This window comes from Pelodiscus sinensis, chromosome 19 (genome assembly GCF_052426305.1).
Source record: "Pelodiscus sinensis isolate ZL-2025 chromosome 19, ASM5242630v1, whole genome shotgun sequence".
NCBI classification, from domain to species: Eukaryota; Metazoa; Chordata; order Testudines; family Trionychidae; genus Pelodiscus; species Pelodiscus sinensis.
The window spans coordinates 5,172,835-5,293,652 of record NC_143070.1 but is presented as its reverse complement, the minus strand read 5'-3'; the positions used below and the strand labels follow the sequence as shown (position 1 = coordinate 5,293,652).

Below are 120,818 nucleotides of genomic sequence, written 5' to 3'. Positions count from 1 at the left end.
CATACGCCCGGGGGGGGAAGCCCGGAGCCTTGGTACATGTGCCCCAAGTTGTAAGAGTGAGGTGAGTGTCTTCCTTGTCTCACCCGCTTCTCTCTTGTGGTTCCCCATGCCCTGGCTTCGAGCACAACAGCAGGGATCTGCATTGGTGCCGCTGCAAATGTGTAGTGTAGGCTAGGGATGGAAAAGTCTAATCAACTGTCTGATAAGCATTTGCTTATTGAATAGTCTTTTGACTAGTCGACTAGTCGATATCCGTCCCCTACCCCCCCTTTGCTGCCTCTATGAGAGAGAGCAGTGTTTCCCAAATAGTGCTGCGTGGAACCCCAGCGAGAACTCGGAACTCCCCCTGTTAAAGAGACAGTTTTTTTTTTTTTTGCTTGGCTGGGGTTCCTTGAAATTCTAAAGGGGTTCCTTGGCCAAAAAGAGTTGGAAAACACTGAGATAGAGGCAGCAAAAGGGGGGCGGAAGGGACACTTCAAAGTGGCATTTCAAAGGTGCAGCTGCTGCACACGCATGCCCCGAGCCATGTCGTTGAACCGATGCAAGTCCCCCAGCCTGTCATTGGTACAAATAGGTGCCAAGCTTTGTAGGTGGTCCGGAGTGGAGCACACCCAGCAAAAAATAAGGGGGTGCTTAGCACCCAACTGGCAGTCAAGCTCCCTTCCCCCAGCACGTCCCGCCCGCTGTGAGTGGGCTGGTCCGTGGCGTGGGGGAAGTGGAGGGAAAGAAAGCAGGGATAGGACCAGCACAGGGGAGGAAAGAGGTGTGGGGTTGGGGCTAGGGGAAGAGCCAGGGCAGAAAGAGGCAGATTTGGGGACTTGGAGACAAGAGGGAGAGGGGCTGAGGGCGAAGCAAGGGCAGGAAGAGGTGGGATGGAGCCTTGAGACAAGGGGTGGGGTGGAGGTGGGGCAAGGACAGGAAGAGGCTGGGCTTGGGGGAAGGGGTGGGGCTGGGGCGGAGAAAGGACCGGAAGAGGCTGGGCTTCGATGAAAGGGTGGGGTTGGGACGGAGCAAGGACAGGAAGAGGCTGGGCTTGGATGAAAGGGTGTGGTTGGGGCGGAGCAAGGACAGGAAGAGGCTGGGCTTAGGGGAAGGGGTAGGGCTGAGGGCGGAGCAAGGACAGGAAGAGGCTGGGCTTGGGGCAAGGGGTGGAGTCTGGCTGGAGGGCGGAGCAATAGCTGGAAAAGGCAGAGTGGGAGCTTTGGAGAGGGGATGGGGGCAAAGCATGGGGTGGGGGTGGAGCACCCGTTGACTAGAAGAGCTCTGGACCTTTGTATCTTTCAGTTTTCCCAAGGCCAGGCCCACCCCACCACCTGACAGTGGTAAATAGAACACCCCCCTGTCTACACTGGCCACTTATTCTGGAAAAGCAGTCGCTTTTCTGGAATAACTTGCCAGCTGTCTACACTGGCCGCTTCTTTTTCCGGAAAAGCAATGACGATCTAATGTAAAATCATCATTGTTTTTCCGGAAAAACTATGCTGCTCCCGTTCGGGCAAAAGTCCTTTTCCGGAAAAACTGTTCCGGAAAAGGGCCAGTGTAGACAGCCCAGTAGTCTTTTCCGCAAAAAAGCCCCGATCGCGAAAATGACGATCGGGGCTTTTTTGCGGAAAAGCGCGTCTACATTGGCCACGGACGCTTTTCCAGAAAAAGTGCTTTTCCGGAAAAGCATCCTGCCAATGTAGACGCTCTTTTCCGAAAATTCTTATAACGGAAAAACTGTTCCGTTTTAAGCATTTCCAGAAAAGGGTGCCAGTGTAAGACGTAGCCAGCCTGTGTGTCTGAAAACTGTAGGTACTGGGGGTACATTTTTTTTAAAGGGGGACTTTATTAAAAAAAAGATAAGGTTGAGAAACACTGCTCTAGGCCATGTACATCTACTGAGCTGGGCATCCCACCTCTCAGCTGCTGTGTGGACATAGCCATGGAGTGGTGGGTGAAGGTATGGCTGGAGGAGGCAAGCTCCCAGCCCCACACCTTCTGCCCAGGCCCAGCCCCCCACCACCACAGAGAGGTGGGGCTGTGTGTAGCACGGTTCTCCCTGACCCCAGAACACGGGGAAGACGGGGGTGCTGGGGGCAGCAACATTCTGCTCCCGTTCAGCCTACAGCAGGCATTCTGGGGGGCGGAGTCTGGGCGGAGCTAGGCTAGGGGTTCAGGAAGGCAATGCCTTCCCCTGCCTCTTATACCCGCCGCCCCTGGACATAGCCCAAGTGACCTGGGAAGAACCTGAGTAGGGGCCAACCGACCACAATACAGACCTCTCCCCCTCACCTTCCAATAACTAAGGGGCCAGGACTCCTTTACCCAACGAGGTTACCCTCTGGTAGTTCTCCTGCATGACGTCCCTGTAGAGGGCTCTCTGAGCGGGGCCCAGCAGCGCCCCCTGCCCCTGGGTGAAATACACAGCCACCTCCTCGAAGGTCACCCGCATCTGCAACAACAAGAGTCCCTCACCCAGTGCTTACGGCCCCAGCCACAATCCTGCTAGTCATGGGGGTGGGAGGGTCAGTGATTGATCTTCCGGAGTTTGATTGAGCGAGTCTAGCTAAGACTCACTCAATCAAACTCAGAGGGCTCCCCCACGGGCATCCAATACTCCTGCTCCTGCAAGGAGTAAGGGAAGCCCATGGGAATGTTTGCTCCCATCGGCCTCCTGTTGTGGGGATGCCACCAAACTTGGCTTAAGGTACTTCGACTTCAGCTAGCGGCATACCTTCAGCTGAGCTGCTGGGTAGACCTATCCTGATCTCTGGCAGTGCTATCCCAGCTAGGGGCCCAATTTTCAAAAGACAGTAAACGTTCATGCGAAGTTACAATCACTGATAACACCAAATATCCGTAGGAAAAGGTACCCAGGGGGGACAGATTTGGTTGGCCCAAACAAAAAGAGCTCAACAGTCATTGGAGGAACAGGGCTCAAATATTGATCTCCTAAAACCTAGCAGAGCACCCTGCGTGGGAGCTGGAGGCAATCTCATTTTCTCTCACTCAGTGCAGTTGTAATTATTTATACATGGTGCAACAGTTTCAACAGGAGAAACTGAGGAGACATACGCTGGAAAACCCCATAGCCTCAAAAACCAGGAGAGGGTTCCCAGCTGGGAATTACCAACCATTATCTTATAGCCATTCGTTCTTATGCCTTTCTCTGCTAGATTTGGGAAGCCGCCATTTTGCCTTTGTAAGTCAATCAATGACTCCAGGCACAATTTCTCCTCCAAAACTAAGGCAATCCAGTCTAAATCAAAACTTAAGACTGCAGCTATTGGTGACTTTTGGGGGGACTTGATATTATCTGACAATGGAGAGAACAAATTATGAAAGTAGACCAGGATTTTTTTGTTTCAGCTGATTAGAAAGGGTGATGACAAAATATTTTTTCCTTTATAGTAGGTATTTAAAGAAACAAGTAAGCAACATATAATATACTAATCTGTAAATAGAAAAACAGAACAAATGTTGAAGTGATTTTACATCGAAATCTGGCAAATCAGAAAAAAACTACATCTGAGGAGTTATAGAGCAATATCTTAGTAATAAAGAGAAAAAAGGGTATACTACAGGTTGAACCTCTCTAGTCCAGCACTCTCTGGTCCGGCAACATCTGTGGTCCAGCATGATTTTAGTGAGCCCGGTGTCCACTTACGATCGGTGTGGCCACATTTCCCGCGGTCCCATAGGCTATGTCTAGACTGGCATGATTTTCCGCAAATGCTTTTAACGGAAAAGTTTTTCCGTTAAAAGCATTTGCAGAAAAGAGCATCTACATTGGCACGGACACTTTTCCGCAAAAGCACTTTTTGCCAATCTAGACACGGTTTTGCACAAGAAAGCCCCGATCGCCATTTTCACAATCGGGGCTTTTTTGCACAAAACAATACCTCGTTGTCTACACTGGCCCTCTTGCGCAAAAGCATTTGCGCAAGAGGGCTTTTGCCCGAACGGGAGCAGCATAGTATTTCTGCAGGAACACTGACAATCTTACATGAGATCGTCAGTGCTTTTGCGGAAATTCAAGCGGCCAGTGTAGACAGCTGGCAAGTTTTTCCGCAAAAGCAGCTGCTTTTGTGGAAAAACTTGCCAGTCTAGACGCAGCCATAAAGTTTGTTTACAGCCCTCAGTCCTGGTTTTTGAGTGTGATCTAGCTCTAACATAACCCTAAATGTCTTCTAAGAGGCCAATAAACAGCAGCAGTGTTGGTCATGCTGTTAGACAATACTGTCCTCCCAAAATCTGGTAAATTCTGTGCTTCGGCTGCGGTCAAGTCCCAAAGGTGAGGGACGAGAGAGGTTCAACCTGTAGTGGAGATTGTATTGTTACATTTATACGCCAGCTGGGCCAGATTTGATTTTTTTTTAAATCGCGTCAGTGATGAGCTCAATGTTCATTTTTTAAGAATTTAGTTTCAATTTGTTTTGGTTTAAATGTTCCCAGTTGTGGGACACCATGGGGCGGGTCAGACAATAATTAGTCAATGAAAGGTCAAAGCTTTCTAAAGGTTACGCACGGTCCCCACATGCCACAATATACCGAGTAAGAATCCTCACATCACACGCTGGGACTTTCTCAAGCCCGATTTCCCTACTCGGCCTCAATTGGATTATTTTCAATGGAAATAAGTATGTGTCCCCTTTGTCTCGGTGCGGTAGAAATGACTTTTACCCCACATTAAGGGATTAAAAGTCTCATCCGGACCAGTCTAGTGATACAGAAGAGAAAGGAAAATTCAGCAGATGGGGCTCAGCCTGAGACACCCAAAGTCTGGTCTTCAGCCTGCCAGGCCCAGGGCACCAGGACCCGGAGCTGGGAGGGTCCCACGCTGGCTGCTCGTTAGACCAGGCTCCTGGCCCGGCTCAGAACAGCCTGTCTCGGGGGGAGCAAACAGGGCTCAGCAGCAGCTCGGGGGAAGGGGGGATTGGCCTGGCTCAGGGATCGGTGTCGGGGTCACAGTTTTGGATGAACAACCCCCCTCTCCCAAGCCTCCTTTCCTGCATCTCAGGATCATTTCCCCTGCCAACCCAGCCACAGAGACACACCAGCGACCGCCCCCTGGCCCGCCCGGAGCTCTGCTCCCTCCCGCCCGGCGCCTGCCCAGCCAGGGAGCCGCTGCCCGGGGCCACATCCCTCCCCGGCCTTTGGCCTCGGGGCTCCCTGGCACCTGCAAGCTCCAGCTTGGGCGGGCAGAGCCCGGGGCTGCCTAGGGGTGCACTCCAGCCGCCGCAGAACTGGCCCCCGGCCCCCCAACCCCGCTGGGCAGCAGCGGCTCCGCCCAGGCTCCCGGCGCGCAAGGGAGGAGCTGACCCAGGAACCAAACAGCGGCGCAGCCTCCTGCCGCCTGGCCCGGCTAAGGGCACCCGCCTCCTCTGCCCTAGGAGCAGGCTGGGAGAGAGGGGGGCTGGATTCACCCAGCCGTTCTTGGAGGAGGCCCCCATCACTTCCCTGTAGTAGCTCTGGGTTGTACCATCTGTAAGGCCTGGGGTTGGGAAAATAATGCCTCACAGATGATTCCGTGAAAGGGTATTTTTATCTGTGATTCAAGACAAAGGACTCTGGGAGTCTGAGAAACTAAATTCTACTTTATTCTTTCAAAGCAAGAATTAAAAGCAGAAATCTCCCCACTTTGTACCGAGCCCAGCTCCACACAAAGAATTTCAGCCCCAGGCTACCCCGGTGCTACGGCTCCCACAGGCGTCAGCAGTACAGCCGTGTGCCAAAAAATGCAGGGGATCTATTGGAGATGCTGGGATTTAGCCACAGAGAAGCGAACACTGAGAGCCGGAATGCCAGGGAGCTCGGGTTCACAGGAGCCAGGGAACATCTCTGCTCCTGGCTGAAGGTTTTATCCCCTGGGGGTGCCCTTGACAAGCATGGGGGGAGGGTGGCAGAGAAATTCTCTGTCACCCCAACAAAGGACACTATGGAGACGTGACCACCTTGGTTCACATACTTTTTATTGCCCACCTGTGCCGGAAATGGACTTCTGCCAGCTTCATGGCCGGGGTCTGTTGAGTTCCTTAGTTTCCTTCTTGGCTTTGCGGCGCCTCATTCATCTGGGAATCACGGGTGTGCCTGCGAGCCTACAGAAGAGAAGAGTGAGGGGGGATTTGACAGCAGCCTGCAACTTCCAAAGAGGATGGAGAGAGGCTGTTCTCAGTGGTGGCAGAGGGCAGAACAGAGGAGCAATGGTCTCAAGTTACAGTGGAGGAGGTCTAGGTTGGACATTAGGAAAAACTATTATCCTAGGAAAGTGGGGAAGCGCTGGGATGGGTTCCCTAGGGAGGAGGTGGAATCTCCATCCCTAGAAGTTTTTACATCCCGGCTTGACCAAGCCCTGGCTGGGATGATTGAGTTGGGGTTGATCCTGCTTTGGGCAGGGGGCTGGACTTGATGACTCCTGGGGTCTCTTCCAGCCCTAGGATTCTAAGCAGTGTCATTTGTAGCCAAGGCTCCAGGGACGGCTTCCCTTAGGGTGTGTCTAGACTACATGCCTCCTTCGACGGAGGCATGTAGATTAGCCAGATCGGAAGAGGGAAATGAAGCCGCGATTAAAATAATCGCGGCTTCATTTAAATTTAAATGGCTGCCCCGATCTGCCGATCAGCTGTTTGTCGGCAGATCGGGAGAGTCTGGACGCGATGCCCCGACAAAGAAGCCTTTCTTCATCGACACAGGTAAGCCTCGTGAAACCAGGTTTACCTGTGTCGATGAAGAAAGGCTTCTTTGTCGGGGCATCGCGTCCAGACTCTCCCGATCTGCCGACAAACAGCTGATCGGCAGATCGGGGCAGCCATTTAAATTTAAATGAAGCCGCGATTATTTTAATCGCGGCTTCATTTCCCTCTTCCGATCTGGCTAATCTACATGCCTCCGTCGAAGGAGGCATGTAGTCTAGACACACCCCCAGTGATCACAGGGTAGCTCCAGGGTAGCAAGTGTACAGTTCTCAGCCTCAGTGGCCTGGCTTGGCAGAGACGACCCTGCCGCTTCCCAGCCGTTTATCTCCCGCGCTCTCCTTCTCCCGACTCCTGTATCTCACGTCACTGCAGGGGCCAGGCAGGACTTTCTGTCCCCGTTGCGATGTCTGCCTCTTGGCCTGCGATGCCCACGCTGGGGGTGTAAAAAGGTGTTTAAAAAAGGGAACGGTGTAACCGCTAAAGAAGTTGGTGGTTCCACGCGCTGCGGGCTCTGTAGTACAAAATGCTGCAGACCTGAGGGTCTGCTCAGGGTACAAGGTGCAGAGCCTGCCACGAAGCCTCCATAGAGCAAGGCCACCAGCCCCTGACAGCCCTGCTCCCAGGAAAGAGGCGTTGCTGCCGCTGGGCCCACTCCCAGGGTGGAGGCTTCGCTGTGGGCCACCAGCCCCTGCCAGCCCCACTGGGAGCAACAGCATGTAACATGCGGCAGGGGGGCTGGGCTGGGCTGGGCCCGCCTTAGGTGGGAAACCGCTCCAGCCTCTACCAGCTAACCAGAACAGGTACGCCTCACCCATTAAGGGTAAGGTACCAGTTAGCCTTTTACATCCCTATCTCACACGGGCCCCGTCGGTATTTGTTCTGCTGCTGTTGTATAATAATCAGGAAAGAATTCTAAAATATCATGGAAACGTGTCAGACCATGGTCCCCATAACACAGGAGAGCATGCTAGCCAGCGGCCATTCGTCTTGTGAAGTTCCCTATTAGGACAGCCCTGCAAATCCACGGGTATCCACTTTGTATCCACCCCCAGAGATGTGAATCCGGATATCCGTGGCTCGTTTTTGCAGATACCAAGTTTGTATCTAGAACCCTGCAAATGTGAGGCTATCCACGTTATAGCCGCGGCTCATTTTTGTAGATACCAATTTTGTATCTAGAACTCTGCAAATGTGAGAATATCCACGGCTCATTTTTGCTGATACCAAGTTTGTATCTAGAACCCTGCAAACGTGAGGATATCCACGGCTCGTTTTTGCTGATACCAAGTTTGTATCTAGAACCCTGCAAATGTGAGGATATCCACGGCTCATTTTTGTGGATACAAATTTTCTATCTAGAACCCTGCAAATCTGAGGATATCCACTTTGTAACCATGGCTTATTTTTGTGGATACAATTTTGTATCTAGAACCCTGCACATGCGAGGATATCCACGGGTCATTTTTGCTGATACCAATTTTGTATCTAGAACCCTGCAAATCTGAGGATATCCACTTTGTAACCATGGCTCATTTTTGTGGATACCAATTTTGTATCTAGAACCCTGCAAATGTGAGGATATCCACTTTATAGCCGTGGCTCATTTTTGTGGATACCAATTTTGTATCTAGAACCCTGCAAATGTGAGGATATCCACGGCTCGTTTTTGCTGATACCAAGTTTGTATCTAGAACCCTGCAAATGTGAGGATATCCACGGCTCATTTTTGTGGATACCAATTTTGTATCTAGAACCCTGCAAATGTGAGGATATCCACTTTATAGCCGTGGCTCATTTTTGTGGATACCAATTTTGTATCTAGAACCCTGCAAATGTGAGGATATCCACGGCTCGTTTTTGCTGATACCAAGTTTGTATCTAGAACCCTGCAAATGTGAGGATATCCACGGCTCATTTTTGTGGATACAAATTTTCTATCTAGAACCCTGCAAATCTGAGGATATCCACTTTGTAACCATGGCTCATTTTTGTGGATACAATTTTGTATCTAGAACCCTGCACATGTGAGGATATCCACGGGTCATTTTTGCTGATACCAATTTTGTATCTAGAACCCTGCAAATCTGAGGATATCCACTTTGTAACCATGGCTCATTTTTGTGGATACCAATTTTGTATCTAGAACCCTGCAAATGTGAGGATATCCACTTTATAGCCGCGGCTCATTTTTGTGGATACCAAATTTGTTTCTAGAACCCTGCAAATGTGAGGATATCCACGGCTCGTTTTTGCTGATACCAATTTTTATCTAGAACCCTGCAAACGTGAGGATATCCACGGCTCGTTTTTGCTGATACCAAGTTTGTATCTAGAACCCTGCAAATGTGAGGATATCCACGGCTCATTTTTGTGGATACAAATTTTCTATCTAGAACCCTGCAAATCTGAGGATATCCACTTTGTAACCATGGCTCATTTTTGTGGATACAATTTTGTATCTAGAACCCTGCACATGTGAGGATATCCACGGGTCATTTTTGCTGATACCAATTTTGTATCTAGAACCCTGCAAATCTGAGGATATCCACTTTGTAACCATGGCTCATTTTTGTGGATACCAATTTTGTATCTAGAACCCTGCAAATGTGAGGATATCCACGGCTCATTTTTGCTGATACAAATTTTGTATCTAGAACCCTGCAAACCATGAGGATATCCACTTTGTAACCACGGCTCATTTTTGTGGATACAAATGTTGTATCTAGAACCCTGCAAATGTGAGGATATCCACGGCTCATTTTTGTGGATACAAATTTTCTATCTAGAACCCTGCAAATCTGAGGATATCCACTTTGTAACCATGGCTCATTTTTGTGGATACAATTTTGTATCTAGAACCCTGCAAATGTGAGAATATTCACGGCTCATTTTTGCTGATACCAATTTTGTATCTAGAACCCTGCAAACCTGAGGATATCCACTTTGTAACCATGGCTCATTTTTGTGGATACCAATTTTGTATCTAGAACCCTGCAAATGTGAGGATATTCACTTTTTAGCCACGGCTCATTTTTGCAGATGCAGATACCAATTTGGTATCCATGCAGGGCTCTGCCAATACATTGGGCACTATGTCCTGAAAAACAAAACTAATACACTATTAAGTGACCAAATGGCCTTCAACAAATAGAGAACAACCCCTAATAAATGGTGATTTATTAGAGGCTTTCAGGACCATATAAAGTGACAATCTATAGCTTGGTCAAGATGATTCCATCTCAGGAGAACAGATTTACCCAGGCTCTCTACTGATCTCTCTACACCTGCCCTGTTCAGAGCCCTCTGACACAGTCACATCCATTACAAAAGATTTAACGTCACCTGCATGAAAGGTGAAAAGCCAAATTGCCGTCTGCAAATTGGCAGGAAAGAGGCCAGAACCTACTTCACCAATACTTGTCCATTGAGATTTAAGCTCAGAACGATCACACAATATTGGGAATAGGTTTGAATTCCTCCTCCAGGCCTGGGACATTTAAATCTACAGCCTTGATGAGTCTGGCTTAGCATGAATGAAATCAAAGATAGGTACAGGGGGAATGGATTCATTTTTAAAGAAATTACGTCCAGTCCTAGTGATGGAATTGACAGAACTTCTCTTGTGTGGAGTCTCGAATGACAATTCCACTTGAAACATTTTCCATGTTAAACATATTTAAGAGGTCTATTCCCTGTATGGACGTGCTGATGCCTGATACAAACAGAAGCAACTCCCGACATTCAAGGTTTCTCTCCTGTGTGCATTCTCTGATGTCGAACATGGGTTGATCTCCGGCTGAAACTTTTCCCACAGTGGAGACATTTATAAGGTTTCTCTCCTGTATGGATCTTGTGATGTTTAATACGGGCGGAGTTGTCAACAAACCTTTTCCCACAGTCCAGACACTTGTACGGTCTCTCTCCTGTGTGAGTTCTTTGATGTGAAATCAGATTGGAGCTCCAGCTGAATCTTTTCCCACACTCCAGGCATGTATAGGGTTTCTCTCCTGTGTGCGTTCTCTGATGGGAAATAAGGTAGGAGCTTTGGTTGAAGCTTTTCCCACAGTCCAGGCACTTATAGGGTTTATCTCCCATGTGGGTTTTCTTGTGCCTCGTTAGATGTGCGCTCCGATTGAATCGTCTTCCGCAGTCGAGGCATTTATAAGGTTTCTCCCCCGTGTGGAGTCTCTGATGTGAAATAAGGGCTGAACTGTCACTAAACCCTTTCCCACAATCCAAGCATTTGTAGGGTTTCTCTCCCGTGTGCTCCATCTGATGTCTGACAAGCTGCATGTTCCAATCAAAACCTTCCCCACAGAGCAGGCATTTATAGGGTTTTTCCCCCATGTGGCTACTCTGATGGGAAATAAGATCTGAGCTCAGAACAAAGCTTTTCCCACAGTCCAGGCATTTATAGGGTTTTTCACCTGTGTGGGTTCTCTCGTGCCTGATAAGATGTGAGCTCTGAATGAAACCTTTCCCACAGTTCATGCATTTATAGGGTTGCTCGCCCGTGTGGGTTCTCTCGTGCCTAACAAGGTGGGAGCCCTGATTAAAACCTTTGCCACAGTCCAGGCATTTATAGGGTTTCTCCCCCGTGTGGATCCTCTGATGGGAAATAAGGTTTGCAGTCTGATTGAAACCTTTCCCACAGACAAGACACTTGTAAGGTTTCTCTCCTGTGTGGATCCTCTGATGGGAAATCAGGTGTGATCTCCGAATGAAGGTTTTCCCACACTCAGTGCATGTGTTTTTTCTCTCTTCTGAGGCGATTCTCTGCTGATCTGTGATTTCCTTGAAGTCCTCACACTCTCCACCAGCATTTATGGGTTCACATGTTTTCTTCCCTAGGTTATAACCCAGCGGCCTCTCTAAGCTGGGTTGATTTCCGCAGGTTTTTCCTGGTTTATGATTCTCATCAAAATTCCCATCAGATCTTCCCAGGACCGTTCCTTGGAAGTCCTCACAACTTTCCAGATGGGGAGTCTCTTCCTCATCCTCATTCACCATCCCAGCACCCTCTGGAATACAGACAGAGAATCCAGGCAGGATTTGTGCCCCATGCCGGGAAGAAAGGAACAAAAGGGGACTGGTTAAGAGGGGATATACAACACAGCAGCTAGGGAGAATGGGAAAGAGAACATTTGCTAACCCTTCTGTGATTTTCCCTTCTCTGAAGTGGGTTCCTCATACACTAGGTTCCATTACACCTAGATCTTCCCCCTCATAGGACAAGAAGCAATGGGCTTAAACTGCAGCAGGGAAGGTTTAGGTTGGACATTAGGAAAAACTTCCTAACTGTCCAGGTGGTTAAACAGTGGAATAAGTTGCCTAGAGAGGTTGTGGAATCTCCATCTCTGGAGATATTTAAGAGCAGGTTAGACAGACACCTGTCAAGGGTGATCTAGACAGTGCTTGGTCCTGCCATGAAGGCAGGGGACTGGACTCAATGACCTCTCGAGGTCCCTTCCAGTTCTAGTGTTCTATGATTCTATGATCTTCCCAACATGCACTCCCCTCATTCTTTTAAACCCTCTCTCGAGTTGTAGCTTCACCATATACTGCACCAGGTACAATAAGGCTACGTCTACATTGGCCCCTTTTCCGGAAGGGGCATGGTAATTTTTGAAATCACAATAGGGAAATGCGCGGGGGATTTAAATATCCCCCGCGGCATTTAAATAAAAATGTCCGCCGCTTTTTTCCGGCTTTTAGAAAAGCCGGAAAAGAGCGTCTACACTGGCCCCGATCCTCCGGAAAAAAAGCCCTTTTCCGGAGGATCTTATTCCTACTTTGAATAAGAACACTAGAACTGGAAGGGACTTTGAAGTAGGAATAAGAAAAAGGGCTTTTTTTCCGGAGGATCGGGGCCAGTGTAGACGCTCTTTTCCGGCTTTTCTAAAAGCCGGAAAAAAGCGGCGGACATTTTTATTTAAATGCCGCGGGGGATATTTAAATCCCCCGCGTATTTCCCTATTGTGATTTCAAAAATTACCATGCCCCTTCCGGAAAAGGGGCCAATGTAGACGAGCCCTAACACTACAGGGTGAAGCTTAGAACAGAGGAGTTAAAAATATATATGAAAATATAATGGAACCTCCATGCTTGGAAGAAATAACCCGGGTGTAACAGACAATGTCAAGATTGAGGGACCCACAAAGGAGGAAGTGGAATCTAACACCACCCCCCCCTTCCAAAAATGCAGGGGGAAGTAAAACCAGGGAGAGCAACTCCTGCCAGATCCCAGTCAACATCACTGGGTGACATCTGCCCCATGAATGGAGCCAGTCCCCAGAAGGGAGGGGAAGAGCCATTAACGAATACAGACAAGATCATGCAATGCTTCTGTCCCCTCAAAGGGTGCAGGGATGGAGCTGAATTAGCATCTCCTTTGGCTGGGGGAGTGGAGGTCAAAGTCTGTCTTAAACGGGCTGCGGGGGTGAAATCCATGGGTCGGTCGGCATAGTCAGTGCTTTTTTTGTGATGGTACTGCCCATACACAGTACCGGCACCTCCAGATGCAATACCGGCGCCTCCAGTCAGAGCTCAACAACTTTTCCCCTGGGGTACCGGCACCCTTTTTTTTTTTACAAAAAAAGCACTGGGCACAGGAGTTGGGAGGTGCAGTTCCTGAGCAGTGATACAGGAGCTTGATGGAAGAACTGGTGGTAGATGAATGAACTAGTATCTAACAAGCGCAGTGTGGCTATGGCAGCAAGAACTGTGGCTCACATGAGCCACCTGTGTACATTCCTGCCCTATCCCTGAGTACGTACCCGGCGGCTAGCCCTAGCCATGCCCTTGTGCTGTTAAGAGTGAGCATCATTGGATCATAGAACACTAGAACGGAAAGGGACCTTGAGAAGTCACTGAGTCCAGTCCTCTCCCCCCACAGCAGGGCCATGCACCATCTAGATCATAGGTTCCCAAACTGCGGGGCGCGACCCTGGGGGAAGAAATTCCGGGAGGGGTGCAAGGCAACCCCGCCTCCCCCAATCCCTCCCCAAGACTTGCTCGGGTGGGGGGGAGTTGGAGCATCCTGGTTCAAAGGGCAATGTCTGCTCTGCTCTTAAAAGGGGCAACTTTTTTTTTGCTCAACCAGTTTTTTTGCAACATTTTTTTGGGGGGTGGGACATGAGAGTTTCTCAAAAATCAAAAAGGGGGCGTGATGCTGAAAAGTTTGGGAACCACTGATCTAGATCATCTCTGACAGGTGTCTGTCTTAGCTGCTCTTCCATATCTCCAGAGATGGAAACTCCACAACCTCCTTAGGCAATTTATTCCAGTGTTTCACTACCCTGACTGTTAGGAAGTTTTTCCTCATGTCCCACCTAAACCTCCCTTGCTGCAGTTCAAGCCCATTGCTTCTTGTCCTGTCCTCAGAGGCCAAGGAGAACAATTTCCCCCCTCCTTCTTGTAACACCCTTTCAGGTACTTGAAAATGTTCGCGGCTAGTGTAACCACCACCAAGTGGGTTTGCATCTGGGTCCTCTGAAGCTTCATATAGGAGCCTCCACCCGTTGAGCTTAAAGTCAGCTGGCTCTCAGTTCATGCTATAGAGGTCTCTTGGTCTTATCTGTTGCTGTGGTCTAGGTACCACTGCATGGTACAGCGAAGCACACTAGGGCTATGTCTACACTCGCAGCTTCTTGCGCGAGTAATATGCAAATGAGGCTAAGCGTGGAATATCGCCGAGCCTCATTTGCATACCGAATGAGCCACCATTTTTTTCAGAAGAGGCTCTTGCGCAAGAAGGAGCGTCCACACTGTCCCTTCTTGCGCAAGAAAAACCCTCTTGTGCAATGCCGTTACACCTATTACTTTTCAGGAATAACGGCATTGCGCAAGAGGGTTTTTCTTGCGCAAGAAGGGGCAGTGTAGACGCTCCTTCTTGCGCAAGAGCCTCTTCCGAAAAAAATGGTGGCTCATTCGGTATGCAAATGAGGCTCGGCGATATTCCACGCTTAGCCTCATTTGCATATTACTCGCGCAAGAAGCCGCCAGTGTAGACCTAGCCCAGGTGTGTGGGTTACACGAGCTTTAGCGGAACTAGGGCATGTACATCTACCTGAACTGAGAATCCCACCTCCCAGATGCTGTGTGGACACGCACGCGCACACACGTGTACAATAACCAAGGGACCAGGACGCCCTTACCCAGCGAGGTCACCGCCTCGTAGTTCTCCTGCATGACGTCCCTGTAGAGGGCTCTCTGAGCGGGGCCCAGCAGCGCCCCCTGCCCCTGGGTGAAATACACAGCCACCTCCTCGAAGGTCACCCGCATCTGCAACAAGACAGAGAGAAAAAACTGAAACTCCCCTCTTTGAACAGTGATAGAAATGTAGCCGTGTTAGTCTGGGGTAGCTGAAGCAAAAGACAGGACTATGTGGCACTTTAAAGACTAACAAGATGGTTGATTAGATGATGAGCTTTCGTGGGCCAGACCCACTTCCTCAGATCAAATACAGGCAGTCCCCGGGTTACATGGATCTGACTTGCATCGGATCCCTACTTACAAACGGGGTGAGGCAACCCCGCACTAGCTGCTTCCCCCCAGCAGACCAGGGAGACGCGGAGCTAGCGCCCCCCCAGCAGACCAGGGAGACGCGAAGCTAGCGCCCCCCCCCAGCAGACCAGGGAGACGCGAAGCTAGCGCCCCCCCAGCAGACCAGGGAGACGCGAAGCTAGCGCCCCCCCCCCCAGCAGACCAGGGAGACGCGGAGCTAGCGCCCCCCCAGCAGACCAGGGAGACGCGAAGCTAGCGCCCCCCCAGCAGACCAGGGAGACGCGAAGCTAGCGCCCCCCCAGCAGACCAGGGAGACACGAAGCTAGCGCCCCCCCCCCCAGCAGACCAGGGAGACGCGGAGCTAGCGCCCCCCCAGCAGACCAGGGAGACGCGAAGCTAGCGCCCCCCCCCCCCCCCCCCAGCAGACCAGGGAGATGCGGAGCGGCTTTTCTCAGCAGACACCTCAGCTTGAGAATAAAGGACTGAGGGAAGTGAGGTGTGGGAGAATAAAACTGAGCTCTGGAGAAATGTTTGGCTAGAGTTTCCCCTACAATATGTACCAGTTCCGACTTACATACAGATTCAACTTAAGAACAAACCTACAGTCCCTATCTTGTACGTAACCCGGGGACTGCCTGTAGTGGAAACCTTTGAACAGATCAAACCTTTGAACAGGTTTTCCATCTCCTAGCAGAGCATATTGTGGGTACGGGGTTCTGGAAGTGCTACCCCAGCTGAGGGCTCAACTTTTAAAGAGAGAGTGAGTGAAAGTGCACAGTCAACCTGCGGAACTCCTCGCCAGAGGATGTTGTGAAGACCAAGACTTTCACAGGGTTCAAAAAAGAACTAGATAAATTCACGGAGAAGAGGTCCACGAACGGCTATGAGCCAGGTTGGGCAACCTCTGTTTTTCAGACGCTGGGAATGGGCAACAGGGGAGAGATGATTTGATGATTCCCTGTTCTTTTCACTCCCTCTGGGGCACTTGGCACTGTCGGCAGACAGGACACTGGGCTAGATGGACCTTTGGGCTGACTCAGTCTCCCCGTTCTTATGTACGTACACACAAAGTTACAACCACCAATCACAACAAATGCCGTGAGGACAAGGTGCAGAGGGCTGGGCCCAAACAGAAAGCCTAAACAGTCAGTGGAGGAGCAGGCCTGAAATCTGGATCCTCTAAAACCCAGCTGGGCGCCCTGCCAGGTGGCTGCTGGCAGTCTCATTGTCTCTCACTCAGTGCAGATGTCATCATTCGGGCTAGGGATACCAGTGACCAGGTAAGCAGCACCCTTAACAGGTGATGCTCACAGGGCACAGGTTAACCTGGAGCAGCCCCCGATCAGTGGACCTCTGGGGATGGGGGGGAGGAACTGGCCCGGCTCAGGGTGGGGTCAGGGGTCGGTGCTGGGGTCACAGTTTCAGATGACCCCCCCCCCCACGCAATTTCTTCCCCTCCAGCTAAGGCTGATTTCTCCTCCCCCCCCCAACCCAGCCCCAGAAACACACCAGGGACCGACAACTCTCCACCCCCTGAGTTTCTCTAGTCCTCCCCGCAGCTCCGCTTCCCCCCGCCCGGCACCTGCCCAGCCAGGGAGCCGCGTCCCTCCCCGGGGTTCCCCGGCACCTGCAGGCTCCTGCCCGGGGCTGCCCAGGGGCGCGCTCCAGCGGCCGTAGAACTGGCCCGCGGGCCGGGCCCGGCCCCCCGACCCCGCTGGGCAGCAGCGGCTCCGCCCGGGCTCCCGGCGCGCAAGGGAGGAGCTGACCCAGGAACCAAACAGCGGCCGGGCGGAGGCTGCTCCGTGGCTCCGCCCGGCCCCAGCCTCCCGCCGCCCCCAGGGCTAGTGGGTGTGGGGTGGGGGGGAGCATCGCAGGGGAGGCTCAAGGCACGGGAGGGCCAAAGGGCTGGGGAGGAGCCGGATGGAGGCGGGAGGAGGAGCCGGGTGAGGAACCGGGGCGAGGGGTCCCCCAGATGGGCAGGGGCAGGAGGGAGGAAAGTCACCCCAGAGAGGGCGAGCCAGCTGCCGGGGTTGCACAGAGGATGCGTGGGGAGCCAGATGGGGCTTCCCCCACCTCCTTGCGGAAGGGGCATCTCCCCCACCCGCGTCCCAGGGCTGCGTGGGGCGAGGCCTCGGGGCATCCCATCGCCTGGTCCAGGGGATGTATTGAGCGTCTGGAGGGAGTGAAATGTTGTAGTCACCCCCTCCCAAAAATGACCATTCCACGGCACAATGTAAGAGAAAATAATCCCTTCGCCTTTGTCTAGCTCTGCTTCCAACTTCCTTCCCGTTCCCAAATTTCTCTTAGCGGCTGCTCCCATTCCCTGGAGTGGCGAGGTTTGTCCTGTAACGGGCAGCGGCTTTGCTCCTTTGCATTATTTACTCTTTAATAATAAATGGAGATTGCCTATCTCCTAGAACTGGAAGGGACCTTGAAAGGTCATTGAGTCCAGTCCCCTGCCTTCACAGCAGGACTAAGTACTATCTCTGATGAATTTTTGCCCCAAATGGCCTCTGCAAGGAATTGAACTCACAACCCTGGGTTTAACATCTGTCAGGGATGGTGTAGACGGAGCTTGGTCCGGCCTTGAGGGTGGGGGGCTGGACTCGATGACCTCTTGAGAATGCTCAAACCACTGAGCTATCCCTCCTCCCTCTTAATCAAACCACTGAGCTATCCCTCCCCCCCTCTTGAAAATGTTACCTTCTGCTTAGCCCCCTCATCCTTCACTTTCCTTAAGGCTGTGCAGCTAGATGTCCCTGTGCTTCTTCAGTGATATTTGTAATAGCCACTACCCCTGGAAAGTCTTCATAGTTGCTAGCAATGGTCCCTCTAATTTTTTTGCTGCTCGTGTGCCAAATAAATTTTGTTCTGTGCACCAAGGCCTGTGTGGATGTGCACCACCAGTAGAAACACAGGGGCTGTGTCTAGACTGGCCAGTTTTTCTGGAAAATCAGCCACTTTTCCGGAAAAGCTTGCCAGCTGTCTACACTGGCCGCTTGAATTTCCGCAAAAGCACTGACTTCCTACTGTAAGAAATCAGTGCTTCTTGTGGAAATACTATGCTGCTCCCGTTTGGGCAAAAGTCCCTTTTGCGCAAAAGGGCCAGTGTAGACAGCTGAGATTTGTTTTGCGCAAAAAAGCCCCGATCGCGAAAATGGCGATCAGGGCTATTTTGCGCAAAAGTGAGTCTAGATTGGCCATGGACGCTTTTCTGCAAAAAAGTGCTTTTTCAGAAAAGCGTCTGTGCCAATCTAGACGCGCTTTTCCAAAAATGCTTTTAACGGAAAACTTTTCCGTTAAAAGCATTTCCGGAAAATCATGCCAGTCTAGACGTAGCCAGGCTGTGGATGCTTTGCTAACTCAGCTGGGCAGCCTTTGAATCTCTCTTGGGTGGCTGCCCAAGTGCTGGGCTCTCAGGGAACACGTCACCCATCACATCTGTGTTTCTAGCATCGCGCTTCCTGTTTGGGCTGCAACTTTCCTTTTCATTCTAAATTGTAGGGGGTTTGGTCATTTTTTTTAACACAGGAAAATTTCAGGCTGACAGATTTACTGGATTTGCCAGGCAGTAACACAACCCGCATTGTTCTGGATTGCAGCCCGCCAGGGCCGGACGGAGACATGGGCGAGCCGGGCAGCTGCCTAGGGTGCCAACTGATGGGGGGGGGGTGCCTGATGGCAGCTGTATGGGGCGCACGGCATCCCTTCCAGCTGCCATCAGGCGCCGTGTGCCCGGGTCCCACAGCGCCAGCTCGCCCGCATCCCGATGGCGCCAGCCAGCAACACCCTTTCCTCCTCAGCCGCGGGGCCCTACACGGCCCAGCGCCCATGCCAGCAGCAACAGCCGGGCTGGACTGGGCCGGGCTTCCACCGTGCACCCCGGGGGCGGGCCCCGGGCTGCGCGCCAGCAGCCATAGCCAGACCGCACATGCGCCGTGCGCCCTGGAGGCGGACCTGCACACTCTAAGGGGGCGGGCCCACTCCCCACGGGTGGACCCGGGCATGCACCATGCGCCTGGGGGTAGCGCCGCACGCCTGTGCCCAGGGCGCCAGAATGCCTCAGGCCGGCCCTGCAGCCAGCAACCATTATGACATGCCAAGCTAGTGCTCTTTTTGCCGCAGGTTTCCATTGCAGATTCAGATTTAGCTTGTGATGGACTCCAAGCCTGTTTTTCCTGCTTCCTAGGAAGTCGTTTCATCATTTCCCATTTTGGTGACTGTGCAATTGATCATTGCCTTCCTAAGTGTAGTCCTTCCCGTTGAATTTCATCCTATTTATTTCAAGGCCACTCCTCAAGTTTATCGAGATCCGTTTGAATTCTAATCCAGGGAGCGAGCAAGCCCCGCTTCCCCCAGTTGGTGTTATCTGCACATGTTGTCGGCATCTTCTGCATTCTATTATCCATAGCAGTGTTTCCCAATTTCATTTGGCCACGGAACCCTTTTCATCTTAAAAAGAATTTCCAGGAACCTCTAGGATTGCCAGGGTAAAATTTGTCAAGCCAAAAAAAAAAAAAGCCCTGCCTGAATTGTTTGTGCAAAAACAACAAAAAAAGTGCCAGAATTGGTCGAGCAAAAAAAAGAAAAGACTCCCCCCTCCCCCAAAAAATAGACTGTCTCTTTGAAAGGTTGAGGGAAAGCCAGGTTCTCGCAGAACCCTTACTTTAGTTTCGCAGGACCCCAGGGGAGTTCTAGTCACTTATGAAACAGCTCTGCTAGCCAGCTGCCAGCCCCATGATCCTTCCCCCCCCACACACTTTGGTATTTGGGTTTGGGGGACCACATGACCCTTCTCTCTCACACACACAGACACACACACACACCCCTTGTCCCTGGACTCACCTGCATCATTCTGGAGTCTGCTTTAGGATCGAAGCGGGCTCGTGAGGTGGGAGTATTGGCTGAAACTTTTCCCACGCCGGAGACAAGCACAATAAGGTCTGAACGCCAGTTGGGGGTTCTGTGATGGGAAATGCTTTGTCCACAGGAAAATCCCCTGGGGCTGTGTAAGGACCAAGGCCTGAGTTGAGTCCAAAAACCGTTTTAGTAGTACGGAAACGACAACTCGGGAACCAGGTCTTTGTTCCTTACTGGGCCCGTCGGGCTTATTTTCTCCGCGGCCGGGGCTTGGCGGCCCAACACCTCGCGTGCGTCTCATGCCTCACCTCTCTCCTCTCAGTACGCCCCACGGTCTTGGTCCACGTAAGCAGGCTCGGGCTATCCCATCCGTGCCAAAGTCACTGCGCAGCCCCGCGCAAGCCGCGTGTCCACCTACCAAGTCTTGGGCTTGATGCACCATAGGATGTTCTATGACAGGCATGTCCAAAGTCCGGCCCGCGGGCCAATTGCGGCCCGTGTTCCGGTTTAATACGGCCCCCCAGGTAATTTGGCAATATCTATCTTTTATGGCCCCCAACGAATCCATATGTATTGAGATGAATACATTGTAAAATCTCAGTTAATGTCAGTTGGTCTAAATCAGTTATAAATATCTTTGGACACAACATGTATACTTGGTGTTATGTTCCTGTTCATATTTTTTGAACTTAAAAGTTGACAGACAACCTTTATTACCAATAATATGTAATGTACTTTACAATGTTCCTGACATATATTTCAGCTTCCTGGATTTTTTTTTTCATCAGGCCTTCAGATATGAAAGGCAGAGTGATTTAACACCTGTTTAGATTTGTCATCCATGTGACGAAATGAAAAGTATGCCGTTTGCAATAAACTTTGCATAAAATAGTTAATTTGCATTTAATTTTAATGGTTCAAAGAATGTCAGGCAAAATGGTCGGCCCTCATGCATGTTCACTTCATCAAATCTGGCCAAGGGGTAGAGGAGGTGGGGGGGCTCAGGCCTGCCTACTCTCCGAGCCCCGGGCCTGAGCCGTACAGACACAGATCCAATCCCCTGTCCGGTTGGTGGGGCATTTACCCGAAACTCACCGACCCACGGGCTTATGCAATTGCCCTGCCCTGGGCCACTCCCGACCTCCTGCTTTGCGTACGTTTCACCGGCCTCAGAATACTAGCTGGGGAAGGCTGGTTGCCGACAGGGATCTGAGCCATCTGGCCTGTCCGCCTCTCGCTGCCTCCTCCTACACCTCCCTTTTGGCCGGTACTGGCTACACTTTTAAGTGTCCCGCCGTGCCGGCAGGGATGCCATGAGGGGGCCCTCCTCTTCCAGCCCCCCCCTTTTCAACCCCATGTCCCACCCAGCTGGCGGAGATGCCGCTTGAGCTTCCCAACTCCTTGCTTCCGGTCCTGCCCTCACCCTTCCCACTCTCTGGCCTCGGAGGACAGCGGCGGCCCCGGAACAGGCACCACAAAGCCGCAGCTGCTCCTCCCCCCAGCATGCTGGAGACGGCGTGTCTATAGGGCAGCCCTTGGAGCACCTCCACCTCTCCTTTACGTGCCATCCCCTGTGCGTGTTCAGTGCAAGGCGCCTCCACGCCCCCAGCACAGGCTGCCATTTCCCATTCACCTGCCCTGATGATTTGGGGGACCATAGAACACTAGAACTGGAAGGGACCTCAAGAGGTCATTGAGTCCAGTCCTCTGTCCTCATGGCAGGACCCAGTACTGTCTAGATCATCCCTGATAGATGTCTATCTAACCTACTCTTAAATATCTCCAGTGATAGAGATTCCACAACCTCCCTAAGCAACTGATTCCAGTGTTTAACCACCCTGACAGGTAGGAAGTTTTTCCTAATGTCCAACCTAAACCTCCCTTGCTGCAATTTAAGCCCCTTGCTTCTTGTTCTATCCTCAGAGGCCCAGGAGAACAATTTTTCTCCCTCCTCCTTGTGACACCCTGTTAGATACCTGAAAACTGCTCTCATGTCCCCTCTCAGTCTTCTCCTTTCCAAACTAAACAAGCCCAGTTCTTTCAGTCTTCCCTCCTAGCTCATGTTCTCTAGACCTTTCATCATTCTTGTTGCTCTTCTCTGGACCTTCTCCAATTTCTCCACATTGTTCTTGAAATGTGGTGCCCAGAACTGGACGCAACACTCCAAGGCCTAATCCGCGCCGAGTAGAACAGAAGAATGACTTTTCTCGGGTCTTGCTCACAACACTCCTGTTCATGCAACAGAATTGATCCCCCAAATCATCCTGTTAATGGAGGGGTTTTTTTTGTATCATTTATGATTTCTAATTGCTGGGCGAGGTCAGTGTCTTCCCAGGGCTAGGGACAAGGGGCTTCTTAACAACTGATTCACAGAGGCTGGGAGACGCCTGCGTTGCAAAGGTAGAAACAATTTTTGTGTGTCTGAAAACGGTCGGTATTGGGGACACTTGTAATTGTTTTTAAAAAGGGGTATTTTATTTAAAAAAACGGTTGAAAAGACTTTTCCTGCTCTGATTGGTGGGAAGGGTTCTGTTTTTGGTTTAGAGCTCTGGAAAGTTAGCCAAAGTCAGGTGCTGGGAGGCAGAGCGCATACATCGGGGGACAAGAAAGGATGGGCCAGAGCCAGGAGGGTCGTAGGTCAGTGTAGGGGAGAGAAAGCAAGATGAGGAAGAAGATCTCCAGAGGGAGAAGCTACCTGGCTTGCATCAAGCCCGGAGGAATACAGATGGTCCGCAAGGAAAAAGAGAATTGAATGCAGGGCATTGCGAGCCAGGTGTCTGTGGTTTTCTGTCGCCTCTCTGCTCTCTGGTGCTGGAGCTGTTAAGCAAACGGACGGGGCTGGAGTCTGTGCAAAGGGTCTGTGGGTGCTTCACAACAGCCACGTCCCTCCAGAGAGAGTTGGACAGCAAAGCGGAAGGTTCATGCCTTGGGTGTGGAGCTCTGGATGAAGGCGTGTTGAAGCAATGGGGTGGGAGGGAGAAAACATCCACGCAGAGCCCAGGGTGTAGGCAGCTGGACAGGAGGTTCCAGCTCTCAGGCAAGGTTTGCCAGAGAGATGAGCTGCAACCCAAGTCTTTACTCCACACTGGGATGGAAAAAATTAGAGGGAACGCTGGTTATTGCTCTGAGTTCCATGTGGATAATTCACATCCCCGACTGCCACAGCTTCATTGGCCTAACTTTTAAGTGTACATCAGGCTAGGGATGTTGATGCCGTGAGCGACTGATCTCCCAACTAGAAAGAGATCACGTCTCAAATGACAAATTCAACAAATGTAGCTGTTTGCACAGTGTTTCGGGGGTGGAGGGGTATTTCGGTGCGGCTATTTTCACAGTCCCATCCCGTTCAGTTATACTCCCGACCAAATCTTTGTGTTTAAAAAGGCGGCACTCACCGGGTGTGTCTAGACTGCAGGCTTCTTTCGAAAGAGGCTCTTTCGAAAGCATCTTTCGAAAGAGCCTCTTTCGAAAGAGAGCGTCTAGACTGCACGGAGAAATTTCGAAAAAGCGGCTTGCTTTTTCGAAAGAAAGCATCCAGTGAGTCTGGATGCTCTCTTTTGAAGAAGCCCTATTTACATTGAAGAACGCCTTCTTTCGAAAGAGGAACTTTCGAAAGAAGGCGTTCTTCCTCGTGAAATGAGGTTTACCGCCATCGAAAGAAAAGCCGCATTCTTTCGAATTAATTTCGAAAGAACGCAGCTTGAGTCTGGACGCAGGGGAAGTTTTTTCGAAAAAAGGCTACTTTTTTCGAAAAAACCCCTGAGTCTGGACACAGCCACCGTGACTTACCGCCCAGCCAGAAAAGAAATAATGTTACAACTCACAAATTGCACAAGGAGAACTATTTACACAACCGGCACATTCGCATATCACTCCCCCAATCTGATGATACGTCATCTAAATCGCCCTGGAAAGTTCTTCTCCCAGGGCGATTTCTTTTCAGCCACCAGAAAGAGGCTGCTTCCAATGATTTTGGAGGAGTGTCTGTTGTTTGGGAGATTAAACCGTGCTACAACTCCTCCAGCCTCTACACTGTCCTTTTTCAGTTTCTAAAAGCGGCCAAAATGAGCTGCTACTCCCTGGATAACCTTTGCAGACAGTCAAGAAAACCTGAAAAGACATTTGGGTGTTTAAAAAGTTGGATAATACATAGTCCACAGCCTACGTGAGAAACCAGGTCAATTTCACCTTCCCACTGCAGGGAGAATATGGAATTGACAAGAACCTAGTAGAGGAAGCTGAGGAATTCCATTTTAGTTCTCCTGAAAGAGAACGGAAAGTGAATTTTTCTTTCTCTCCCCCCCCCCCCCCCCATCCCTCCAATTGAGGATAAAAATATTTTAAAACCACCTTTGCACAGGAAAAAAGATGTTCATGTTCCAGGAATATATCCCTGAGAGCCAAAGGCCACTAATGCATGCTGGAACTAAGAAACAGATCCTATAAAACAGGGGTGGGGAACCTAACGCCCAGGGGCCAGATGTAGCTCCTGGCTTGCCCAGATCCGATCGCTGAGGCTCAAGGCTGCACCCCCCCCCCACCCCCCCCCCCCCCAGCAACTGGAGAGCCCGTGCTGGTGCTCCATAGAGTTGTAAGAGACTAGTCAACTACCCGATAAGCATATGCTTATCAGGTAGTCAAGTAGTCACTCGACTCTTCACTTCCCCCACCCCTTGCTGTCTCTATCAGAGAGAGGCAGCAAGGGGGGGGGGGTGAGGAAGCAGGAGCCGGTGCTGGGGGGAGCCGCTTAAAAGCTTGTCCCCCCCGAAGGGCAGGGGTGGCAGAGACATAGCAAGGAAACTGGGTGCAAGCCAGGAATCAGCTGATTCCTGGCTCGCGCCCGGTTCCAGACACTGCGCCTCTGCTTTTTAAATGTATTAAGAGCCACCAGGTTCTTAATACATTTAAAAAGGAGAGGCGCAGCTGGGGGAACCAGGCACGAGCCAGGAATCAGCTATCCCGGCTCGCACCCAGTCCCAGACGCTGCGCCACTGCTTTTTAAAGGTATTAAGAGAATTTGTCTCCTTTATGGGGGTATGTCTACACTGCAGAGTTTTGTTTTGTTTTTTAAACAGCCATTTTTTCCGAAAAAACTTTATTTACGTCCACACTACAATTGCGTTCTTTGGGGAAAAAAATTGGAAGAACAGCGGGGTTTGTCCAACATTGGTAAACCACTTTCTACGAGGAAGAAGCCTTTTTCCGAAAGAGCTCTTTTGGAAAAAGGCGTGTGTGGACAGGGAAGAGGGAGTTCTTTCGGAAGAGGAAAAAGCACAGGTGCCCTGGTGGTCACGCCGTCCATGGTAATCACAGCTTAAATGCGATTCAGTGTGGACGCTGTCTTTCGAAAAAGCAGATCGCTTTTTCGATGCACTTTTGCCGTGCAGACGCTCTGTTTTGGAAGAAGTTTTTGCAGAAGATCTCTTCCGGAAAAGCTTCTTCCAAAAGAAGCCTGCAGTCTAGACGTAGCCTGGGATCTCTGCGATCTACTATGCTGTTCGCTTCACGGGAATCATTTCCACTCTGAGAACATTTAAGAGGTGTCTTCCCTGTATGGATTTGCTGATGCATAGTATGGTCAAAGCCTCAACTGAAAGATCCACCACAATCAAGGTTTCTTTCCTTTGTGCAGTTTTTGGTGTATGATAAGATTTGAGTTCTGACTGAAACTTTTCCCACAGTCCGGGCATGTATACGGTCTCTCTCCTGTGTGGGTTCTCTGATGTCTAATGAGATCTGAGCTGTGACTGAAACTTTTCCCACAGTCCAGGCATTTATAGGGGCGCTCTCCTGTGTGGGTACCCTGATGCGTGATAAGGTTTGCGTGGTCACTGAACTTCTTCCCGCACTCGAGACATTTACAGGGGTTCTCGCCTGTGTGGATTCTCTGATGTGCTTGGAGCCGGGAGACTAGAATGAAACTTTTCCCACAGTCAGAGCATTTAAAGGGTTTATCCCCCGTGTGGAGTCTCTGATGCACAATAAGGGCTGAACTGTCACTGAACTTTTTCCCGCACTCACAGACAAAGGGTTTCTCGCCTGTGTGGGTCCTCTGATGTCTAACGAGGGAGGACCTGCGACTGAAGCTTTTCCCACAGTCAAGGCACTTATGGGGTTTAACTCCTGTGTGGATTCTCCGATGGTTAATAAGAACTGAACCGTCGGCAAACATTTTCCCACACTCCGGGCACTTGTAGGGTCGCTCTCCCGTGTGGACTCTTTGGTGTGTAATAAGCTGGGAGCTCTGAATGAAGCTTTTCCCACAGTCCAGGCACTTATGGGGTTTAACACCCGTGTGGATTCTCTGATGGTTAATAAAGGCTGAGCCGTCCCGAAACATTTTCCTACACTCCGGGCACATATACGGCCGCTCTCCCGTGTGGACTCTTTGGTGTCGAATGAGATGCGAGCTCTGAATGAAACTTTTCCCACAGTCCAGGCATTTATAGGGCTTTTCTCCCGTGTGGAGCCTCTGATGCCTAACAAAGTGTTCTCGCTGATTAAAACTTCTCCCACACTCAGGGCATGTAAAAGGCCTGTCTCCAGTGTGGAGTCTCTGATGGGAAATAAGGTTTGACCTCCGATTGAAGCTTTTCCCACACTCAGTGCAGGTGTTTTCTCGCCTTCCTGGTGGGGCTCTCCGCTGGGCTCTGGTTTCTTTGGGGTCTCTACAAATTCCTGTAGGATTGGTGGATTTACCCACTGACAACCCTGGATGGGGTCCTAGCTGCCTCTCTGATCTGAGCTCACGTCCCCAGGCTTTTTGCTGCTCGTCACTCTGGGAAAAAGTCCCTTCAGATCTGTCCAATAATGTCCCACGTGGTTCTGCTTTCTCAGGATTTTCCTGATGGGGGTTGTCCTCAGTGCGTTCACTCCCCAACCCATCCCCTGCTGAGAGAGAGAGAGAGAATCCAGATAGGCGTTATTCCCAGCGCCAGAGAGAACAGACAGGAGAACAGCACAGAGGGCTAACAACACAGTCGTATGATCACAGAACATTAGAACCAGAAGGGACCTCGAGAGGTCATCAAGTCCAGTCCCCTGCCCTCACAGCAGGACCAACCACTGTCTAGATCCCGGGTGTCTGTCCAACCTGCTCTTAAATATCTCCATTGATGGAGTTTCCACAACCTCCCTAGGCAATTTATTCCGGTGTTTCACCACCGTGACAGTCAGGAAGTTTTTCCTAATGTCCAACCTAAACCTCCTTTGCTGCAGTTTAAGCCCATTGCTTCTTGTCCCATCCTCAGAGGCCAAGGAGAACAATTTTCCCCCGCTCCTCCCTGTGACACCCTTTTAGATATCCTTTCAATTACCGGAGGAGAAGCTGAGAAATTCCATGCTGCCGTCATATCCCAGCTCAAAACCAACAGGTGGGGGGGAAACTAAGTCAGGGAGGAAGTCCCTGCCAGCTGTCAGCCCGAGGTGGGAAGCTGTGAGTGACACCTGCCCAGGAGAGTGTGACCTCTGCTAGTGGCAGCCTGGACCTGGGGGGAGTGAGGCAGAACTGGGGGGCAGGGAGGGTTGAAAGTCCCCACTTTTCCCTTCCCTCCATGGCTAGTTTGTCAGTTTCACTGATCCCTCACCTGGTGGGCTGCCTCTCGGGATCCCCCTTTCTTCACAGACCTGGAGATCCGGCACCCAGGGCTCGTCCCCTCGCTCCAGCTGGGCGATCAGCTCAGGCTTGGGAACCGGAAACCCTGTAGATGGGACACAATCAGCTACGTCACTGTGCATCATGCAACGGGAATTGATTTTTAATTCTCAGTGGTCCCACGCTGCCCTGGCATCTATCTGTGTCTTTGAACCTTGATAGGATTGACTGATGTTGGGGGGAGGGTATGTGGGGCAACCCGCCCCACCCCTCCCAGGATCTATGCGCGCTGGGGGACTTGCTGACGCAGTCACAGCTGTGGCACTGAGCCACTGCCTATTTCTAAACCTGCTGAGCCCCGAGTCCTGTCCCAGGAAGGAAGGGAGGCCGGGAGATATAACTCAGGAAGGCAAATACAAGCTCCTGCCCCCTTGAAAGTTGTGGGGGCAGGGTCAACCGAGCACCCCCATTGGGTTCCTGCTTCCGCCAGCCCACAGGAGGGGTGTGGTGTTGGAAGTCTCCCTCCCACTGGATCTGCAGCCCGTGCGCCTAAAATCTAGGGTGGCTTGGAAAAAAAAAATCTGAGCGGAAACTGGGCGCCTCGCGGATCTGGTGGTTTTAATAGGACAGGACGCCCTTACCCAGCGAGGCCACCGCCTCATAGTTCTCCTGCATGACGTCCCTGTAGAGGGCTCTCTGAGCGGGGCCCAGCAGCGCCCCCTGCCCCGGGGTGAAATACACAGCCACCTCCTCGAAGGTCACCCGCATCTGCAACAACAAGAGTCCCTCACCCACTGCCTGCGGCCCCAGCCACCGTCCCAGGCGTCACGGGGGAGGATGGCTAATACAAAGGAAGCTCGGCGGTGGGAGGGGGCAGCATAGGATAATCCCACCCCCCACCCGGCTCGGAGTGGGGAGGCCTCGTCCCTCCCAGCCGAGGGAAGGAGGCAGGGGCCATCCCGTTCATCCCCATCCAACTAGCCAAAGGGTGAGTCGGGAGACAGTGGCCCCCGAAAGAGTCCAGGGAGAGAGAAACCCCGCCCCCCCCCGAAAGAGTCTGGGGAGAGAGAAACCCCCCCCCCGAAAGAGTCCGGGGAGAGAGAAACCCCCCCCCCCGAAAGAGTCCGGGGAGAGAGAACCCCCCCCCCCGAAAGAGTCCGGGGAGAGAGAAACCCCCCCCCGAAAGAGTCCGGGGAGAGAGAACCCCCCCCCCCCCCCCCCCGAAAGAGTCCAGGGAGAGAGAAACCCCGCCCCCTCCGAAAGAGTCCAGGGAGAGAGAAACCCCGCCCCCCCCCGAAAGAGTCCGGGGAGAGAGAGAGAGAGAGAACCCCCCCCCCCGAAAGAGTCCGGGGAGAGAGAAACCCCGCCCCCTCCGAAAGAGTCCAGGGAGAGAGAAACCCCGGCCCTCACCTTTCCTCAGACACGGGTATGTGGCAAGTGACTCAGCACCGATTCTCTGGGTTCCCAGGGGATGCTCCGCCCCTGCTCTGCTCCAGCCCCGCCCCCACTAGGGATGTGACTTCCCGCGTAAAAAGTTAGCTGGCTGAACGCTATGGTTAACCCCGGAGCAGCCCCCCCTCCCCCATGTCCCACTGCGGGGGGGCCCAGCTGGAGAAGCCCCCGCCCACGGCGTGATGTGGTGGGCCCAGCCGGGCCAGAACAGCCTGCCCACCGCAGGGGGTGGGTGGAGGCTGCTCCAGCCTGACCTGGGCTGCTGCCTCCGGACGGGCCAAGCCCGCCACGCCGCACCATGGGCTGCTCCAAGCTGCCGGTTAACCAGTTACCGGGGTAAGCATGCTGGGAAGGCTGATCATTACCGGGTAACTGGTTAACCCTTTACATGCTTAACCCCCGCCCCGCCACACTTCCTGCCCCTCCTCTTCCCAGGCCTGCTTTGCCCCATCCCCACCTCTTCTTGCCCCCACTCCTGTCCCTGCTCTGTCCCTCCCCCACCTCTTCTTGCCCCCACTTCCTGTCCCGCCTCTTCCTGACCCCGCTCTGCCCCTCTCCCACCTCTTCCTGCCCCTACTCCTCCTCCAAACCGCCACTCCGGCCCCAATCCCCCATCTCCATTGGCCTCAATCCCCTGCCCTCCACCTCTCAGCCCCATTGGCCCCAATCCCCCATCGGCCTCAATCCTCTGCCCTCCACCTCTCAGCTCTCCCCTGCCTCTTCTTGCCCCACCCCTTCTCCTCTCCCTCCCTGCATCTCCTGCATGCCACTGAACAGCTGACCACAGCAAGTGGGAGGCACTGGGGGGGGGGGGCACAGAGGGGAGGAGTTCCCCAGCATGGGGGGCTCCAGCCCCGGAGCATCCAAGGAGTTGGCATTTAGGACTGGGCCATCTCCCCTGGACCTCCCTGTGGGCTGAAGTTTCAGGCTCCGGCACTGGGAGCCTGGTCCATGTCCCCAGCCTTATTCTAGCAACAGGAGGGAACTTCCGCCCTCTCCCGATGGCAACTTTGCACCCCCAAAGCCGAGCAGCTCCAGCGGGTCAGTGAGAGACTCTCCCCTGCGCTCCCTCAGCACGTGAGTTTCCCTACCCTGCCCCTTCAGCCGGGGCCTCTCTTCCAACCCCTTTACCGGAACAGGTTCCTCTCCAGCCATTTCCTGTCCCTGGTCCGGATCTGGAGCAGCACGTGGTCTTTGCTTGGCAGCCTGGTGGGGCGAGAAGAGCGGCCGGGGAAGTCTCAGAAGGGGCTTTCGTCTCTTTCACACCCTCGTCCCGTGACCCGGGGCCCCTTCCCTTCTTAGAATCCTAGAGTCCTGGAATAGCAGGACTGGAAGGGACCTCGAGGGGCCGTCGAATCCAGTCCCCTTGCCCCCACGGCAGGACCCAGCACTGTCTAAACCATCCTTCCTTACAGACTCTGCAATGCTGGGAAGACGCTGGGTCGCTTTACCCCGGCGCAGGCCCGGCCCCTCTGACCAGGGCTAAACCCACCGAGACAGTTTTAAATCTGCTGCCGAGTGTCTGTAACAAACATCAGGAAAGAGCAGAGTCTATAGGTCCTTTTTTATAGGGATTCCACACACACACACCCTCTGGCAGTGTAGGCAGGATCAATCCCCCAGCCCCCTTGGACTCAATCCCCCCACCTCCCAGCCCCATTGGCCCCAATCCCCCATCTCCATTGGCCCCAATCCCCTACCCCCCACCTCCCAGCCCCATTGGCACCAATCGCCTGCCCCCCACCTCCCAGCCCCATTGGCCCCAATCCCCCATCTCCATTGGCCCCAATCCCCTACCCCCCACCTCCCAGCCCCATTGGCCCCAATCCCCCATCTCCATTGGCCCCAATCCCCTACCCCCTACCTCTCAGCCCCATTGGCCCCAATCCCCTACCCCCCACCTCTCAGCCCCATTGGCCCCAATCCCCTACCCCCCACCTCCCAGCCCCATTGGCCCCAATCCCCCATCTCCATTGGCCCCAATCCCCTACCCCCCACCTCTCAGCCCCATTGGCCCCAATCCCCCATCTCCATTGGCCCCAATCCCCTACCCCCCACCTCCCAGCCCCATTGGCCCCAATCCCCCATCTCCATTGGCCCCAATCCCCTACCCCCTACCTCTCAGCCCCATTGGCCCCAATCCCCTACCCCCCACCTCTCAGCCCCATTGGCCCCAATCCCCTACCCCCCACCTCCCAGCCCCATTGGCCCCAATCCCCCATCTCCATTGGCCCCAATCCCCTACCCCCCACCTCTCAGCCCCATTGGCCCCAATCCCCTACCCCCCACCTCTCAGCCCCATTGGCCCCAATCCCCCATCTCCATTGGCCCCAATCCCCTACCCCCCACCTCCCAGCCCCATTGGCCCCAATCCCCTACCCCCCACCTCCCAGCCCCATTGGCCCCAATCCCCCATCTCCATTGGCCCAAATCCCCTACCCCCCACCTCTCAGCCCCATTGGCCCCAATCCCCTACCCCCCACCTCCCAGCCCCATTGGCCCCAATCCCCCATCTCCATTGGCCCCAATCCCCTACCCCCCACCTCCCAGCCCCATTGGCCCCAATCCCCTACCCCCCACCTCTCAGCCCCATTGGCCCCAATCCCCTACCCCCTACCTCTCAGCCCCATTGGCCCCAATCCCCCATCTCCATTGGCCCAAATCCCCTACCCCCCACCTCCCAGCCCCATTGGCCCCAATCCCCCATCTCCATTGGCCCCAATCCCCTACCCCCCACCTCTCAGCCCCATTGGCCCCAATCCCCTACCCCCCACCTCTCAGCCCCATTGGCACCAATCGCCTGCCCCCCCACCTCTCAGCCCCATTGGCCCCAATCCCCCATCTCCATTGGCCCCAATCCCCTACCCCCCACCTCTCAGCCCCATTGGCCCCAATCCCCTACCCCCCACCTCTCAGCCCCATTGGCACCAATCGCCTGCCCCCCCACCTCTCAGCCCCATTGGCCCAAATCCCCTACCCCCCACCTCTCAGCCCCATTGGCCCAAATCCCCTACCCCCCACCTCTCAGCCCCATTGGCCCCAATCGCCTGCCCCCCCACCTCTCAGCCCCATTGGCCCCAATCCCCCATCTCCATTGGCCCCAATCCCCTACCCCCCACCTCTCAGCCCCATTGGCCCCAATCCCCTACCCCCCACCTCTCAGCCCCATTGGCCCCAATCCCCCATCTCCATTGGCCCCAATCCCCTACCCCCCACCTCTCAGCCCCATTGGCCCCAATCCCCTACCCCCCACCTCTCAGCCCCATTGGCCCCAATCGCCTGCCCCCCCACCTCTCAGCCCCATTGGCCCCAATCCCCCATCTCCATTGGCCCCAATCCCCTACCCCCCACCTCTCAGCCCCATTGGCCCCAATCGCCCCCCCCCCCACCTCTCAGCCCCATTGGCCCCAATCCCCCATCTCCATTGGCCCCAATCCCCTACCCCCCACCTCTCAGCCCCATTGGCCCCAATCCCCTACCCCTCACCTCTCAGCCCCATTGGCACCAATCACCTGCCTCCCCCCCACCTCTCAGCCCCATTGGCCTCAATTCTCCCCACCTCCCAGCCCCATCGGACCTTCTCCCCCAGCCTCCCACTCTGCTAATTCAAGCAAGTAGGACTTTTTCCCGTGTGGTTTATTCATCTGGCATGTGCAGCCTCGGAAGAAGACAGTACAGCCCAGCACTCTACAATCAGCTCGACCTGCTAGTACAAACTTTTCGAGCCAGCTCCCTAGCTGGTGTGACTCCACCTCAGCTCCGTTGATTTTGTCTACACCAGCTCCAGATCTTTTACGCACAGGGACTTTGCTACAGCCTGTCCTGCCAACCCGACGTCTTCGAAAATCATGAGCCAGGCTCCCCAACAGCACACGATGGGCTTTCAGATGGTGAGACTGTGTAAAAGGGACACACGTGCTGGTCTTTGTGGTTGCTTTCTGGTCTTCGAGCCGAGAGGGCCGTGATGGGCAACTGGCCTGCGGGCAGCCCATCAGGGTTCAATGGCTGGCCCACAAGAACTTTCGTTACTGTTGCCCACGTGCGGAGTGGCTGGATTCTGCTGGTTTCCGTTGGCGTCGGGTTTTTCTTGCCACTAAGTGACACACCCATAAAGCCAGGGCACGATGTGAGGCGTGTGCTCACTGCACACAGCATCGACCGCTAAAGCCGTGCGCTTTCCGTCAGCACCTCCCGCAAATTCTAGGTACACACGTGCAGTGAGCAAAACTGCCCTGTTCCAGGAGACCGTCTTGGTTACACCTCTCTTGTGCCCCCACTGCGAAGATGGGCAGGCCACTCATGCAGCCCCCTCGCTGGCGATGTTCCAATTTTTTTCCACTAGTGCGCAGAATAAATTTTGTTACATGCGCCAAAACGCATGTGGATGTGCACCACTCATCAAAACACATGCTGATGGCTGTGCGTGCTCTGCTAATCAGCCGAGCAGCACCTGGACAGCCACCTGAGCGCTTAGCTTACTGGGAATACTGATCATTAGCCTCAGTTGCCCATCACTGCTTGAGGGGGTCACATGTTAAAGCTTTTTCTACTAGGGCTAGTAGCAACTTACTCTTTCTTCTGGAACAAAGGCTGAAATGAGAAGCCAGGGCAGTGGTTTGAAGGAAATAATCACGCCATGGGCGGCAGATGGGAGCCCAGCTAGGGAAGGGAAAAGTTGTTTACTTATTCCCACAATATAAGAACTAGGGGTCACCAAATGAAATGAATAGGCAGCAGGTTTAAAACAAACAACAGGAAGTTTTTCTTCACTCAGCGCACAGTCAACCTGTGGAACTCCTTGCCAGAGGATGCGGTGAAGGCCAGAACTTTAACAGGGTTCAAAAAAGAGCTAGATAGATTCATGGAGGTTAGGTCCATCAATGGCTCTTAGCCAGGAATGGGTAGGAATGGTGTCCCTAGCCTCTGTTTCTCTGGAAGTGGGAGACAAGGGAGGGATCACATGAGGATTACCTGTTGTGATCCCTCCCTCTGGGGCATCTGGTATTGGCCACTGTCGGCAGATAGGACCCTGGGCTAGATGGACTTTTGGTTTGACCCAGTCTGGCCGCTCTTATGTTCTTATGCAAAACCCAGTCCTGCTCTTCCATCCATGGCTCCGCCCCTAGAGCCAAGCCCCGCCCCCCTCCAGCCTGATCCTTCCTGGCCGCGTGGAGAAATGGGGCTGCTGCACCCGGGCCCCATCCCTCCCAGCGGCCAGGCTGGGCCTTCCCTTGCCTACATTACCGACCGCCCATGAATCATGCTCATGAAGGCGCACCATGGCCCAATCCTGAGAGCTGACAATGCTGCCATGCACGCGGACTTTCCCGCTGCGAGCAAGGATGGGAACACTCCAGTGGGGCAAAAGCCAAAGATTGCTGGATTTATGCACAAGCTTAGTAAGGCCCAGCGTTGGGCCTCGGGTTATGAGGGGCCTCTAAATACAAAAAAAAATACTTTCCCCCCCCCCTACATCTTCACCTGTGTAGCAGTCTAGATGCAAATATAAAACTTTTTTATTTCTATTTTCATAGTCCTTTGTTAGAATACCCTTTTTTTTGGCTATTGCTATGGGGTCTCTGAAACTTCCCACACTTTAGGACAGGGGTGGGCAAGATGGGCCACATCCGACCTGCCACGCTGCTAGATCCTTTGGGCCAGGACCCCTCAGGCGCAAAGCAGCCCCATGCCAATTTAAGCAGCTGGCTGCTCCCTGTGGTTCTCTGCTCCTGGGCGAGGCAAGAGGCAGGAAAAGGGGGACGCTTCATTCGCGGCTCCTCCTCCCCAGCAAAAGCTCTCTGTTCCCATTGGCCAGTTTCCGGTCAATGGGAGCGGAGAGATTTTGCTGGGGGTGGGGCCAGCACCACATGGGAGCAGCCAGCTGTTTTGATCAGCCTGGGTCTATGACTAGCTCCCAGGCTGCTCCCGCACCCACCTCCTCACCCCCTCCTGCCCCAGGTTATCAATCAAACCCTCTGCCCCAAGTCACAACTCCCTCCCAGACCTTGCACCCCTCCCCCAGGCCAGAATCCTCTCCTACCCCCCAGCTCCCTTCCCCCAGGTTACCAACCAAACCCTCTACACCCCCTTCATCCAGGTCACATTCCCCTCCCAGACCCTGCACCCCCCCCCACACCCCTCCCCCAGGCCAGAATCCTCTCCTGCACCCCTCCTGGACGCGCACCCCAGTCCCCTGCCCCAGGTCGCAACCCCCTCCTGCCCCAACCTCCCCCTCAGACCCCGCACCCCCTCCTGCACCCCAGTGCCCTACACCAGCTCCCTTCTGCCCCCAGCATCCCTCCCAGACCCTACACCCCCTCCAATGAAAAGTCCAGCCCTAGATCACGTACCAAAATCTTAGAGGGGGCGCCCCCCCCATCCAAAATGATTGCCCAGCTCTGCTTTAGGGGCCCGGCAGGTTTTAATCCAGCGGGGACTGATAACCCCCCACTCAGCCAAGGCAGCTCAAGTCCCCGCAGGCTGGGAGCAGCCCGGGGCCAACCCCTCCCCCTGCAGCCCGGGGGCACCGGGGCGCCGCTCCCGGGGGGTCTCTCTTACCTGCCCCCCAAGCGCTGCCCGCCCTGGGGCAGGGGCTGGGCCGGGCCGGGCTGGGGGCGCTGCCCGGGGAGAGGCTCCTGGGGAGGGAGCAGCGGGACTGGCCCGGCCGGAGATTCCCCCTCCCGGCTGCAGCCCGGGCTCCGGGGCCCCGCAGCAGCCCCCGCCGGGGCTCGGGGATCCGGCCCGGAGCCTGGCCCCAGAGTCCCCGCGAGCAGCGGCGGCGAGTCGCTTCCTGCGGCCGGGCCGGAGCCAGCGATCGCTCCCCCCCGCGCCTGCTGGGTCCTAGCGGGAGCAGGGGCAGCGGCGAGGACTCCCCACCCCGCGTAAAAGCGGTTCCCAGCCACGGGGCAGGTTGGCAGAATTTCTGGTGGTGCCTAGAATGGGTCCAAGACCGCCCGCCCAGGCTCTGGGAGGGAGTTTGGGGGCAGGATCTGGGCTGGGGCAGGAATGGGAACTTGGGGGCAGGAGGAGGAGCAAGGGGAGGGGACTGGGGTGTGAGTTTGGGAGGAGGGGGAGGGAGTGCAGGCTCTGAGAGCTCGGGGGATTTTCAGCAAAGACAGTGTATTCATAAAAATGTATTTAACCCCCTCCATATAGTTAACTGGACCCCCCCCTTATAAAGTCTAATTAAGTTTATTTTGCATGATCACTCAGCCCACAGGTTGACACCAACGCTGGGATTTAGTTCCTAGGGATTTTTGTGTTTATGCCATACACAGCGGGGCTGTGTCTAGACTGGCAAGTTTTTCTGCAGTCTACACTGGCTGCTTGAATTTCCGTCAGAAGACTGACGATCTCATGTAAGAAATCAGTGCTTCTTGCAGAAATACTATGCTGCTCCCGTTCGGGCAAAAGTCCTTTTGCACAAAAGCTTTTGCGCCAAAGGGCCAGTTGTAAACAGCTCAGATTTGTTTTGCGCAAAAAAGCCCCGATGGCGAAAATGGCGATCGGGGTTTTTTGGCACAAAAGCACGTCTAGATTGGCACGGACGCTTTTCCGCAAAAAGTGCTTTTGCGGAAAAGCGTCGGTGCCGATCTAGATGCTCTTTTCTGCAAATGCTTTTAACGGAAAAACTTTTCCGTTAAAAGCATTTCCGGAAAATCATGCCAGTCTAGACGTAGCCCGGCTGTTTAAGTTCGTAAGGGAGAAAAGTAATAGTCATGCACATAATCCGTAAATCCATGGCAATACCTCAGAACCTAATGGGATATTGTATTAACATTCAGTCAGTGAGGAAAGAGGGGAAGAAATTTACAACAACAGCTGACTATCATAAAGAAAACCGCAGGGTTTTGATTATATGGGCGACAGAATTATAAAATTATAATTTGATTCCAGAGCGGTCTGTTAGATAATGACACACGGAAGACAGAAGTGACGGAAGATGAGGGGGGACTTTTATTGATCGGCACACTCAAAACTACTAATTTGCAGGCTACTTGTCAAAGGGACACGTTCAAGCCCTCACAGCTAGGCTGCGGCAGAATCAAGGTGCTCCGTGCCATATTAAATTACACTAACAAAGACCCCATACTGCACTGCACATGTGGCAAGATTCCCCCATCTTGGGGGAATTTGGTGGGAGCTGCAAGCATGTCAATGTGGCAGTAATAGGGTTACACCTTTAAATGAATTAAGACTATACCCCTGCGCACACCACCACTCCTGTCACTACACACATACACACGTCACCCCCTGTTGCTTGTTTTCTTTACAAGTCAGGTGGCGCTGTGAGGCCTCTTGGGGTTTTTTCTTCCTCGACTCACCACTCACAAAAGTTTCACACTGCGGTGGATCGATGCTGGGATTCCCCACTGAAGAAGGGAAGAGAGGCAGATCCACCACCCTGACAGTCTAGACGCAGCCCTAATGGACAAAGTCAATCTACTCACCTTCTCTGTCAAAGCAGAGTGGTCTATCAGGCAGAGTCCCTATCACTACCCTCTCAATCAGGGCTGTGCAGCCTAGTGGCTGGAGTTAGCAGAGGTGGTGAAGCAGGTGGCAGCAGCCAGGATAGGGGGACCTGGGTCCTCCTTCACCACCAGGTTTCAGCGCAGGGCCTTGTTGGTGCTGGAATTGCCCACCACCAAATGGGCATGGATCCGGCTGAAATGAGCCAAACGAGACTCTAGTTTTGACTCCCATTTCTCTGCAGCTTGTCGTCTGGTGGTGCCGATGGTCTCACCTCCCTCTGCAACACCCAGAGCCTGGGGGGCGTGGGTCGCTGCCGTTTGTTTGGCCTCCACGTTGTAGCGTGCTGGCAGCAAACCTCTTTCCTCTCCAGTGGCCAGCCCTGAATGAGATGGGCTGCTCCCTTTTATACCTGGTCTCCGTCCCGAGCATGCCCAGAAGGGTTGAGGGGGTGCCGCCTCCTCAGCCCAAGAGAGAGGAATTAACCCCTTCAGTGCCAGTGCAGAGCATGCACACCCCGTTGTTATGCTTTAAACAATCCTGTTTGCTTCTTATATGGGAAAAGGCAATAAGCCATGTTTATCAAAAATATAATAGTAAAGCAGTTAGCATATGCTTATAGTATGTGTATGTGTGCATATGTATATATACGTGCATACACACACACACACAGTTTTATTATTTAATGCTATACTTATTAGGGCTTGGATTTTTTCAGCGGCAAACCAGATTGACTACAGATAGGAAGGAGTGGAGCTTTATTGTTTGGACCGATGCTTTAGAACTTTGGCAAGATGTCCCTAAAAATTAGGGCGAGGCAGCTTTTATTGAATAGTAGGGTTTTTTTAACTGGGATTAGTAAATTTTATATCGTTATGTTGTAATTAATAGTAGTTTGATGAGTGCTTGTTTCTTAAAGCTTTTTATATTGTGGTTATTTTGTTTTAATTAAGTGCTTGCTTTTATTTTTTTAGAGTTGTTGATTTACTTTTTATTTGTATTTTAATATGGGTGTAGAGCAATTTTTGGCACTTTTATGCTTGGTTTGGGAGGGTTTCATTAGAACATTTGGTTTGGTGATGGCTTTATATAGAGAGAGTTATATAGTTAGTTAGTTAGTTAGTTAGTTAGTTAGTTAGTTATACAGGCAGTCCTCGGGTTACATGGATCCGACTTACATCGGATCCCTACTTACAAACGCGGTGAGGCAACCCCGCACTAGCTGCCTCCCCCCAGCAGACCAGGGAGACGCGAAGCTAGCGCCCCCCCCTCCTCCAGCAGACCAGGGAGACGCGGAGCGGCTTTTCTCAGCAGACATCTCAGCTTGAGAATAAAGGACTGAGGGAAGTGAGGTGTGGGAGAATAAAACTGAGCTCTGGAGAAATGTTTGGCTAGAGTTTCCCCTACAATATGTACCAGTTCCGACTTACATACAAATTCAACTTAAGAACAAACCTACAGTCCCTATCTTGTACGTAACCCGGGGACTGCCTGTATAACATTTATATAAATAAAATTACATAGCTGCTTCTCTAAAAATAGATTTAGTACCAAAACCATTTTTACACTTTTAAATTAAAAAAGAAAAACAATTGTAATGGTAAAAGAGTGATGGCAGTGACAAAAAGCTATAAAGATCCATTTTGGCTACACTGTCACACCGTCCCTCCTGAGATCTGAAACCTGCCGCATAACTGCCCCTCCGCTCAATGGTGATGCTTCAGACCCTCTTGCCAGCATGGCTTAAACCAGGGATGGGCAATAATTTTTAAAGTGGTCACGGGCCACCTCAGAAGGGATGGGGCTTTGGGTGGCAGGGTGGTACCTCGTGCAGGGTTGCCAACGCACAGAAATTCCATTTACGGACAAAATGGGGAAAATTTACGGACAGACAAAATTTTGTACGGACATCATTTTTATACTATATTAAGACGACGTAAATGGCCAAAAGTGAAGAGTAATCGTTGTCATTCATACGTCACAAGAACAACATGCTACTTAACTCACTTTCATTTAGTTAGTCATGGTCCTGGAAGTTTTCCATTTTGTGATCGCACATCCGAGCACTGACACTGTTAACCATTGAGCTAAATAAACAACTACAACTGCTCCACGGTAAAATGGCTGAAGCAGCTGAGAAGAAATGCCATTGCTATAGAATAAGTGCTGTTTCTTGACATTTTATTGCACTTTTACGAAATTTACGGACACCTACATTTTTTTACGGACTTGTTCAATGTTGGCTATTTTTTTACAGACTGTCCGTAAATTTACTGACGGTTGGCAACCCTGGGCCTCGGGTGGAAAGGATGGGGACTTTAAATGGCAGGAACTGAAAGGGCTCGCGCCTCCCCTGCACTCCCAGGAATCACGTTGGCAGGGGTGGGAGCTGCGAGCCCTTTCAACTCCTGCTATTTAAAGGGCTCGCTGCTCCCGGCCTCGCTGCTAGCGCGTTGCCTGGGTGCCAGGGACGCAACAGCCCTTTCAGCTACTTCTATTTAAAGGGCTCATGCCTTCCCTGTGGTGGCCTGGCAGCTATGGAGAAGGCGTGAGCCCTTTAAATTGAAGCAGCTAAAAAAGCTCACTGCATCCAAGGTGACACGTTAGGGGGTGGGGCCGGGAACTGCTGCGCAGGCCGGATCTAGCCCTTTAAATGGCTTTTGCCCACGCCCCAGCTTAAACCTAACCAGACCCAGAACCTCACCAGAAGGAATGACACTTCTCCGCTACGTCTTCAACCGGCGAGGAGATAGTCGCGAGGTCTATAACTACTCTAGGCAGAATTTGATTTTTACTTTTTAATAACTTCACCAGATAATCATGATGTTTATTTTGAACCCACACACTTATTTTTTTAGTCTTTTATTGATTAAAATGTTCACCATTGCAGGCAAACTGCCATTTGACAGTAGCCAGAATAACTGGCACACTCGCAGGGCCTGACAATTACTTCGTGACAGGATGCCTCAAGATTTCAAAAAATAAATAAAACGTCATAAACCGGTACACCACAAATCGCCAACATCACACCGCAACATATTCAGAAATACATACTCAGGAAGCAATCCCTCAGACTTGTTTTTACTAGCCGTTCCCTCGTGCGTTCAAAACATACCTACTTGAAGCGGTCTAAATACCTGGATTTCAACTCTAAAGTTTCTCAAGCCGCATTTTTCGTATTTTGCCTACTCGTAAATTTCAATGTGATCTTTGCCACCATGTGCCAGCAATGCCCTTCTGCCGTGGATTTTGCCAAACTGGACAGTCTTGACGACCAAGGATAAATGGACACAAATCAGACATCAGAAATGGTAACACACAGAAACATGTTAGGGAACATTTTCACCTGCCTGGGCACGCAATCATGGATTTACAAGTAGCCATTCTTCTCCACAGGAATTTCACCAGAGAGCGCATAATTGGTATTCATTTACAGATGTCACTGTTACCCTAGGCTCAAACAAAGACATTAGCCGGATGTTGCATTATAAAGCTAGTCTCCCCTGCCTTTAACAACTGCATTTTTACATCAAAAGCTGAGTATGGAACATTCCCAGCCCACTTAATTCGTCTCATTAGCTCCAGTCCTGCAATTGACAGGCACTTTTTTTTTTTTTTTTGCTACTATATATATCTTGTGTGGAGGCACAGGGAATTGGCATGCACTCATTTCAGGTTTGTTAGCAGTGAAGCAAGAGTCAAGCTAACTCTAACCCTAACAACGCAGAGCTGTAAAAGATCTTGCCTCTCGTTTTAGGAGACAAGGATAAAATACTGACTCTGGCAAGGACCTTGAGATAAGGAGCATCTGGGTGGAACTAAAATAGCTGCTAGCCATTTGTGTTTGTAATGGGAAGGAGACTAATTGTTTATCGTTATTATATGTAATGGACAGTATATAAACTGCTTCATAATTGCTTGTATTCGAAGATCTCCCCCCCCCCGCATCCAAACCAGTTTTTCCCTTGCTGCAGCTCGTAATAAAACTGCCTCTGACTTCTTGTTGCTTACACACACAGAGTGAGGACAATGTTTTCTTCCACACTTGGTTTCTATTATTTCCACTCCAGCTCACCTGAAGTGGGTTTTGCCCACAAAAGCTCATGACACTATATGGCTGTGTCTAGACTGCACCCCTTTTCCGTAAAAGGGATGCAAATTAGACACATCGCAATTGCAAATGAAGCGGGGATTTAAATCCCCCCTGCTTCATTTGCATAAACATGGCTCTTTTTTTAAGAGGAACGAGGGATCTTTCGGAAAAGGCTTTATTTTCCGAAAGATCCCCGTCTAGACGGACGCTTTTTTCCGGCAAAGCTCCGAGCCAGAAAAAAGCAGCAGCCATGTTTATGCAAATGAAGCGGGGGGGATTTAAATCCCCGCTTCATTTGCAATTGCGATGTGTCTAATTTACATCCCTTTTACGGAAAAGGGGTGCAGTCTAGACACAGCCTCTCTATATATTTGTTGGCCAGATGTGTCCCCTGGCATGCCTAGATCCGGCCCCCAACTCTCAGAATTTCCCCCTCACAGCATTGGAGAGCCCATGCTGGAGCTCCAGCCCCTCCAGTGCACAAAATCTACTTTTTTCTCCAGCCCTCCGCCTGTCTGGTTTAGGCTCAAACAAGTCAAAGCGTGATCCTGGAGGATCAGCTCTTCCGGTCTTGGGAAGACGCCGCTGCCTCAAGGGGGATTGCGACAATGGAGGGGGGAAGGAAGGAATCCACCCCCGTTCACCCTGCCGGCGTGAGGGAAAAAGGAGGAAAGCCGGTCTTCTCCCGCGCTCCGAGAACTGACTCGCTCACGGCTTTGCAAAAGGAAAAGAGCACAAAAAACGAGCTCTTCCGAACGATGCAGAGAGGTGCCAACTTCCCGAGATCCCAGGGAATGCTCGACCCTCGCTCTGCCCCAGACCTAGCCCCCATTCCTGCCCCAGCCCAAGCTCCGCCCCTGCTGCCAGCCGAGGCCCCACCCCCACTCCACCCCCTACCTCCAAGCTCCCATCCCTGCCTCGCCCCAGACCCCACCCCCACTGCTACCCCAGGCTCCACCCCCACTCCACCCCCTACCTCCAAGTTCCCATCCCTGCCTCGCCCCAGACCCTACCCCCACTGCTACCCCAGGCTCCACCCCCACTCCACCCCCTACCTCCAAGCTCCCATCCCTGCCTCGCCCCAGACCCCACCCCCACTGCTACCCCAGGCTCCACCCCCACTCCACCCCCTACCTCCAAGCTCCCATCCCTGCCTCGCCCCAGACCCCACCCCCCCACCCCGCCCCCCCTGCCTCCTGCCCCCACCACCCCTACCTCCAAGATCCCACCCTGCCCCCGCTCCAACTCCTGCCCCTGGCCCCACTGCTGCTGCAAGCCCCACCCCCACCTCCAAGCCCCCACTCCTAAGCTGCCACAGACTCTGCCCCTCCTGCCCCCCCATTCCACCTATTTTCTCCAAGCCCCCATGCCAACCCATCCTCTTCACAGCCCCAGCCCTCACCCTGCCTCTTCCTGCCCCCTGCTCCTCCTCCTCCCACTCTACCCGCCACCTCCTGCCGGACTCAGAACAGCTGATCACGGCAGGTGGAAGTTGATGGGAGAAAGGGGAGAAGCCAATCGGCAGGGCCCACGAGCGGGAGGGAGGCACTGGGGGGGGGGGGGAAGGGAAGGATGCTGACTTAGGGGGCTGCCAAGAGATATTGAACATCCACTATCCCCCCACTATGGGTGTTCCAGCCCCCGAGCACCTACAGAGTCAGGGTCTATACAAGAAACATTCGCAGAATATCTGGACCCAAGACAATCAGTCTTTAAAGGGGGAACTCGCTGTAAACTCGCTGAGGGGACCATAAACGTGAGACACTCAGACTCAGCCCACCCTAGGAACCGTGCGGGAGGTTTGCTTGGAATCCGGGTGGTGTGAGCGAACCCCTACAGCCCTCTTCCAGGTCTAGACAAGCCTGGGAAGCTGACGCCTCTCGGGCTCTGGTGGGACTCCCAGGCTGCCCCCGACGGAGCGCAGTGGAAACCAGTTCCCACAGCGGCATGTTCTGAGCGCAGAGAGGATCCATTCAAAGCGTCTCTCCCGCATGGCGTCTCTGATGCCGAATGAGGTGCGAGTTCCGATTGAAGCTCTTCCCACACTCAGGGCATTTATAGGGCTTCTCTCCCGTGTGAACTCTCTGATGCACAACGAGGTTCGAGCTCCAATCAAAACTTTTCCCGCAGGCGAGGCATTTATGGGGTTTCTCCCCCGTGTGGGTCCGGCGATGCCTGTTGAAGGCCGACCGGTCACTTAACCTTTCCCCACAGTCGCGGCATTCGTAGGGTTTCTCGCTCACGTGGCTCCTCTGATGAGAAATCAGATCTGAGATCTGATGGAAGCTTTGCCCACAGCTGGCGCATTTATAAGCTTCCTCTCCCGTGTGTCGTCTCCGGTGTCGAACCAGGTGAGCGTTCCGATTAAAACTTTTCCCACAGTCCGGGCACTGGTAGGGTTTTTCTCCCGTGTGGTTTCTCTGGTGGGAAAGCAGATCGGAGCTGTGGTTGAAGCTTTTCCCACAATCGGGGCATGTATAGGGTCGATCCCCAGTGTGGATTCTCTGATGGGCAAGAAGATCCGAGCTGTGAATGAAACATTTCCCACAATCCGGGCACTTATAAGGTCTCTCTCCAGTGTGAATTCTCTGATGCGCAATAAGTCGGGAGCTCCAGTCAAAACTTTTCCCACACTCCAGGCACTGGTAGGGAGTCTGCCCAGTGTGGATTCTCTGATGGGAGGTAAGATCTGAACTCCGATGGAAGCTTTTCCCGCACTTGGGGCATTTATACAATTTCTCGCCCACGTGCAGCCTCTCGTGTCTGGTGAGGTGTGCATTCTGATTGAAGCCTTTCCCACATTCGAGGCATTTGTAGGGCTTCTCTCCTGTGTGCACTCTCTGGTGTCTAATCAGCTGTGTGCTCTGAATGAAACTTTTCCCACACTCCGCGCAGGTATAGGGTCTCTCTCCCGTGTGAATCCGCTGGTGAGAAATAAAGTTTGAGTGCCGGCTGAAGCTTTTCCCACAGGCAAAGCAGGTGTTTCTTCTCTCCCCCAGGTGGATTCTCTGCTGGGCTGTGGTTTTCTTCAAATCCTTGACCCCTCCTTGCCACAAAACTGATCTATCCGCTTTCTTCCTTGCCTGGATTCCCTGCTGCCCTTCAGACATACTCCGACTCTCCCAGGCTTCTTCCTGCTCATTGCTCTGAGAAGTAGCCCCTTCAACTCTCTCCAAGAAAGTTTCCTGAGGTTCCACTAGTTCAGGAACTTCCAGTTGTGTATTCCCTTCATTCTCACTCATCAGCTCATCACCTGCTGAGACAGAGAGAATCCAGATAGGAAGAGTGAAAGGAAAAGGAACCGCAGAGAGAGGAAACACAGCACAATAGTTAAGGGACACTGACATACACAATTTTGTAAAAGTTCAGAGAAGGGCAACAAAAATGGCGAGGGGTTTGGAACGGGTCTCGCATGAGGAGAGATTAAAGACTTGGACTTTCCAGCTTAGAAAAGAAGAGACTAAGGGGGAATAGGATAGAGGTCTATAAAATCATGAGTGGTGTGGAGAAAGTGAATAAGAAAAAGTTATGTACTTATTCCCACATTATAAGGACTATAGGTCACCAAATGAAATGAATAGGCAGCAGGCTTAAAACAAACAAAAGGAAGTTTTCTTCGCACAACGCACCATCAACCTGTGGAACTCCTTGCCAGAGGATATAGTGAAGACTTAGACTTTAACGGGGCTCAAAAAAGAGCTAGATAGATTCATGGAGGTTAGGTCCATCAGTGGCTATTAGCCAAGATAGGTAAGAATTGTGTCCCTAGCCTCTGGAAATTTGTCTGGAAATGGGTGACAGGAGAGGGATCACTTGATGATTATCTGTTCTGTTCACTCCCTCTCTAGGGCATCTGATATTGGCCACTGTCGGCAGACAGGCTACTGGGCTGGATGGACCTTTGGTCTGATCCAGTATGGCCATTCGTATGTTTTCACATGCTATCCATACTCTCAGAGAGAAATAAAGTCAGGCAGGGAGCTTTGCCAGCTCTCAGGATGGGCAAGTCCTGAATATCGCTGTTAGGATATAGCTATTCAGGCCTGCCTGTAAAGGCCTATACTTGAAAGAATTTTGGTGTGTTTGAATCATTTTGCTGATTATAGGGATATAAACACAGCGAATCAAAATCACACTCTGCCCTAGGGATGTAATAGTGTAGTCAATTAACCAATGAATAGATAAGCCAAAGCATACAGGTAATGCTACAGACTACACGCATTTCCCCCTTGCCTCACCAATACATTTTTTAGCAGGCTGGCCAGCAGCCTGGCTCAGTCCTGGCTTGTGCCAGGCCCCGGGACCTACCCCCGCTGCGGCTCTGCATTGAAAGAGTATTAAGAGCTAGGCAGGCTGGCAGGCCAGCTCAGTTCTGGCTCACACCGGGTCTGGGAGCTCAGACCCAACATGGACAGGAGTTGCTGCCACCCCACGCTGCTGCCTCTATATCAGAGGCAGCAGACGGGGTGACAGGCAGCCAGTCCGTGAGTTTATTAACTGGCTCCCTTTTTGAAATCAGCTCCCGCCTGGCACCCTATGCTGCTGCCTCTGATACAGAGGCAGCAGCACGGAGTAGCAGGGGGCTCCTCGGGAGTAGGGCCAGAGCGCACTGGCTGCCAGCCCCACCCCCGGGGACTATAGATTAGTCGACTAATGGATAAGAATTCTTGAGGTTACTCGACTATTCAATTAACCGATATCTGACATCCCTAGTCTGCCTGTGTTGGGGGTCTTCTCTCACGGATGGTCTGAGGCCTTGTTGTTAAGGCCTTTGGCTAAGCAGCAGGTGCCGGCTTAAGCTGGGAAATGTACGGTCACATCCTCACACTTCCCAAACCAGTCCCACTGAAATAAGGCAATTTGGGGCTGTGAGAAAGGCAATCCCATCTATTGCCTCCAGATAATGGGAAGAGCCTAGAACAGGGGTGGGGAATGGAAGGCCTAGGGGCGGGATGTGGTCCCTTGGCTCGCCTGGATCCAGACCCCGAGGCTCCGGGCTCCCCCCACCAGCATTGGGGAACCCGTGCTGGTACCCCAGTCCCCCTCGCCATCCAAAATCGACTCTCCTGGGCCCCCCTAGGCTCTGGTGCGCGAGGGGAGTGTGGGGAGGGTCTTTCTCCTTCCCAGTCGGGTTTTTCCCCCCTTCTTGTGTGTGGCCCTCGACTGATTTTCTATGGGTCAGCAGCCCCTGACCCTAAAAAGGTTCCCCACCCCTGGCCTGTAAGATGAAAGGAAGCACAGGTTGATAGTTTTCTGTCTGGCAAGGACCCACTTTTCAATAGCTTGAGGTCGGGAAATCCTCATTTCTTTATTGTTTTGCTATTATGCTCCCGGCTCTTCCCCAAATTGGGGGAGGTGCGGGGGGGGACATAGCCAGTTCCCTCTCCCCTCCCCCGGGTCTCCTCTCTCCAGTTGTCTCTGCTGGGGGAGATTGAGGCAGGACCGGGGGAACAGTTCACGGCACATTCACGGGAATCTTGGCCTTTTTTTCCTTCACTCATCAGACGGCTTCTGTACAGGGTTGCCAGGTGTCTGGTATTTGTGGCTTCTGTCAGGTAAAAAAAACCCAGAAGGCTGCTTGGGACATTCTTCTCCTGCCACGTCTGGTGGTGGGAGCTTGGGGATTTAAAGGTGCCGTTGCTCAACAACTTTGGTCCCCGTGGGGTTTTTTTTTTTTGGCTCAACCAATTTTTTCCCCGCCAAGTTCGGTATTTTTTGTGAAACTATCCGGCAACCCTACTTCTGTATCAGTTTCACTGACAACTCTTAACTTTTCCCTTCATTCGCCAGCTGGTTTCTGTGTCAGTCCTCACCTGTGCAGGTGCCTCTCCAGATCTCTCTTTCCTCCCCGGCCCGGAGGTCGGGCACCCAGGGCTCTTCCCCTCGTTCCAGCCGGGCGATCAGCTCAGGTTTGGGAATGGGAAAGCCTGCGCAGGGGGTGAAATCAGAGCAGATCAGGCTGTGTCGGGCACTGGGAGAGGATTTGCCACAAAGAACATTCCCTGATTTTAACCTGGCCCGCGCTGGGCTGCGGGGACGCCGTGTGTGCATGGACGGGAACCCGGTGACGGAGTCCGCTTGGGACAGGCCGACCGGGAGTTGCTGCCCTCTCAATCAGGAGTTTCCAGGAGGCACTCGGCTCGAAAGCCCCCACCTGTTTCGAAGCCCCTGGAGCACTTCCCACTGGAAGGAGCAGGACCTAGGAATGGAGTGGGCTGAGGACTGTGCGGGACAGAATACGGACTCAGAACTCACACAGACTAGGGATGGGAAAGTGTAACCGTGTACACATAGAATCATAGAATAATAGGACTGGAAGGGACCTCAAGAGTCATCGAGTCCAGCCCCCCGCCCTCAAGGGATGAGGAACCTTTTTTGGGTCGGAGGCCTGCAGAAATATCACTCAGCAGCTGCACATAAACACCCCCCCATTGACATGGCCACTGACTGAGGAGGAGAAAGACCCTCCCCACATTCTCCTTGCATCCCTGAGCCTAGGGAGGTGCGGACTAGTAGATTTTGTGGGCCCCCATTTCTCTGGGGTGGGGCTCCTCAATGCTTGGAGAGGAGCCCGGAGTCTTGGGGGCTGGATCCGGCCCTTGGGCCATCAATTCCCCACCCCGGTGGACACAGTTAATCAATGATCCTGGGTTCATCGGTTAACTTTCACGGTTACACACAGGCTCCCGGTACACATGGTTATACCAGCTCCCGAGGAGCCGACTGCCAGCCCACGTGTAATTGCTGAAATTTTCAGCGGTTACATGGTTACTTAATGCAACGCCTTTGAACATCCCTAATATAGCTAGGGATGTTAAAAAGCAGTTAAGTAAGTAAGGGTATGTCTACACTACCCCGCTAGTTCGAACTAGCGGGGTAATGTATACATACCGCACTTGCTAATGAAGCGGGATTTGAATTTCCCGGGCTTCATTAGCATAAGCCATTTTTAAATCCCCGCTGCTTCGAACCCCGTGTAGCGCGGCTACACGGGGCTCGAACTAGGTAGTTCGGACTAGGGTCCTATTCCGAACTACCGGTACTCCTCGTGAAACGAGGTGTACCGGTAGTTCGGAATAGGCACGCTAGTCCGAACTACCTAGTTCGAGCCCCGTGTAGCCGCGCTACACGGGGTTCGAAGCAGCGGGGATTTAAAAATGGCGGCTCCCCGCTTATGCTAATGAAGCCCGGGAAATTCAAATCCCGGGCTTCATTAGCAAGTGCGGTATGCATACATTACCCCGCTAGCTAGCGGGGTAGTGTAGACATACCCTAACTGCCGAGGGGAAAAAATGTAGTGTTTACATACTTACATGCTGTAGGCTCGCAGCACGGAGTGGCAGCCGGCTCCCCGGGAGCCGGTGTGAGCTGGAAGCCAGCTTTTAAGCCAGCTCCCGGTACACACTGGGCTCCTGCCTGCAGCCTTGCTCCCTGGGAGCTGTCTGCTTCCCCATGCTGCAAACTCTGATACAGAGCCAGTAGCATGTGGTGGCTGCCGGCTCCCTTGGATCGGGGCTGGGAGCCGGTGTGCAACCGTTTAAACGGTTATTCTATTACATCCCTGATTCAGACCGGTAAATACAAGGCTTTGCCTCTTTGGAAGAGGATGGATGAGGAGGAATTAGCATCTCCATTGTGTTTCTGAACCCCTCGCTCCTCCCCCTTCTATGGAAGAAGATCTGACAAGGAATTTCTGCCAAGCGCCGGATCTGGGGAATATGGCTCCGTTCCTGGGAAATCTAAGCGGCCGGGGAAAAACGTGAGCAAAAGTCAAAAAAGCCGCCCAGCAGTGTCCCCACCGCTTCTAATAACCAAGGGGATGGGATGCCCTTACCCAGCGAGGTCACCGCCTCGTAGTTCTCCTGCATGACGTCCCTGTAGAGGGCTCTCTGAGCGGGGCCCAGCAGCGCCCCCTGCCCCTGGGTGAAATACACAGCCACCTCCTCGAAGGTCACCCGCATCTGCAACAACAAGAGTCCTTCATCCACTGCCTGCGGCCCCAGCCGCCATCCCACTACTCATGGCAGAGGGAGGCTGGTAAAACAGTAGAATCCTACCCCCACCATGTGTCAAAATAGCCAGGAGAGTTCAAGGTGATGGCAGGAAGAGAGATTTTCCTATTTACCTCACCCCTACCAGCCAGAGGCTGCTACAGGAGATGGAGCCTGGACCAGGGAATCCCAACCTTCCTACCCACTCCCAGAAGACGGGGGTGAGGGGATGGGGCCTTTCCCCTGAGTCGCATGGCTGGGTGCCCCGTTTGTATTCCACAGCAGCCCCTGGCTAGAGGATTCTGGCTCCCACGCCCCTTACAGCTGTTGTTTTTCTTCCTGCACCCTCCGACCCTCGTCCCTATTCCCACAGGCCTCCTCGGAGGTTCGCATCCTAGACCGAGCAACTCCAAGGGGTGTGTCCCACCCTCCCTCCTTCACCCTGTGTGTTTCCTGCCCCACCCTCCCAAGTACAAACCCATCCACGGCTCCCAACAAATCCCCTACCCGAGTTTGCTCCATGGCCCCTCCTGTCTCCGCCTGGGACAATCTCGACACTCGTGATTCTGCAGCCTGTCAGGGTGAGAAGAGCCAGGGGGGATATTTCAGAAGCACGTTAGTGCATTTCACACCCCAGTTCCCTCCCGGTTCCTGGCCTTCAAAGGGGCATTCTAGATTCAAGGCAAACGCTGGGACCACTTTATTTCTGGACAAACTGCAGAACTGGTGTGAGGTTGACGTGACGAAGTTTAATAAGGACAAATGCACGTAGGAAGGAACAATCCATTTCACACATACAGAATGGGAAGCGACCGTCTAGGAAGGAGCATGGCAGAAAGGGATCGAGGGGTCATAGTGGACCACACGCTAAATATGAGTCAACAGTGTGACACTGTTGCAAAAAAAGCCAACATGGTTCTGAGATGCATTCACAGGAGTGTTAGGAGCAAGACACGAGAAGTCGTTCTTCCGCTCCGCTCTGCACTGATTAGGCCTCAATTGGAGTAGTGTGTCCAGTTCTGGGCACCACATTTCAAGAGAGATGTGGAGAAATTGAAGAAGGTCCAGAGAAGAGCAACATGAATGATGAAAGGTCAAAACATGAGCTATGAGGGAAGACTGAAAGAACTGGGCTTGTTTAGTTTGGAAAGAGACGACTGAGAGGGGACATGAGAGCAGTTTTCAGGTATCTAAAAGGGCGTTACAAGGAGGAGGGAGAAAAATTGTTCTCCTTGGCCTCTGAGGATAGGACAAGAAGCAATGGGCTTAAACTGCAGCAAGGGAGGTTGGACATGAGGAAAAACTTCCTGTCCGGGTGGTTAAACACGGGAATAAGTTGCCTATGGAGGTTGTGGAATCTCCATCACTGGAGATATTTAAGGGCAGGTTGGACAGATACCTGTCAGGGATGATCTAGATGGTGCTTGGTCCTGCCGTGAGGGCAGGGGACTGGACTCGATGACTTCGCGAGGTCCCTTCCAGTTCTAGGGCTCTATGATTCATCACAGAAGTGGCGCCGACCGCCAGGGCGAGCTCCAGGGAGACAGCGTCTCTGAACCACACCCTAGAATGAAAGCCACCCAGATGTTCTCCCCAAGAGCAGCACATCCCCCCCCCCAGCACCCTAGGGTCCCAGCAGGGGCAGATCCTGGCTTCTCCTCTCTCTGCTTCTCCCCTTGTGCCCAGGAAATCCATCGTCCCAGGGACTTTGTAGTGAATGGATTTAAATGGGAACAGCCATCTCTATTTCCTCTCCTGAAGGATCTTTTTCCCTCTCTGACACCCCTTTTCCCCTACACCCTACCCTTAGCATCCTGCCTCCCCCAATTCCCTGCACCCCCTCTTTCTGCATCCCGCTCCCCCACCCCCTCAATCCTCTTCTAATGCACCCCCCACAGCCCTATCCCCCCACCTCCCTACATACCATCTTGCTCCCACGCTCCCTGCAATTCGTCAGCCTCCTTCTGGGTCCCCGCACGTCCCTCATATTTCACCATCTCCTGCCGAACACGGACCACGCTGGCTTAGCCTCATTGATCACCCCCCAAGCTGAGCATAGACAATCTCAGCCATCGCGGCCGGGAGCTTACCTGTCGCTCCAGACCCATTGGCAATCGTGGGAAAGATGCGCTGCTTTTCCCCTCCACAAACAGATCTTTGAAAAGGGAGGAGTGAACCAAAATCCGGGCATTTTGGGAAAGGAATAAGAACATAAGAACAACCAAAGGTCCATTTAACCCGGTGTCCTCTCTTCCAACAGCGGCCAATACCAGGTGCCCTAGAGGGAATGAACAGAACAGTGATCCCTCCCCTGTCGCCCATTTCCAGCTTCTGACAAACAGAGGCTAGGGAAACCATTCCAAGCCATCCTGGCTAATAGCCATTGTTCACCTCCATGAATCCATCCTCACCTCCATGAATCCATCTAGCTCTTTTTTGAACCCTGTTATATTAATTTTGGCTTCACAACATCCCCCCGCAAGGAGTTCCACAGGTTAACTGTGTGTTGTGGGGACGGGGGTGAGGGAACACTTCCTTTCGTTTGATTTTAAATTTGCTGCTTGCTCATTTCATTTGGTGACGCCTAGTTCTTGTGTTAGGAGAAGGAGTAAATAACACTTCATGATTCACTTTCTCCACGCCAGTCATGACTGTGTAGATTTCTATCACATACCCCCTTAGTCGTCTCTTGTCCAAGCTGAAAAGTCCCAGTCTTATTAATCACTCCTCAGACGCAAGCTGTTCCATACCCTAATCATTTCTGTTGCTCTTTTCTGAATCTCTTTTGAAGTTGGAGGGACCACATTTGCATGCATGCCATGTGAGCAAACAGTGGATTTAAACAGAGGCACCGTGATATTTTCTATAAGCTACCCCTTCCTTAATGATTCTCAACATTATGTTAGCATATTCATGTAGCTAATATATTGATGTCGCTAATATATGAATAATCGATAAACCCAAAGAAAATGACTTAAAGGGATTTTATATGAAAAACTGGTCAGAGAAAAAGGCAAAAGAACATGGTGTTGTTCTGTTGTGTTTGATATTTGGAGGGAAAAGTTACAAGATGAGAGGGGATTATATTGACCTATTAGATAATTATCTGTAGGGGTGTATCTACACAGCAGGGCTTAAATTGTATAGCTTATTTCGAAATTGGGAACGTCTACACAGCACTAATTTCAAAATAAAGCCCTCTTCACCCCACTTCCCTTACTCCTCATACAATGAGGGTTACAGGAGTCAGAGTAAGAAGTCCTCCAGCTTGACAGTATCTTGACATAATTTCGAAGTAACTGCCTGCAGTGTTGATGCAGACTAAGTTATTTCGAACTAATGCTAGTTAGTTCGAAATAATGTTGCTGTGTAGACATACCCTGGGGTTGTGTCTACACTGGCCACTTATTCCGGAAAATCAGCCGCTTTTCCGGAAAAACTTGCCAGCTGTCTACACTGGCCGCTTGAATTTCCGGAAAAGCACTGACGATCTAATGTAAAATCATCAGTGCTTTTCCGGAAAAACTATGCTTCTCCCGTTCGGGCAAACGTCTTTTTCCGGAAAACTGTTCTGGAAAAGGGCCAGTGTAGACAGCACAGTAGTGTTTTCCGCAAAAAAGCCCCGATCGCGAAAATGACGATCGGGGCTTTTTTGCGGAAAAGCGCGTCTAGATTGGCCACGGACGCTTTTCCGCAAAAAGTGCTTTTCCGGAAAAGCGTCTGTGCCAATCTAGACGTGCTTTTCCAAAAATGCTTTTCACGGAAAAGTTTTCCGTGAAAAGCATTTCCGGAAAATCATGCCAGTGTAGACGTAGCCTGGAAGTATAGAGATGTAAAATCTCATGTAATCAGTTTGCCGGTTAAACATTGCACATAACTGGGTAATTGATGAAGTGGAACCCTGCAGATGAGGGCTGCTCTCAAGCGCTGGTTAACCAGTTACTGGTAAGCATCACCTGGTAAGGGCGATGGTTAGTAGGTAACCCATTAACTGATTACCCATTCACATCCCTGGAGATTAATAGTGTTCCACAGAACCCCAGGGTTCTTCGAAGCGAAAACAAGGGTTCCACGAGAAAATTCCATTACAGTAACATTTTAGGATTTAAAAAAAATAATTATTATTGCATATTAGTTGTTGAGCTTTATTTTTGGGACACATTTAAATGTGAATTTAAAGACGTGCAATTAAACTGAACGTTGACCTCATGACCTTGTTTAGCATTTGTTTATTATTATCCTTCCTTATTTAGGAAAAAATTCCTAACTGTCAGGGTGGTCAAATATTGGAATAAATTGCCAAGGGAGGTGGTGGAATCTCCCTCTCTGGAGATATTTAAGAACAGGTTAGATAGACATCTGTCAGGGATGGTGTAGACGGAGCTTGGTCCTGCCTTGAGGGCGGGGGGCTGGACTCGATGACCTCTCGAGGTCCCTTCCAGTCCTATGATTCTATGATTCTATGATTTGTGGTCCACTTTTTCAGCTCCATATATAAGACTGTCCGGGGCGAGGGCTGTCTGAGTTCCCAGACCCACCGCAAGCCAGAATTGAGCCAGGCTGCCTACCCACCTAGCTTCGAATACACTTTAAATGCAGAGCTACAGCAGGGGTAAGTCCCAGACCCATCGCCAGCCAGGACTGAACCAGACTGCTGGCCAGCCTGCTAACAAATGTACTGGCAGTTGGGGGAAATTTGCGTAGTCTATAGTATTCACCTATATGCTTTTGCTTATTGGTTAACTGATTAATTGGGACGGGAGCCTGGGGGAAGGGCTGTCTTCCCAACGTGGGATGTGCTGGGCAGCATAGCTCTCTGAAGGAAGAGAGTCTTGCATGGAGCAGAGGCGGGATGTCCTAGCCCTTGCCCGGGTTGGCGGGGAGCAGTCAGGTAGCCGGTCCCGTCTCAGGTTCCCTTCACACCAGTGCTCCCTGTAAGATGTGCGCTAGGGCACCCACCCAGGAGGGATTCCAGCTGAGTAGCAGAGCGCTCACCGCTAGGTCTGTGTTTCTGCTGGTGGTGCACACCCGCCCATGCGTCGGCAGATGTCACAAAATTTATGCTGCCCCTGGATGGGAAAAATGAGTGGGAACACTGCCAATCACTGCAGGTTGCTGTCTCCAGCCTCTATTTGTCAGAAGAATGGGCGACAGGGGAGGGATCGCTTGATGATCCCCTGTACTGTTAATTCCCTCTGGGGCACCTGGCCTTGGCCACTGTCACCAGACAGGACCCTGGACGAGATGGACCTTGGGTCTGACCCAGCGTGGCCAGTTCTTAGGTAGCCTGGGAGCTTACGTTCCTTACTTTGCTAGCCGCTAAAATCCATGGCCGGAATAGCCTGGATTTCGGACCTACTATAAATGATGACAATTTCTAACTCTTTAACTAGGGGTGTTCAGGGTTAACTGGTAAGGGGTTAACTGGTGGGGGCTGGAGCGCCCCCTCCCCCCACTGATGCTGTTTAATCAGTTATCATTTACCCAGTGAACTAACTCCATGGGGTTTTACATCCCTACCACTAACCCCCTCCCCCTTTTTTTTGGTCCTATGACTGCAGAGGCGTTCAGGGTCCTAGTCTAACTCTATTCGCTGAACAATCCCTTCCATGGGGGAATCCCCTTCCCAGCCCCACAGAAGAGCTGGGGGGGGGGGAGCAGAAAGCCGGTCTCTCCTCCCTCCCCTCCCCTTTCCTTCCCACCCCCGCTCCAACACAAGATCTCCTACCTGGTCGCTCCCTTAAGACCCTGCAGCCAGGATCGGGTCCTCGCCCAGCCGCCGCCGCCAGGCACAGGACCCTGCAGGGAGGCTGGCGTTCCCACGGCCATCCAGAGACACCGGAGCCAATTCGAATCACTTCCTGCTGCCAGGAGAGGGGGGGTGGGATGGCTCCTGCCCCCAGCTCCCTTCTGGGTCCTAAAGCTACACCCATCTCCTGGCCCCCTGCTCCTGTCTCTCTGGGGCTCTGACCCAGTATGCAGGAGGCAGCCCCTGTGGGAGGGGTTGCTGGACCTCTGAGGGGGGGAAAAGGCCTTACCAGACCACTCCCGGGTGGGGGGGTTCTCTGGGGATTAGAGGATGTAGCCTTGGATGAGCCCCTGACGTGGCGGGTTATGGGATTCGGCGTGGACGGAGTTGGCACCAGGGTTTGGTGCAAGGGGGGCACGTTTCTTGGGGGGAGTGTGTCTGAGATGTGGGGTGTGGCTGCTGGAAAGGGTTTGCTTCAGTTTGGGGGGCGGGGAGGCTGCCTGAAAACTGGCCTGTCTCCTAAGGTCTGTGAGAGGGAGGGGTCATTTTTCCAGGATAGGCTGCACACTGTGGAGGAGGCGCGGAATACATTTTGCGACCTGCACCCAAGGCGTGCACAGATGTGCACCACCTGTCGACACAATTTGCTGCTGGCTGTGGGAGACTGTGGTTGCTCTGCTAATCGGCTCGGTGGCACGCAAATCTCTCCTGTGCAGCCGCCCAAGTGCTCAGGTATAGGCAACGCTGGGCTTGTCTTGAGTAGGTGACTTCTGGGGCGTCACCTGGCTCTGTCAGTCTGTTTCCTCACTTCCCCAAGGCTATGGCTACACTCGCGGCTTCTTGCGCGAGTAATATGCAAATGAGGCTAAGCGTGGAATATCGCCGAGCCTCATTTACATACCGAATGAGCCACCATTTTTTTCAGAAGAGGCTCTTGCGCAAGAAGGAGCGTCTACACTGGCCCGTCTTGCGCAAGAAAAACCCGCTTGCACAACGCCGTGACACCTATTACTTTTCAGGAAGAACGGCATTGCGCAAGAGGGGTTTTCTTGCGCAAGAAGATGCAGTGTAGACGCTCCTTTTTGGGCAAGAGCCTTTTCTGAAAAAAATGGTGGCTCATTCGGTATGCAAATGAGGCTCGGCGATATTCCACGCTTAGCCTCATTTGCATATTACTCGTGCAAGAAACCGCGAGTGTAGACATAACCCAGGTGGGAATTTCAATTTTAAGAATGCCTGATAAAAATCTTGTCTTGTCTCTGTCTGTGGGATGGTGGCAAAGGAAGTAGGACAGGCGGGGGAGGGCGGAGGCTGGGAGCCAATGGGAAAGGAGGCATGAAGCAGCCAATCAGAGCCTGGTTGGGCTGGATAAAAGGGCTGTAAACCTGGCTGTGCCTTTAGTCTTACTCTCCATAGAGAGAGCAAAGGACCTGGCTGCCTAAGAGGAGCAGGTAGCTGGGCTAGACCACGGCTAGAGGAAGGCAGCAGGAGGTTGAGAGCTCCGACCTGGTGAATTCTCAGACTGAGGCCTGCCACAGAGTCCTGAGGCGATACGAGGGCTACTTGGGGGCAGCCAGCGTAGGAGAAAGGGGCAGGTTCATCCCCCTTTGCTGATGAGTGGCCAAATCAGACTCTGCTTTGTCCCTGAGGGAAGAGGCTAGATGAAGAATGGCAGTAGGCCAATGAGGCAAAGTAGGCCTATGAGTAATGGGCAGTGTTCCCTCTAACTTATTCCAGCTGTGTGGAATAAATTTTGTTCTGCGTGCTGAGGAAGGTGTGGATGTGCACCACCCATAGAAACACATGTTGCTGGGGTGACCATTCTGCTAATCAGCCGGGTGCTCAGCTTGCATGGTACGCTGGTTCTGACCCAAAAGTGATTTGCAGAGAGGAGGGGTGCAAAGTTATGTAAGGGAGTTGCAGTATTGCCATTCCCTCTGCATGGCTTTCACAGCTGGGCAGCAGCTGACCAAAGATATGACTCTGAAGGCAACTGTGCATATGGAAGGGCTGTGTCTACACTGGCCACTTATTCCAGAAAATCAGCCGCTTTTCTGGAATAACTTGCCAGCTGTCTACACTGGCCGCTTGAATTTCTGCAAAAGCACTGACGATCTACTGTAAGAAATCAGCCGCTTTTCCGGAAACACTATGCTGCTCCCGTTCGGGCAAAAGTCCTTTTTCCGGAAAACTGTTCTGGAAAAGGGCCAGTGTAGACAGCACAGTAGTGTTTTCCGCAAAAAAACCCCGATCGCAAAAATGACGATCGGGGCTTTTTTGCAGAAAAGCGCGTCTAGATTGGCCACAGACGCTTTTCCGGAAAAAGTGCTTTTCCGGAAAAGCATCCTGCCAATGTAGACGCGCTTTTTCCGGAAATACTTATAACGGAAAACTGTTCTGTTTTAAGCATTTCCGGAAAAGGGTGCCAGTGTAGACGTAGCCAAGGGGAATAATGTCATACCATGTCATCCTTACGTCTGTGCTGCTGCTCACGGCAGCTCTGCCTTCAGAGCTGGGCTCCCACCCAGCAGCCACCATTCGCCAGCTGCCCAACTCTGAAGGCAGTCCTGCAACAGTACAGAAATGAGGGGCAGGAGCAATGTTCCCCCTCACCTTTCCCATCCATGTGTGGATTTTTTCCATCCATGTGCAGAATAATTTTTTCCTGTGCACTGAGGCATGTGTCAATGTGCACCACCAGTGGAAACACAAAACCTAGCTGTGGGTTTTCTGCTGAAAAAATGAGTACGGGTTCTTTTGAAAAGTTTATTTTTTCTTCGAAAGAACTGCATCTAGACACTGCTTTCACTTTCAAAAAACCCTTTTTCCAAAAAGCACTCGGATGCAAATATGCAAATGAAGTGCGGGATATTTAAATCCGCGCTTCATTTGCACTTTTGATTTGCCTCATTTACATTCCTCTTTCGAAAGAGGAATGTAGTCTAGCCATAGCCTGAGAGAAAGCAGAGGGGGAAAGCTCAGATCTGCGTAATTCCATTGGTTAGGCAGGAAAAGGGCAGCAGATGATTTTGTATAAATAGGGGATACCTAGAGGGGAAAATAAGCAATGCACGCAGATATTCAGAATGCATAAAGAGAGAGGGCTGAGTCAAATGGGGCTGCATCTACACTGCAAAGTAATAAGTCTTAGATCCTGGCTCTCATCTTGAATTAAGGCTGGATTCCTAGCACTGCACTGTCCTGGGACCCTAGATCTGGACCCTTTCTTAGTGCAATTGCAGTATAGTTGTATGGGGGGCTTCTGTGGGGCCCAAATCCATCCCTATAGGTCAGTGGTCCCTAATGTGGTGCCTGTGGGCACCATGGCGCCTGCTGGGGCATTTATATGCGCCCGCCAAGTGATCAGGGCTAGCCCCGCCCCCGGGTGTGCAGCACATGGGTGGCCCCGCCCCCAGGCGCATGGCGCATGGGCGGCCACTACCCTGGGTGTGCGGTGTGTGCACAGTGCCGGCCCCGGGCGTGCGGGGTGTGTATGTTGCCAGTCCCATATGTGTGCGACCCTGACCCTGGGCACCCAGCAGCCCCAAAAGTTTGGGGACCACTGCTACAGGTAGAGGATGGTGGGAAGGGTTCTTAGAGGGGTCACATGATACCCTTTACTTCCGGTCATGTCTTCTTCTTGACCCTGGAAATACTTGCTTGCGGGTGGGACTTCCTTTGCCAGATGGGTGGGGACTAAGGGGTAAGAGGCGTGGCTAATGGTCTCAGGGGGTGTGGTCAAGGTGTCCTTATTTTTGGTTCCGAAAACCTGGTCACTGTATCTAGACAGCTCAGAGGACCAGCGACTCTGGCCCCGCCCTTTCTGCCTGAGGGCCGCTTCCTCGTGACCTCCTAGAATTCTAGAACCGGAAGGGACTCGAGACGTTATCGAGTCCGGAACCCTGCCCTCGTGACAAGTCCAAGCACCATCTAGAATAGACCGTCCCGGACAGGTGTCTGTCCAACCTGCTCCTAAATATCTCCAGGGATGGAGATTCCACCACCTCCCTAGGCAAGGGCCAAGCACCGTTCTTGGTCCAAGCAATCTATTCGGCTACGTCTACACTGGCATGAATTTCCGAAAATGCTTTTAACAGAAACGTTTTCCATTAAAAGCATTTTTGGAAAAGCACGTCTAGATTGGCAGGATGCTTTTCCGCAAAAGCACTGATGATTTTACAGGAGATCGTCGGTGCTTTTCCAGACATTCAAGCGGCCAGTGTAAAAAGCTGGCAAGTTTTTCCGGAAAAGCACTGATGATTTTGCGGGAAAACTTGCCAGTCTAGACACAGCCTTTCAGTGTTTCTCCACCCTAACAGACAGGATGTTCTGCCTCATGTCCAACCTAGACCTCCCTTGCTGCAGTTTAAGCCCATTGCTTCTTGTCCTGTCCTCAGAGGCCACAGAGAACAATTTTTCTCCCTCCTCCTGGTCACACCCTTTTAGATACTTGAAAACGGCTCCAGTGCCCCCTCTCTTCTCTTCTCTTCTCTTCTCTTCTCTTCTCCAGACTAAACAAGCCCGGATCTTGGAGCCCTTTTAGGGCCTGTTTGAGACTTTCATTAATTCTGGGGAGATTGTCACATCTCTCTGTCTTTCAAGTGGCTGGGGGGGGGGGGGGAGAGGGGCGCTAGAGTTTGCCATTCACACCCCTAGCAGCAAGCACATTTTCCTCGCCCCACAGGGCCAGCTCTCTCCCCCCCCTTTAAACCTCCCCAACTCTGGTTAGTTTCACCGCCCCCCCCCTCCCAGCTGATCCACCCCAGGACACGCCGACGGGGGGGGGGGGCGGCTGTGCCGCCCCCAGGCAGGGATCTGGGGCTGCCACGCAATAGGTCTCTTGCTAGGACCCAGAAGGAGCTAGGGGGGCGGTGCCGGGGGGGTCACACACAGCTCCAGCAGCAGGAAGTGACTGGCCCTCGCTCCAGTGTGACTCCGGCTCGCTGCCGTGTGAACGCTCGCTGCCCGCATTGTCCCGCGGCAAGATTCTCCCCCCGCGCCTCGGCGGCTGGAGTCCCCGGGGCCCGGCTGGGGAGCCCAGAGACTCCCCCACCCCAGCTCAGAGATCTCGGCCTGCCCAGGGTCCACCCGACCTTCCGCCCCCCCCCCCCGGAGAAAAAAAAGAGCTGAGCGCCCCTCCCCAGCAAGAGAGACTCCCCCACACACACACTGAGCAGCCCCTGCTTCCTGGGGGCTGCCCCATTTGGAGCCAAGGTAAGAGAGACTGACCCATCCCCTGCCTGCCAGGGATCCGGGGAAATGCTCCCGCAGAGAGAGAGAGAGAGGGTGTGTGTGTGTGTATAATGCTCCTGCAGAGGGGTGTGTGTGTGTGTGTGTGTGTGTGTGTGTGTGTGTAATGCTCCTGCAGAGGGGTGTGTGTGTGTGTGTGTGTAATGCTCCTGCAGAGGGGTGTGTGTGTGTGTGTGTGTGTGTAATGCTCCTGCAGGGGTGTGTGTGTGTGTGTGTGTGTGTGTAATGCTCCTGCAGAGGGGTGTGTGTGTGTGTGTAATGCTCCTGCAGAGGGGGGGGGGTGTGTGTGTGTGTAATGCTCCTGCAGAGGGGTGTGTGTGTGTGTGTGTGTAATGCTCCTGCAGAGGGGTGTGTGTGTGTGTGTGTAATGCTCCTGCATGGGGAGGGGTGTGTGTGTGTGTGTGTGTGTGTGTGTAATGCTCCTGCATGGGGAGGGGTGTGTGTGTAATGTTCCTGCAGAGGGTGTGTGTAATGTTCCTGCAGGGGGGGAGGGTGTAATGTTCCTGCAGAGGATGTGTGTGTGTGTGTGTAATGTTCCTGCGTGTGTGTGTGTGTGTGTGTGTGTGTAATGCTCCTGCAGAGGGGGTGTGTGTGTGTGTGTGTGTGTGGTGGGGTTGTTGGTGGGGTGGGGAGGAATTTGGCTTGAACAATGTATAGTAACACACAGTACTTTTTTTTTGCGGGGGGGATGTCACTATTTGTAGGAACTGGCTTTGAGTTCCTTCAGAAGCAGCAAACGCCAATGTGGACTTACAGGTTGAACCTCTCTAGTTGCCCTCAGGGTCTGACTGGTGCTGAACCAGAACATAAGAACAGCCACACTGGGTCAGACCAAAGGTCCATCTAGCCCAGTGTCCTGTCTGCCCACAGTAGCCCATGCCGGGTGCCCCAGAAGGAATGAACAGAACAGGGAATCCTTCCCCTGTCGCTCGTTTCCAGCCTCTGACAAACAGAAGCTAAGGAAACCATTCTTCCCCATCCTGGCTAGTAGCCATAGATGGACCTCTCCTTCATGAACATATCTAGCTCTTTTTTGAATGCTGTTAAAATCTTGGTCTTCATAACATCCTCTGGCAAGGAGTTCCACAGGTTGACTGTAGGCAGCATGAAAAATTTCCTCTTGTTTCTTTTAAACCTGCTCCCTATTAATTTAATTTGGTGACCGCTAGATCTTCCGAAATAACGCTGCTGTGTAGACACACCCTTACTGTTTTCGAAATAATGGGCAGCTTATTCCGACTTCCATACACCTCATTCCATGAGGAATAATGCCTCTTCCGAAACAGCTGTTTCGGAATCGTAGTAATGTGGACACTCCACTGCTGCTCTTTTGAAATAGCTCCTCCCCCAAGCCCTTCAAAGTAATGACTCGCCAGTGCTCCCTGGGGCTCTAAATCGAGGTAGCGCGTCTACATTGGAGGAGCCTGCCTCGGACTAATTTCCAGACTTCCCTGTAGTGTAGATGTGCTATTTCGGATTAAGCTGTTTTGGAGTATTTCTTCTGCAATAGCTTATTCCAAAATAATCGTGTAGTGTGGATGTAGCCTAAGAGTTTGTTAGCCAATTTCTGTCTCTGTGACTAGAGAGTCAGGGCTTGAATAAAAAGGTTATAGCACCAGGAAAATGCGACCGACCACCGGAGCAGGATGATGACGGTGCTCAAAGAGGCTCCAAAAATAGAAGCCTCGTGAATAATGGGGGATTTCAGCTATCCCCACATTGACTGGGTACACGTCCCCTCAGGGCAGCACACAGGGATAAAATTTCTAGATTCCATTCACTCTGGTTTTATGGGAGTAGCTAGTCCTGGAATCCACAAGGGGAAAAGCAATTTTCACTTGAGTCCTAAATGGCACACTGCATAGGAGCCAAGAAGTGGATCTAACTGAGCTTCCCAGCAACAGTGGCCATAGTTTAATTACATTTAATCATCCTTTGGGGAGGGAAATTCCAAAGTAGCCCACGGCAGCAGCGTTTCATTCGGAAAGAGGAACTGCCCCAAAAATGAGGAAGCAAACTCAACGGAAATTAAAGGGAACAGTCACACGAGCGAATTGCTCGCATGAGGTATGGAAACTTTTTAAAACCACTGCAACAGGCTCAGATTAAACGTATGTCTCAAATTAAAAAAAAAAGAAAGTAAAAGGACCCAAGAATATATATATGCCACCGTGGCTAAATGACAAACTCAATGAGGTGGTTAGAGGCAGAAAGGCATCCTTGGAAAATTGGAAGTCAAATCTTACCGAGGAAAATAGCACAAACTCTGGCAAGCCAACAGTAAAAAAAAGATAATTAGGCAGGCCAAAAAAAGAATATAACGAGCGACTAGCACAAGGCACCAAAAGCAAAGGGGAAAAGTTTTTTAAATACATCACAAGCAGAAGCCTCCCAAACAATTGGATGATAGAGTTGCATTTAAAAAAAAAAAAGACAAGGCTGTCGGGCGAAGCGAAATGAATTCTTTGCATCAGTCTGCATGGCAGAGGATGTGAGGGAGACTCTCAAACCTGAGCCATTCTTGTTACTGTCGGAGGCACTGTCCCAGACTGAGGTGTGATTAAAGGAGGTTTTCATAGAATCAGGGTATGTCTGCACAGCAAAGTTATTTCGAAATAATTTTCCTAGTGTCTACGCAGCCATTCCGTTATTTTGAAATTAATTCGCAATAGCGAAGGGCTTCTTTCGAAATTGGTAAACCTCATTCCACGAGGAAGAGTGCCAATTTTGAAATTGCTATTTCGAAATAAGTGCTGTGTAGACGCTTATTTCGAAATAGGGAGCCTCCAGCCCTTCCCAGGGTGCCCTGCTGGCTGTCCTGGCCACAAGGCAACTTCTGACCTGATGCCCTGCCGGAACTGATTCCAATCAGCCTTAAATGCGATTCAGCGTCCACTCAGTATGGACGTGCTATTTCAAAATAGGAAAACGCTATTTCTAAATGCATTTTGTGTGTAGACGCGTTATTTCGAAATAAGCTATATCAAATGAACTATTTTGAAATAGCTTATTTCGAAATAACGCTGTAGTGTAGACATACCCTCGTAGAATATTAGGACTGGAAGGGACCTCGAGAGGTCATCGAGTCCCATCCTCTGCCCAGCTTGCTGGGTTCTTAGAAGACAATGGGCTTAAATTGCAGCAAGGGAAGTTTAAGGTTGGTGCTTGGTCCCGCCGGGAAGGCAGGGGACCGGATTCGATGACCTCTCAAGGTCCCTTCCAGTTCTAGTGTTCTGTGATTCTATGATTCTAAGACATTTAGGGGCAAATTAGAGCTAAATCACAGCACAGAACAACTGAGAGCCAGGCCTGCTGGCTGTAAACCAACTTCATGAGATCACAGGAAACTTGGCCACACCCACGATAAGTGGACATCCGGCTAACTCTCATCATGCCAGACCATGGAGGTTGCTGGACCAGAATTCCGGACTAGAGAGGTTCAACCAGCAGTTAAAAAAGACAGGAAAGAAAGGGCAAGAATAAAAAGTCAGTTTTCAGAATGGAGAGAGGTAAATGGTGTAGTCCCCTAAGGGTCTGTAATGGAACCGGTGCTGTTCAACATATTCATAAATGATCTGGAAAAAGGGGCAAACAGTGAGGTGGCAAAGTTTTCAGATAATGCAGGATAGTCGGTCTTAGAATCCTAAAATTGGAAGACACCTCAGAAAGTCATCAAGTTCAACCCCCTGCCCAAAGCAGGACCAACCCCAATGAAATCATCCCAGCCAGGGCTTTGTTAAGCCAAGACTTGAAAACCTCTAGGGATGGAGATTCCACCCCCTCCCTAGAGAACCCGTCCCAGTGCTTCACCACCCTTCCAATGAAACAATTTTTCCTAATATCCAACCTAGACCTCCCCCGCTGTAACTTGAGACCATTGCTCCTCATTCTGCCATCCGCCACCACTGAGAACAGCCTCTCTCCATCCTCTTTGGAACCTCCCTTCAGGAAGTTGAAGGCTGCTCTCAAATCCCCCCTCACTCTTCTCTTCTGCAGACTAAACAAGCCCAAATCCCTCAGCCTTTTCTCATAGGTCACGTGTTCCAGTCCCCTCATCATTTTGGTTGCTCTCCACTTGGCTCTCTCCAGTGCGCCCATGTCCTTTCTGTAGTGGGGGGCTCATAATTGGATGCAATACTCCAGATGAAAAAAAAAAAAGATTAATGGTCTAGAAAACAAGAGCTACCAGGCAAGGCTGAAGGAACTGGGCTTGTTTAGTTTGGAAAGGAGAAGACTGAGAGCGGACATGACAGCGGTTTTCCAGTACAGAGGGTCCCTGCTATAAGTTGCCCTGGTATACATCCGTTCCACACTAAAGTTGTCGATGTTTGTAGGAACTGATGCGTTATTTAAAAAAAAAAAATTAATGGAGATTGCCTATCTCCTAGAACTGGAAGGGACCAAAGGTCATTGTGTCCAGCCCCCTGCCTTCACAGCAGGACCAAGTCCCATCACTGATGAATTTTTGCCCCAAATGGCCTCCACAAGGATTGAACTCACAACCCTGGGTTTAGTAGGTCAATGCTCAAACCACTGAGCTATTCCTCCCCCTGTTAGTCTGCTTGTTCCTCGCTATAAGTTGTGCAAAACACTCCCCCCAGTTTGCTTAAATGAAAGTTAGCCATAGGAAAAAAATTCCTTGCTTTGTTGTTTCGCTATAAGTCCAAGTTTTTTGGAAAGTTTTTTGGAAAGTATAGCGAGGACCCACTGTATCTAAAAGGGTGTCACAGGGAAGAGGGACAATAATTGTTCTCCTTGGCCTTTGAGGATAGGACAAGAAGCAATGGGCTTAAATTGCAGCAAGGGAAGTTTAGGTTGGACATTAGGAAAAACTTCCTACCTGTCAGGGTGGTTTAACATTGGAATAAATTGCCTAGGGAGGTTGTGGAATCTCCATCCCTGGAGATATTTAAGAGCAGGTTAGATAGACATCTCTCAGGGATGATCTAGACGGTGCTTGGTCCTGCCGTGAGGGCAGGGGACTAGACTCAATGACCTTTCGAGGTCCCTTCCAGTTCTAGTGTTCTATCATTCTATATGATTCTATGTGCCAAATAAAGGGAATAATCCAGGACTGACTGCCAAGAGTTACAAAGGGACCTCACCAAACAGGGTGACTGGGCTACAAAATGTCAGCTGGAATTCAACGCTGATAAATGCAAAGTAATGCACTTTGGGAGCATAATTGCTACTAGACAGAGGCAAAGATGGGCTCCCAGATTAGCTGTTTCCATTCAGAAAGAGACTTTGTGGTTTGTTCTCTGGAAACATCTGTTGACTGGGCAGTGGCCATCAAAAAAGCTAACAGGAAGTGAGGCACCGTTAGAAAATGGATAGGTAACAAGATGGAAAATGTCTATAAAACCATGGTACGCCCACGGCTTTAATCCTGTTTGCAGTTCTGGTCACCACATCTCAAAAAAGATACATTAGCGTTGGAAAGAGTACAGCGAAGAGCAGCCAAAAAAAAAAAAAAAAGTAGTGGTATGGAACAGCTTCCATATGGGGAGTGACGAAAAATCCTGGGGCTGCTTAGCTTGGAAAAGAGCTAAGGAGAGAAAGGGTATGAATGAAGTCTATACAGTCAAGACTGCGGTGGAGAAAGTGAATAAGGAATTCTTGTTTACCCCCTTCGCGTGACACAAGAACTAGGATCACCCAATGAAGTGAATAGGCAGCAGGGTTTTAAAACAAAACAAAAGGAAGTATTTCGTCACACCGTCGACCTGCAGAACTCCTTGCTGGAGGATGTCGTGAAGGCCAGAACTATAAAGGGGTTCAAAAAGGAATTAAATAAGTTCCTGAAGGATACCTCCATCAGTGGCTATTAGCCAAGATGTTCAGGAATGTAAACCCATGGTCCAGATGTCCCTAAATCTCTTGCCAAAACTACAAATAGACAACAGGGAATGGATCATTCAAGGATTTCCCTGTTTTGTTCATTCCCTCTGAAGCAGCTGGCATTGGCTACTATCAGAAGATAGGACAGTGGGGTAGATGGACCATTGCTCTGACCCTGCATGGTCCTACTTAGGTTCTTAAGTCCAGAGTGGAGCTGCGGTGACTGGATTTCTCTGCACTGGGCTTACAAAGAACAACTGCCCTATTTATCAGCAAGGACTGCGCTTCTGGGGAGAGGACCCTTGGAATGAGGGAGCAGTGTGTAGCGGTAGCACAGTATAACGTTTCCAGATGTAAAACTTGGCAGAAGAAATCTGAGCCTGGGGATGTAGGGGATGTAATCCCTTGTGATGTCAGTTTTGAACACAATTCACCTTAACTCTGCCCCCCGCTCCTCCTGGAGCTGGAAATAACTGGCTGGGATGGCTCAGGAATAAAGTTGCCCTAATACATGGACAAGAGGAGAGGCTAAGCAAGTGGTGGGCAACCCTGTGGCCCATTGGGGTTCTGTGTGTGGCCCTCGAGGCATTTTGTTCACTGTTGCCCATGTACAGGGTGGCCAGATTCCACTGATTTCCATCCATGCCGGGTTTTTTTCCTAGCAGTGTTACTAAAGTGACATGCATGTGAAGGGAGGGGCGTGCTGATTGCACACAGCATTGACTGCGAGAGCAGTGCACTCCATCTGCATCCATCCACAGTGCTGCTCCAGTTCGGTCGGCACCTCCCTGCAAATTCTAGGTGCACGAGCGCGGGTAGCAAAACTACCCTGTCCCAGGATTCCGTCTTGGTTACGAGAATCCTGTGGCCTACTAAGATGAAGAAGGGCCACGCGTGCGACCACACACTAGTCTAAGCAGTCATGCCACTGTTTGTGTGGCCTTTGATCTTCTGCACGCCCCCTAGGTGCAGGGGTGCTGGAGGGGTGAGCCGGGGCAGGTGGAGAGGGCTGTCGCTGAGGTATGAGGAGAAGGGTCAACCCTGCCTCCCTGCCTGCAGTACAGGGGAGGCGTACACAGCAGGAATGATGAAGGGAAAGGGGAAGAACCACTTCCAAGCCCTGAGCTGGTTTCACTGCCAGTCCCTCCCTCTTCCCCATCCCCAGGGGCAGCCGACCCAGCGCTGGCAGAGGACTCTCTGGGAGCGGCCGGTGGATGCGTACTAGGGTGGGGCACACACTGGAGGAGGAAGGGAAGGGGGCAGGTTGTGACACACCACCTGGGATGCGTCCTGCCTGGGGCCTAATTTTCAGAACCAGCTCCTTGCGGGGGAGAGAAATTCTCTTTCTGGAACAGGGCTGGGGAAAAAGGACCCAACTCCTGGTGGAGCCGGAACCTACTAGCCAGGGGATGCTCTGGAAGATGAAGGGGGAACCCAGCAGTGAGGCTTGGGGGAGAGGCCCCAATCCCTCGCCCCCAGCTGCTGGGATTTGGGATTCCTGTCTCCAGACCCTGCAGGCTGTACCACTGTGGTGGGGTAGTTCAGTGGTTTGAGCATTAGCCTGCTAAACCCAGGGCTGTGAGTTCAATTCTTGAGGGGGCCACTTAGGGATCTGGAGCAAATCTGTCAGGAATGGTGCTTGGTCCTGCTGTGAGGGCAGGGGACTGGATTTGATGACCTCTCAAGGTCCCTTCCAGCTCTGAGATAGATAGATCTCTGTATGTTATGTGATAAAGGAGAAAGCCCCTGCCCTCCTCCATTGGCTGGAAGGGACAAGAAGTTCTTTCTTCATCCCCACCCAGATGCTTCCTACCTGCTCTGATCCAGGGCAGGGATTTTGCTGCTCGAGAGCTTTCATTTGATCAGTCCTTCTGCCACCTGAGCAGTGGGATCGTGGCAAGGGCTGAGCGGGGGACTCTTGTTGTTTCAGGGCTGGTGACCTTCGAGGAGGTGGCTGTGTATTTCACCCAGGGGCAGGGGGCGCTGCTGGGCCCCGCTCAGAGAGCCCTCTACAGGGACGTCATGCAGGAGAACGACGAGGAGGTGACCTCGCTGGGTAAGGGCGTCCTGGCCCCTCGGGGATTAGGAGCCGTGAGGTCTGCGTGTCCGACACGGGTCAGGTTCTTCCCTGCTCAGGTGGCCTGGACAGGAATGGGTCCCACAGTCCCTCGATCCCGTGTGAGATTCTCAGGTGTAGGGTAAAAATTTCTGAGGCAGGCTATGATATTCTGTTAAGAACCCCTATTCTAAAATTCAAGTCTGGAACAGGCACACAAACACCTATGCCAAAGGTAACCTTCATGGTTACCCGGCGCTCTCTCTTCCCCCCTGCTTAGCCCATCAGAAGAAGGCCATCATAAAGATAACTACCCAGACAGTTACATCCCAGGGAAAGGCCCTACGGGGGAGAGACCAGACATAACACATTCAATGGTGCTAGGAACAAATGCGCAATTGTCATGAACCATTACTGCCTCAGTTTTCATTCCCCTGGTACAACACCAATGGGTCACATCTGTGCAAAGATACCTTCCTGATGCTAACAGACCCATCGCCACTTAACACATAATTGACAATTGATGTCTGCTTTGTTTAAGTAGAAGCAGCACGTTTCCCTTCTCACGCACAGACACACGTGGCATCTCAGTTCCCCTACCTTCCTGGGACGAGCTCCCGCCGCAGGGAGGGCTCTGGGCTCGGCAGGTTTCGAAATAGGCAGGAGCTTTAACACCAGAGTTGTGTCTGGCTCAGCATGTCCCTCCCTCTCCCCACCTCCAGGCATCGGATCCTGGAAACTCCCACGGAGGAAATAACTTGTTTCCCCGCACCGCTGTCGGCTTCTGCCCGGGAGGGGACTCAGGCTATGTCTACGCTACGTTTTTTGGGGGGGGTGTTGGGGGGTTTGAGGAAGAGGATATGCAAATGGCACGCTCATTTGCATATTTCCTTCCGATTCTTTTTGCGGAAGGCGGAGCCATTTGTCGGGAAAAAAAACCTCTTTTGCAAGATCCCTTATTTTTCAAAAATCGAGGTTTACAGGAACTTGTAAAAAAGGGCTTTTTTTCTGACAAATGGCCCCATCTAAACGGGGCTTTTTATCGGCAAAACCTCTTCCGCAAAAAGAATCGGAAGAAGATATGCAAATGAGTGTGCCATTTGCATATCCTCTTCCGCCAAAAAAATAGAGATAAGACCAGAGAGAGCATTGGCCAGAGAGAGTCCCCCTGCTCCTTTCACACTGTAGAGAAGGGAAATTTACACATAGGTGTTTTCCACTTTCTTAGTCTCCCCCATAGTTATTGTGCTGTGTCTTTCCTCTCTGCTACACCCCTTTCTTTTATCCTGGCAGAAGGGATGATTTCTGTCTGGGTTCTCTCTTTATTCCAGTGGGTGACAAGATAGTAAGTGAGGAGGTGGAAGAAAATCCACGGCCAGTAGGCTGTAAGGACCCAGAACTTTGTGGGGTATCATCCAGAGGCTCCAAAGAAGACCTTACATCCAGTCTCGAGCAGGGGAAACCCTCTGAGAATCCGCACGGGTCTGAAAGGCAGCAGGGAAAGCAGCCAGGGATGAAAGGGAGTCCATCCATGAATTCTAGTGGAGGTGGAAAGGACATCTTGGAACCCTCAGTGCCCAGAGGGAAAAAACAAACAGGCCCCGAATGCAAGAAAAGAGTCAACAAGAGCAAACAACTTGGTCGCTATCTGACCCCCGACCCGGGAGAGAAGCCCTACAAATGCCTAGAGTGTGGGAAAAGCTTCAACCAGAGCTCCAACCTGATTCTGCACCAGCGCACGCACACGGGCGAGAGGCCCTACAAATGCCTCGACTGCGGGAAAAGCTTCAACCGGAGCTCGAGCCTCATCGTGCACCAGCGGATCCACACAGGGGACAAACCCCACAAGTGCCCCAAGTGCGGGAAGAGTTTCATTCAGAGCTCCAACCTGACCACGCACCAGAAAATCCACACGGGGGAAAAAAACTGCAAATGCCCGGAGTGCGGGAAAATGTTCAGCGATAACTCCGCCCTGATTAAGCACCGGAGAATCCATTCGGGACAGAAACCCTACAAATGCCCGGAATGCGGGAAAGGGTTTAGTGACAGCTCCACCTGCATTCGACACCAGCGAACCCACACGGGAGAGAGACCTTATAAATGCCTCGACTGCGGGAAAAGCTTCAACCTCAGCTCAAACCTCATTACCCACCGGAGGATCCACACAGGGGAAAGACCCTATAAATGCCTCCTCTGCGGAAGAGGCTTCAGCCAGAATTCGCACCTGATTAAACACCACAAAGTCCACACGCGAGGGAAAGCTGGCATGCGGGAGCGGTTGCAGTCAGGGCTTTGACCCGGTGTGGGATCCGCACTTTCTTCCATGCCCTGAGAAGAGAGAACGTTACTGGAGGAGAGGCATTTCGGAGGGGGAGCCGTGTGAGTCCGTATCCGTAAAAAACGACAGCTCCCGTGGCACCTTAAAGATGAACAGATTTGTTTGGGCAGAAGCTTTTGTTGGCAAAAACCTGTTTCATCAGATGCATGGGTCAGGGTTGGTATTTTTTGGGGGGGGAGGAGGCGAAGAAATTAGACATGCAAATGCTTGCTGGGAGGGGAATTTTGGGGTGGCGCAGGATGGGGAAAGCAGACCCAACACGGCTTGATTCGTGCGAGGCGTTACAGCCCTGCAGCAAGATTGAAACTGACCTGGGAACATTACACCAGGTCATGGGCTGATGCAGCACCCCCTAGTGGACCAGGGGTGTTGGATGAAGATGTTTGGTGGCTCAGGGCTACAGGGTGGGGAGAAGGGGATGATGGGAGGGGGAGAGAGAGACATGGGGGGAAGAAGGGGTGGGAAACTGGGAAGGAGGGCAGGAGTGGGGGAATGACAGAAGCAGGAGGAAAATAGAGGTGGCGATGCCCATCAGCATCAAATTCTTCTCATACGTGCTGTGATTCATGGGGGTTGCCTTTTTTAGTGGGGCTTTGAATCCTCCCTACCTAGGGATGTGGGGGTCCCTGCTGCCCCTCATGTGACCCATTGGGGATGTTTCTGCCCCCCACTGATAGATGGGATGTGGAGACGGAAATGAATAAACCAAAACTGGTGTGACGGAGATTAGGGCTCAACTGGTGGACAAAATAAGGAGAGAAGGGGATCTCTGCCTCCCACAATTTTCCCTTTTGGGGTATCTTAAAAAAACAACTGGAAATAAAATCAGCTCTCAGATCCCGTCCCACCTGGCCTCCCATCTTGTTACATCTCGTCTCCCTCCAGCTCATTCCCTCACCTGCCTCCGCGTATCTCCTCCCAACTCACCTAATGGACGTACTCTTATTTAGGGAACTTTGACCATGTCTCCACCTGTGGCATGGGAAATCGATCTTCTGGTGTTTGATGTAGCAGGTCTAGTTAAGACCCGCTAAATCGAATGCTGAGGGCACCGGTAATCCCGTTTGCTCCTGTTGGCCTCCCTCTGTATAGATGGTGCCACGTTTGGCTTTAGGTAATTTTACGTAGTTGGAGCTGCACACATTAACCCGACCTTCTGGGTCTAGTGTAGACTTGGCCTTTGTTTTTGTAGGTGAGTGCTGAAAGTCATTGCGTTATCATGATGTCCAGATCTGTGGGGATGACTTACCAGCACCGCAAAGGCCCATGAGAGATCGTCTTGGTAGTGACCATCTTGCAGCCCACTGAGATGAAGAAGGGATGCTCGTGCAGCTCGCTCACTTGCCTTAGTTGCCCATCACTGCTCAACACAATAGCTGTGGTATACGTAGGTTGTTCTGAGGTGTGAATAATTCACACCCCTGAGTGAGGTATATATACCAGCCTAAGCATTGACGTAGGCAGCATTATATCCGCAGGAAAGTTTCTCCTGCTGACACAGCTACCGCCTCTCACAGAAGTGGACTAACCACTAGGGATGTGAAAAGTAAACCAGTAAGCACCCACTACATGGGTAATGCTTATTGGTTCCAATTATCCAGGAACCAATGGAGGCTGCCCTGTGGGGGTTGGGAGCTGGGAGCACACAGAACGACCCTAGTGCAGGACTGGGGAAGAGAGCCCCGCGGTCTAGGGGCTTCTCGGTGCGGTTCCCCAGTTGGGTCCTGCTTAGTCAGTTAGCTGGTTAAACATTAGATCAGCCTAATGGTTAACTGACTGGGTGGGATTTTACATCTCTACTAACCACACCAATGGAAGAGCTCTCTCTCCCGTCAGCATAGACTGTCTTCATTAAAGCGCTACAGGGCTGCAGCACAGCCATTTAAGCTGAAGACAACGTTTGAGCTAGTTATGATAAGAGGGAGAACACCCAGAGAACCTTTCTCTAAGAATAAGACAAAAAAGGACAGGAAAAGTCGGAAGGGTAAAGAGGAAAGCGAGTATGGACTGGGCATGCCGCACAGGGTTCGGTCTTTGCAAAGTAACCAAGCCAGTCCTAGAACGGAATGCAAAGTACCGAGAACGCCATCCGATGTGTAAGGATATGTACACTTGTAACTTGGGATACCTGGTACACCCACCTCTGACTCTGTAGCTTTGCTGTATGCCAAATAAAGAAATCAAGAGTGATGCGACTGGAGTTGAACTGAGTCCTTGGGGAATCAAGTTGTGATCAATGCCTTGATGGCTGGTTGGGGGTTGGTTTCTAGAAGAGTGCCCCAACGAACGGTTCTTGGACCAGTGTTGTTCCACATCTTTATTAATGACCTGGATGAGGGGCTGGATTGCACCCTCAGCAAGTTTGCTGATGACACTAAGCTAGGGGGAGAAGTAGATACACTGGAGGGCAGGGATGGTTTCCAGAGTGACCTGGACAGATTAGAGGATTGGGCCAAAAGAAATCTGATGAGGTCCAACAAGGACAAGTGTAGAGTCCTGCACCTGGCACGGAAGAATCCCAAGCATTGTTACAGGCTGGGGACCGAATGGCTAAGTCACATTTCTGCAGAACAGGACCTGGGGGTTACAGTGGATGAGAAGTTGGATATGAGTCAAGAGTGTGCCCTTGTAGCCAAGAAGGCAAATGGCATATTAGGGTGCATTAGGAGGAGCATTTCCAGCAGATCCAGAGAAGTGATTATTCTCTTTTATTCAGCTCTGGTGAGGCCACATCTGGAGTATTGTGTCCAGTTCTGGGCCGTCCACTATAGAGAGGATGTGGACGCATTGGAGTGTGTCCAGCGGAGGGCGACCAAAATGATTAGGGGGCTGGAGCACATGATCTATGAGAAGAGGCTGAGGGATTTGGGCTTGTTTAGTCTGCAGAAGCGAAGAGTGAGGGGGGATTTGATAGCAGCCTTCAACTTCCTGAAGGGAGGTTCCAAAGAGGCTGGAGAGAGGCTGTTCACAGTAGTGACCGACGGCAGAACAAGGAGCAATGGTCTCAAGTTGCAGCGGGGGAGGTCTAGATTAGATATTAGGAAAAACTATTTCACTAGGTGGGTGGTGAAGCACTGGGATGGGTTCCCTAGGGAGGTGATGGATCTCCATCCCTAGAGGTTTTTAAGTCTTCGGTTGACAAAGCCCTGACTGGGTTGATTTAGTTGGGATTGGTCCTGCCTAGAGCAGGGGGCTGGACTTGATGACCTCCTGAGGTCTCTTCCAGCTCTATGATTCTATGATTCTACGTAGAAGAGGTTTTGAAGGCTACTCCAACATGTCGTGCAATGACTCACGTCGGATCCCTTCATTGGGAGCCCAGAAGGTGTAGTTCTGTGGTTCTCAATCTGTCTAGATGACTGCACCTCTTATAGGAGACTGGTCTTACACACTGCAAGGACTCATTTAAAAACGACAAATTCAACCTCATTAATATGCTTGTGTACATCAGTAAATGATGCAAAACACATCTAATACAGTGTGTATACGCATGTTATGTTACCCTATAATCTATTGTATATTTTAGAGAGTCTGTCTGTCTGTTTGATGAAGAACTCCTATCTGGTAAGAACTAGAAGCACCAAATTCGGTGTACAATTTCCCCTTGTCATAACTCAAAGCAAGGTCAGGGTTTGGTTGTGACAGGGAAATAGGATGTGCCTGGAATGGGATTGCTTCTCAAACCAAACAGAAAAGAGACAGAATCACCAAACCACGTACAGTCCTCACAACTGACATAACTTTGCGAATGTTGAAAGAGACTGAACCAAGATGAGCCAGAAAAATAGGATGAACCTGCCATAGGATGGCTTTGCAATTAACCTTTCAGCAAAGAGATACAATGGAGGAATTTGGAGTATTGCTCACTTTTGGTCCAGCTAAATCAATACTTAAGATTTGAAAACTAGAAGAAAATGTTATTGGCAATGAAATTGACAATAGCCCTTTTTTGTTAAAAACATAGCAAGTGATAGGAGTTTATAAGGTTGAAGAAAAAATATTCATTTAAATGGAATTCCCGTTTTAAAAAAATTACTAACACAATTTAAAAGGAATTTTTTTAACAAACCCTTTTTAAAAAAAATCTAATATAAAAATTAACTTCGTAAAAATAACACTGTATTTTTGAAAACTACAATCATTTCAATAAAGCATGTACATTTTCCTTTTACTTAAAAAAACTTAATTGAGTTAAGGACCCAAGCAATCCCAGGTAAAAAAATTATTCAAACAAGTATGTTATCTATTGTCTTAAATCCAAGGGAGAAAGCAGCAACACGTCAGAAACTGTATTTAGGAAGCACAGCTGTGCAGGCCAAGTATACAAAGTTAAGAAAATAAGTGCATGCCCTGTACAAAACAAGCTTAAAGCAGAGGGTTTAAAAACGGCTACCAAATGTGTTATTTTTTGAAAAAAATAGGTAAGTAAATAAAAACAGTCAAAAACAATCAAAAAGCTTTTGCACAAATTAACACGGCAGAGTAAAAAATTGAACAGTACAAAATTGTAAAAATGTTGAAAGGCATTTTTAAAAGTTACCCTTTAAAGTGTTAAAATGCTTGATTCAGTCATAAATCCCTGTTATGGCAGTAGAATTGGGTGCAGTCATGCCAAATAAAACCTTTAGGGAGCATCTACATAGCGTCCTTAGCTCGAAATAAGTTACGCAATCTGCGCCCCAGTGCACCAAAATGGCTCAGGCTGGCCCTGACCTCAGGCATAAAGTGTGGGGCTGTGGGCTAGCCTCCCCCAACCAACCCTTCAACGCTGCCTGGGTTGTGTCCCATCCCGCAGGGCTCTGGCAAAAATTTTAAGGGTCTGGGGCTCTGGTAGTAGCCAGAATCCTGGGCCCTTTTAAATCAAGCCCCAGATCAGCTGCTCCTCTCTGCCCCACCTCAGCATCCCTGGCCACACATTTTTAAGACTACAGTAGCTGTAGTTATCTGAACTACCATTAATGCTAGGCTTAAAGAACTAACTAGGAGGTGCCTGTTTACCTCATCCGGTATCACCCATCAAGGTCTAATGCCACAGTATAAACTTGCTTTGTCTTTAAAGCATATTTTTGTAGTCTTAACTTTGCTTTCATTTTAATTGCATTAAAAACTGGTGTATCTGCGTGTGTGTCATTTCCATTTATTGCCAGAGGTGTAACACAGAACACAGGTCAATCAAAATAACATTTCCCGAGTCTATGCCGGAAGCGGTCCTTTTTAGCCACCACACGATATTTGCTATTACCGGCGCGGGCAGTGTTAATACTAACATTTCAGTGTTTGAACTCTGCTGTGAAGACTGTAGCCTTTTTTTCCCAAAGCGAACCTTCATGCTAGCAACTTGATCTGTCAGGCTATGTCTAGACTGCAAGCCTCTTTCGAAAGAGGCTTTTTTGAAAGATACTTTCGAAAAAGCCTCTTTCGAAAAAGGGCATCTAGACTACAATCAGTACTTTTGAGAAAGCAAGCCGCTTTTTCGAAAGAGAGCACCCAGGCAGTCGGGATGCTCTCTTTCAAAAAAGCACAGTTTGCATTACATAGTGCCTTTTTTCGAAAGAGCACTTTTGAAAAAAGGCATTCTTCCTCATAAAACAAGGTTTTCCACCGTCAAAAGAACTGCTGTGTTCTTTCAATTTACTTTCGAACGAACACCGCAGCAGTCTAGACGCAGGGGAAGTTTTAAAAAAAAAGGCCACTTTTTTCTAAAAAACCCTGTAGTCTAGACACACCTTAAGGCGTTACATCTGCACCTGTAAGAGTTTCCCAAATGCAAACAGAAGAACAAGTCTGGTTGGGTTTTTTTACACATTTTTTTTTTTAACAAAAGTATTTGCTCAGGAGAAAGAAACTTTTTTTGGACCTCATCTGTTGCATTATGGCATCGGAGCCTTATTAAGGTTTTTTTAAAAAAACAATTTTTACCACTTTCATTGTACTAAAACTTTAACATTCTATGGTGACAAAAGCAGGCAAGGTTTTTTACTTCATTTTACCTAAGGCTGCTTTGACTTTGTACAGCATGTCTTTTGAATGTTAGCAATTAGAACACATTGACTTAGTTTTATACTTTTTAAAAAGCCATGCCAACATTATGTATCTTATAAAAAAGCTTTTTAAATGAGGGTTATTTTCTCGCTTAATGTCCCCACTACTTTTGTTGAAAAATGCTTCGTTATGTTTTTATAGCATATTTATGTCAGCTTGCTTGTAGAGTGTCATACTAATTTTAAACAGTTTAGGTTTTGTGCCAATTTTATCAAGTAGAGGTGGGTGGATGTGTGTACGCTTCATCCCCTCCTTGCCTTGGCAGTTTTATGTTTTAGCTCTATATTTTAAAGTATACATTTTTTGTTTAAAAAGTTATTTTAATGGTTCTTAATTATATTTCACCAAATTCTAGTAGATTGGTAAGGCACGATTTCCCTTTACAGAAACCATGTTGACTTTACCCCCAACAAATTATGCTCATCTATGTCTCTGAGAATTATATTCTTTATTATAGTTTCAACTAATTTGCTAGGTACTGATGTTAGACTTACCGGTCTGTAATTGCCAAAATCACCTCTAAAGCCTTTTTAAAATATTGGTGTCACATTAACTCTACTCCAGTCCTTAGGTACAGAAGCTGATTTAAAGGATAGGTTACAAACCACAGTTAATAGTTCTGCAATTTCACATTTGAGTTCTTTCAGAACTCTTGGGCGAATGCCAGCTGGTCCCGGTGACTTGTTACTATTTAGTTTATCAATTTGTTCCAAAACCTCCTCTAATGACACCTCAATCTGGGACAATTCCTCAGATTTGTCATCTAAAAAGAATGGCTCAGGTTTGAGGATTTCCCTAACACCCATAGCTGTACAGACTAAAGCAAAGAATTCATTTAGTTTCTCCACAATGACTTTTTCATCTTTGAGCGCTCCTTTAGCATCTCGAGCATCCAAGAGCCACAGTGATGGTTTAGCCAGCTTCCTGCTTCTGATGTACTTAAAAACATTTTGGTATTACTTTTTAAGTTTTTGGCTAGCTGTTCTTCAAACGGCTTTTTGGCTTTTCTTACTATATTTTTTACACTTAATTTGTCAGAGTTTATGCTCCTTTCTATTTTCCTCAATAGGATTTGACTTCCCCTTTTTAAAATATGCCTTTTTATCTCTCACCGCTTCTTTTACTTTGTGGTTAAACCACGGTGGCAGTTTTTTTGGTTCTCTTCCTGTGTTTCTTAATTTGGGGCATACATTTAAGTTGGGCCTGTATTATGGTGTCTTTGAAAAGTTTCCAGGCAGCTTGTAGGGATTTTACTTTTGACACTGTACCTTTTAATTTCTGTCTAACCATCCTCCTCGTTTTTGTATAGTTCCCCTTTCTGAAATTAAATGCTGCAGAGTTGGGCTGCTGAGATGTTTTTCCTACCACAAGGATGTTAAATTTTATTACATTATGGTCACTGTTTCCAAGCGGTCCAGCTATATTTACCTCTTGGACCAGATCCTGTGTTCCAATTAGGACTAAGTCAAGAAGTGCCTCTCCCCTTGTGGGTTCCAGAACCAGCTACTCTAAGAAGCAGTCATTTAAGTCGTTTACTAGCAGATGTTGCTCGGGTCTTTCACTGAAGTAAATTTTTTTAAACAAATGAAAAACGTACATGCTTTATCTCAGTGATTGCATTTTTTTAAAAAAAGGAAGGTAAACGAAGGGTAGAGTGAGAGTTTGGGGGTAAGGAGAGGCAGGGAATGGGTGGGTTAGGGCAGAGGGTTGGAAGGTGTGTGGGGGGGGCTCAGGGGCAGGAGGAAGGAAGTGGGGAGGCTTTGGGGGAAGGAGGTGGGGGTGCAGAAGTCAAGGCAGATTGAAGGTGCAGGACTCAGAGCAGGGGTTATAGAATCACAGAATCCTAGGGATGGAAGAGACCTCAGGAGATGATCGAATCCAGGCCCCTGCCCAAGGCAGGACCAACCTCAACTAAATGACCTGGATGAGGGGATGGATTGCACCCTCAACTTTTTTTATTAGTGTGTGTGTGTGTGTGTGTGTGTGTGTGTGTTCGTTCCTCCCCTGGAGAGTGTGTGTGTGTGTGTGTGTGTTCGTTCGTTCCTCCCCTGGAGTATGTGTGTGTGTGTGTGTGTTCGTTCCTCCTCTGGCGTGTATGTGTGTGTGTTTGTTCCTCCCCTGGAGTGTGTGTGTGTGTGTTTGTGTGTTTGTTCCTCCTCTGGAGTGTGTGTGTGTGTGTGTGTGTGTGTGTGTGTGTGTGTGTTCATTCCTCTCCTGGAGTGTGTGTGTGTGTGTGTGTGTGTGTGTTCGTTTCTCCCCTGGAGTGTGTGTGTGTGTGTGTTCGTTTCTCCCCTGGAGTGTGTGTGTGTGTGTGTGTGTGTGTGTGTGTGTGTGTTTGTTCCTCCTCTGGAGTGTGTGTGTGTGTGTGTGTGTGTGTGTTCGTTCCTCCTCTGGAGTGTATGTGTGTGTGTTCGTTTCTCCCCTGGAGTGTGTGTGTGTGTGTGTGTGTGTGTGTGTGTGTGTGTTGTGTGTGTGAGTGTGTGTGTGTGTGTGTGTGTGTGTGTGTGTGTGTGTGTGTGTGTTTGTTTGTTTGTTCCTCCTCTGGAGTGTGTGTGTGTGTGTGTGTTCGTTCCTCCCCTGGAGACGTTTTTAGCAGGTTTTATGTCCCTCTGGGGTCTCGTATTTGTAAATGTTTATATATATTTGTATTGTGTTTTAAACATTTTTGTAAGCCACCTCGAATATTTTAAATAGAGAGGCAGGGTAAAAATATGTGAAATAAATAATCTCGGCCAGAGCTTTGTCAAGCCGAGTCTTAAAAACCTCTAGGGATGGAGATTCCACCCCCTTCCTAGGGAACTCATCCCAGGGCTTCCCCACCTGCCTAGTGAAATAGTTTTTCCTAATATCCAACCTAGACCTCCCCCACTGCAACTTGAGACCATTGCTCCTTGTTCTGCCATCCGTCACTACTGAGAACAGCCTCTCTCCATCCTCTTTGGAACCTCCCTTCAGGAAGTTGAAGGCTGCTATCAAATCCCCCCTCACTCTTCTCTTCTGCAGACTAAACAAACCCAAATCCCTCAGCCTCTCCTCCTAGGTCATGTGCTCCAGCTCCCTCATCATTTTGGTCGCCCTCCGCTGGGCCCTCTCCAATGTGTCCACATCCTTTCTGTTGTGGGGGGCCCAGAACTGGACACAACACTCCAGATGTGGCCTCACCAGAGCCAAATAAAGGGGAATAATGACTTCTCTGGATCTGCTGGAAATGCTCCTCCTAATGCATCCTAACATGCCATTCCCCTTCTTGGCTACCAGGGCGCACTGTTGACTCCTACCCAGCTTCTCATCCACTGTAACCCCAGGTCCTTTTCTGCAGAACTGCTACTTAGCCAGCCGGTCCCCAGCCTGTAACAATACTTGGGATTCTTCCATCCCAAGGGCAGGACTCTACACTTGTCCTTGTTGAACCTCAGCAGATTTCTTGTGGCCCAACCCTCCAATGTGTCTAGGTCACTCTGGACCTTATCTCTGCCCTCCAGCGTATCTACCTCTCCCTCTTCCAGCGACGGTTCTTCCCACTGGGCTGTGGCCATGCTTGGGGGCTGGACTCGATGACCTCTCGAGGTCCCTTCCAGTCCTAGTATTCTATGATTCTCCTCCTGAGGGGCCAGGGGTGCCCTCCCCAGAGGCCAGCTCCCCCTGGGAGGTGGGGAACCGGGTCTGGGTGCTTGTTGGGTGACTGTTGGGGCTGGGGCCCCGTGGGCCAACACCAGCCTCCACCTGCTTCCAACCCCTGGGTTGCAGTCTGTTTGCGGGGACAACGGCCTGGAGCAATGGCCACCCTGTTGTGCAGGCTGTTGTGTGTGTGGGGGGGTGCTCCGTGGGCTGGTCCCGCCCTTCAAGAACCCTTCTGCGGCCTGCAGGCTGTCTGGGGTGGGGGCAAGGCTCTGTGGGCTGCCTGTGGCCTCCAGTCCCCCCCCCCCAGCCTGCAGGCTGTCTGGGGTGGGGGCAAGGCTCTGTGGGCTGCCTTTGGCCCCCAGTGCCCCCCCCCCCTGGCCTGCAGGCTGTCTGGGGTGGGGGCAAGGCTCAGGGGGCTGCCCCCTCTTCCTGCAGATCCCACACACACGCTGTCCTGCAGGCAGGCTTCAGGGGCTGTTCCCCTTTCCAGCTGCCCCGCAGCCTGCAGGATGTCGGGGTGAGGACTGGATCTGGGAGTCTTCCCCTCTAGCTGCCCCCCCCCCCCAAGCAGCGCCCCTCCTATGGCCTGCAGGCTGTCTGGGGAGGGGCTAGGCTCTGGGGGCTGCCCCCCTCTTGCACCTCTCCCCACGGTCTGAAGGCTCTCCCTGCAGGGGGACAGGCTCCACATTTGGGGCAGGGAGAGTCCTTACCCAGTCTGGAACCAGGCGAGATGCAGCTGCCCGCCCCCCCCCTCCAGTGGCCACTCTCAGCATCGTGTTCCTCCTCCCTGTGCCCCCTCCCTTTCACATCCCTCCACTGTCTGCCCCCTCCCTTTCCGTGGTAGGGAAAACAGTCCCATTCCCAGCACGCCCCCTTTTCCAGGCACAACCAAACCCTCCCCAGGGCTTAAGTTAGAGGAAGACGAAGCGGCAAACCAAATTTGGTGGCCCTCGCTCTTACCATTGGGGAGTTCTTGGACAATCAGATGCACAGACAGGTGGAATAGTGATAGAGATCCAGCCGTGTTAGTCTGCTGTAGCTGAAACAAAAGGCAGGACTATGTAGCACTTTAAAGACTCACAAGATGGTTTATTAGGTGATGAGCTTTCATGGGCCAGACCCACTTCCTCAGATCAAATAGTGGATGCACTCTAAAATGTATAGATATAGATAGATAAAATGTTCAAACCCCTTCCCCCCCAGAATTTGGATGGCACTTTTGAATAAGATTTTAGAGTCTGGGCATTACTCTTCATATTTACGATTTGATTTGATTTTAATGATGCTGAGTTGCTTTTAAAGCCGACGGCCACCTAAAAAACCCCAACACAACCAATTGTGGCTCCTTTTTGGATTTCTTCTAGGATTTGAATGATGTAGAATCCTTGTGTATATCTATATTCAGGCCTGCCAATCCGGGGGGCAAAGGACACCGTTGTCTCAGGATCCAGTGATTCAAAGGAGCGTGCGACTCCCAGCTGCTGCCACTGCTACTGTGGCGACCTGGGCCTTTTAAATTGCCGCCGGAGTGCTGTGTTGCACGCTCCAGGCAGCTGTTAGGTCTGGGGGGAGGCACTGAGGACTAGCTTCCCTTCCACTTGAGGCCCCACCCCTTCCCACCTTGCTGACCCCTCCCACCTTTCCTGGGGGCCCGCACAGGCTGTATATATTTGACACTTTTCACTATATACGCTGCATGTTGTCTAGGAATGCACACTTGTGCAATGCATCGCGAATGTAAGGTGGTATGTAAATGTATCTAAAGGAAGGAGTTTTCTGTGTAACCCTGGGTGAGAGGTGTATCCCATATCCCATACCTACCCCCTCCATTTGAGTCTGGTCAACTCAGCACTGCTTCACTGTATGCCCAATAAAGGAAGTTGCATGACTCAACTAGAGACTGAGGCTGTGTCTACACTGGCCACTTATTCCGGAAAATCAGCTGCTTTTCTGGAATAACTTGCCAGCTGTCTACATTGGCCCCTTGAATTTCCGGAAAAGCACTGACGATCTAATGTAAAATCATCAGTGCTTTTCCAGAAAAACTATGCTGCTCCCGTTCGGGCAAAAGTCCTTTTCCGGAAAACTGTTCCAGAAAAGGACCAGTGTAGACAGCCCAGATTTCTTTTCTGCAAAAAAGCCCCGATCGCGAAGATGGCGATCGGGGCTTTTTTGCGGAAAAGCGCGTCTACATTGGCCATGGACGCTTTTCCGGAAAAAGTGCTTTTCCGGAAAAGCATCCTGCCAATGTAGACGCGCTTTTTCCGAAAATGCTTATAACGGGTCCGTTTTAAGCATTTCCGGAAAAGGGTGCCAGTGTAGTGTCTGAGTTCTTTGGGAGCTGAGTGGAAGATGTTTCAAGGCAATTCCAAAAATTCTCACCACTGCGCATTTTACATCTTATTTCCAGTGTGAATTGATCTGGCTTCAGCTTCCAGCCATTGGATCGTGTTAGACTTTTATCTGCTCAGTTGAAAAGCCAGTTATGACATAATTGGTCCCCAGAAAGGTATTTACAGGCTATGATGGAATCATCCCTTAGTGTTCTTTTTGTTATGCTTAATACATGTAGCTTCTAAAGCAGGGGTGGGGAACCTTTTTTGGATCAGGGGCTGCTGACCCACAGAAATATTGGTCGGGGGCCGCACAAAAGTGAGAAGCAAAACAAAACAAAGACAAAAAAGAAGGATTGGGGGTCACTGAGAGCCCAAGAGTGAAGTGAGGAGGGATTGGGGGTCACGCAGAGCTCAGGTGTGGGGTGAGGAAGGATTGGGGTCACACAGAGCCCAGGTATGGGGTGAGGAAGGATTGGGGGTCACGCAGAGCTCAGGTGTGGGGTGAGGAGGGATTGGGGGTCACGCAGAGCCCAGGTGTGGGGTGAGGAGGGATTGGGGGTCACGCAGAGCCCAGCTGTGGGGTGAGGAGGGATTGGGGGTCACGCAGAGCTCAGGTGTGGGGTGAGGCGGGATTGGGAGTCACGCAGAGCCCAGGTGTGGGGTGAGGAGGGATTGGGGGTCACACAGAGCTCAGGTGTGGGGTGAGGAGGGATTAGGGGTCACGCAGAGCGCAGGTGTGGGGTGAGGAAGGATTGGGGTCACACAGAGCCCAGGTGTGGGGTGAGGAGCGATTGGGGGTCACGCAGAGCGCAGGTATGGGGTGAGGAGGGATTGGGGGTCACGCAGAGCCCAGGTGTGGGGTGAGGAGGTATTGGGGGGTTCACACAGAGCTCAAGTGTGAGATGAGGAGGGATTGGGGGTCACGCAGAGCCCAGGTGTGGGGTGAGGAGAGATTGGGGGTCACGCAGAGCCCAGGTGTGGGGTGAGGAGGGATTGGGGGTCACGCAGAGCCCAGGTGTGGGGTGAGGAGGGATTGGGGGTCACACAGAGCCCAGGTGTGTGGTGAGGAGGGATTGGGGGTCACGCAGAGCCCAGGTATGGGGTGAGGAGGGATTGGGGGTCACGCAGAGCCCAGGTATGGGGTGAGGAGGGATTGGGGTCACACAGAGCCCAGGTGTGGGGTGAGGAGGGATTGGGGGTCACACAGAGCCCAGGTGTGTGGTGAGGCAGGATTGGGGGTCACGCAGTGCCCAGGTGTGGGGTGAGGAGGGATTGGGGGTCACACAGAGCCCAGGTGTGTGGTGAGGCAGGATTGGGGGTCACACAGAGCCCAGGTGTGGGGTGAGGAGGGATTGGGGGTCACACAGAGCCCAGGTGTGGGGTGAGGAAGGATTGGGTCACACAGAGCCCAGGTGTGGGGTGAGGTGGGATTGGGGGTCACGCAGAGCGCAGGTGTGGGGTGAGGAGAGATTGGGGGTCACCCAGAGCGCAGGTGTGGGGTGAGGAGGGATTGGGGGTCATGCAGAGCCCAGGTATGGGGTGAGGAGGGATTGGGGGTCACGCAGAGCCCAGGTATGGGGTGAGGAGGGATTGGGGGTCACGCAGAGCCCAGGTGTGGGGTGAGGAGGTATTGGGGGGTTCACACAGAGCTCAAGTGTGAGATGAGGAGGGATTGGGGGTCACGCAGAGCCCAGGTGTGGGGTGAGGCAGGATTGGGGGTCACACAGTGCCCAGGTGTGGGGTGAGGAGGGATTGGGGGTCACACAGATCCCAGGTGTGTGGTGAGGCAGGATTGGGGGTCACACAGAGCCCAGGTGTGGGGTGAGGAGGGATTGGGGGTCACACAGAGCCCAGGTGTGTGGTGAGGCAGGATTGGGGGTCACGCAGTGCCCAGGTGTGGGGTGAGGAGGGATTGGGGGTCACACAGAGCCCAGGTGTGTGGTGAGGCAGGATTGGGGGTCACGCAGTGCCCAGGTGTGGGGTGAGGAGGGATTGGGGGTCACACAGAGCGCAGGTGTGGGGTGAGGAGGGATTGGGGGTCACACAGATCCCAGGTGTGGGGTGAGGCAGGATTGGGGGTCACACAGTGCCCAGGTGTGGGGTGAGGAGGGATTGGGGGTCACGCAGATCCCAGGTGTGTGGTGAGGCAGGATTGGGGGTCACACAGAGCCCAGGTGTGGGGTGAGGAGGGATTGGGGGTCACACAGAGCCCAGGTGTGTGGTGAGGCAGGATTGGGGGTCACGCAGTGCCCAGGTGTGGGGTGAGGAGGGATTGGGGGTCACACAGAGCCCAGGTGTGTGGTGAGGCAGGATTGGGGGTCACGCAGTGCCCAGGTGTGGGGTGAGGAGGGATTGGGGGTCACGCAGAGCGCAGGTGTGGGGTGAGGAGGGATTGGGGGTCACACAGATCCCAGGTGTGGGGTGAGGCAGGATTGGGGGTCACGCAGTGCCCAGGTGTGGGGTGAGGAGGGATTGGGGGTCACGCAGATCCCAGGTGTGTGGTGAGGCAGGATTGGGGGTCACACAGAGCCCAGGTGTGGGGTGAGGAGGGATTGGGGGTCACACAGAGCCCAGGTGTGTGGTGAGGCAGGATTGGGGGTCACGCAGTGCCCAGGTGTGGGGTGAGGAAGGATTGGGGGTCACGCAGAGCCCAGGTGTGGGGTGAGGAGGGATTGGGGGTCACACAGTGCCCAGGTGTGGGGTGAGGAGGGATTGGGGGTCACGCAGAGCCCAGGTGTGGGGTGAGGAGGGATTGGGGGTCACACAGTGCCCAGGTGTGGGGTGAGGAGGGATTGGGGGTCACGCAGAGCCCAGGTGTGGGGTGAGGAGGGATTGGGGGTCACGCAGAGCCCAGGTGTGGGGTGAGGAGGGATTGGGGGTCACGCAGAGCCCAGGTGTGGGGTGAGGAGGGATTGGGGGTCACGCAGAGCCCAGGTGTGGGGTGAGGAGGGATTGGGGGTCACGCAGAGCCCAGGTGTGGGGTGAGGAGGGATTGGGGGTCACGCAGAGCCCAGGTGTGGGTGTGGTGACCATATAGGCTGGGATGAGGCGGGGCTGAGGGGCGCCCAGTTATGGGGTGACCAGGGCATGGGGGAGGCGCACCCTACTCGCCCCAGCGCTGCGGCCCTGCCCTATAGACACAGCAAGGAAATGCGGCGCAGGGGCCGAACCCGGGGACCCACTTTTGGGGGACCCCCCCTGCAATTTGCCCCCCGCTTCCCCGGGCGGCGCAGGGACCGGCTCTTCCCTTCCCCGGCCCCGGCCCCGCAGGCGGCGGCTGCTCGCTAGGACCCAGGCGGGCGCGGGAGCTGGAGCGGGTCCGGCCGCAGGAAATGATGCGGGCGGCGCAGCTCCCCCCCTGGCTCCAGTAACAATTTGTGGCCGCCCTTGGGAGCCCCCCCGGACCGCGCGTGGAGCCCAGGTACAGAGATTTGGGGGCGCGCCGGGCCAGCCCCCTCTCCCCTTCCAGCCCTGCCTGGTGCCACCGGAGAAGCGCAGACTCCCTGCCCCCAAAGCCAGCCCCCAAACCAAAGCGCCACCAAGTCAGCGCCGGCTGAAATGTCCCACCCTGGCTGGGTACACTCGCCCCTGCAAGGCAAACCCTCTAGCTGTGTCCCCGGGGCGTATCCCCTAACTCAAAGGGAGCAATTTCTCCTCTCCCCGCCCCCCATCTTGCCCTGCTGTTTTTATGTCTGATTGAGTCCGCCAGGGGTTGGGCAGCGAGGTGGGACTTGGGGGGTTGGCAACAAGAACCCACCGCCTGAAAAAAAGGGGGGGGCTGTCGCCTGGAAAAGTTGCGAGCCGCTGGGCTAGTCGGTGTGGGAGAAAGGGGAAGGCCCCTGCGTTCCTCCGTTTGCTGGGAGCTCTCGTCAGTCGCGCACCTCTTGGGGGGACGGAGCGGGGGCACCGTCCCATCTAGTGGCCCTGAGACCGCCGAGAGAGAGACAGAGCCCTGGGTGGCTACAAACAGCGTCTCCGCAGCCGTATCCGCCAAAAAATGAGCCCCGGATTAGGCCCCTCCGGGGCTGCGGGGACCCATGGTGACGATGCGGGCACCCGCACATTTGTAGGGTTCTAGCTGCAGAATTTGCAGCCCGTTCTGCCAGAAGGAAGCCGGACGGCCACAGCCCACGAAGCAGATCTCTGCAAATTGGCTGGGCTCTACAGAGATGAAGGAGTCTGCTCTACAGCCTCAGGGCGAGCCAGCTGGCTTTTAGTTCATGCACTAAGCTCCAGAGGTCCTAGGTTCAATTCCACCCTCCCTCCTGCATGACCAGGTTACCTCTCACTTTCTCCCTATTCTAAAGCCCCTGGGCTGTTCCAAGCAGGGTGGGTGGTGGGTCTGCTTCTCTGCTCCCCCAGAGCTTCCACGGTATCAGCCTTTCTGCTTCACGAGTAATGAATGAGATTGCAGCAGGGGACTTTTGTTTTTTCAGGGGCCTTCGAGGAGGTGGCTGTGTATTTCACCCCGGGGCAGGGGGCGCTGCTGGGCCCCGCTCAGAGAGCCCTCTACAGGGACGTCATGCAGGAGAACTACGAGGCGGTGACCTCGCTGGGTAAGGGAGCCCCGTCCCCACGGTTATTAGAAGTTAGGGGGTATCCGAGGCAGCAGTGCGGGGTGCCAGGCAGGAGCTGGTCCACAAGGCAGTAGGTCCTGGACCCATCTCCCCTCATAGACTGGGCCTCTTAAATGCTGAGCCACAGCGGGGGTAAGTCCTGAATCCGTCGCAAGCCAGGACTGAGAGAGGCATGCTAAAAAATTTTCTGGCAAAGGGGGAAGGAGGGGGGGAAGGGATGCATGTAGTCTATAGCATTAACCTATAAGCTTTTGCTTATCGGTTAATCAGTTAATCGATTGCACTGTTCCATCCCTACCCAGAACTTTGGTCACTTGTTTTGCACCAATGTTGCACTGTTGACTCATATTTAGCATGTGATCCACTACGGCCCCAAGATCCTTTTCTACAGTACTCCCCCCTAGACAGTCATCAGGGTGGCCTAATTATTATGGTGGATGCCACAGAGGGCTTCTCACACATCCATTGTAACAGATGTAGGACTGCTCCCCCTCTCCCCCCCGTGACTGACCACAATAGATTTCATCTTCCTAGAGCGGATGCTTTTCTACCACAATGCTCTCTCCCCTCTTCTTTCACACCCACCTTCCCCCCCAGACCACTCGCTCTGTGCTTGGATGATGTGGAGAGGTAACCTAGTTCTAGGGGATCACGGATTTCCTGGTGCCCACCGCAGAGCAGGAACAGTTACCGATGGGTCAGAAAAATTGTACCTTTCTCAATTTCCCAAGCACGTGCTGCATTGTGTTTCCCCTCTTCGCTCTTCTTCGTTCTTTCCTGGGGAATGCGTCAAGTCTGAATTCTTTCTCTTTCTTCCCACAGGTGATGGGATGGCAAATGATAAAAAGGAGGAGAATCCACCGAGGGAAGGTCCCGCGCAAGTGGCATCTCGAGGGACCTTATCGGAAAGATGCAAGGGGAATGTTTCCCAGAGTTGCGAACAGGGAAAAATCTGGAGGATGCAGCACAAGTCAAAGAAGCGGCTGGGAAACCAACCCAAGAAAAGAGCGGGTAAGACCCTGAATTGTGAGGAAGGCCGTAAAAGCCTCAAGGAGCCCTCTGCCCAGAAGAGAATCCGCACAGACGAGAAAAAAAACACATGCGCCGAGTGTGGGAAAACCTTCAATCGGAGTTCCAACCTGATTTCTCATCGGCGGACCCACACGGGCGAGAAGCCTTATAAATGTACGGAGTGTGGGAAGCGCTTCAGTCAGACCTCCAACCTGATTTCTCACCGGAGAATCCACACGGGGGAGAGACCCTATAAGTGTGTCGAGTGTGGGAAAAGCTTCAATCAAAGTTCCAACCTTATCACTCACCAAAGACTCCACACGGGAGACCGGCCCTACAAATGCCCCGACTGCGGGGAAAACTTCAATCAGAGCTCCGATCTCATCACACATCAACGGCTGCACACGGGAGAGAGGCCCTACACGTGCCCGGACTGCGGGAAAAGTTTCATTTGCCGCTCAAACCTCATTTCGCATCAGAGAATCCACACGCGCGAAAGACCTTATAAGTGCTTAGACTGTGGGGAAAGTTTTGACTGGAGCTCACAGCTGATTAAACACCAGATATTCCATACGGGGGAGAAACCCTATAAATGCTTGGACTGCGGGAAAAGCTTCAGTGACAGCTCGACCCTTATTTCACACCGGCGAATCCACACGGGGGAGAGACCTTATAAATGCCTTGACTGTGGGAAAAGCTTCCATCAGAATTCCACCCTTATTAGGCACAGGAGGACCCACACTGGAGAGAAGCCTTATAAATGCGTCGACTGCGGGAAACGTTTCAATCAAAGCTCCAACCTTACCACGCATCAGAAACTTCACATGGCCCAGAAGCCTTGAATGCTGGAGTAGCAACAACTCGGGGTCTGATTGTGCTGGGGTTGGCAAATCCATACAGGGAAGATACCTCTTAAAAGTCCTTGGAGTGGAAAATGCTTCAAGAGGAGTGAACAGGCTTGTCTACGCTACAGAGTCTTGGCTGTTATTTCTCTGCTGGCAGACTCTCCTAGTGGAGATGCAGTATTCGCAAAGAGAAGACGATCTGCTAAAATAGCCAAACCACCTCCCGGAAGGGCATTTGCTAAGTCTGCAGAAGCACTGGCTGCATCTCCAGTGTGGATTTTGCTGGCATAGCTGTCAGCGAGGGTGGGGATGGTGTTTTTTTCACGTTGCTAGCCAGCATAGCTAGTCTGGAGCATCTCTGGAATGTAGTGTAAACTCTCGTGCCTGGTCTACGCTTCCCTTCCCCGCCGGGATCCTCCCGCCATTGAGATAAGGGAAGGACACTTGGCCCAGGCCTTACCTTTATTCTAGACCCTTGTTCAACTCCTCCATCTTCCACCAGCTGACTGACCTGGGGCTGTTCCCTGCAGGGGGAGTGTCCCTGCAGCTGATCACTCCTCCCCTCCTCAGATCCCTGCTGGGTGCTGGTTTCTGGGGGATCAAGCGTTAAGGGACCAGGAAACTGAAGGTTTGGGGCTTCTGTAGATGGGAGCCAGATGGGACTGTAGCCTGGTGCTAGCTAGTATTTTGGGATCATGGCGTAAAAGGAGATGGAAGGGAGGGGGTTAAAAAGATGCTGCCCCTCGTCCTTTACCTCTTCTGCCCCTCTGATCTGCCCCCTCCGCATTCAGGGATTGATTTCCATACAGCCCTTGAAAGAGGCCTAGAAAAGGTTAGAATTCCCACCTCGGCCCTGGCAGCATGAGCCTCTGAAACTAGGGAATGGGTCCCTCTAACCTTTTCCATCCATGTGTGGAATAATTTTTGTGCTCTGAGGCATGTGCGGATGTGCACTGCCAGTGGAAACAAAGAATCTAGCTGTGGGTGCTCTGCTGATCAGCTGGGTGGCATTTGTATTTCTCCTGAGCGGCCGCATAAGCACCCAGCTTACAGGGAACGCTAGTCCAGGTTCAACTCGAGTTTCCCTCTGACCTAGTTCAAACTTCAGCCAGAGTTCCTGGCTGATCCTCACCTATAGCGTCACCCCCTTTAGCAGTGTGCTAGTTACAGTCCCCCGTTCCCTCGTGTCGGGACTGTTGGTGTCATTCTAAGCAATTGTCACCTTACTTGTGCCAAAAACCATTTGGATTTCTAATTTTTTTTTTAATTTTATGAAGCAGAATGAAATAGATTCTAAAATAGCTGGACATGGGACAGAAAAATGCATTGATTCACCTCCTGTGTGACTGAAAGGGTGATGGTTTGAGTCAGAAAAATTCCCTCTGTCATCGTATTGATCCGCCATCCTCCACCCCAGCAGCATCCTGTTAGCTCCTGGATTGTTCGTCCTCCCCACATTTCTGTCTTCCACTCCGCAAAGTGCTGGCTCTCCACGCTTAGGAATTGCACTTGGATCTCAGATCAGACGCGTGAGCACGGGTGCCAGCTGTCATTTTTCCAGGCGGATGCTCTGTCCCCCACGCCACTTTCCCCCATGGCCCCGCCCGCACTCCGCCCCTTTCCCCAAAGCCCCGCCCTCGTTCGGCTTCTCTCCGCCAACTGTTTCACCTCCTTCCCCAGCGACCCCCCCCCCCCCATCATCAAACAGCTGATTGGTGGGTGTCAGTCACCTGCACATTTTTTTTTCCATGTCAGGGCTTGTGCTCATGTGGCCAGGAGATGAAAGTGTCACAGACCTGGAAGAGGAATGCAGATGAATCTCAGGCACAGAGTGATAATTCTCAGCTGAAATCCCATTTTCCATCTGCCAGCAAAGCGACTTCGGGGCATTTTTCCTTGCAAACTCCTGAAGGTTTGCAATCCAATTTCGGGTGGATTTTTTTTTCCCACTAGGCTGGTACTAAAATTTTGTACATAAGACAACTAATGAGGCCCAAAATGAAGTAGGGGTAGTTAAAAAGAACACAAGCAAATCTGATGTCAGGGAGTTGAGTCAAATGCAACATCCTCCTGGATTTCAACGGAGCTCAAAACTGTATTTTCATCCCTCATATGCTTGGGTTTCTCTCTTTCCTGAAGGCGCTTGGATCACATGCTTGGCTATTCCTTTTGCTTGGTAGGATGTACAGCGGATTTATCGGATACCTATCTCTGACAACTGACCGTTTGCAAAGTAACCTTTTCTCCTGTGTTTCTTACTGCTTGCCCGCCCTTTGCCATGTGACCTTAGTGTTGTTTCAACAATGAAAATTATAAATGAGTATCAACAGACACGCTGATGGGTGACAGTGAGGGTCGCGGTTCAAGAGGTGGAGATGGATATGGTGGTATAGTGGAAAGGATAGCTGCCTTCCAAACTGTCAACCTGGATTTGATCCACAACCAATGTTGGGATGTGTGTGGTGGGTTTTTTTGAGGGGGGGAGAGAGAGAGTTAGATCAGCATCTATCAGGGATGATCTAGATTAGGAATGGGCAATAAAATGGTAGTGCTTCACCAGGATTTAGCTCCTGGTCGGCCACTGTTGCTATATTTGCCTGCACCTCTGCAGGTATGGGTGGTCGCAGCTCCCATTGGCCATTCTCGGCCAATGGGAGCTGCGATCCTCTGTACCTGCAAAAGTGCAGGTACATATGGTGGTGTGGGGGCCCGGCAGACCAGATCCGGCCTATGGCCTCGTATTTGCCCATCTTTGGTCTAGACCCATGGTGTCCAACACGCTAGCCACGTGGCTATTTGGCCGGTTGACGGTGGCTAGTTTGCCCACAAAATTATGTACATTTTCGGAATAATGTGGGTAGTTTGCTATAGCAGTCACCGCTATAGTGGCTCCTGCTTCAGAACTGCTTGGACACCACAGGTCTAGACAGCGCTTGGTCCTGCCTTGGAGGCAGGGGACTGGACTCGATGACCTCTCGAGGGCCCTTCCAGTTCTAGAATTCTAGAAGGACCTGTAGTGACATGGGATTTGGAGAGGGAGGGAGGGAGGCGGGAGAGACGGGAACCGGCAAAGTTTGCTCTGCCAAGAACCGTTAAACTCGCTGCACCGGGGCCGGTGCGAGACAGGAAAAGCCCCTCTGAGCAGTGGGATGAAGCCACCTCTGAGTCCTAAAAGGCTACAAATGATGCTTCGAGTAGAATGACAGCGCTGAGAAGCACGCAGGGGACATGGTGGGTCTGATCAGCCTTGAAGATGGCTGGAGAGAGACGAGCAACCTGATGTACCGGGGGGCCCTCCTTCTGGTGCATCCCGGGGGGATAAAACCTTCATGCAGCTCTTGGTTTACCCCGTTCTCTGGTTCCTGTGAATTTGCTTTTCCCGGGTGTCCTGCTCTCGTTTTGCAACTAGATCCCGGCCTCTCCCGGAGCCTCTGCCCTTTCGTGCCCGCTGTGAAACGTTGGCTCTGCTGCAGGAACCGGGCCGAACAAAGGGCTGGGCTGGACTGGGTGTTGGGTGGAAGGGCCACGGGGGAGCTTTTCGCTTCTTGCTTTGGAACGATAAAATAGAATTTAGTTTCTCAAACTCCCAGCGTCCTCTGTCTTGATTTCTGAGTACAGACGACCTTGGCGAGAGCCAGAGGCTGTCAGGGAAACCTCTTTGAGGTGCGCTTTCCCCACCTACGCTAGAGATCAGTGTTTCCTCTGATGTTTGCACGTGCACCACCAGAAGAAACTCACGCTAGTGGCTGGGGGTGCTCTTCTAATCAGCTGGGCAGCACTGGAATCCCTCCTGGGGAGGCCGCCCAAGCTTACAGGGAAGAGAGAGAGAGAGTGGGCCACCCAAGTGCTCAGTTTACGGGGGGAGGGGAGAGGGAGAGAGAAAGCGTATGTGTATGTGTGGGGGGGGGACAATCCTCAGGCCACAATTTGTTCCCCTTGGCTACATCTACACTGGCAGCTTCTTGCGCAAGAACTCTTTTGCGGAAGAGTTCTTGTGCAAAAAGTCTTCCACAAGAGCGCATCCACGCTGGCGTGTGCTTTTGCACAAGAGCATCCGTGCCAGTGTAGACGCTCTCTTGTGCAAGAAAGCTCTGATGGCCATTTTAACCATAGGGGCTTCTTGTGCAAGAAATTCATGTTGCCTGTCTACACTGGCCTCTTCTGGAAGAACACTTGCGCAAGACGGCTTCTTCCCGAGAGGAAGCGTCAGAGTTCTGGCGCAAGAAGCTCTGATTTTCTACAGTACAACATGGCTACGTCTAGACTGGCATGATTTTCCGCAAATGCTTTTAACGGAAAAGTTTTCCGTTAAAAGCATTTCCGGAACAGAGCGTCTAGATTGGCACGGACGTTCTTCCGCAAAAGCACTTTTTGTGGAAAAGCGTCCGTGCCAATCTAGACGCGCTTTTCCGCAAAAAAGCCCCGATTGCCATTTTCGCGATCGGAGCTTTTTGGCGGAAAACAAAGCTGAGCTGTCTACACTGGCCCTTTTGCGCAAAAGTTTTGCGCAAAAGGACTTTTACCCGAACGGGAACAGCATAGTATTTCCTCAAGAAGCACTGACAATCGTACATGAGCTCGTCAGTGCTTTTGCGGAAATTCAAGAGGCCAGTGTAGACAGCTGGCAAGTTTTTCCGGAAAAGCGGCTGATGTTCCGGAAAAACTGGCCAGTCTAGACACAGCCCATCAGCTTACTTGCACAAGAACACATGGCCAGTGTAGACAGGCAGCATGCTTTTGGGCAAGAGCGGCCGTTTTCACGCTAGAACGCAGCAGTGTAGACACAGCCCTGGCAAATAAGAACTAAAAGAGCTCAAGAAGGATTTACTTTGCTGCATCAATCTCTTAGCAATGGCAAAAGAGAAGTTTTGCATGCAATATAAAAAGGTGGAGGTCAGAAATCTGCCCCATCTGTGGGTTATTTACACACTAGGAACGAGGTGTCCCATTGAAGAACATGATTTTTTGTCTTCAAACCTCCACACTTCCAGGCCCCACTCCGGAGCAGTGCCCCATGGTGTCAACACGGCCCACATGCAGTATGAGAGACATGAAGGAGCTACCCATCTGGAAAGGAAAAAAAAACCCAGAAGAATAGTGTCCCTAGCAATGTTCCCTCTTAAGTTTTTCCATCCATGTGCGGGATAAATGTTGTTCTGTGCACCAAGGCATGTGCAGAGGTGCACCACCAATAGAAACGCGTGCTGCTGGCTGCGATCAGCTGCGGGCACTCTTCTAAATCAGCTGGGCAGCACTTGAATCGATCTTGGGCACCCACACAAGCACCCAGCTTACAGTGGACTCTGGTCCCGTAGTCTCTTTTCCAGAAGCTAGGAATGGGCGACAGGAGAGGGATCACTGGATGAGTCCCTGTTCTGTTCACTCCCTCTGGCTGGGGTGGGAAGTGTTATGGGCCCAGAATATTCCTGGCCTCGGGGCCCGGTCCTGGCCCAGGTCTCTTCCCCGGCCACACCTGCCAGTTTTTAAAGGCCGAGAGGCAGCACAACGGAGCTGAAGGGGCTACCTGCCTGCTCTCACCCTGTGTGCCGCTCCTGACACCTCTCAGGGTGTGTGTGGTGGGTGTCTCCATGTGCTGCACCCATCCCGAGCACCCCTGTGGCCAACGGGAGCTGCAGGGACACGCAGAGACCCCTCAGCCCTTTGGAGCTGCTTCCACAGGGTGGGGCGGGGGCAGGCCACTTACGGGAGCTACCCTAGGTAAGCACAGCACCCCTCACTCGTGCACCCCAATGCCCTGCCCCCGTGTTGAGCCTACACCCCAGACTCTGCCCCCCCAAGAGTCTGTGCCCCTCCTTTTTTTGAGGCATTAGGCTCTTGCGCAAAAGGGGGGGGGGGATGTGTGCAAAACGGACCCGTCTACCCTGCTAGTTTTGGCGCAAAAACCTCTGGCGCAAAAAGCATCGGACGAGATTATGCAAATGAAGCACGAGAAAATGCTAATGAGTGCTTCATTTGCATTGCCTCTGCCGCACAAAAAGCCTAGTGTAGACCTAGCCCTTGTGTGGTTCGCTGTCCCATGTTGTGGGGCCTGTCTTAGACCGTGTACAGAGAGAGATAAGAACAAGGGAGCTCTACAGACTAAGCTAAGGGCCAGTTGGCTTTATAGCTCAAGCCCTAGAAGTTCCTACACTAAAGTCCCAGGTTCAAATCTGCCTGGTGGTAGTTGCAATTATTCCCCACCCGACCAACAGAAGAAATAACAGGACTGTTCATTATGAAAGCAAATCTTGGATTTGAGCCCCCCCAAACCCTCCCCCGTAAGAATGAGAGGCATCCCTGTGATGTCTTGTGCCAACACTATGTAGCACCGGTGAGGGGATGCCATTCAAATTTGCAATTAGAAATCCAAACCATTCCAAGGGCAAAAGCAACGTTTTGCATTGATTTACCTGCCCACTGCCCGGCGAGGCCTCGACCCTACTTCTTACCCTGTGCCCTGGGCTTCTCTGTTCCTCCTGCCTCCAGCGTTTTGTCCTTCCTGGCTAGACCCTTTAGTTCCCTGGCCACCATCTGCCCCTACCTCCCCTCCCGTCTGCCTCCTCTTCTGTCATGGCCAGCTCAAGGCAGGGCAGCAGCTGCCAGCAATTTTTTTTTTTTTTTTTTTTTGCAGCCATAAGCAAGGCTGCCTGGGCCAGAGATGCTGGAGCTATGAACACTGCACCCAGAGGTGCCAGGGTTCATGAACTGCCCGGCCTGGAGGTGTCGGAACCAGGGGCAGCTTCGGCTGTGTGAATGCTACCCCCCACGTGGCTCCTCCCCGTGCCACCCTTAGCCCTGGGGAGGGTTGAGACAACACCCCCTCTACCCTAGGGCCCGCCTCCTCCGACCCCCATCCTGCCCCTTCCGCCAAGGTCCCTCCCAGGAGCGGCAAGGCCTGAGGGACTAGCAGGGCCAGGGCCTGGTACCAGCTCCAGCGTTCAGTGGGGTGCGGGTGGGGAGCAGTAGAGAGACACGTCCCCAGCCTGCTCCACTCCCCCCGCTGTGTCCCTTCCCACCGGTGAGTGTGCGGGGGGGGGGGAGGTACTGAACCACCCACCCCCCCAGCAAGGCAGCCGAGAGCTGGGAGCCCAAAGCAAAGTAGGGTGCATCTCTCTGCTTCCCCTTGTGCTGCCAGTGAGTGAGGGGGAGGGGGCAGACCCCCTGCTGCGGGTATCACCCCTCCCCATCTCACTGGCCTCCAGGAGGCTCTGACCTCACTGACTCACCTCTTGCCCATCCCACCTAAGGCATGTTCCCTCATGCCCCCCACCCCCAACATGTCGCTCCTGAACTGCCAGGCCCAGAGGTGCCAAGGCTGTTAACAGCCAAGCCCAGACCCGGAGACCAGTGCTTGGGCAGCCGCTCAGGAGGGATCCCGCTGGGTAGCCGTGCGCCCACCGCTACGGTTCGGTTTTGACGGGTGGTGCCCCTCTTGGCGCACACGACAAAATTCATTCCGCCCCTGCCACCTGAGCCGGGCGGTATCGGAATCTCTGCTGGGTGACCTCGTTGCCTGAGGGCTGGAAATTGCAGTGCCAACCTGCCCTGGCACAGACTCAGCCCTGGGGCCTGAAGGAGCCTCCCTTCGTAGGGGCGGGTTCGGGACCGGCCTGGCCGCCACCCCCAGACCTGCAGCGGTTGGCAAACTTTGCAGCCTCTGCTCTTGGGCCAGGAGCCGCCCCCTTTAACTCCAGCCCCCCCCCTCCCCTCCAGGGCGTGTCCTCCTGTGTCTGCAACGGGGGGGGGGGGCATTGCAAGGCAATCGGTGGTCGCTAGGACCCGGGAGGCAGCTGGGATGGGAAGCGGGGGCGGGGGGGTCACGCAGCAGCTACGGGAGCAGGAAGTGACTTGCTCAGCACAGTAACTCTTTGTGGCTCGGGGGGGCGGGGGGGGGAGATTTGTGCATTGTCCCTTTGCTACCCCGTTTTCCCCAGCTGCTGCTCCTGGACTCCCCCCCCCCCCCCCAGCGCCCTGGGGGGTAGCTCCCCCCTTTGCAACTCCACCCCCCAGGCAATCCCTGCTGGGCAGCCCCCCCCTCTCCAGAGAGCGCAGCCCTTGGAGCCAAGGTAAGAGAGACCCTCCCCCCCCACACACACACACCCTTTGCATCGCCTCCCGGGTTACACCCTCCCCCTGCAGCCAGCTGGCTCTGGGGAACCTGGACCAGCCCCTAAGCCCTTGGCTGGGGGTGGGGGTTGAGGTTGCAAAATTCAGCCCAGCCGGGTTTGATTCATGCCTGCACCTTCTCTCCCCCCCCCTTTATTTTTTTCCGGTGGTATTTTGCTTGGCTAGGTGTGCATGCTCCCAGCTGTGCAAAGCGTGGGTGGGAATTTACACCCCCCCCTCCACGCGTCTGCAGCTGCCCCCCTCAGCTGGTGTAAACGGTGCGGGAGTAGCTTGCAGGAGGTCCGAATCTCATGGAGGGGTCAGGCCAGCTGCCACCAGGACCCCTTGGATTCTAGTGTGGTCACAGTGGGTTGGCCCCCTGGGCCCCAGTAGGAGTCCACGGAAACAGGGTGGCTTCACACACATGGTTATTTGCCTGCTGTGTCTATCGGAGCGGCTCTGGCTACAAACTCCGGGCTCCTTCAGGCTCAGCATTTCAGACCCCCACAGGCTTAGAAGGTCTTTTACGACAGAGGGGCTCACCCTTTCCGGAGGACTTGTCCTTCTTTCTAGAGTCGATCGGTCTTGTGCGCCCCCCCCTCCTCCATCCCCCGCGTTTCACCTCACTTTAAAACCACTTGCTTACAAAATCAGACACAAACCCCAAACCGGCGTACTGACAAATGGCTGACTGTCTCCTTTTTAACCCTAGACTCTATATCTATATCTGCATCTACATCTAGATCATTTGTGCGTCGGTCTGGGAGTGTGTCTGTTCAAGAATGCCTCCTGAACGGTAAGCCCTCCGGCCGCCAAATTGGGCAGGCAGCTTCCTCTGATCCTAACGTACAGCAAGGTCAGGGCTTGGTTGTGCCAGGAAAATGGGACCTGCCTGGAATGCGATTGTTTTCCATACGATGGAAAGGGAGGGGGCTGATCGGAGGGACGCAGTACTGCAGAGTGACCACTGGGGGGCAGCTGCATTGGGAAGAGTGTAGCCCGCTGGGGACTGGACTCGCCATCTTGCCAGCCTCCAGCCTAGGTAAGTGCCCTAAACCCCTTCCCCCGGAAAGCCCTGCCAGTCCCACTGCCGCACTCATCCTCCCCTAGGGGCGCTACCAGGGCTGGGCAGTGCAGCCCCTTCCCCCTCCCCCTCCCACAGGAGCCACTCCCCCCCAGCACTGCTGGGCTGCCCAGCGTGGTGCCATCCAGCGGGCCTGCACACCCCTCCCGGACTGGAGTTATTTCAAAATAGCAGCAATGAAGCGTCGACGCTGCAGCGGTTTCGAAATAGCTGTTTCGGAAGAGGCGTTATTCCTCATGGAATGAGGTTAACAGAAGTCGGAGTAAGCGGCCCGTTATTTCGAAATAACGGAATTGCTGTGTAGACACTCGCATTGTTATTTTGGAATAATGTTAGTTATTTCTAAATAATGGTGCAGTGGAGACACACCCTCACAGATTTACATGGCCATACATTTCCACGGGTGTGCATCTAGTGAAGTGGCTTTTATCCACAAAAGCTTGTGCCCAAATAAATCTCTTAGTCACTAAGGGTACGTCTAGACGACATGCCTCTGGCGACAGAGGCGTGTAGATTAGACTACCCGGCATAGGAAAATGAAGCGGCGATTTAAATAATCACTGCTTCATTTAAATTTACATGGCTGCCGCGCTGAGCCGATCAGCTGTTTGTCGGCTCAGCGCGGTAGTCTGGACGTTCCGCGGTCAACATCAAAGGCATTTGTCGACCTCCCAGGGATGCTGCCAGGGGGGACTCATTATTTTTGCAGCTACAGATGAACCCGGCTCCCCCTTGGAGACTTTCTGTCCAATGTGCTTTAGTGAAACACAAGTTAATCTGGGGGATCTGGATGGAATCCTTTGGCTTGTGCTGTAGCTTTTATACATCAGACGATGTCAGTGATTCTCAGACTTGCTTGATTGGGTCCCCCCCTTCTTTGTACCTGCTAGGGATGTTAAATGTCGGTTAATTGAATAGTCGATTAGCCTCATGAATTCTTATCGGTTGTGCCAATGTTTCTCAACCAGTGGTACGAGTATTCTTAGGCTACGTCTACACTGGCACCTTTTTCCGGAAATGCTTAAAACGGAACAGTTTCCCGTTATAAGTATTTCTGGAAAAAGAGCGTCTACATTGGCAGGATGCTTTTCCGGAAAAGCCCTTTTTCCAAAAAAGTGTCCGTGGCCAATGTAGATGCGCTTTTCCGGAAAAAAGCCCCGATCGTCATTTTCGCGATCAGGGCTTTTTTGCGGAAAAGAAATCTCTGCTGTCTACACTGGCCCTTTTCCGGAACAGTTTTCTGGGAAAAGGACTTTTGCCCGAGTGGGAGCAGCATAGTTTTTCCGGAAAAGCAGCTGATTTCTTACAGTAAATCGTCAGTGCTTTTCCGGAAATTCAAGGAGCCAATGTAGACAGCTCGCAGCTTATTCCGGAAAAGCGGCTGCTTTTCCGGAATAAGTGGCCCAGTGTAGACACAGCCTTAGGGGTACTTGAGAAAAGTCTGGGGGGATACGTCAACACAACTGAAATTTGGAGAAAACGGAATTTTTGTTTTAAGGTTTACAGCGCTTGGTTATTTTTGTACTTTTTACACCCAAAAATTTCATCGCCCGCCCGGCTACGATTAAGTTTTTTAAACAAATGTGTTGCAAGGGTAGAATAAAATGTTGTGTGTCTGAAAACTGTCGGTACTGGGGGTACTTATAATATTTTTTTTAAAAGGGGTACTTTATAAAAAAAGGTTGAGAAACACTGGGTTACACGACTATTCCATAGTTCCCGGGGGCAGGGCCAGCAGCCAGTGCGCTCTGGGCCCACTTCCGAGGAGCTACCTGCCACTCTGTATCAGAGGCAGCTGCACGGGGTGCCAGGCGGGAGCTGGTCCACGAAGGGAGCCAGTTTAAAAACCAGCTCCCTTCGCGGAGCGGCTGCTTCGCGCCATGCTGCTGCCTCTGATACAGAGGCAGCAGCGTGGGGTGGCAGCAGTGCTTGTCCAGCGGGGGAGTCTGAGTTCCTGGACCTGGCATGAGCCTGCCTGCCCACCTGGCTCCTTATACATTTTAAATGCAGAGCCATCGCCAGGGTAGATCCCGGACCCAGCACGAGCCGGGCTGCTGGCTAGCCTGCAAAAAAATGTACTGGGGGGGGGGGGGGGGAATGTATGTAGTCTATAGCCTTAACCCATAAGCTTTGCTTATCAGTTTATCAACTACACTATTACATCCCTAGTCCCTCCTGTCATTTACCCCCCTCCGAGAACATGCACGGCCACCCACCTCTGGCCGGTAGGTGTGAGATAAACGGGACGGCTCCTGCGCTTCTCATTCGGCTGGGATGCACAGGAAGCTCTCGCTACCTCCCCATCCAAACCAGGCCGTGGGGGGCGGGAGGGGACCAGGATTCTGCATATCTGTATAGACCCTCCTCCCCCATGACAGAAGTGGGGCAGCAGGTGCTGAGCGGGGGATTCTTGTTGTTTCAGGGTTCAGTGACCTTCGAGGAGGTGGCTGTGTATTTCACCCAGGGCTGGGGGCGCTCCCGCTCAGAGAGCCCTCTACAGGGACGTCATGCAGGAGAACTTCGAGGCGGTGACCTCGCTGGGTAAGGGAGTCCTGTCTCCTTGGTTATTGGGAAGGGGAAAGATCTGTGATGTGCCCAGTTTTTCTGTCCAGGTTCTCCCCTGGTCAGGTAGATTTCAGGGAAATGGGTCCCACAATCCACTGGTCCAGTTTGCGACTTTCATCTCCACCCCCCTCTCTTGGGACAGGGGGACCAAACACAAGCTGAGGATGTTCCATCTCTCCAGGGGGCGGGAGCCGTGCATGGACCTGCCTGTGTTATTTCTCACCCACACACAGAATCCCTGCTCCTCTCTCTTCCTGGGACCAGTTCCCGCCCGCAGGCAGGGCGCCCGGCTCGGCAGGTTTAGAAATTGGAGTACACCCCAGAGCTGTGATGGAGTCTGCATGTCCACCCCACGGGTGCACAGATTCCCAGCGGCTCCTCTGACCCCTGCTCCGCTGTCCAAGTTTCTGCCTTTGGTTTTCCGGGGTGGAATTGTGTAACATGTGGCGCTTAGAGAAACAGAATTCGTGGAACGTTTGGAGCGGGGAGTGAGGTGATCTGCCGTGTTGACTGCGAATGCAGAATTCATTTACGGTTATCTTGCTACTAAAATTACCCACCACCCAGATCTACGGATGGGATATTAAGACAGTCACAGTTGTGCATGCTAGTCACCTGGCTAAGTGGTCAAGACCAGTGTTTCTCAACCATTTTAAATAAAATACCCCCTTTTCCAAAAAAAAAAAAAAAGAGTACCCCCAGTACCTACAGTTTTCAGGCACACAATATTTTTTTCTACCATTGCAACACGTTTGTTTAAACCACTTAATCGTAGCCGGGCAGGCGATGAAATATTTGGGTGCAAAAAGTACAAAAATAATAAAGCGCTGGAAAACTTCTCAACACAACTGAAATTTGGAGAAAACGGAATGTTTGTATTAATTTTTACAATGCTTTATTATTTTTGTATTTTTTACAACCAAACATTTCATCACCTGCCTGGCTACGATGAAGTTGTTTAAATACATGTGTAGCACTGGTAGAAAAAAATGTGTGTGTCTGAAAACTGGAGGTACGGGGGGGGTACTTCTAAATTTTTTATAAAAAAAAGATTGAAACACACTGGACTAGACATGAGGAGGGGAAGTCGGATCGTGTCGACACTGGCAGCTGGTGACGCAGACAGGCCGGCTTCGGGGACTGATCCGTTTCCGCTCACCCTCCGCTTGGAACCGAGCAACAGCCATACAAAGTTTAAAATGGGGTTTCAGCCACAGTACGGGGTCACGTTAGTTGCAGTGTCTGAAAAAGGAGTCACGATAACAGATTCCTTCCAAGGCAATGCTGAACAGGCTATTAACAAAGTCACCCTTAAGGGGTTAACGCTGTTTCGTGGCTACAATCCCATTCATAAAAACTAGGCCGCCACCCGGGAGGTTACGTAACATCACAAGGGTAGAGAGCATTCACGAAAAGGGTGATTTTCAGTCATCAGCCCCACAATTATGGTCCCCCACTCTTAGCCCAGGTCCCGGGGTACATCTCTTTGTGGATCTACTCTGCGTACTAGCGATGTAACAGTGCAGTCGATTAACTGATTAACCGATAAGCGAAAGCTTATAGGTTAATGCTATAGACTACATGCATTTCCTACCCTCCTCCCCCAGTAAATGCTTTAGCAGGTTGTATTAGGAGCCAGATGAGTAGGCAGCCTAGCTCAGTTCCAGCTTGCACCGGGTCCGGGAGCTCAGATTCCCCCCACCCCACACACACACACCCGAACAGGGAGTGCCCCCACCTCTGTATCAGACGCAGCAGTGCAGGCAGCTGGTCTGCGAGGGGGGCTGTTTTTTAAACTGGCTCCTTTCATGGACTAGCTCCTGCCTGGCACCCCTGGCTGCTGCTTCTGTATCAGAGGCAGCAGCGTGGAGTGGCAGGGGGCTCCCTGAGAGTGGGGCAGGAGCACGCTGGCTGCAGGCCCCGCTCCTAGGAGCCTATAGAATTGTTGAGTAACCGATAAGAATCCACGAGGTTCCTCGACTATTCAATGAACTGATATTTAACATCCCTCCTGCGTGGCCCCCAACAGATCTGACTGTGTTTGGATGCCTGCAGTTCTTCCCTTTGGGAGCTAGAGCGGCCTTGAATACGTTGACGACATGTGGCCTTTTTAGAACAAACTACTGTTTTATCTTAACCACAGGCCTGCCTGGATCTAGCTTCCGAGGCTTGGGGCTCACCAGCATTATTGGGGAACCTGCACCAGTGCTCCAGCCCCACTGCTGCTCCACTGTGGGGCTGGAGCTCACAAAATCTACTACCCTGGACCCCTCTAGGCTCTGGCGTGCGAGGAGAATTTGAGGAAGGTCTTACTGCTGCTCAGTTAGGGGCCATGTCAGGGAGAGGGGTTTTGTTTTTGCTTCTCACTTTTGTGAGCTGCTCACGACTGATTTTTCTGTGGGTCAGCACCCCTCCACCCCCTGCCTCCCAGCACAGAAAGGCTGTGTCTACACTGGCCACTTATTCCGGAAAATCAGCCGCTTTTCCGGAATAACTTGCCAGCTGTCTACACTGGCCGCTTGCTTTTCCGGAAAAGCAATGATGATCTAATGTAAAATCGTCAGTGTTTTTCCGGAAAAACTATGCTGCTCCCGTTCGGGCAAAAGTCCTTTTCCAGAAAAACTGTTCCGGAAAAGGGCCAGTGTAGACAGTAGTCTTTTCTGCAAAAAAGCCCCGATCGCAAAAATGACAGTTGGGGCTTTTTTGCGGAAAAGCGCGTCTACATTGGCACGGACGCTTTTTCGGAAAAAGTGCTTTTCCGGAAAAGCATCCTGCCAATGTAGACGCGCTTTTTCCAGAAATACTTATCACGGAAAACTGTTCCGTTTTAAGCATTTCCGGAAAAGGGTGCCAGTGTAGACATAGCCAAAAGGTTCCTCACCCCTGATCTTAGCTGTAGCGTAAGAGATGAGGTTTTGTGACACAGTAAACAGTCTGGATACCTGTTTATCTTGCCTAAAGGCTACGACACCCCTAACCGCTGGGGCTGGAGGCTCAGGCCGATGCCCAAATGGAGAACTGAGTGGGGAAAGGATTTCATGTCCGATGGGGCTGAGAGATTTTGATCTTTAAAAAAAGAAAAATCTCGAGCAGGGATGAAAAGTTGAAATCTGGACGACTTTTTGCAAACCCAATCATCTGGTTGGAGGTGTTTGGGGGGCTTTTTTGTTTCAGATCCTATCAGTCAGAATGTTTTGTTTTGTTTGTGACCTTTTTAAATGACAGCCTTTGTTCCCAGTACAAGTTGAACCTCTGTGGTCCAGTCAGGACCCGAACCAGGGAGTTTGCTGGACCACCGGAGGCCAATGTTGTCCCCTCTGCTGATACTGGCTGTGGGGCTCCACTCCAACAGCACCAGAGGGGCTGGCACTGATTGAGAGCAGGGACGTGGGGGGAGACACTCAGGGGAAGCGGCAAGGTGTCCACGGAGCCCCCAAGCAGGGGGCCAGAAGAACAGCCCCACAGGCATGTACTGAGCCCTGCTCCCAGCCCTGCTGCTCCAGAAGGTCTGGGAGGGCAGGGGAGAAGTTGCTGAGCGTGGGAATCCTGTTTTTTCCGTATGAATGCTCCAGCCCAGGAAACTCCCCCTTGCCTCCCTCCTTCTCCCCCCCTCCCTCCTCCGGGGATGCCAGACCACAGAGGTTGCTGGACAACAGAAGTCTGGACTATAGAGGTCCAGCCTATGCCAGTGGACTAAAGTTCTGAACCACAACCAAAAAAAAAAATCCTTTTGGATCGCAGGATGAGATTTTCATGTTGATCCTGGAGGAATGGGCTGTTTGGACCCATTTGAAGCCTTTTTCTTTTGAATTCCAACGGGGAGATTGCTCGAAACTGAGCCTTTCCCATCCTCAGTAGCCGTTTCAACGGACTGACGCTTCCTGACGAAACACCCTTCCCACGGATGGCTCCCCGTGAGCTCTCCCTAAACTTGGCTCTTGGCTACCCCGCGTACCTTGAAGTTCTTTTTCCCAGGCCCCGTCTGTGCAGGAAATGCGGCGGCTGCACTGCTGTGAAAATGCTACCTATGCTCGTGGGACAATTTCCCGTCCACGTCGAGCTGTCTCCTCCAGGGCTTAAGTCGGTTTAACAGCAGGGGTGTGGATTTTTCATGCCCCTAAACAACATCCTGCCGAGCGATGTAAAATCCCATTTAACTGGTTCATCGGTTTTTAACGCGTGGTTTAACTGGTTAACTGAGAGTGGGCTGCTGTGTAACTCCACTGAAGGAGGCCAAGCAAGGGCTGCTCCAGCCCAGCCAGTGTAGCCCCTGTCTGTGGCAGGCCCCCTATGGGGCTGGATCAGCCCACGGCAGGCGGGGAGGTGCTCCAGCCCCCACCGGTTAGCCATTCACAGTCCTAGTCTAGCATACGCCTGACTCTAGTTTTCCCACCCTGGGATCTCCCTTTGGCTTAGAACCTGGGGTGCTGTTCACCAAATCTACCAAGCTAGTTGCTCAGCAGGGGGCCAGAAATAACACTGCAAAGCCAATGGCCTTTTAAGTACCTGCAGACAGAGCCCTGGGGCTGTGTCTACACTGGGCCACTTATTCCGGAAAATCAGCCGCTTTTCCGGAATAAGCTGCAAGCTGTCTACACTGGCCCTTGAATTTCCGGAAAAGCAACGACACTCTACTGTACAAAATCAGCCGCTTTTCCGGAATAAGCTGCGAGCTGTCTACACTGGCCCTTGAATTTCCGGAAAAGCAACGACGCTCTACTGTACAAAATCAGCCGCTATTCCGGAAAAGCTACGCTGCTCCTGCTCGGGCATAAGTCCTTATTCCGGAACACTGTTCCGGAAAAGGGCCAGTGTAGACAGCCCAGTAATCTTTTCCGGAAAAAAGCCCCGATCACGAAAATGCCGATCGGGGCTCTTTTCCGGAAAAGTGCGTCTACATTGGCCACAGACGCTTTTCTGGAAAAAGGGCTTTTCCGGAAAAGCAGCCTGCCAATGTAGACGCTCCTTTTCCGGAAAAACTGAAAACGGAATAGTATTCCGTTTTAAGCATTTCCGGAAATTCATGCCAGTGTAGACACAGCCTGGGCGGATACAAAATTTGGTATCCGCAAAAATGAGCCCCAGATCTCATTGACTTTCGTGGAGGTGAACACCCACGCCTATAAAGCAGATGTCTGCACATTTGAAAGGTTCTAGCTACAAAATTTGTATCTCATCCACATCCGCACGCATTTGCAGCAGGTATCCACATCCGCGGATGCAGATACCTGTGGATATAAAGCAGATGTTGGTAGATTTGCAGGGCTCTCTGCCTGTAGGGGATGGTTATCTGAGGCTGTTGTTTCCCGGTGCATGTGCAACCCAGCCCTTCTGGAATGAACCACTCATATTGGTACACCACTCACCAAAACAATATGCTAATGAGGGACTCATTTGCATGAGTCATGATCACATTTGCATATTTTCTGCCAATCCGTTTTTGCGCAAAAACAAGCAGGGTGGACGTTTTCTTTTTGTGCACAAACCCCTTTTTCCGCAAGATCGGTAAACCTCGTTTTTTTGGGGCCTAAGGATCTTGTGGAAAAAGGGGTTTTGGCACTAAAAGAAAACATTCACCCTGCTTGTTTTAGTGCAAAAACAGTTAGGCAGAAAATATGCAAATGAGATCATGACTCATGTAAATGAGTCCCTCATTAGCATATTTTTTGCCAAGAAAACTTGTCATGTAGATGTAGCCTCAGGCAACAGCAGAGACCAAAAAAAAGCCAAAACAAAACACATACAGTACAATGTTGTGTTAAACTACTACTAAATATTAAAGGGAAACTTTTTAAAATAGATTTGACAAAGTAAGGGAACCATTTCTGTGCCTGATTCATAAACATTAAGATGTTAAACACATTTTTCATGTGTGAGTTCTTTCAGAACTCTTGGGTGAGTGCCATCTGGTCCCGGTGACTCATCACTGTTTAGTTTATCAGTTTGTTCCAAAACTTCCTCTAACGACCTCTCAATTTGGGACAATTTCTCAGATGAAAAGAATGGCTCAGGTTTGGGGATCTCCCTCACATCCGCAGCTGTGCAGACTGAAGCAAAGAATTTGTTTAGTTTCTCCGCTTATGACATCTTTGAGGGCTCCTTTAGCATCTCGATCGTCCAGGGGCCCCACTGGTTGTTTAGCCGGCTTCTTGCGTCTGATGTACTTAAAAAACATTTTGCTGTAACTTTTTGAGTTTTTGTCCTTCAAAATCCTTTTTGGCTCTCATTATATTTTGACACTTTTTTTTGACAGAGTTTATGCTCCTTTCTATTTTCCTCACTAGGATTTAACTTCCACTTTTAAAATGATGCCTTTTTATCTCTCTCTGCTGCTTTTACTTGGTGGTTAAGCCACGGTGGCACTTTTTTGGTTCTCTTGCTGTGTTTTTTACTTTGGGGTATACATTTAAGTTGGGCCTCTAGTGTGGTGTCTTTGAAACGTTTCCAGGCAGCTTGCAGGGATTTTACTTTTGGCACTGTACCTTTTAATTTCTGTTTAACTAACCTCCACATTTTTGTGTAGTTCCCCTTTCTGAAATTCAATGCCATAGTGTAAGGCTGCTGAGGTGTTTTTCCCACCACAGGGATGTTAAATTTTATTACATTATGGTCACTGTTTCCAAGCGGTCCAGCTATATTTACCTCTTGGACCAGATCCTGTGTTTCAGTCAGGACTAAATCAAGAATAGTCTCTCTCCTTGTGGGTTCCAGAACCAGCTGCTCCAAGAAGCAGTCATTTCAGGTCTCAAGAAATTGTATCTCTGCGTCCTACCCTGAGGGGACATGTACGCAGTCAATATGGGGATAGTTGAAATCCCCCACTGTTGTTGAGTTTTTTATTTTGAGAGCCTCTCTCATCTCCCTTAGCATTTCATAGTCACTATCCCTACTAAGTCAGTGCTCAGTTTTAAACTTTTGAAAGCACCCGGAATATTGTGTTCAGAGTGGCAAACACAGCGGCGTTACGAATCGCCTCCCTTCCTGAGGTGTTAATAACTTTGAGGCTCAATCTGAAAGAGCCACTGTAAATCTGTCCCAGGCACATCTCCCCTCCCCTCTCACGTCTCCACCACATCTCCCTCCCCCCCCTCCCCCCGCCACACACACACACAGCGCCACCACATCCACCGATGTGGCTTGCCCAAGGTGACTCAAAGGCCGTGTTCCCATCTATGTAGCTTTGTGGGCTTTGCCTGTAAGGGCAAAATCTGGGTGGGGTGCAGGGAAGTTCTTGTGCAGTGTCACTGAGGGGTGGAGAGTCACCGAGCCCTATATCCCCTCCTTCCCAGCCATCCAGAGCCAGACGTGACTCTCGGACGGCAGGTAGAACAGAAGGGTTATTGGTTCACAGGGGCACAGCATAGCACAAACATGTCAGCACAGGAACCAGAAGCAGCTAACCCCATCCATCCTGGGGAGAGGGGGACCCAGAGCCAAGGGCTTCCCCCCCCATCTCTGCACCCCAAGCCAGCCAGACTCACTCACACACCCAGCAGCTGTCTTAGCCCTGTGGCCAGCCCCACCTCTGACCTTTGTCCAGCTTCCCCGGCAAAAGGTGTCACCTGATCTCTCTCTCTCTCACACACACACACCCCTGACTCATGTTACAGAAACACACACAGACCCCTGACTCATGTTACAGAAACACACACACACTCACACACACACACACGCCCCTGACTCACGTTACAGAAACACACACACACGACTGAAATACACACACACACACACCCGACTCATGTTACAGAAACACACACACCCAACTCATGTTACAGAAACACACACACACACGAATGAATCACAGACACACACCCGACTCATGTTACAGAAACACACACACACACACCTGATTCATTACAGAAACACACACACACAACTGAAACAGACACACACCCAACTAATGTTACAGAAACACACACACACACACAGCTGACTCGGGGCTTTTTTGCGGAAAAGACTACTGTGCTGTCTACACTGGCCCTTTTCCGGAACAGTTTTTCCGGAAAAGGACTTTTGCCTGAACGGGAGCAGTATAGTTTTTCTGGAAAAACACTGACAATTTTACAGTAGATCGTCATTGCTTTTCTGGAAAAGCAAGCAGCCAGTGTAGACAGCCTGCAAGTTATTCCGGAAAAGCGGCTGCTTTTCCGGAATAAGTGGCTCAGTGTAGACACAGCCCTGTTGTACTAGATCATGGAGGACTGGGCCAAGTAGCCACTTCAGGAAAAATGATAGATGGATGAATACTTTTTTTCTTTCTCAGTCTGCCCAACAGTTCTTCTGTCGTCTTTCCCTTTTACTGTTCCCCTTGATTTCCTTTTTCCCTGGCACAGGGAATGACTCCCAGTTGGATTCTCTTTCTTTTTGTTCCAGCAGGCGAAGGTACAGTGGGTGAGATCAAGGAAGAGAATCCACAGGAGGAAAGTCCTGAGCCACAAGAACCGTGTGAGATGTTTTCAGGGAGATCTAAAGAGAATTTTTCCAAGAGTGCAGAGCAGGGAAAAGTCTGGGAGAATCAGCCCAAATCAGAGAGGCCTCTGGGAAACCACAAAGGGGAAGAAATGGGCAAAACCATTAATTGTAAGAGAAGATGGAAGAAAACCGCAGCCCAAGAGAAAATCCAGACGGAAGAGAAAAAATACACATGCACAGAGTGCTGGAAAAGCTTCAGTCGTAGTTCAAATCTTATAGCCCATCAGCGAATCCACACAGGAGAGAGACCCTTTAAATGCACCGAGTGTGGGAAAAGCTTCATTCAGAGGGTAAACCTCATTTCTCATCTGCGAATTCACACGGGGGAGAGACCCTACAAATGTACCGAGTGTGGGAGAAGCTTCAGTAAGAGATCACACCTGAATACACACACGATAATCCACACGGGAGAGAGACCTTATAAATGTACCGAGTGTGGGAAAAGCTTTGGGCAGCGCTCCCAGCTTAACACCCACAAAATAATCCATACAGGAGACCCATCTGAGATAACCCACACCAGAGAGAAACACTATACGTGCTTGGACTGTGGGGAAAACTTGAAGTGGAGCTCTGAGCTTGTTACACATCAGAGACTCCACACGGGAGAGGTCCCGTACAAATGCTTCGACTGTGGGAAAAGTTTCATGCGGAGCTCCACCCTGATCTTACACCAGAGAATCCACACCAGAGAGACACCCTATCAGTGCCCCAGCTGTGGGGAAAGATTCAGATGGAGTACACAGCTTGTGAAACATCAGATGCTCCACACAGGGGAGAGACCCTTTAAATGCCCCGACTGTGGGAAAAGCTACAGCGACAGCTCGTCCCTTATTTCACATCAGCGAACCCACACGGGGGAAAAGCCCTATACATGCGTGGACTGTGGGAAAAGCTTCAATCAAAACTCTACCCTGAACAGACACAAAAGACTCCACACAGGAGAGAAACCCTATAAATGCACCGAGTGCGGGAAAAGTTTCAGCCAGCGCTCAAACCTCAGTGTGCATCAGCGACTCCACACGGGAGAGAAGCCCTATAAATGCAGCGAGTGCGGGAAGCGTTTCAATCGGAGATCCAACCTTCGCGTGCACAAAAAACTCCACAAAGAAGAGAAACCTTGAGAGTGGGAGATGCCTTGAAAGGGGATCCGATTTCATGAAGCAGTAGCAAATCCATACAGGGAAGAGACCTCTTCCGCATTCTGAGCATGGAGAATACATCAAGCAGAGTTAATGGGCTTGTCTACCCTACGCAGCCTTGGCCGAGAGAGTTCAGCTGGCAGACTCACCCAATGGAGAAACAGCGTAAGCTGATGGAGATCTTCTGCCAAAATAGTTATCCAGCCTCCTGGAAGGAGATTAGCTAAACCCACTAAAGCACTAGCTGTGTCTAAACTCAGAAGTTTGCCAGTCCAGCCATGGTGGCTGGAGGGGTGTGATTTTTGGGGGGGGGGGTAAGGGGGAGTTGGCTACATTCTTAGCCAACAAAGCTATGCCGGCAATTATGAAAGGAGCTATCTTCTGTCATCCAATCCGAGCACCTGGCCATCAGAGGTTTAGGGACCCCTAGAAGACAGAATTACATCCCAGACCACCTTGGCTAATAGCCATTGATGGGCTCGTCCTTTTTATCTAATTCTTTTTTTTTTAACTCCCAATTATAATTTTGGCCTTCACGACATCACCTGGCAAGGAGTTCCACGGGTAGATTGTGTGTTGTGTAAAGAAATACTTTCTTTTGTTTGTTTTAAACCTGCTAGCTATACATTTCATCATTTTTCCCCCCCTTAATTTCATGGATCTTCTATCCGTGCCACAGAGAACATATCTTCCCCTTCCTCCACCCCTGTACTTCCCAAAGTGGCACGTGGCACAGTGTTTTCAAGCCCCCATGCTTGGGAATTGCACTTTGATTACTTTGATCCTAAATCAGGAGGGCTGGAGCTGAAAGTGTCACACACCCAGAAGGGGAATTTGAATAAATTCCAGACACAGTAGGATCATCTGAACATGAATCCCAGTTTCCATTTGTTAGTGAAGAGACTTCTGGGGTTTTGCTGGCCGAGTTCAGTATGTTTCCAGATGGGAAGGGGTTTTCTTAGTTGGGAGAGCAGAGGTGTTTTATTTCTTGCATTCTTTCCCCCTTCATTATGATGATGTTAAAAGTTTTGTACGTCGCACCAGGCACAAAGGGAAGCAGGAATAAGGCAGTTTACAGGAGAACCTTGCTAACACAATTTGCCGTGTATTTCAATGTATACATGTACCATAATTCCCTGTAGGGTGGGCTGGTCTCTCTTTCCTAAGAGTGGTCACATAGTTGGATAACATCAAGTGTTACCTTAGGGTATATCTAGACCTCCAATATCCCAAAATAGCTACCTCGCGTCTTTTAGACATGCTCGTTATTCCGAAATATTTTTCAAAATAACGGGTGTGCTATTTCGGCATCCCTGTAACCCTCGTTCCGCGAGGGTCAAGGGATGTGTCAAAATAGCACGTTATTTCGAAATTTGTCTGTGTAGACATGCCAAATTTCAAATTTCAAAATACAATTGAAATAAGATGCACAAATTGCGTATCTTATTTCAAGTTTAGGGTGCTGTGTACATGCACCCTTAGAGATTAACCAAAATAAATATATAGAATCATGAGCTTTCGTGGGCAAAACCCACTTCCTCAGGTGAGCTGGAGTGGAAACAACAGAAACCAAGATATATACATAACAGCAGAAGTACCTGTCAGTTGTAGGATCCATATTAATGAAACAAATTAAGTGGGCTGGATGTATCCCACACATAGCTTTTGATGTGGATATGCAGATGTTAATGGCAGGAGAAATTGGCTTCGTAATGGGCCAACCAGTTAATGTCTTTGTTTAGACCCATGGTAAGGGTGTCAAATCTGAAGATAAACTCCAGTTCTGTAGACTCTATTTCACTAACCATTTACAGAGCGAGTCATTAACATGCATCCTACAATTGACAGGTACTTCTGCTATTATAGATATATCTTGGTTTCTGTTATTTCCAGAATTCATCTGAAGAAGTGGGTTTTTCCCACGAAAGCTCATGCTTTTTAGATCGGGGTGGCCAACCCATTCTGGGTAAAGAGCCAAGACAGCAGTGGATCTGGCGCAAAGCACTGGGGCAAAGTTGTTGAGCAAAAAAAAAAAAGCTCTTAAAAAAAAAAAAAAGGCTCTGCCCTTTTAAAAAACCGCAGTTAAATGTGTTTTGAGGTTTTTGGCTACAGCAGGCTCCCGCCGCCTGCTGCCATCTTTATTTCTGCAGCTTTCATGGCTGCACTGGACGGTTTCCCTTCCCAGGTCAGCACAGGGAGCCGGGAGGAGAGGGTCATTTTGGGGGGGCCCAGGGGCGGCTTTCAAACCACGGGAGGGAGGCTTTGCAAGCCGTACCCAGGGAGGGGGAAGAGTCGCATGCGGCTCTCAAGCCTCGGGTTGCCCACCCCTGTTCTAGATATTTATTTTGGTTAGTCTCTAAGGACACATCCACACAACAGGGCTAAACTCGAAATAAGCTACACCATTAAGTCGAAATAGCGTATTTTGACTCTTGGCGCTGGCTACACAGCAGTTATTTCTAAATAAAGCACCCTCCCCTAATTTCCCTTGCTCTTCATGTAATGAGGGTTACAGGAGCTGGAGTAAGAAGCCCATGGTTTTGAATTCGTTTCGAAGTAACGGGCTTGCTGTGTAGATGCGCACTGACGTTATTCCAGAATAACTGATGTTATTCCGAAATAATGCTGCTGTGTAGACCTAGCCTAAGGTGCCACAGGACAACTCGTCTTTTAAGTTAACACGGCTACCCCTCTGAGATTTTTTTTCACGTACTTGGATATTAGTTTTCTATGACAGGCTATAGGGCAGATTTATTGGAGACTTCATGCGGCAACACGAAACATTGACCTTATTTTACTTTTTGCCATTTCCCCAGAGATGCTGGGACAATTTGTACATTGTGGGAACCTTGCATATGATGGAGACCGCTTCCAGCCAGTATTCTCTGGCTGTGTCTAGACTGAGCAGTTTTTCCAGAAAATCAGCTGCTTTTGCGGAAAAACTTGCCAGCTGTCTACACTGGCCGCTTGAATTTGCGCAAGAAAAGTGACGATCTCATGTAAGATTGTCAGTGTTCTTGCGCAAATACTATGCTGCTCCCGCTCAGGGATAAGCCCTCTTGCGCAAATGATTTGTGCAAGAGGGCCAGTGTAGACAGCTAAAAACTGTTTTGCATAAAAAAGCCCCTATGGCGAAAATGGCGATCGGGGCTTTTTTGTGCAAAAGCGCATCTAGGCCGTGTCCACACTCAGGGGTTCTTTCGAAAAAAGTACCCTTTTTTCGAAAGAACTTCCCCTGCATCCAGACTCAAGCCGCGTTCTTTCGAAATTATTTCGAAAGAACGCGGCTTTTCTTTCGATGGCGGTAAACCTCGTTTCACGAGGAAGAACGCCTTCCTTCGAAAGTTCCTCTTTCGAAGGAAGGCATTCTTCAATGTAAAGAGGCCGTCTTCGAAAGAGAGCATCCAGACTCGCTGGGTGCTCTCTTTCGAAAAAGCGGATTTCCTCTATCGAAAGATCCGCCTGCAGTCTAGACGCGATCTTTCGAAAGAGGCTCTTTCGAAAGATGCTTTCGAAAGAGCCTCTTTCGAAAGAAGCCTGCAGTCTAGACACACCCCTAGACTGGCCACGGACACTTTTCCACAAAAAGTGCTTTTGCGCAAAAGCGTCCGTGCCAATCTAGACGCTCTTTTCTGCAAATGCTTTTAACGGAAAAACTTTTCCGTTAAAAGCATTTGCGGAAAATCTTGCCAGTCTAGACGCAGCCAAAGTGTTTTCCCCCACCTCTGCCATGAGATGTTAGCATTGTTCAAATGTAAGAAAGGCCAGGCCGGGTCAGACCAAAGATCCATCTAGTCCAGAGTCCTGTCTGCTGACAGTGACCATGCCAGGTGCCCCAGAGGGAGGGAACAGAACAGGGAACCATTAAGTGATCCCTCCCGTCGCCCACTCCCAGCTTCTGACAAACAGAGGTGAGGAACACCGTCCCTGCGCCCATCCTGGCTAATAGCCATTGATGGATCTATCTTCCAGGAATTTATCTAGTTCTTTTTTGAACCCCATTACGGTCCTGGTCTTCACATTGTCCTCTGACAGAAAGTTCCACCGGTTGACAGTGGGTCGTGTGAAGAAGTACTTCTTTTTGTTTGTTTTAAACTTGCTATCTATTGATACCCAGGAGGCTGAGGAGAGCTGAGAAGAAAGGCGGGGAACTCCAAAATTCAGGGTGATTCACATCACCGAGTCCAGAGGCAGTGAAGAGCTGGGACCCGTCACCTGGGTGCCTCAAGTTTGAAAACAGATTGGGGGAGACAGTTACAAGTCTATACCCCAGGACTTGCCTCGACGTGCCCTGAGAGGAGTGGTCCCCTGTGGTCGCTATCTTTGTGATATTTCACCCGAGGGGTGGTGTGCGGTTGTCACGGTTATTGCTGGAGGTGTGCATGGGGAACGTTGTAAGGGCTCTGCAACAGGTTCCAAAGGGCCTGATGAGAGTGGTCCCCTGGGGCGGGATAGTGTGGCTGTCGGAGCTAGTTCAGCCTAGAGCAGTGGTAGGCGACCTGCGGCCCATTGGGGTTTGAGGTGAGATCTGTGAGACATTTGGTTTATTGTTGCCCACGCGCAAGGCTGCCGGATTCCGCTGGTTTCTATCCGTGGCGTTTTTTCCTACGGGTCTCACTAAAGTGACACACAAAAAAGAAAGGGCGTGCGACGTGAGGTGGGGGCTGATTGCACCCAACATCGACGATGAGAGCCGGGCGCTCCTGATCCATCCTATCACAGCGCGGCTACGGTTCCGTCGGCACCCTCCGCACATTCTAGGTACGCCAGCGCCAGGAACAAAAGGACCCTGTCCCGGGAGACCGTCTCAGTTCCGACAGCCTTGCGGCCCTACTGAGATGAAGGAAGCCCACTCATGCGGCCCGCTCGCACGCGAAGGTTGCCCATCGCAGCCCTAGAGGGAGAACAATCGACATGTTTCGACCCAGCCCAGCCATAGGTAGACAAGGTGCCAGCATGGGCTTTACAAAGTGTCCACGAAGAAGACTCTAAATACCAACAAATTGGAGTGAACGAAACACCCTGGTTCTGAAAAGAGACACAAGATCTCCGGCATAAAGAGAAGGCAAAAGATGACAGGGATGCTCTCATAGCCTCTCATAGAAAGTGGATCCTAATTCTCTTCCACTGCAGGAGCGCCTCACAGACTGACCATTGGATGAAAAAGCCCTTAGTCAACGGGAAAGTAACATATAAATAAGCTTCAGGGGGTAGGCGAGTTAGTCTGTACGGGATAAACTTAAAAAACAGCAAATGGTCTGGTAGCACTTTATTGACTAACAAAACATGGAGATGGGATCATGAGCTTTTGTGGGCACAGCCCACTTCTTCCGATCATCTGAAGAAGAGAGCTGTGCCCACAAAAGCTCATGATCCCATCTCCATGTTTTGTTAGTCTATAAAGTGCTACCAGACTATTTGTTTTTGTATAAATAAGTATAGGCCCTGGATTGTGTTTTATATATTCCTTTTATCGTAACCCTACATTTCCCATCCTTATAGTTCTCTCTGGATCTAGCAAATAAACTTCTATTTAAGGATACTACAGACCAATGTTCCCTCTCATTTTTTCCATCTATGTGTGGACTTTTTTCATTAGAGCGTAGACTGGGTAAGACCAAAGGTCCATCTAGCCCAGTAGCCGGTCTGCTGACAGTGGCCAATGCAAATCGTATAGGACTTGATACGATCATTATACTTGTAGGCTGTGTCTACAAGCATTTTCGGAAAAGCACGTCTAGATTGGCAGGATGCTTTTCCACAAAAGCACTTTTTGCAGAAAAGCGTCCGTGGCCAATCTAGACGCGGTTTTCTGCAAAAAAGCCCCGATCGCCATTTTCGCCATCGGGGCTTTTTTGCGGAAAACAGTACTGTGCTGTCTACACTGGCCCTTTTGCGCAGTCGTCTTTCGGAAAAAGACTTTTGCCCGAACGGGAGCAGCATAGTATTTCCGGAAAAGCTCTGATGATTTTACAGGAGATCGTCAGTGCTTTTCCGGAAATTCAAGCGGCCAGTGTAGACAGCTGGCAAGTTTTTCCGGAAAAGCGGCTGATTTTCCGGAAAAACTTGCCAGTCTAGACACAGCCGTGGTGTGGGGTCAGGGGTAGAGGTTGGGTGCAGAAGGGAGCTTGGGGTAGGAGACTGCGGTACAGGAGCGGGTGTGGGGTTCTGGGAGGGAGTTTCAACCTGGGGAAGAAATTGGGGTGCAGGGACCAGGAGGGGGTATGGGTGCAAGAGAGGATTCTGAGCTGGAGAAGGGGTACAGGAGGGGGTGCCGGCTGTGGGAGAGAAGAGTGATCAGGAGCAGAGGATTGGGGTCAGGAACTGGGAGGGGGTATGGGTGCAGGAGCAGGGGTGCAGAGGGTTTAGTTTTGAGTGGCGTGCAGGGGAACAGCCGGCAGGATGCCTGCCCAAGGCTCTCGCTGGGTTGCGAGCCAACGGCAGGGTGGCCCTGGTGGTTTGGTGGGCCGGATTCTGCTCTTGGTGCATATTTTGCCCACCCTTGCCTTTGCTCAAGCTGCTCTAAAAATATCCCAACACAAGGGCACGGAAACAGGGCAAAAGGGCTATTTGGGCCACCAGTGCCTTCTTGTGGAGTCCCCAGTAAGTCTGTGCTGCATCCCGTCAGCAAAAAACGAAGCGTGGGACCAAACAGCCAACAAGTCAATCAAGCACCCCCACCCCCTTCAAAGGCGGGATGTAAAACAATTGCAGGGTCATAGTCACTGACATCACAGAGCACATTTGATCCGACTCTGAAGCAAAACAGACGGACCTGTGTTCTCCACTGCACTGCCTCTGCCGGCTTCCCCCACGTTCCCCTTCTTATTTAGAGCTGTTCGTTACAAAAGTTTTGCAACCTCATTATAAAATACAAAATAACGTAAGAGCGGCCAAAGGTCCAGACCAAAGGTCCATCAGGCCCAGGATCCTGTCTGCTGACAGTGGCCAGTCTAGGTGCACCCAGAAGGAGTGGACAGGGAATCATTAAGTGATCCCTCCCAGCCTCTGACAAACAGAGACTAGAGACCCCATCCCTGCCCATCCTGGCTAATACATATTGCTGGACCTATTCTCCATGAATGTATCTAGCTCTTTTTTAAACCCCATTACAGTCTTGGCCTTCACAACATCCTCTGGCGAGGAGTTCCACAGGTTGACTGTGCGTTCCTTTTGTTTGTTTTAAACCTGCTGCCTATTCATTTAATCAGGTGACCCACAGTTCTTGTGTTATGTGAAGGAGCAAGTAACATTTTCATGTTTACTTTCTCCATGCCAGTCATGCTTTTATAGACCTCTTTCATAACCCCGTTAGTCATCCCTTTTCCTAGCTAAAAAGTACCAGTCTTATTAATCTTGCCTCCATTCTCATCATCATTTTTACTGCCCTTTTCCAAAACTTTTCCAATGCCAAGGTCTTTTTTTTTAGATGAGGCAACCACACCCGTACACGCAGTATTCAAAAGGTGGGTGTCCCATGGTTTCATATAGAGGCAATAAGATATTCTCTGTCTTATTCTCTAGCCCTTTTTAAATGATTCCTAACATTCGGTTTGCTTTTTTGACTGCCTCTGCACACTGCGTGGATGTTTACAGAGAACGATCCACAACGACTCCAAGATCTCTCTCTTGGGTGGTAACAGCTAATTTAGTCCCCACCATTTTATACCTATAATTGGGATGTTTTCCAAAGTGTGTTACTTTGCATTTCTCAAAACCTTATGACAACTCAGCCTTCCCGTCTGCAAAAAAATGCCCAGAAGCTGCTTTATCCGTGAAGGGGGGTTTCAACTCGGAACGATCCCATATTTTTCCCTGCTCCAATTCTTTCAGACGCTCTCCTTTCATTCTATAAACAAACAAATCCAGCAGGATCTTTGGCACAGCCCTTTTCCAAAACTTTGGCACGGTGAGAAGAACCGGCAGTGAGACAATCGGTCTCCAACAGGGTCGGGTTCATCTTTCGTGGGCCCCAGTGCCAGGACCCACGGCCTGCCCCTTACTCTGCCCTAAGGTCCCACCCCTGCTCCGCCTCTTCCCCATGAGGCCACGCCCCCCCAAAGCTCTATTCATGCTCTGCCAGGAGGCCTTGTCCCTGATTGGCCTCTTTCCCCCCAAGGTTCCGCCCATTCTCCACCCTGAGACCCCGCCCTCCACTTGTCCTCTCCACCCTAAGGTCCTGCCCACCACTCACTCGGGGGAGAGGATATGGAGAAAAACAAGCAAGTTGGTGCTTCTGTAAACCCAGAAAAAAACGTAATGATTTTAACAGTCACTCAGCTAACGGCGAGGACCAGTGCATGAGTTGCCCAGGGTCGGCCTCGACGAGTAAATGCATGGGAGGTTCAGTCAGGGTCGGGAGAAATGTGCTCTCATTCCTAGTGAAACTGACAGAAGCTAGTGGAGCTGGCTTAGAAGAGAGATTTTGAGGGCTTCAGGCTGTTTTAGGCATCCGACAGTGGGACGACGGAGAAAACAGCGCCTCCCCGAGGGGTAATGTTATAGGGCAACCACTCTCTAACCTCAGCCCTTCTCCCATGACCCCCAAATTTCTCTCCTGGGTGGAGTGTCTGATGTCCAACATGGCATTAGCTCTGCTTGGAGTTTTTCCCATGGTGGTAACCTTTACGAGATCTCTTCCCTGGCTGTCTTGGCTGAGGCCTGGCGCAAACTGACACAGGCTGACGCTTCTTCCACACTCAAAGGTTGACTCCCGCGTGGACCCTCTGGTGCACAGTGAGTTGGGAACTCTGGCTGAAGCTTTTCCCGCAGTGCAGGCAGGAGTAGGGTTTCTCTCCCGCGTGGATTCCCTGATGTCGAATGAGGCTGGCGCTCAGGTTGAAACCTTTCCCACAGTCCAAGCACTTGTAGGGGTTCTCGTCCCGGTGCAGTCTCTGGTGCGTAATGAGCTGGGAGCTCTGAATGAAGCTTTTCCCACACTCTGGGCCGTTGTAGGGTTTCTCGCCCGTGTGGATTCTCTGATGCGCAATCAGGTTGGAGCTCTGCCGGAAGCTTTTCCCACAGTGCCGGCACTGGCAGGGCCTCTCCCCCGTGTGCAGCCGCTGGTGCACGATGAAGTTGGAGTTGCGATTGAACATCTTCCCGCAGTCTGGCCACTTGTAGGGTTCCTCGCCCGTGTGGGTTCTGTGGAGCACGATGAGCTCAGAGGTCCGGCTGAAGCTTTCCCCACAGTCGGGGCACGTATAGGGTCGCTCACCCATGTGGATCCGCCGATGGGCCACGAGAACGGAGCTCTGTATGAAACTTTTCCCGCACTCGCGGCACGCATAGGGCCGTTCGCCCGTGTGGATGCGGTGATGGGCGCGGAGGTGGGAGTTGTCGCTAAAGCTCTTCCCGCACTCCAGGCATTTGTAGGGCCGCTCCCCCGTGTGGGTTCGCTGATGTCGGACAAGGAGCGAGCTCTGACCGAAGCTTTTCCCGCACTCGAGGCACTTGTAGGACTTCTCCCCTGTGTGGGTTCGCTGATGTCGAATAAGATACGAGCGCCAGTGAAAGCTCTTCCCGCACTCCGCACACGTGTTGTCTCCCTCTCCGGGGCGGATTCCCGTCTCGGCTGTGGTTTCCTTGAGATTGTTACATCCTCCTGCACGGGGAGTGGATTGAGCCTTGTTTCCACCTATCTGGTTTCCCAGCTTCCTCTCTGACTCATTTCCAGAGTCCTTTCCCCACATGTGATTCCGGGGAAAATTCATTTTCGATGTCGCCAATAACACCCCGCAAGGTTCCCCTTCCCCCAGGCCTTCCCACTGTGGATTCTCCTTCTCTTTCTTGCTTGCCATCTTGCCAGCTGCTGGGATGGAGAGAGAAACTAGACATAAGATGCCCCCTAGGCGGGCGAAAAGAAAACGGCAAAGAGGGGAAACACAACAGGTTAACTGCTGGGGAAATCGAGACAGGTAAAATTGAATAACCCAGCTGATGTTTGAACCTTTTTGAAGTGGGTTCCTAGCAGGCCAGTCTGAGGATTTCTGGGGCTCTATTGCGATGGCAGCCCGGGGCGGATGATTGGTTTTTAGAGATGTGATTTTATAATTTTTCAGCAACGCACCCACAAAAACATTTTAAAGCAAATTTTAAACTCAGGCCCTGTCGACTAACACAGGAAATTCACAAACTGACAGGAG

General features: G+C 51.5%; 4 protein-coding genes across 10 annotated transcripts in view; 2 read left to right on the top strand and 2 right to left on the bottom strand.

The window, feature by feature from the left end:
* Window positions 1-6,905: 6,905 nt before the first annotated feature.
* LOC102463376 (uncharacterized) lies at window positions 6,906-55,497 on the bottom strand. Its single transcript, XM_089771467.1, has 10 exons — window positions 55,370-55,497; window positions 51,732-51,919; window positions 50,149-50,214; window positions 49,485-49,611; window positions 47,464-47,577; window positions 43,670-44,906; window positions 25,653-26,620; window positions 16,810-17,546; window positions 14,834-14,960; window positions 6,906-11,698 (listed from the first exon to the last, which is right to left on the bottom strand). The coding sequence occupies exons 2-10, from the start codon at window positions 51,852-51,854 to the stop codon at window positions 10,419-10,421; spliced, it is 4,779 nt and encodes a 1,592-aa protein (XP_089627593.1). The 5' UTR covers window positions 51,855-51,919; window positions 55,370-55,497; the 3' UTR covers window positions 6,906-10,418.
* Window positions 55,498-60,482: 4,985 nt separating this feature from the next.
* On the top strand, window positions 60,483-74,916 carry LOC102463880 (uncharacterized). Its single transcript, XM_089770868.1, has 3 exons — window positions 60,483-60,604; window positions 68,412-68,537; window positions 69,869-74,916. Exons 2-3 carry the CDS (start codon window positions 68,504-68,506, stop codon window positions 70,831-70,833), a joined length of 999 nt encoding a protein of 332 aa, XP_089626994.1. The 5' UTR covers window positions 60,483-60,604; window positions 68,412-68,503; the 3' UTR covers window positions 70,834-74,916.
* An 11,252-nt stretch (window positions 74,917-86,168) lies between these two features.
* LOC149522070 (uncharacterized) lies at window positions 86,169-111,212 on the top strand. Of its 7 annotated transcripts, none has more exons than XM_089770866.1 (4): window positions 86,169-86,295; window positions 87,311-87,430; window positions 88,274-89,286; window positions 109,771-111,212. In XM_089770866.1, the coding sequence occupies exons 2-4, from the start codon at window positions 87,397-87,399 to the stop codon at window positions 110,653-110,655; spliced, it is 1,932 nt and encodes a 643-aa protein (XP_089626992.1). In that variant the 5' UTR covers window positions 86,169-86,295; window positions 87,311-87,396; the 3' UTR covers window positions 110,656-111,212. The 7 variants fall into 7 exon arrangements, with proteins under 7 accessions (XP_089626992.1, XP_089626989.1, XP_089626986.1 ...); XM_089770862.1 differs by lacking the exons at window positions 86,169-86,295; window positions 87,311-87,430; window positions 88,274-89,286 and adding exons at window positions 97,320-97,373; window positions 98,126-98,209; window positions 100,920-101,038 and having other exon boundaries at window positions 109,439-111,212; XM_089770861.1 differs by lacking the exons at window positions 86,169-86,295; window positions 87,311-87,430; window positions 88,274-89,286 and adding exons at window positions 97,320-97,373; window positions 98,126-98,209; window positions 100,920-101,038 and having other exon boundaries at window positions 109,436-111,212.
* A 7,628-nt stretch (window positions 111,213-118,840) lies between these two features.
* LOC142823254 (uncharacterized) overlaps window positions 118,841-120,818 on the bottom strand; it is a 2,066-nt gene continuing 88 nt past the window's right edge. The window contains exon 1 of the mRNA XM_075914096.2: window positions 118,841-120,818. This exon is cut by the window's right edge and continues 88 nt beyond it. Within this exon, the coding sequence (XP_075770211.2) occupies window positions 119,373-120,473 (1,101 nt within the window). The 5' untranslated portion in view covers window positions 120,474-120,818 and the 3' untranslated portion in view covers window positions 118,841-119,372.

Excerpts from the sequence above, each read along its gene's own strand:
- LOC102463376 (XM_089771467.1), bottom strand. The coding sequence starts at position 51,854 with ATGTTCTTATTCCTTTCCCAAAATGCCCGGATTTTGGTTCACTCCTCC. Across the intron at positions 44,907-47,463 it reads CTGGAGAGGCACCTGCACAG|CAGGTGATGAGCTGATGAGT; the intron begins GTGAGGACTGAC and ends TCTCTGTCTCAG. Across the intron at positions 17,547-25,652 it reads GCACAAAGGAAAGAAACCTT|CAAAGCCGCTGCCCGTTACA; the intron begins GATTGTGGTGGA and ends AATGCAAAGGAG.
- LOC102463880 (XM_089770868.1), top strand. The coding sequence starts at position 68,504 with ATGCAGGAGAACGACGAGGAGGTGACCTCGCTGG. Across the intron at positions 68,538-69,868 it reads CGAGGAGGTGACCTCGCTGG|TGGGTGACAAGATAGTAAGT; the intron begins GTAAGGGCGTCC and ends TCTTTATTCCAG.
- LOC149522070 (XM_089770866.1), top strand. The coding sequence starts at position 87,397 with ATGCAGGAGAACTACGAGGCGGTGACCTCGCTGG. Across the intron at positions 87,431-88,273 it reads CGAGGCGGTGACCTCGCTGG|GTGATGGGATGGCAAATGAT; the intron begins GTAAGGGAGCCC and ends TTCTTCCCACAG. Across the intron at positions 89,287-109,770 it reads CCACGCATCAGAAACTTCAC|ACAGGAGAGAGACCCTTTAA; the intron begins ATGGCCCAGAAG and ends CAGCGAATCCAC.